This window comes from Dermacentor albipictus, chromosome 1, assembly GCF_038994185.2.
Source record: "Dermacentor albipictus isolate Rhodes 1998 colony chromosome 1, USDA_Dalb.pri_finalv2, whole genome shotgun sequence".
Taxonomy (NCBI): Eukaryota; Metazoa; Arthropoda; class Arachnida; order Ixodida; family Ixodidae; genus Dermacentor; species Dermacentor albipictus.
In genome coordinates this window covers 476,050,847-476,158,061 of record NC_091821.1, presented here as the reverse complement: position 1 = coordinate 476,158,061, position 107,215 = coordinate 476,050,847, and the positions used below count along the sequence as shown (strand labels likewise).

At 47.7% G+C, this 107,215-nt stretch overlaps 1 protein-coding gene and 1 long non-coding RNA gene across 4 annotated transcripts; both read left to right on the top strand.

The window, feature by feature from the left end:
• The first annotated feature begins 12,185 nt into the window (after positions 1 to 12,185).
• On the top strand, positions 12,186 to 106,800 carry LOC139054844 (uncharacterized). Of its 3 annotated transcripts, none has more exons than XM_070532500.1 (9): positions 12,186 to 12,335; positions 46,867 to 47,002; positions 50,547 to 50,686; positions 56,527 to 56,623; positions 59,121 to 59,257; positions 75,125 to 75,281; positions 83,162 to 83,301; positions 99,810 to 99,927; positions 105,277 to 106,800. In XM_070532500.1, exons 1-9 carry the CDS (start codon positions 12,269 to 12,271, stop codon positions 105,497 to 105,499), a joined length of 1,215 nt encoding a protein of 404 aa, XP_070388601.1. In that variant the 5' UTR covers positions 12,186 to 12,268; the 3' UTR covers positions 105,500 to 106,800. The 3 variants fall into 3 exon arrangements, with proteins under 3 accessions (XP_070388601.1, XP_070388602.1, XP_070388603.1); XM_070532501.1 differs by lacking the exon at positions 12,186 to 12,335 and adding an exon at positions 27,573 to 27,696; XM_070532502.1 differs by lacking the exon at positions 12,186 to 12,335 and adding an exon at positions 32,062 to 32,147.
• Positions 20,492 to 22,331, top strand: LOC139059497 (uncharacterized). Its single transcript, XR_011514191.1, has 2 exons — positions 20,492 to 20,747; positions 22,204 to 22,331. It is a non-coding gene; the product is annotated as an uncharacterized lncRNA (long non-coding RNA).
• Positions 106,801 to 107,215: the final 415 nt, after the last annotated feature.

Here is a 107,215-nt window from a genome sequence, read left to right as displayed (position 1 = left end):
TTGAAAGGCCACTCAACGTATTCTGTAGCTCCACGTACCGTAGCTGCAAGTGTTTCGCGCGACGCTTTCATTTCGAAGAGGAATGAATTGACGTAATAGAGCTTTCACGATGACTCGCGAAGTTAAAGCGATTAGCATTGAATACTGCATTGACAAGGGCGAAACGCGGCATGTAGGTCATGCTCCTCTCTTGCGCTTCGATAACGATGATGTCTGTCATGTCATGCGTAAGCTGATATACATCCAGTTAAAGAAACGACCACGACAGCGTAAGAGGTTAGTGATAGATAGATAGATAGATAGATAGATAGATAGATAGATAGATAGATAGATAGATAGATAGATAGATAGATAGATAGATAGATAGATAGATCAAAAGCAGGCAAAGAATGTTAGTCGCATTAATTAAAAGTTCCTTCACAGTGCAGGAGTCCGGGAGGCAGTTGATATCGCAACAAAAATTAGGGTAAAGTCCGCGGATGGTCCGCGACTTACAATCAGCCAAAGACCAACGCGATTCTGGCAGCTCTCGGACTGGTGGGCGGAGCTTCCGAAGCTGCCCGATCCTGCCCGAGCAATATCGAAAGCGACGCAGCAATCCCAAGCACTTCGGGATTGATAATTGCAGATGCCCAGTGATGTTCCCCCTTTGCTGCAATATTTTCTGCTCTGATTTTCTTATTTGAAAGCGAGAAAAAAAAATTCAAACAGGAGCTGGAATATCACATCATATGACGAGTATTAGTTATCGCACAGTGCGGCGAAAGCGTACGTGCTATCGGCGTCAAATGAAACGCGAACGGCGATGCGCGCGGTACAGTTTGTATAATCATCGTTACTGCGCCGACATCTTTCCTCGCCTTCAAATAAAAAAAGAGCCAGAAGAGAAACGAAAATATCGCAGTATCGGATGAGCATCGTTCAGTGCGGTCAGACCCGGTCGAACCAGTTGTGCGCGCCTGTCAATGGAATGTTTGGACGGCGCGCATTACACAGGTGTCACTCGACCACTTTCTTAGCGATCAAGCCCCATAAAAATCGTCGAAACTCGATAAAAAAAAATGAAGGTCGAAATTTTCGACCGCGATTGGCTCCCTCCCGCAGCTTGCGCAAAGGAGCCAATCGGGCCCGAGAAATTCGATCTGGATCGGGCTTGATCGCGATCATAAGTGCGCCATGCTTCGGCCGCGCGCTCCGCTCTTCGTTTCATTTGACGCCGATAGTACAGGCACATGAATAATGTTCTGACGCCTTCCTCATCCGTACAGCGCTGGTTATCATGTGGCGGCGATATCATGGACGATGTGGTGGCGATATCATGTGGCGGCGAGACGCACTACAAAGCGGGTGACAGAACGAAGCACTGCGAGCCTACGGCGAGATCGCAAGGTCCGCGCTCTATTGCAAGAAAGGGGACTCCGCAAACAACGCAGTATTTTGGCATTGATTAGCGACAAACGATTTCAAACTACCAACGTTTCCCCAACACTAATGCGTCAAGTTCGGTCGACGACGAGCGAAATGAGTTCCGCAAAAGATGTATAGATGCCGGCGAGAAGAGCAACGTCATTACAGCTAACGCGTTCATCTACCCAAGGCGCTACATGGTCAATGAAAAACAAACTGCAGCATGGTCAATGAAAAACAAACTGCAGCGTTTCGATCGTTCATTCGTAACTAGTGTGCGCCCAAAAGCCCACCACAATATGCAATTCGTACCGACCTTGAATATCGGGAAGTTGAGAAATCCTTTAGTGCGACTGCGATCCTTGGAACACTTTCCACTAGCTGCAGCTGTACACGTTGGCGGTAAATACAACACAGAAGTGACGCACTTTGGTGAACGGGCCCCGGTGCAGCAGAGACGGCAGCGATGCAAAAAAACGATGCCTCAGGCAATCAAGGCTGCCCACCTCACCGTTTAACATTAAATGGTCACACAACGGACGCTAACGCCAAGGAACGCTCTCGAGCTAAGTGCGACCACAACGGAAAATTGAAGGCGCAACGGTTGCGGTGCGTGTGCTTTCCTAATTGGTCGGAGAAGTGTCACGTGAATTCTCCACACTCGCCAATGAAGATGCCAAGACAAAGAGAAAATCGCGCACCATGCCCTCTCAATCTGGAAGAAAGTAGTGGAAGAGCAATATGTATTATTCGCTCTTTCCCCTCCTGGGGCTTCTCTGCGCTTTGCCACATACTCTTTTCTGCGCTCCTTCATGTGTTCTCTTTCTTGCAGCTTCACTTGCGCGTGCGTGTGCGGGGAACATGGCGGAAACGCGTTGAGACTTCTTGCGCTTCGACTGTATTGCGTGCTGCGCGGCAGAGATAATTGAGCATCCGCTCATCCCTGTCTATTCCGAGAGGTCTGCTCGGTTCGCATCGTTTCGACGCTCGAGCCTTCCTGCGGTGTCACCGTCACGACTTCTGTCCCCATGCCTCTAAATGCGTCGCCTGCATGCCGCTGTTAGCTATGTGCTCTGGGAGGGGGATGATGATATTTCTTTCACTTCTTGCCTCTTTACGTTCCAATCCCGTCCCCCAATAAGCTGAGACATGCTCCCTAACCCTAAAGAGCTGCAGAAAAGAGCGCTTCTGCCTTTCTTCTCTCTCATCCAGTCGTGAAATGGCGTTCGTGCCGGTATGCATGCACATAAATCGTTCGTTTAAATTTTGCAAAGCCACGTGCAACGAACGAGGAAGCACATATGCCGTGACTAATGTTCACGTAACGAGCCATTTGATGTGCGTCGGCATCGTACGGAGTAGTGGCGAACAAAGCGCTGCTCGGTATAAAGGAGTGACGCCACGTATTGCACCAAAGGTCGAATTCTAGATAGTTCTCGACTGACAGCTCTCCGGCTACTTTGGCGTGACGCATAGTGACATGGCGTCTGGCGCGACGCCTCACTAAATGTCGCGCGATGGTGCTACCTGTGCTAGGGTGTCTCGATGTCCTCCTCGCCCACCGCTCCGTAGAGGGTGTAGACACTGGGACTCTTCGATTTTCCACTTCTGATTACCCGGCCGCGGGCTGCCACACATGGAGGAAGGAAGAATGGTAGGAGAGAGCATGGGAGAGAGCATCGCGCAAAGAGATTGAATCCAAACCTGTCGGCCCAACAAGTGATCGGACGTTAGAGTGCGCGGATGGTTTTAGTGCTCCCGTTCTGCAGTCAGAGCCACAGCAGGGCAGCCGAACAAGCGTGCACCTAGTAAAAGCTACTGGCAAAGCTACTGGGAACCAAACGTTCCAGCAAATCTCGATTCGTGATCCGTCATCTCGACGCGAGAGGTCGCATGCTGGGCCCCCAACACGTGACCAAGGGGCTAGCTTCACGGAGCGTTCGCTTGCCAAGGCTGGGTGCGTGACGCAATGCTCTCAACTTTTTTCTTCCTCCGTACCTGCCGGAGCCAGCAAGAGCGCCTTCGTTTTTCCCCACCGCGCGACGCACTTTCGCCGCGCGTTCGTTTTATTCGAGCTGAACAGTTCTGGCTACCTGGCGGCTGCCAAAACCAGCCAAGACGATTTTTGCTTGGCTGCTCTCTGGAGGAAGAAAGAAATACACTTTACTGAAGACGAGAAAAGGGGGAGGCGGGAGCCGAGATTAGGCGGAAGGGGCTAGGGTGGTGTCCAGCTGGTCATGACCTTGGCCACCCAGTCCGCCAGCCCGGCTTGAGTTTGATGGTTAGTGGATTTTCGTGTGGAGTCTCACGCCTCCTGTGAGGGAGCCTGCCATAGGAGACTTCTTGGGGGATAATTATTTCTGCAACCCCATAGAAAATGATGCTGATCGGCTGGATCTGTGTCGCAATACTTATATTTTGAATTATAGTCGCCTTCGGATGTATAAAATATAAATTTGGGGGACCTAACAATTTCTGTTTGCACCTTGCGGAGATTCATGGCCTGCGTTTTACTAAGGGAGGAATCCGGTGGTGCATATATCCGCCGGTACTCCCTGTTGGCGGTGACGATTTCTTGGTAGCTGTGGCTGGGTGTCGTTCCACCTTGTAACGGTGCCCGACGTGCTTCCACCTCCCGGTTAATTAATTCTCGGGCAGCACACTGGGCCATTTCGTTCTTGCCATTCCCAGAGGGGGCCGGCATCAAGATAAGCGTAACTTTGCCAACAGGTTGGTCGACTATTTCTAAGTCTCGTGGGCCTACGGATCCTTGCACGTAACTTCTAATAGCGGTCCGATATTGTGAAGCTCTACGAAGCTATACCTGCTATGCCAAGCGCAATCGTGGCTTCCTCGGCTTCGTGAATGGAGCCTGCTTTTATTTTACGTGAGGTCACAGCCTGGCCTTCGTTGTCGACTGCCGCAATTGTGAATGTGTGAAAGCTCTCCTGTGCAGCGTCCACGTGTATAGCTCGTTTGTTGCAAAGGCGGCGGCCGAGTGCCTCGACCCGAGCCTTCCTCTTGCCTGCATTGTTTTCTCCCCTGTTTTGGAGAAGGGGGGGGATGATATTTTTATTCCTGATGCTGCTGGGTATACGAATTGTATCCGTTATGCCGACAACGGGACTCATGGCTTCTGGAACTCTCTGCCCTTGAGCAGAACGTGAGAGGCGCCAGAGTTCCGCAGCCTTACGTGCTTTATTGATTTCTTCTACAGTGTTATGCACTCCTATGTCGAGGAGACACCGGCTACTGGTGCCTTTAGGGTACAGTGTACTAGAATCTAGTACACTGTGCTTTAGGGATTCCCACTGTCGTTTTGTAGAGGGTCCTGATCACGGTGTTAAGTATTTTCAAGTCAGGTTTTCGCAGGCAGAGATAGGGGCGCGCGTATGCCAGCCTTCCAATAAAGAAGGCTTGGACTATGGCCAGCATGCCTCTTTTTGTTTTGCTGCCTGGTTCTGATTCGTCATTATGAGCATATTACTGAGTTGTTGGACTCTAGTCCATAGCGTGCTTAGGGTTACTGAATTCTGGGCCTTTTCTGGGATGTACAAAGTGAGTAACTCGGTGTACCTGCGCGCCGTCGATTAGAATTTTATATTTGTCTATGGTATTAGGTAGTTCCGACTTTACCGGAGAGAACTCCAGTCTGTTCTTACGAGCATGTCGTTGTGCGGGACGGTTCTGGTTACCCGCGGGCTGCCAGAACCAGCCAGGAGGATTTTGGCCTTGCTGCTTTCTGGATGTTCACTGGCTAGCAGACCACAAAAAAAGAGGCCATGAGTGCTCACCGCCATCTTTGACGGATTGCAGTGCGGGCGCATGAGGACTTTTACCTCACTCAGCCAACTGCATGGCTACGGTCACCTTCGGATTTTCTTACTTCTAGCGTTATCTTTCTAAGGTTATAACGCACCGTTCCGCTATGTGAGACGGTGCGATAAGGGCGGCGGCGAATCATTTGAAGCTTTGTGTTCTGTGTGCGTGTGCGTTGGGGGTGTGTCTGTGTGTGTGTGCGTAAATCGTGTTACGCACAAGCTGTGGACGCTCATTCCCACACATCGGGGAGCCTTTTCGGTTCATCCTTCTCTATAGGGGTAACCCTTTTCACACCTCTTGCGTATATGCGGCGATATCTGCTTTTTCTGCAGTTAGCGAAGGCGTTGCAGCTAGCTGCAGTGTTCGCTCCGTCTCTTCGTAGCATCTTTGGGTGGCAGCGCAGAACGCGTGTGCTCTAACTAGGGCTCTCACGTTAAAAGAATGCACTGGTTGAGTAATGACCACACGTACGTTAGCTTATTATTCTCATGGTCGCGCCCAATAGTGTTTTTAATGTGAAACGCTTCGCTGGTCATTGGCGGCGTGCATTTTCATACGCCAGCCGCATCTCCAGCTCCTTCAGCACAGGGGCAGAAGAGAAGTATCATCAGCCGAAACTAACTTTCTAAATTCGAAGCCCAAGTAGGTTGGCCCGAAATTTTATGCGTAAAAGACGAACCCTATATCCTGGTTTTTCTTGTCTTGTTAATTGATGACAGATCGCCAGCTCATAAATCTCGCCCTTCCATAGGTTCTGCGAGCAGGCATCCTAGAGCGATCGCTTTCGGGGTTACAAACACGTACGAGCGATTTCGCGTCTTGCATCGGTCGTGTCGGAGGCCGTTTGCTGCGCTGTCGACCATGAACAACAACACACAGGACAATCAGCTCTGACGGAGTCAACCCAAGACTGGAGCGAAGCAGCAGCTACGCAGTGTCCCGAAGGCGTTCCAGGAGCGTCTACCACCGGATGCTCTGCTGGGATCCATAAATAATGCTGTGAGCACGCTGCCGCTGGACAACAACATGGACGCAAACGCCAAAGACGAATGAACACTCAGGGACCGAACGAACGCGGCCGCCAGCGTCGTGACAGAGATGGCTCTGTAAGGCCATCAACGACGGCCAACGCGCTATCCAGACAAACGCGGCACGCCTCTCTCACGTAATCTGTCTATACGAAGACGCGTCCGCCTCAGCGACGAACAATCGACCATCTACGTTGTTTCTGTGCCGTAGGGAGGGCTCTCTACGTGTCATTCCGACGCCTGGAACTACCAGAGGTCTCAGCATCCCCGCTGCTGTTTCCCGGCCGGCACCACGGATCCGTCGTCAGGCACCTTCGCACGTTCTTGGAGGACACGGGGCTGTCGTGTAAATTGTGAATGCGCCACCTGGCTAGCGCTGACAGCGATACCTCATGGTACCGGGCTCTGCAATAGCCTCGACCTTCTCTCTTTGCTTTCTTTTTTATGTCCCCCTACCCTTCCCCAAGGTGCTGACTACGTGCTCCCTAAAGGGTTGCAGTAAATAGCCCCTCTTCCTCGTCACAATCACGCACTTTCTCTCTTCCAGCGACGAAGACGACATGCAAACACAAGCAGCACCGACATCGTCAAGCCAATGATCCGTTGTAACAATGTAACAAAAAATACAAATTGTACTGCCCACGTCTCAAGAAATGTTTTCTTACACATCCTCAGCTGAGAAGCCAGAGACAAGCCGAGACGCCGGAATGTTCTCCTAGGACGCGTTCGACGAGTATGCCAGCGGAGGAGCGTGGAAAGTGCAACAGAGTAAGTACAACCAAACACGGCCCGAGAAGGAAACACCGCCAGAAACTTTCGTGCTATTCCCGAAACCGCGGGTAAACGTGGTGCTCACGGCTGTACCAAGCAAGGATGATAAGGCAACTTCGTGACGGCCACATCCACTGCCATCGACTCCAAACTTTTGACGCACGAGTTGCAACCAGCATCTAACACCATAAGATTGCTCGTTTACGACAAGAGGCAAGCAGACGGACTTCTCAAGTTATCGCACCTAGGCGTGAACCGCGGACAGATACAAGTCTATCGGGTACGTACCTAGACGAAACACCTGCCGAGGCGCGATATACAACGTTGACTGCAATGAAACGAAGGCTGAAATCCGCGCAGCACTGACCTTTGAGCACCGACGTATACTTTACGCTCGCCCAATGGGAAAGCGTGGGACATGTCTGGTGACATTCGAAGGACGCTACTGCCCTAACATAGTCGTTTAGCACGGCCGTATCACCCGAGTCTCAATTTACGAACCAAAAAGCATTGTGTGTAATCGCTTATATCGCTTAATTTTGTCACAAAAAAGACGCAGTTTCGCCAGAAAGGTGAAGGATCGATTGCGATAGCAAATTAGCGGACAGCTATACGAAGTAAGGATAGTAGTTTTGTCGGCCGCGTAAACTTATAAGCATGGGCATACCAACAAAATTAACAAGCATAGTGTCACGCGCACCCAAGCACACATGTACACATTTCACTTGACCACGGATACTCGCTGTCAAAACGCAGCAGTGACGAAACACGACAGCATCAGTGAACGTATTGACCTTCGTGCTGCCGCTCGCATCAACGCGAACTAAGTTGCGAAAACACAGCGCAGCGAGCCCTCTGTAACCATCGCACATGACTTTCAAGATAGAGCGACCCGGCCAGGGGTGCACGGCCGCCCAGGCCACCCGGTGTAGAATGCGGCCTGCTCAAGCTCAAGAGCTCAAGCGAACTCAACCAAGTGCTTAGAAGCCGGCGAACGCTTCGCCTTATACGACACCGACGCCAACTTCACCATCGTAGCTGCTCGATCCATTGAAAGACAGTGTCGAAGCTGAGGTCACAGAACTCGTACGAAAGAACGCCGAACTGCGGCCAGAAACTAGAAGAAAACGGAAAAACAAACACGTGGCTCTGCTCGAATGGCTTCGTGCCAGGCGACAGCAATAGTCATGTAATCAGCAGGAGCTCACCAAAACGCAAGAAACACACTCTGCTAACAAACAGCAGATAGACCTTTCTCTGCTGGTACAACACATTTTGTATCCTCTCCTCCAAGCGCTGTGGAAGCACTTCCAGTGAAAATATGGCTTGTTCCGTCAGCTCTTCGCTTTGCGTCAGTAGCCTCCCGGCTACGTCCCTCTCCGCTCATTCTACAGTGGAACTGCCAGGGGCTGGGCACCTGCGCAACATAACTGAACCTCTTGTTTGCCTGTGTCGGACGCCCTGTTGCGCTTCTACTTCAAGAGGTTAATGTCACATAACAGACACTCCGACATTCCAGTGGTTATTACCAGCCGTCAATAGAGCATCGAAACAGGAAACGACACCGAAACCCGCAGCGCAATGGTATCGCCGCTGCAACCGACGAATTTGTGACACGGGGACAAGCGGCTGTCTTTGTCCGCACAGACATTGCACAAACGCACATTGACACGTCTATGTATTCGACTGCCATGCAGGAAGTGGAAGATGTCCGTTGCAAGATCGCAAACGCAGTGCAGTGCTGGTATCGGCATACATGTATGCACCCGGAATTTAGCTCCCGCATACGCTCTTCGTTCACATGGATTCGCGCTTTGCACATATGTTACGCAAACGACGACTTCCAGATAGGCGGCGATTTCAACGCCAAGCATCCGCAGGGAAGCTATCACGATTATCACGCGCACCGTGGAACGGCACTCGTAGATGCCACGGAGACAGCTGACGTTGTGCTGGCGAATGACCCCGACTACACCACCCGCGCCGCGCTGCATAGTGGACAGCGTAACAAGACTCCGCACCAGCCTGCGTGAAACACTGGCGATGCGATCCGGACGCCGGGGGCAGCGACCACTACCCACTGTGGATTACTTTGAGCGTGGGACGAAAACGTGCGGCCGGGCGTGCTGTGCGCACGATCAGATAAGATGCCTACAGAAGAGCATCTGCGGAGCAACTCAAGACATTTTCTGTACGAGAGCGGGCGTCCCGCGCCCTACGCATGGCCACTACTGAGACGGAGGTAAGAGCTGATGCTCCGGCGCCGGACATACACACGCTGAACATTTGAGAGGCACCACATTACCGTTACGTTATTACATTGCCCTAACAACTAATCCGTGGTCTTCAGCCCCCAGCGGCTGCGGAGCATCTGTCCAAGGCGGCGGTCGCACCTTCAACGCAGCAGAGGGTGCTAAGAACCTCTCCACCCGGACAGACCGCCATTGAAAACTGAACTTGGCAACGTTGAACACGCGAACCTTCTAAAGTGAGGAGTGGTTTGGAGAACTCCTTTAAGAATTGTCAGGTATTGCGTGGCATATGATTGGCCTTACCTAGGTTAGAAGAATTGGTGAGGCTCACACAGGGCTGTTTAATGGCCACGTCCTGTGCTACAGACGACTCGCAGATAATAAGCAGCACGGTGTAGGATTCTTAACCCATAAAGACATAGCGGACAATATTGATCAATTCCACAGTGTTATTTAGAGGGTAGCAGTCGTAGTAATACAGCTAAATAGGAGAGATAGATTAAAGGCAGTAAAGGCCTACGCTGCAACCTCCAGTCATGATGATGAAGAGATAGAACAGTTTTATGAAGATGTTGAATGAGCAATGACAAAGGTTCAAGCTCAGTATGCTGTAGTCATGGGCTACTCCAGTGCAAAACATTGGAAAAATCAGGTTGGCGGAACAAGTAATTGGTAACTACGGCATCGGCTCTAGAAAAGCAGAGGATAGATGATGGTAGAATTCGCGGAAAGGAATAGACTCCAAGTGATGAATACCTTCTTCAGGAAGCACAGTGAACAGGAAGTGAACCTGGAAAAGCCATAACGAAGAAACAAGAAATGAAATATATTTCGTACTCTCTGCCGACCCCAGCATAGTTCAGTATGTAAAAATGTTAGGTAAAGTAAAAGGCAATGGCCATAGATTTGTGAGGTCTAGGATTGCTTTCAATTTGAATAGAGAAAGATTTTGCTTTTGCAGCACAGTTCAAGCAATGTAATAAAATAACGAGGCAAATCCTGGAACCATATTACATTTCACAGTAAAAAGAAGGTTGTGTGAGTCAGCCTTCCATTGCTGCGTTAGATAAAGAGATGTTGCTGCCTTCCTCGTATCTGTAGATTTCAGACCATTCATGTGATCACTGTGTGCGCCCTTGATGGAATCCTGAGATTTTTTGCGCAGATCTCTACTGTATAAAAGTCTGATGTTTCCGAAAAGACAAAACCAGTTGTTAGAAAGCGCTCGTCATTGTGTATTTTTCTTTGTCCCCGTTTGTTCACAAACGCAAAATTTCGCAAAATTTCACGATGAAACGTGATGTCGTCAGCAATTTTGATGATATAATAAAAGCAGCAGAAGAAGTCTGTTCTGACTTGTACAGTACCGAGAGCAGCCACGCAAGCTTGATTGGAAGTAGTCGTGAACAGGGTACAAAGGCTCCTTCTATAACGATGAAGTTAGGAGGGCCTTGCAAGACATGTCCCTAGGAAAATTGGCAGACGAATATGCCTTGCAACACATGTCCCTAGGAAAATTGGCAGGCGAATATGGGACAATTGTCGATTTAATCAAGGATGCAGGAAATATGCTTGAAAAGCTTGCGGCCCTTCATACGCAAAGCCTCACGACTTCAAGTGCACCTGAGAGCTGGAAGAATGCCAATATTATACTAATTCCTAAAAAGGGAGACGTCAAAGAACTGAAAAATTAAAGGCCCCTTAGCTTGCTTTGAGTATTGCATAAAATATTCACCAATTTCCAATAGAATGAGTTTAATGCTTGAATTCAACCAACGAAGAGAACAGGCTGGTTTCAGGAAGAGATGTTCTACAATGGATTACGTCGATGTCATCAATCAGGTAATTAAGAAATCTACGAACTACAATCAACCTGTGATTGTGGCTTTCATAGATTATGGAAATACATCTGATTCAGCAGATATACCATCAATCATGGAGGCAATGCGTAATCAAGGAGCACAAGAGGCACACGCGAATATGTTGGGAAGTGTGTACAGATATTCCACAGCTACCTTGTTTCTGCACAAGGCAAGTAGAAAATTACATATAAAGAGTTGAAATGAGCTAGCACAAGACAGGGGTATAATTGGAGACCACTGGGATAGGTCTTCGTCCTGCAGTGGACATAATATAGGGTGATTATGATGATGATGAATACCGTTGGTGTCATGAAAAAATACGCTATATCACTCTAAACTTATTTGCTGTCTATAGGTCTTTGGGGCCTCCATATCTAAGGTACCACTGCGCCACTAGGAAAGTTAATTCGTTCCTTATACCAATAGGGCGGATGATGATGAGATTTAGTGAAATTGATAGTGATTATGCGTTCCAGGGTTGAGATCGAATGCGAAAACCGCAAGATCACGATACGCGAAATTTTTACTGACACGTACAACCCTTTGGAACTACATACGCAGTGGTTCATCTGCAACTGAGTTAAGTGCTGTGGTAGGATTAAACTGCACGTGATTCAAGCGAAACGGTTGACGTCATCGTTACAGCCAAACATCGTTTGTCGTTCAGGAGGCCCCTGTTTCTCAAAACATCCGCACGCATGTGTGTGTCTAACTCAAGTTAGATCAGGCGAGTTCCGACTGCTGAATCTGTTTTTTGTTGTTTTGTTTTGTTTAGTTGTTCTTGCTTTGCCCACCAGCGATCTCGAGTGCACGCAAGGATCGGCAGTGGCCGTCGCCACCTTCCTCGTTGTCTAGTAATCCGCTATAGATGCTACAAAGCATCAGACTCTCTTCGTCCCGCGAAGCTGGTTGTTGAACACTTGACCCTTTATCGGCGGCCTTGCCACTCTTGTGAAACTACGAGATTTCTGCTGCTGCTATTCTTTCGTTGTATGGCCGTCGTATCTCTACCGAGCGAGTAAGTGGATAGGCACGCGTCTTATCAACTATGTAAAAGCCTGACGCGCTCGAAAAGAAACCGAGCGACTCCATCGCGCACATCGTGTCGTGCAGTCAACGCCTGCAGATGACGAAATTCACGGGACAATGCTTCATATCGGCCCTCCTTTTGACGTGTTCCGCCATCTCTCGAGGTAAGTTCCAACGACTGTTTTCTCACGAATAAGGGAGCTTGAGTGAGTTTCGAAGACAGAGCCTTCTCTGGAGATTTCAGGTCGACTTGGCCTTCGCGGGATCAGGGTACCTGACCCATCTTGCTTCGTCAAATTGGATGATTTAAGGCCTTCTAGTACACGCAGGACATCGAAAAAGCCGTCAAAATAAAGCTCTGAACGAAAACGACGCACTAAATTAGCGTGAAGCTAAGTACGGATGACTAGTAATGCGTAATTACCGCGAGAAAGACCGAAAAAAAAAACATAAGAGCGGGCACCTATAAAACCGGAACCGGCAGTGTAACTTTACTCGACGGACACTATGGGCCAGTCGCGGAGATAGGCAGTCTAAAAATGTGTGCCGACCCTAAAGGTAGTGCAGCCTAACAACAAACCACATCGTACTTTAATGCACCAATGAAGAACTTGTTTGAACATTCTTTCATACTCTCCTTTTTTTTATTGACTTTCAACTGCAGTTCACTAGCCTTTTCATTTAACTCCTAACATTAAAGTGGCACTGAACCACCATTCGGGTTTGGTGAAAAAACGTAGTCCGCCGATAGCATGCGCTGCTGCTCAGCCAAATGTTGCAGTCGTGCGTGGTGGATCTCGTAAGCGGCATCTCGCAAGCCCGGGGCGCGAAGTCACCTTACTCTGAAACGCCGTCTTTTGAACAGAACCCTGCTCCTCACACTTTTCTGGACGGTTTATTTCGTAATGTAGCAGATTCGCATACGCGGCTGCTGTTGACCAATAGCTCACACCAATGAAGCAGGGTGTTTGGATCAGTGTGCTTCTTCCTACTGCTATTGTGTATATTTATTGACGCAGTTTCGTAAACAGGCTGAAGTAAGCGAAAATGTGTTGTCGTATTTCGATAGTAAATACGTACTTCCGGAGGAAGCCGACTATCGTCTGCAGGTTGGCCGCCCGCGTTTTGGCCAGCCTACTTATCGGTGTCGTAGCTGTCGGGTCTCACTAATTCGACTAGTTCGGTGCATTCAACTATCCTCGAACCATGCGAAACTTTAGGTCAGACCACACGCACGCTTGCCAGCACGCACTCACTCCTGGCCGCTCCTCGTTAGACGGCTTGGCAGACTTCTCTTCGTAATGAGCGCTTCAAAACGCGCTATTTGGATGTGGCTATACTATCCATCTACTATCCAGCTGGTTCTGCACAAAGCCAGTCCGCACCACGTAGCACAGTCAGACAGGAGCATATGAGCGCGAGCGCCCAGTCTAGCGCTGCGCTAAAGCTGTGCAGTACTCTTTTAGATAGCTTTTGTATTTATCACAAGCCAATGTTGTTTGTACGGGCTTCGCGTTTTCGTATAGGCGTTTTTTCTTGTTTCTCTTGTTAGGAAGAGTTTTGGTAAACCATGGGTTGGAATTATCGTTAGTTAGAGTAACAAGAGGAATGTGCTTTTCAATGAATGCAGACAACTTATCCCTGAACAGATCCCAATTTTCATTGACAGTTCTGCTGTAAAAGGATGGCTCCAATACATCCATAAAAAGTTGTCTAGTTCTAAGTTGGTAATATAATTACCTTTATTGTAGTCTCTAATTTGCTTCTTTGTAAAACCGGTGGACGCGCACGTAATATCGATGGTCACTTGGAGTAACTGGTGATCACTGAATCCATCTATGGTAAATTATATGTGTGACAGTTTCTGGAGCTGTTGTTAAAATGAGAACCAAAAGATTGGAATTACGAGTCGGTTGATTAACTACTTGAAATAGGTTAAAAATCGAATGTTAAGGAAATGAAGCTTGTGCACATATGACACGATGAGGATAAATTAACCCAGTCGATTAAAGGAAGATTGAAATCTCCGGATAGATATATTATATCTGCCTGATACCGACCAATTACCTCATTAATGCTGTCATGTAATGCAGTTAGGAAGGAAATATCTGAATGCGGCGCACGGTAACATTTAGCGAGCAGTACCTTCGCGGTTGATACAGAGCAGGCCACCCAAATGATTTCGAGGTTAGTATGGATTTGAACAACAGAAGATGTGATATCCTTTTTAATCCCTATCATGATACCCCCCTCCCTTCTTTTCTTATCATGGTCGCGCCTATATATGTTGTAAGCTGTGTTACCGGGGAAAATTTCGTTGTCAATTATTCCAGGGTTTAACCAGGTTTCGGTAAAAGCAATAGCATCCGAATAGCAGTCGTCGGGGAAAGAAGAAACAAGATCGCGCTTTGACATAATATACTACGGATGTTAGCAAACGATAATGATAAGGATGAGGAAGTAAGCGTTTGATTCCGTTTATGGTGATTGCGCACATGCGTATTGTGCCGGAGCTATCTATTGACCTTGACAACTGCATCAGTTGCGACATCGTAGGTGTACGTCTCAGAGTCTATGCGCATTCGGTCGACATGCAACTTAAAAGCCTTCTTTTTATTCTTAGCAAGGCTAATCCATTTCCGCCTCGCTTGTCGGTTGTCGCGTTGCAATATTTCGCGATATATTGGCTGGTGAAGACAATCTGTTTCGTGCGGCACGTTGCGAACGGAGCGAAGTGTATATGGCACGACTGCCTCGCTAATATAGAGATCACGAGAGGCAGCGCGTGTGTGACGCGTGGGCGCGTTTCGCAGCAGCCGCCACCGTTAGAACCTTCAGACGACGCGAGCTACTGTGGCGCCATCTCGTAGCTATCGTCGCCGCACTACACTTTCCTTATGCCGCTTACGCCATGTCCTCCTCCTTTGTTTTCCGCTTCATAGCTACGCCGCACGCTCCTGCACCGCTTTCCATGTCGCGTCTTTCATAGCCCGCTACGCTCCGCGTTCGCTCTCTCATCCTTCGCTATGATCGTCCACTCGCTTACGCCAATGCTCGCCGCAGGAACGGGCGCCTAAGAGCTGCGCTCTAAAAAGTGGTTCAGGGCCCCTTTAAGCAATATGATTCTATGAAAGTATTGCGCTGAAGCGACGCGGACACATACATAGTGTTTGATCCGCACCGATGGCACCGGCTGTTGGAATCTCAGCGCTGCCACCAGCTGTTGGAACCTCAGTGCTGACACCCGTTGTTGCAACCGGACCGTTGGCGCCCGTTGTTGCAAATGGGTCGCAAGCCCCAAGGGTAGCGTTGGCCTGGCGGCCTGGGGCACACTGGAAGCATCCGAAGGTCCCAGCAAAGCATGAGGCGACTGCTAACAGAACAACTTGTTTATTCTAGCATCGCAAAGAGCGGGCGGTCAGGTCGACCGAAGTAGAGAGACGGGAGAGCACGTTACTCAACAGAAGAAATCGGAGCCTCTCTCCTGGCGTCCGGGGGCAGCTGCTCTTATACTCTTGGCGTCGCGGGCAAGAAGGAAGGTCACGGGACGACACCACGTGACAGCGGCGACGGACGGACTGAGAGACACGTTGGGACAAGGAGGTGACGCATCAGCCGGGCCGGCGCCGGTCAGACCTCCTCGCTTCACACTGGGGGAGCTCCTCTCCCCGGCTGCCGCGCTTTGACAAGCGTGGGCACACACACACACACGCACACACAAAGACACGTGGCACTGAACATGCCGGGACGCGCTCAGCGGGGATGCGTCGCGGCCGCTCCGAACGGGCCAAAATGTCCGACGCTTTAAACGAAGCCCCGACGTCCGTTGCATCCGCGCCGGCCATATCGCGCGTCGTAGGCGAAACGTAACAGACCGCCCCGCCGGGGGAAGGAGATCCCGATGGTCAGGGGACTGCATCCGCTGTCCGGAGGGATGTCGCTCGATGATGCTCATAACCGAAGTCGGTCGTCCCTCGGCGTTTCTTGAGCGCAGCGCACCGAGAAGGCCTCGTTCTCACGTTCAGGTTCACACAGGACACTGCAAAGTGACTTCGGGAGAGTTCTCATTTTTCTCTCGTTCCCAGCAAGCGTTAGAACTACGCCGAGACTCAGCCGCTCAGTCAGCAAGCACGGCACAACCCTCACTAAGCCATGCCAGGCTCTTTCCCCTTTTATACTACTGCCTAGTTCCTTACAGTAGTCTAGCAGCACTCAGAACGCGTCCACAAATTGGAAAATTGCACTAGAAAACACATCATGACTTTGAAACACTACACAAAAGCAATATGTTAAAAATCCTGCCTCAGGAAGAAAAACATCAATAACAAACAATTTTGAGGCTGATTCCCACGTTAGGGGCTTCGACTTAAGCCATCGGCGTTACCGTTGAGACTCCCCTTTTTGTAACGCACCTCAAAAGAATACTGTTGCATAGCGAGGCTCCAGTGCAGGAGGCGGCCATTTGTGAAAGAAATGGTCTGCAGCCATTGGAGAGGGCAGTGATCCGCCTCGAAGCATGCGAAGCGGAGATCGCAGCGAGCGACCGTACACTAGCTCAGCTGGCGAAAACCCCATAGCCGCATGCAGCGCGCTCCTCAATGCAAACATCGCCCCAGGCAGAAACAGCTCCCAGTCAGTTTGTTGTTCAAACCACAATGCTCTCCACACGCGCTTCATGACGGAGAGGAGCTTCTCAAGGGAATTCGACTGTGGGTGGTACACTGAGCTGTGTAACAGCTTTACCCTACACCTTTCAAGAAAACTTGTCGTCAAAGCGCGAGTAAACACTGTGCCCTGATCGGATTGGATTTCCGCAGGAAAACCAACTCGCGCAAATATGGACAGTAGTGCATTAACTATCTCAACTGAGCTGAGTTCTTTAAGCGGCACTGCTTCAGGGAACTTTGTCGCTGGGCAGATCACAGTCAAAATGTGTCTGTACCCCGTGGCTGTTACCGGCAGAGGTCCCACTGTATCAATAACGAGCCGTCTAAAAGGCTCCGTAATGATAGGTACCAACTTCAACGGCGCCCTCGATTTGTCCCCTGGTTTGCCCACCCGCTGACAGGTGTCACATGTCTTCACAAAGCGGTCTGCGTCCCGAAAACACCCTGGCCAATAGTACTCTTGCAAGAGACGGTCCTTAGTTTTCTTAACTCCTAGGTGTCCGGACCACGAACCCCCATGAGACAAGCGCAACAGATCCTGACGATAGCATTGAGGCACGATCAGCTGACCGAACTCCACTCCCCTGCGGTCTACATACTTCCGGTACAGGACCCCACCTCTTTCCACAAAGCGAGCATTTTTCTTGGCGATACCTTCCTTGACAATGCAGCGTATGTTTTCTAGGCTGCCATCCTTCTTTTGCTCGGCTATCAAAGCCGACCGGCTGACTTTTAGCAACCTATTAAGTCCGTCTGACGTAGGCGCGATGAGCAAATCTTCAGATAGCTCTTCTAACTTTCCCGTGTCGGGCATTTCCTCTCCAGTATCTGGTGCCTTTAACGCTACAGGCTCAATTTTATTCAGTTCGGGCGTGCTCTGAATATCAGCTTGCTGCGCCTCTGACCCTTTTTCATCGTTCGACAACGTCGGTCCCGCAACTACCGCCTTTGCAGCGAGCTCCCGAACCTTCGATCTGGTTAAGGCCTGAACGCTAGCCTCACCAAACAAAAGCCCCTTCTCGCGCAGGAGGTGATCGGACCTGTTCGAAAATAGGTACGGGTACTGGGGGGGGGGGGCAGCATAGATGACACTGCCGCCTCCGTCTCAAGTGCTCCGAAAGGACCTTCAATAAGCACTTTTGCTACGGGCAGACACACGCTGTGAGCTTCCACGGCTTGTTTGATCCATGCGCACTCGCCCGTGAACATATCGGGTTCTACGTAAGAGGTGTGAACCACATCCATCGTAGCTGCGAAATCGCGAAGCACTCGGCACTCTTTCCCGTTCACGAGGAGGTCTCGCATGTAAGGCTCGAGAAGCTTCATGTTCTCGTCAGTGCTGCATAATGACAAAAACAGAACTTTTGTTTTTGTTTCTGGACACTGCGCCGAAAAGTGACCCGGCTTCTGGCACGTATAACACACGCGCGCTTGCCTCGCCTCGAACCGCTTTCTGCGTTCGGCTTCGGCTGCCGCCGTCTCCTTACGTTCGGTCGGGGTGCTTTCACTCGCGTCCGCACTACGTGTGTCCCCCTTTGCTCTCATGGGCGTGAACTTCGGCCTCTCAAACTTGGAGCCAAATTCACCCTTTTGACCGTCCTTAGCTCCGCGAGCCCGACGCGTCACAAACTCCTCGGCTAGCTCAGCGGCTCTAGCCACCGTACTAACGTCTGGCCTATCCAAGACCCAGTACCGCACGTTCTCAGGTAACCGACTATAAAACTGTTCTAGCCCGAAACACTGCAGAACTTTCTCGTGGTCACCAAACGCTTTCTCTTCTTTGAGCCACTCCTGCATGTTTGACATAAGCCTGTAGGCAAACTCTGTATACGACTCACTTTTGCCTTTCTCATTTTCTCGAAACTTCCGACGGAACGCCTCCGCGGACAGCCTGTACTTTTTTAGCAGACTCGATTTCACTTTGTCGAAATCCTCTGCCTCCTCTCTCTCCAAGCGAGCGACTACGTCGGCCGCCTCGCTGGGTAACAAAGTGAGCAAGCGCTGTGGCCACGTTTCCCGAGAGAACCCCTGCTTCTCGCACGTTCGCTCAAAGTTAACCAGGAACAAACCAATGTCCTCTCCAAGCTTAAACGGCCGCATTAGGTCAGTCATTTTGAACAATACCCGTTCTCCTGCACCGTTTGCCTGACTTCCATTACGAGCGCGTTCCATCTCTAACTCGAGACGCTTCATTTCCAAAGCATGATCGCGCTCTTCTTTTTTCTCTTGTTGCTCTCGCTCTTTTTCTTTCTCTTGTTGCTCTCGTTCTTTTTCTTTCTCTTGTTGCTCTTGTTCTATCTGTTCTTTCCGTTCACGCTCATCTTTCTCTTGTTGCTCTCGCTGTTGCTGTTCTTTAAGTTCGCGTTCCTGTCTTTTTGCCGTCTCCCTCTCCTCAATGGTCTCAAGGCATTCCGACAGCTCGTCATCCTCAGCTCCTAACTCAAGAATAGCCCTTAGCAGTTCTGGTTTTCTGAGTTTGTCTGAGACATCCAGACCCAACTCTCTTGCAAGCTCCAGCAATTTCGGTTTGCGCAACGACTTCAAATCCATGGCTGCTCTGAATGCTGCTTTCTCTACTGCCTACTATTGTCTTGCCGCAAACTAACCCGGCAGCAACGACAACCACAATTACCAGCTCTGTTTCTGACACTAACAAAAGCCTGGCAAAACTCAGAAGAAGAAAGTCCCGCACTCACCAAACCTCGCAGCCAAGAATTCAGCGCAGTCGTTCCGCTGCAGGCAACCAGTCATCACACAGGGCTCGTTGCACTGCTCCCGGATGGTCGTTGTGCTGCTCAGCATACAGTCAACCGCATATCTTCGCTGCTGGCCTCCGTTGTCGCGATCTCACCGCTGGCAACCAGCTGTTTGATCCGCACCGATGGCACCGGCTGTTGGAATCTCAGCGCTGCCACCAGCTGTTGGAACCTCAGTGCTGACACCCGTTGTTGCAACCGGACCGTTGGCGCCCGTTGTTGCAAATGGGTCGCAAGCCCCAAGGGTAGCGTTGGCCTGGCGGCCTGGGGCACACTGGAAGCATCCGAAGGTCCCAGCAAAGCATGAGGCGACTGCTAACAGAACAACTTGTTTATTCTAGCATCGCAAAGAGCGGGCGGTCAGGTCGACCGAAGTAGAGAGACGGGAGAGCACGTTACTCAACAGAAGAAATCGGAGCCTCTCTCCTGGCGTCCGGGGGCAGCTGCTCTTATACTCTTGGCGTCGCGGGCAAGAAGGAAGGTCACGGGACGACACCACGTGACAGCGGCGACGGACGGACTGAGAGACACGTTGGGACAAGGAGGTGACACATCAGCCGGGCCGGCGCCGGTCAGACCTCCTCACTTCACACTGGGGGAGCTCCTCTCCCCGGCTGCCGCGCTTTGACAAGCGTGGGCACACACACACACGCACACACAAAGACACGTGGCACTGAACATGCCGGGACGCGCTCAGCGGGGATGCATAGAGAAAGAAATTCAACAAGAGGGGACACTCTTCAAAAACTGGCAACAGGAAACACGTCACGCCTAGTTTCAACAACATCCGTTAGTTGACGCGAGCATCAGAAAAAAAGAATGTGAAATAAACTTCCAGACAACGTTTTATTTTTTTTTATTCTTTTCCTCTAAAAGTGAAAAAGTTTTGCGTGTAAATGAACTTATACTTTGCAACTTTTTGTTGCGTTGCCTAGCAACAAGCTAGCGGCACGCCAGACGCGCGTGCATACGTCATGCGCCAGACAAGCCGCAGGAGTGAGCGAGGATGGTCGTACGTGCGAAGCTCGCGTGCTCGGCGAGCCGTCTGTTTTGGATATAGCCCGTTTTATTGGGCGCCCGGCCTTCTCTATGCTTTTCTTGCGTGTCGTCTGCATTTCGACACGGCACCACTGCACTACTGGACTACGGCAAGGTGAGAAATTGTGTTTGACAGTGTGCGGCTCATTTTAATCACATTTAGGCTTAGCTCGAGTGGCGCAGTTAGCGAAAAACAGCACCGCCGTCCTGGCGCAGTTAACTTGAGTTTATGCCTCGTCCTGGGAGATGTTTGCGACGCTCTCTATGAGCCCCAACATTACTGTAACTTATTTCGGTAGTTTTTGGGCACGCTTGCCGTGCCCGGCTTATTGACGCAGTAAGCGAAAACCGGCTCGGCCGTGTGACACATTTGCGCGTGTACAATCGCCCAATTTTTTAACCTGAACGCGCGAGCATCGACCGGCCAGTCGATAAGCGCCGTATAACGGAGTACAGCGGCGAAGTGTGCGAGAATACGCGCGTGCGCGCAATGCACAGTCCAATGCAGCTTCCCTCTGCCAGGCGTATTCTCGCACACTTCGCCGCTGTACTCCGTTATACGGCGCTTATCGACTGGCCGGTCGATGCTCGCGCGTTCAGGTTAAAAAATTGGGCGATTGTACATGCATGTACTACGTCGTAGCGCCTAAGACAGACAAGTTTTCGCACATTCTGTGGCCCCCAACATTATTGTAACCAACGTCGTTATATTTGGGGTAGTTTAGAAGCACGGTTGCCGCGCCCGGCGTATTGACGCAGTTAGCGAAAAGCAGCTCGGCTGTGTGCCGCAGTTAGTTTCGCGTGTACTGAATCTTACTGGTAGAAGTTCGTGACGCATTCTCTGACCCGAAAAAGTATTGTAATTTATTTGGTAACTTTTTGGGATATCTTGAGGCTTGCTCGCCGCGCCTGGGGTTGTGAAGCTGTTAGCAAAAAAGCAAGCCGGCCATAGTGAGTTACTTTTGCCTGTACTGAATTTTAGCGGGACAAGTTTGTGACGCATTTTATAGCCCTGCAACAACATATATCTTATTTCGGTACTCACGCTTCTCGAAAACGCGACGAGCGATTGCCGAGAGTGATAACACGGGAGTGTTGAATGCGCCGGCAGGACGCGTAAAAGATAACACGGAGGAGCTCAAGAACATGACATTGATGTATTCTGAGCGACTGAAAACAGGCTTTGCACCCACGAGTCTCACTTGAGTGCGATTAGAAGGCATTCTGCGAGCGTGTAACATGGTCTGGCTGAGCCTGTGTTGTAGCCACCTTTGTGTACTTGGCGTACCATCGTGTCGACTGAGGCCAAGTTGTTTTGGAAACGCGCTGTCACCCGTGTATTTGTGCACTTAAAGTGCAGGAAATAATGCCCGGGAAAGGAGGGGTGCCTGAAAGTCGGATAGTCAGATATTATGGCATTGTTTGGGAGGAGTCTTTGCTGCGAAATGTACCTAAAAGTGAATTTATCTGTAATGCCGCTCGTTCACCACTTAAGCACGTTTCGCCTCTACACGCAATACTCCTGTTAGGTCAATATACCGAAATGATACATGCTTGTAATTTACTTTCAGCTGATGGAATCCGGTGGAGCATCGTACGGCAACGACTGCTGCTTACCTGGTGCCACAACTTTGGATGAATGCAGAAGCCCGGAACGAGCATTTATATAGAGCAAAATAAACATTTCATCATTTCAGAAGACGTCTTTCGTTTTCTTTATGAAATTGCAGCCGACAGATTCGGCGCAGTCTTGTAAAGGTCAATCGCAATCATTTCTACTTAATAATGAAACGATTCCACGCGAGGTTCAGCAGAAGCGAAAAAAAAAAAAAAATGCCACGGCGAGCAGCGGAGCCGGCGCGGCGTGTACCAACCGGTGTTCAAAACGCGCGCGCCCAAAACCGAAACCGGAAGGAGTCGACAACATCCGCTTGGTGCGCTACAGTCAATTCGGCCGCTGGGCTCTATGGGAGTGTCCGCTCTTGTTGAAATTTCGTTCTCTATGGGGGATGCGTCGCGGCCGCTCCGAACGGGCCAAAATGTCCGACGCTTTAAACGAAGCCCCGACGTCCGTTGCATCCGCGCCGGCCATATCGCGCGTCGTAGGCGAAACGTAACAATAGAAAATGAAACATGGGTGAAGCACATTGAACAACGCCCATTTCTTTCTTTCTTTCTTTGCGTGTGCGCGTGTTTCCAGGGTGGCATCAAGTTGTGCAGTATTGCGAACCCGTATTCACAAAATGAAGTTGTTACGTTCGTTATTTGTAGCACGAAAGCAGACACACGCAGAAGGGAGACGACGCATGTGCCTACTAACAACTCAAGTCTTCATTCGCAGAAAAATGCTTGTGTGTGCTTACACAGAAGGGATAAGAAAAACTAAATGCATAATATATGCATGCGCAGCAGGTTCCTGCATGCTGTCCATAATTGAACTACATTATCTATCTCACAGAGAAGCGAGAGTCAAGAATAGTAAGCGCATTGCTTGCAAGCGATAAAGACGATTGGCTCACGCGCTAGCAATCATGGACCCATACCAACTTGCCCAGTATTAAGTCTTGCTGAAGTTCTTAAGCTAAACCTTTTCCTAACAGCATGAACCAGTCAGTGGGAAAACATGTTGGACATGTCATTAGTGAAGGCGGGCGGCCAACAGGAAACAACTCTTATGAACGAAAATCGCTGTGAATTTGGCTTCTTGGACAAAGGGCTGTAGCTACGTTTTCTTGTTCGCGTTACGTTACCACGCTTAATATATGGAACGGCATAGTATGGGTAAGCGATAGTAACGCGCTCTACCACTCTAGTAATTTTCTAATCAACTAGAAAAATACTGCCCAAGTAATTTTCATTTAGGCGTACCGATAAATCTTTGCTACAGCGCGGTAGAGGTATCACTGTCTCTATATCTCCTCCTTTTATGAAAAATATGTTTTCTTTGTCCTCTAATGTATGAGCCGTTGTCCAAACAGTCAACGTGCCTTCTTCACCAAGGCGGAGAAGCAAAGAAAAGAAGAAATCAGCGATGCTAACGAGAAAACCGTCTGCTTCCCAAAAACACAGTTAAGCTGTATTTGGGAACCGCAGGCCATATGGTCGGTAAAAAGCAGTGTTACCTCTGCGAGTCTTGTATTAAAGAGGAGCGCTCGATACTCGCTGTTTTGCATAACGAGCGATAGCTCTACAAGCCCGGTGTTTTCACTTGCAATATCCAAGCAGATAGCGCCGAGGTCAGGCTTATCGATGTCGACGTGCCGCTTGGCTCCCCACCGGCGGCCTTCCTCGCTGGCAACGGTCCTGTACGTGACGTTGACAGCGGCCGAGTTTTGCCTTGCTCTGGTGAAAGAATTCCTCCCTATATGGAAGCAGTGGCTCTGCAGCGGGAGGACAACCACGTGCTTTAAATGGAGAGCACGCTGGAGTCTGCCCAACGGGCAAAGTCACTGCGCTGTCACAGTAGGCGAAGTCTTTAGCGCACTCAGAGCTACAGGCATGCGCACCCTGCGAGATTGGCGCGCATCCAGCGGTTTCGCCGCCTGGCCGAAGTTAGAATGAATGTTTGTCAGTGGTCTGTGGCGCTGAGTAGTCGCCGTCCTCCACGCTGTTGCCATGTGCAGCGCTTAGCAATTCAAACACGATAATCGGCCCGCATGGCGGCCGGTTATTCTTGTGCCAAGTCATAGCTGGGGGAGGGGGGGAGGGCCAAACGTACTTCCAATGCGTTCCAAGGCCCTCGATATCATAGTATACTACAATGCATCCGCTTGGCATGCCAAGTGCCCAGCGGTGCTGGTAATCACGCAAGCCAATAATCGCGTTTGACGGACTCGACACCATCCAAACAAATAAGGCTAAGGCTCCGAAGCAAATTGTTCTGGCTTCTTTGTCACAAAACAGATTTGTCGCTTGGTGCCCAAGGGTGATGTTTGTTTCAAAGCTTTCGGCTACCGAAAAAAAAACTCAATGCCCTTCCACTCTGTGAAGAACGATGACCAGCGAAGCTGTGTATGTGGGCCCCCTTGATGGCGAAGTGCTCCTCCGCCCCGGGTCGGCCCGGCATCACACTATCTTCGGGATCGGCCAACGTATGGGGAGTGCTTAACGCCTGCTTCACCTCCACCGCGCGTTGGCCAGGCATCGCACTATGGCACGTATGGGGAGTGCTTAAAGGGACACTAAAGCGAAACAATACATCAGTTTAGACTTGTAAAGCATTATTTGATAACCCTTGTAACATTTGAAGAGGTCGATCCCACCGCCGGCATACAGTTGTAGGAGTTGTCGGAAGATCTCACCGCTGCTACCATTTGCAAGGGTTGAAGGTCGTAGAGAGGAACTTGGGAGGAACTAGGCGTACAGAGTTTATTTACAGTATTTACAGTTTAAACAAGAGGATACATTCAACAGTATAGCATGGCTCCCAAATGGAGCACGCCAGACGAACATACAGCATACGAGCACACAGCTCCAAACACTCAGCACGAGCACTGAGCACGACGACGAGCACATTCTAGCAGCCGACAACAGCCGTCTTTAAACACTTCGTGTTCCCTAGATCCCTAGGTGAGGCAAAACGTTCGACGTCATCGTAAACAAGCCGCCTCTCTGCGGGACGGTTTACACACACACACGTGCTCACTTTGACTGCACTCGGAGCTGACCTTCGCAACGCGGCCGTCGTGTTGTCCATTGTCCTGCGTCGCCGTAGCCAGTTGGTCACGCCCGACCACAGCCGGCGCCTCTAAATTCCAGAGTGGACCTCGCACAGTGGCCTCTGCCGCTGCCCACTGTCTGGCGTCTTCAAACGCCCGCGAAAAGGCACCGCAAGGCCTCTCCGTCCAGGAAATCCCCCTGCTTCAGTCGAACCGTGAAGGCGTTGGCGATTTCACTAACAATAGCTGATCGCATTTAGTCATGCGGCGCCGAGGGGTTGTTGACGCGGCACTTCGCGGCCCCTACGAAAGGAGTCACCGCGGCAGGTGTTGAAGGCTTCCATGGTATCTTCGGGGAAGCTCACCACGCTCGCAGCTGCAGCTGGCTTCGAAAACTTGCATGTTGCCACCTCGGCAGGCCATTCCTAATACCCTGCAGGCTGTCATTTCAAAATAATAGTTCGATTATTAGATGAAAAAATCAAGGTCGAAGTATCAGTATTTGAATTTCGCGCCGAAAACCCGCCGCCGGTGCATCAGTGTGACGTCATGTATTCCAAAGTATGTTTTCGCATTTGGGCCGTGTTGACTGAGTTAAGATTCCCGAAACTTGTCAGGTTTAATATTCGTTTCCTTTAAAACACAATGTAGTCTGTCTGTATACCGCTATATAATTAATTAGGCCCTAGAAGATGCTATCAAAATCCATGACGTCACAGCAACCAGGTGCGGGAACTTCAAGGAGGCGTCGTCATCCGCCTTTCGTTCTTGTGCTTTTTCTGGCTTTCGAAGAGTCTTATCGTCGTAAGAGTGGTGTTATTGGTGTTGTAGAAAGGTATTTGCTGACACAGAATAAATGATTGTTCTCTTTAGTAACCATTTAACGCCTGCTTCACCTCTGCCACGGGTCTGGCCAGTATTGCACTATCTCAGGGATTTGCCCACGTATTGGCAGTTTTTTTGCTTACAACGACACGGAAATTTCCTTAGACGGTAGAGGTATACAGCTTCGCTGTAAACCTCTACACACCTTGCTGCTCAACGCTGCGCCGTGAATTCATATCTTTGTCATGCGTTCTTGTCGCGCCTGATTCGTTTTCGTCACTTTACGTTTATGATAGCGACGACAGCCATCCCGGATGCACGTCACCGGGCACGTTCTTGCCTTTTCAAGGCCTTGAGTGGTAAAGTCCACTATTACAGCATTACCCTCAGTGACGAGCACATGACCATCAATGTCAAGAAAGTCCGGTGACTAAGCCTCGCTAACAAGATGTGTATGGACTACACAGTAAATGCATACAACTTTCTTTTCTACTGTCGCTCCATATTGTTTTCCTCTAATTAGGCCAACAGAACACCCTACGGTGTTCTTATCCGGCCTTGCGTCTTTACGCCCTGGGTCAGTTGTCCGCTTGACCAATTGACGGTTTGCAAAATAGTGATCGCCACCTGTCTCACAACAAACGAAGCCGCAGCGCTCTGCGTGCGAAAGTATGTGGTTAGGAAGCGAGTTTCGTTTCTAGGCTTCTGCCTGGCCTCTGCCGCGGCAGCCACGTGTGTTCTTCACTGCGACAAAAATAATTGAAGACGCCATCACTCCCTTACCGTTTTCGTACACGACGTAGACCTCAGGCTCGACGAAGCGTACCATTGAAACTGATCGTGTGTGGTAGTATCTGCTCTCTAAAACTGCCACTGTTCGGTAGGCTCATCGAGGCTCGGCACTGAATGAAGAAGATTGCGTTAAAGCTATCATATATTTGGAGACTCCTGATACCAGCACGCGGCTGGTGCGAGTGACATGCCCCCCTTCCTTCCACAAAGAGCGGTGTGTGCGTCGTCGAAACAAACCACACTTCGTGTCGCAGACTGGCCGCGCGCAGCGACCACCGTGCAAGGCGGTGCCAGACATGTTGACAGACACTAGTCGTATCATGACCAAGAATGATCCTCTTTAATGCACCATTGTGAAATATATACACAGCCAGAATGATCACGACTTTTGTGAGAAATGCGTAAAGTAAATGAAAGCATAGCGCATTATCTCGGCGAGTGTCAGTGGCACAGGCGCGCACAGTGCAAATCGGGATGACGTCACAACTTCCACGTTTTACAAGCACTGTGTGCCTGCCAGGAAATGAAACCACTTTACAAATCAGTCATCGATACCGAGTTTTTGGAAGCTCTGACAGAGCGCCCATATCAGTTCATTCTTTGGTCTCGAAGTTTCGTTTGATGGAAGGGCCTCATGGGGGGAGGAGGGGGGAGAGGTCGAACAATGCTTTAGCCATGGTGCCTTCGTTGTCGGTCGTGTCCGTTGGCTGGCTGCTTTGTTGGCGCTTCCGTGTCTCAGGCATACTTGGTTGCCTGCGGATAGACTAGGAAGAGGTCGCGCAGCATAAGGTACGTCTGTCAAAGTGCATCTTTTGTTTGTCTGTATTTTTCGTGCTGTTTTTTTTTAAATGCTTACTAATCGCGGCTTTACCGCGGCTAGTATGCATGACACTCGTGAGCGTAAGCGGCGACTCATTAGCCGTTGCACTAATGAGTTAGCAGTTGGGCCTGGTGAGGTCTACAGTTCAGCAAGGCAATGTAGGGGTCCTGCGCTTTCTTCAGTAGTCTTTTGATAGTCCTTATCCTGCGCTCAGCTTCCCCGTTAGCTTGTGGGTAACGAAGGCTAGTTGTGACATGCTTGAAGCCGTAGTTTCATGCAAAATTAATGAACGCAAATGAGATGGACTGTGGTTCATTGTCTGGTATTATCGTTTCCGGGATCCCGTGCCTAGCGAAGATGCTTTTCAGGTGGTGGATGACGATCTCTGACGACGTGTCTTAATCTAGCGGGGACAGCTCAGGATAGCTGGAGTGGTAATCGACAACAAGATAGACAGCTCCTTTCATCTGGAATAAATCAGTACCGATTTTCTCCCATGGGAGCTCCGCTGTTTCAGACGGGATCATGGGTTCGGAATATTGGGTACGCTCTGCGACATAAGCTTGGGAGCTCGCTACAGTTGTTGCAATTTTTAGGCTAATTCCTGGCCACCAGACTGAGGGCATCAGGGCAATGCCTTGATGCCCCCTCATGGACTTTCTGAAGCGTTTCTATCCGCAGTGTTCGTGGAATTACTTGGCCGGAGTCGTTCAGAAGCAACTGCTTGTAAACCGTGATGTTGCCCCGATCCGCCCAGAACGGCTTGAAGAACTTGCGGTAACTGGTCCCTTTGCGGGCCAACCTTGCATGTAAGCTTCGAGCAACAATACGCATTTGAAGTTCGTTGCCTGCTCGTTCGTTGAGAGTGCATATCGAACGACTCCGTCCACGCGAGCCGAGATGTCTGCTTCAAGACAGTTTGCCGATAGACAGTTCCATGTTCATTACTCTGACCCGATAAAGAGTTCCACAGAAGCGGTGGTTTTACTCGGTACGTCTGTAAGCGTGAACGAACACCACATAAGACGCCTTCTGAACCTTTGGATTCTTGGCGGAAGAGAATCAAGAGGATCGCGATCCAGTATCGGAGGCAGAGGCTTGTGGTCTGTCTCAAACAGAAACGCGAGGCCTCTCAAAAATTCGTCGAAGCGTTCTCCTGTCTAGCTCAAGGCCAACACTTCCTTTTGGATTTGTGAATACCTCTGCTCTGTTTTTGTGTGCGATTTGGAGGCATATGCTGCTGGACGTCTTTCGCCAGGCGGCAGATCCTGGAGTAGTACGACGCCAAGTCCTTGCGAAGGGACCCGCCGATACGATTGTCGGGTACCTGGGGTTGTACCTTACGAAGCATCTGTTCGAACTGAGAGTAGTCTTGATCTGTTCAAAAGCTTCCTCTTATTGAGTACCTCAAGTCCAGTCACTGTCTTTGTTAAAGAGGCTGCGTAGGGACGCAGATGTAGACGCGGCATCAGAAAGAAACCTTGCGAGGTGTTTCATCATGCCGAATAAGGAACGAACCTCAGCAACGTTTTAGGGCTGGGGCAACTCCTTGATTGTCCTGATTTTCTCAGGACCTAGGCGCACACCATCGGCGTCGAAAGAATGCCCAGGAATGCTACCTACTCAGCAGAGAAATATTTTTTTCTTGTTAAGGGTTACTCCTGTTTGTTGCGTCGGTCGAGCACGTTACGGAGGTGGATGTCGTATTCCACTTTGTTCTTTCCGTACACCAGGATGTCGTCCATGTAATTCAGTGCACCATTTAGGCGTTCCACGACCTGCGAGAACTTCCTTTTGAAAAATTTCTGATGCGGATGTTATCCCGAACGGCAACCTGCGGCAGCAGTACCGCCCATATGGCGTAATAAAAGTGGTGAGCTTTTGACACTCATTGGAAAGCTTTATCTCGTAAAATGCAGAATTGGCGTCCAGTATAGAAAAAACCTCGGCTTCCTGGAAGCTTCCCATAACTTGCTGCAACGTTGGTAGCTGATGACGCTCCCATCTGACAAACTGGTTTAGTTGGATTAGATTGTTACCGCTCTAGATGGCTTCATTACTGGAACAATAGGAGAGCACCATTCTTTCGGAACATTACTATAACGGCGCGTTTTGAGGACAGGACACGGAAAGAATGCAGAGAGAACCGTCGCCGAACTTGAACTGAGCTTCACTGCGGAAAAATTACACCAATACTGAGGCAGAACAAGCGGATCGCAGAGCATGATCACGGCGCCGGAACACGGTAGAAAATGGCACAGTTTCGGTACCTGCGCACGTGACTGCACGACCGTGGGAACAAGCAGACGAAGCGGAAGTACATCTCTCGTGCTTCGGTGCGAAGTAAAAAAACAAAAAAAACACGCAGACATTCCGTTTGTGTGTTTTATTATTTTTCTAAACTTGAATTCATCAATTCAAGCAACAGATCGCACAGATAAGAGATGTTATCTTGAATAATTCTCGAAGTCACGTGTCACCACGAACGACGACACACTGCGGACGCCAGTACGTAGGCGCAGGCACACGAGTACGTCATCCTCCGACTTGGGGAGATGACGTACTCCGCGAGGAGAAGGAAAACGGCGTTCGGTTTGAAATTTCAGATATTTCCGCGGCGCATAGTGATGTAATACTTTGCAGACACGATCATTATCGCGCAATGTATGCTCTGCGCTTGTCAGCTCAAAATGACCAGACCTGGTGAGGGGCCCTTTAACGCGTTAAGTTCGTAAGCAAGAAGTGACTACGGTTATAGCTCTCTCACAGCTAGCGTGTGTTATGAAGATTGAATCATTAGACGTTGCTGATTCCGAATTCGATTGTAGATTTCATCGCTCGTAGGCCTAATACGGCCTAGCTTGGCTGGTGAAGGCACGTAAAGCTGGTTACTCAAAACAAAGCGCAACTAATTGTTTGCTGCTAATAGAATAACCTCTTAATTGTAATTAAACGCTAAAACATGAAAGTCAAAATTACTATTCTCATCATAAATTGGTATATCTTATTTAATTATTTCTAATAGCTTTTCTTTGACGCCGTAGTGGCGCTGTCAGCGCAAGACGCTACCCGCAAACGCAAAGCTCTATTCTAAACCTATTCACTCCTGCGTGCCACAACGCTAACACCCGCAAAGCTCTTTGGAGCCCCAAACTATAGGGGCGCTATTCTAAATCTCTCTAATAGCGCGATCAAAAGCACCACCAAAGAGCGCCTCAAGGCGCCCTAGGGCTGCGTTAGTTGTTCGTCTTCTATACAACCGTGTAGAGGGTGTTCACAACAGCCGTGTTCGCGCATGCGCAGCAGCATTTTTGCAAACCATCTGTTTTTTTTTCAGAAATAGCAAAAACGCACCGTACCGTACCTCCAGTTTGCCAGCAACCGCTGCTTTTCCTTGCCTTCTCGCGTCATTTTTTCCCTCTCTTGCCCTCTCCCCCTCTGAGGGAATTTCGAAAGTGGCAAGGCTGTTATTTTCTCGTTTCGCGACTGCCGTCGGTTCTACCCATTCTCTGCCTCATCTCCTCCCTCCTCCCTACAGTGCTATCTACGTCCCCTCTGGACATGCACGTTAGTAGACGGGAAGCGCTGCAGTTTCTGCGATGCTTTTCTGGGGGGTTGCGGATGAATGCAGCTGTTCAGTGGCTAATGTGGCGGCACCCAGGGAGCTCCAGAGCGCACTGTGCACATGTGACGTGATAGAAAGGTGCGAACGAGTTTCTCGCGTCGACGTTCCTTTCTGCCACGCTCCTGCCATGTATACAGGCTCTGAACCAACCTCTGATGCGGCGTATGGAGGCGGCGACGTGCAGCAAGCAGCAGGCAGCAGCAAGCAGCAGCAAGAAGCAAACAGCAGCAGCAGCAGGGGCAGCTGCTGGAAGCAGCACAAACAAACAAACAAACAAACAAACAAACAAACAAACAAACAAACAAACAAACAAACAAACAAACAAACAAACCGCGTATACTATAGAGCGGTAGGGGTCGGCCTTAAAGTCTATCGTGAAGGCCCTTAGACCTCAGGGATCTTAGTAGCGCGAATAAGGCTTTCTGCGCGAAGGTTATTTGGGAGCACTGGCCCAGAGGTTTCAGCTCTAATAGTGTACGATTAACCAACTACTTCAGCACTTTGCACAACACATGCCTCTCGGCACTATGCGCAGGCAGACGCAGATAATGTGTGCGAGCGTCTGATCACAGGTGCACGTGACGCACGTGGGGCTGTTTGCCATTCCAATAAGGAATACACAAGAGTTTCTAAATGCTACGCCTAGCTACAAACGGTACAGCATGCTCTGTTCACGTCGTAGTAAAGCAGGCGGGAGATGCATCTGTATATCGGTAGACAACGAACGCAAACGACACATGGCGAAAACGTTCGAGTCCCACAGGGCACAGTAGATTCACGGGACATCAATCGCAGGTAAGTCGGAGCGTCTGTTCGCGAAAACGGAATCAACACATATTGACCACTTTCATGCGCAGATCGGGTGGCTTTGTCGGCGGGATCATTCCCGCTGATGTTGCAACGTACTTGAAGCGATTAAAAGAACATGTGCCCCTTGTCATGGCTGCCATGATATATATGCGCCGAATTTCTGAGGCCAGTTGTTCATTGTGCCGGTGGGGCAGATGGCTTTGTATGCACTGAATGACTGCCCTGGAATCATTAAGAACTGTCCATTGTTACGGTGGTTCCTGATTAATCAAATGAAGAGCAGCACGGAGTACCGCGAGCTCCGCACCCGTTGATGTGGTCGCACATGAGGTTATTAACTTGATTTATTCAGCTCCTGCCGGCATGATGACTGCAGCAGCAGAGCTGTTGAGTTTTACCAAATCATCTGTGTTGGCTTGTTCCAGGACCCTGTGCACATGATAAAGGTGTTCCAAAATTGCTTTCTGCATAGCTTGCAACGGCATTCCAGCTTTCTTCTTGATGCCCGGAATTGTCATTGGCACCTGCGGTCAGTGCAGATACCACAGTGGGGCTGACAATCGTGTTAGGTACCGGGGCCCAACAACACATATTGACCACTTTCATGCGCAGATCGGGTGGGTTTGTCTGCGGGATCATTCCCGCTGATGTTCCAACGTACTCGAAGCGATTGAAAGAACATGTGCCCCTTGTCATGGCTGCCATGATATATATGCGCCGAATTTCTGAGGCCAATGCACTTTTCTGAGGCCACCGATGCACTTTTGTGTCACACGAAAACGATAGCCATTTCGATGCATAATGACACAATTGGGGCCCCTTAGCGATCACCTGTCGCTTACCGGTTGCACAAAAATCACCGGCCGCCATACTGCCTGAGTATCGCGTTTTAATCGCCGAGCACAGTATATTTACATTACTTGCTCTACAGGAAGCTTGACAAGTCTCGCATTTTCGGCATCCACTTGCAGACGACAATACGGCGCTGTCGGGGCTCTGCTCAACTCGTTAATGGTGATATTTTGTGTTTTGTTGATCTCTTCATGTAAATTTTTCTTCAGACGAGTTACAACAAATAATTGAGTACCTTAACAGAGAGAGTGTAAGAGTGAGGTTGAAGATTAATATGCAGAAGATAAGGCTAATTATGAATGACTGGGCGAGGCAACAAGAGTTCAGGATCACCAGTCAGCCTCTAAAGTCTGTGAAGGAGTACGTTTACCTAGGTAAATTAATCACAGGGAACCCTGATCATGAGAAGGAAATTCATAGAAGAATAAAAATTGGCTGGATCGCATACGGCAGACATTGTCAGCTCCTGACTGGAACCTTACCATTATCATTGAAAAGGAAGGTGTATAATCAGTGCATTTTACCGGTGCTGACATATGGGGCAGAGACTTGGAGACTAACAAGGAAGCATGAGAACAAGTGAACAAAGAGCGATGGAACGAAGACTGCCAGTCATAACGTTAAGAGACGGAAAGGGAGCTGTTTGGATCGGAGAGCAAACGGGTACAGCCGATATTGTAATTGACATTAAGAAAAAGAAAAGGCGCTGGGCAGGTCATGTAACGCTCACGTTAGATAACACCATTGGACCATTAGGGTTACAGAATGGATACCAACAGAAGGGAAACGCAGTAGAGGATGGCAGAAGACTAGGTAGTGCGATGAAATTAAGAAATTTGCGGGTGCTAGTTGAAATCGGTTGGCGCAGGACAGGGGTAATTGGAGGTCGCAGGTATAGAGGCCTTCGTCCTGCAGTGGACATAAAATAGGCTGCTGCTGCTGATGATGATAGACGAACCACACACAAGCAGACACGCACGAGGCTGATTGAACCGATTTAACGCTCTGGGCACTTTATTCTGGATATTCTGTCATTTTCTTCGAGGCGTGACGTAGGTGCGACGCGTACAAAATGGGGCTGATATCCCCGATTTGTTTTCGTAACATGACGCAAATTTGACGCTTCGCCAAGACAGTGTAATGTAGGCACTGAACCTAACAGTCTTCATAAAGGAAAACAGCCTTCTTCCTCAGTAAAAATAAAGCAGCTAATGCTATGTTCACACTACGGTCGTAACGCGCGTAATAGCACTTTTGGCGTATCGAACGTAACGGCTGTAAAAAACGTTACGGCAGTTAAGGCGGCACCTTTGTTCACATTTACTGCTGCTTAAATTACGGCTTTTACAACAGGTCAATCAAATTTGGAGCTGCAGAATCGACGTCACCAGCGGTCCAATATGGCTCCTGCCAACATGCGAGCGCTGGCCGAGATCGAAGAAATTCACGCTCAAAACAAACTTATAGTCATGTATTCAATCGCCCAAAGACGACGAAGGCGACGCAGAAGGGTTTGGGTGCGGTAAGTATTTCTCGATAGGGCCGTGGACGGCGATTTTCACAACCTTTTTGCCAAGCTCCGAGTTGGTGACGCTGCGATGTTTCATAACATCATGCGCATGTCGCCCCAGCAGTTCCGCTTCCTTAAAAACCTAATGAGACCACTCATCGAAGTTCGGAGCACGCATCTGCGGCCATCGATTTCCTCGGCGGATAAACCAGATGAACTGAAAACAGTCTCGCAAGGCGCACTGCAAAAATTTTCACGAACACAGCCAATCGTGCGCACGGAATGGCGGAATGGCACTTCCCGCGCCCGGAGCTGTCTGCAGACGGGAGGACGGAAGTGTCGTCACCGGTTGTTGAAAGCCGAAAGCTTATCGGTCATTGGCTGTGTCGCAACGGTCGTAACATAACAGTCGTAAATGTTGCCGACCCTTTAACACTCTCACCCACGATTTTTGCGAGAATTGCGCACGTTGGTACCTTTACGTTCGCAGTCTGAACTAGATGCATACGCCTGTTGCGCTTCCGCTTACGTATGTTACGAAAAATCGGCGCCTTATACGAACGTAGTCTGAACATAGCATAACTCAAAGCGTACGACTATTCTGTCGAAAACGCTTCTCGCTTCTGTCGTCTGCTTCATTAGCTAGGATGTGTGTCCCGGAAAACGTAATGAGTCATCGTATATTGGCATCAACGTGCTTGTTTTCTACATTGAGGCAACATACGCAATGTACAACTGGTGATGAGCGCACGTTCTAGGCTGCGTTATCGCTATTTCGTGAAACACAAGTCATTCAGCCCGACTCGGCTGGCTGAGAAGCGGCCGAATATCCCCGATAGCGTTGCACGCACCAAAAGTATCCGCTTGCGCGACGTAAGCGCCGGTGCTGCCCTCTCTTGTTCACTTCGCTGCTTACCTGCATCACGTGAAGAAACTTCAAGGCCCCGCCTTGCGCACATTTCATTTTATCAATTGAAAAGCCGCCGTTGTCATAACATCTCATGAGGTGAAAAGTAACTAACCTTGATTATACAATACATACACAGCAGTGAAAAGTGCAAAAACTCGCATGCATAGGGTGTGTAATGTTCAACTAGTATTATTACAAATTTACACATAAACGCGTTATTTTTAACAAATGATGGCCCAAAACACAAATGCCAACACCATCCGAGGGCAATGCAAATGCTACGAGCACGCGTTATGAACAAAATATTTTCATGGCCACAAATGACGGGGAAAATGCGGTGATACGCATGCCTCTCGAACGTCATTGCATATGGCCGCTCATTAGCATAACTCGTGTGGCTCGTTTCTCCACAAATTATGGCGGAACACATCTGCCATGGCGACCGAGCGGAGAGTCACGTAACGTCAAATTGACGCTTACGAAACAGCCCTTCCTGTGACGCTCCTCACGGGATATTCCGTAATCTGACATGGCGGCTATTATGGACCACCACCAAATATTCGCGAAATTGCAGATGCATTGCAGGGGCTTCTGCACGCTACCGCTCACTTTCTTTTTAAAGCGCTAAACTCGCAATATTGCTGCCAAGGACCAGAAAAAAGTCTTTAGTGAGAAAATTTGCAGGTCCACGACAGGTTTGAAAAAGCTAAATTGCATTGTGCAAAGCTTCCGTTTCCCGGTGCAAATTTCAAGGCACCTGACCTCTCGACAGCCAATCACAGAGTCAACATGGCGGATAATGGCGGCCGCGGAGCCGCCATGCGTGTCTAGAATAGCGCCCGTGCACGGAGGAAGGAAAAATCTTTCCTTCTTCCATGCGCGTCCACTTGATTCACTGACAGATGTTCAGACATACCGTCTCGTGCTTCATTGACAGTGCTTGAAAATGCTTACATATTGATAAACGCGATAGTTTTATTTTTTTGAGCCATTTAGATCAGCGCAAAGGGCAAATAAGCGCATTGTCGCGCTACGGAAACCTACCTCACTGAGTGCTGATTGTGCGGCGCCGTAGCAGCGGAACCAGGCGCATGGAAATGCGAGCCAACTCTATCCCTATGTCTCGCGCCGATATCCGTGCTCGCGCCGCACTTCGGCGCGCACGATCTACACTCCCTCTAAAAAAAGTTTACACCCTTTGGGGTGTATATTTGCCACACAACGATAATCGTCATCTGTCTTGCCCACGTTTCCTTTCTTGAAAACGCTGTGCTCGTTACGTTCCTGTCGAGAATGCTCTGTCATGTTGATAATGCGCATGCCGTTGATCACTTGGATGTACTGTGCTCGCAGCGTTAAGGAAAGGAAATGGGGACAAAACAGATGACCATTTTTGTTGTGTGGAAAGATACGACCCAAAGGGTGTAATTTTGTTTAAGACCGTAGGCGCGCCGGCAGCGTGCGTGCTGTTTGGCCTTTACGCGAGCGACGGCATTCAGGAGACGCGACGCGGATTCAGCGCGATACGATGGATGTTGCGGAGCAGCGCTCGAGCGCCGCTAGTTGAGGGTCACTCACACTAGGCCGACCCGACACCGATTTCGGTGTCGGGTCGGCCTAGTGGGAGTGAGCCTTCGCTGAACGTCCCTCTTATCGGCGGCGCTCGGTTTACGCTCTAGTTCGTCCCATGGCAAGCTATCTGCTGGCAGCCGTCGTGGCCCGACCGCTTTGGTGCCTCTTGCTCAAGCCGAGCGGCTGTCGCACTTTCGAGAGTGAGACGTGTATTGCAATAAACGGCTTTTCGTCGTGTCAGGCGCCCAACAGAAAGGGTTTTCGGAGTCTTTCAAGCACGTGTCGGCGTCGATTGTAAATTTCTACTTTACTGAAATAAAATTTACTTTTAAAGCAGACATTATGACTATTTCGCACTGTTATGAAATGTTATGTAGGTCCAAGCCTTGTCCTGAAGTTTGCGCAATCATTCAGGCACAGCATTTATTTATTTGCGTAGAGTTCCGGCCATACAAGCCGCGTAACGTTGTGATGGTGTCTAGAATTCGTTCCTCGAGCTTTTACAGAGCACAATGATCGATGTGTGGGTGTGACCACTTTATCAATTATTCTGCGATTGATGGCTTAGGTCTAGGCCGCACCGGTGGCAGCAGGGAGACCTTGTCTCTTGGTAACTTCCCCGGCTCGATGGATGGCCCAAAACTGGTCCTGGAGATCTGTGCTAGTCAGTGCGGTTCTCCACCACGCCTCTAGGACACCACGGGGGACTATAATTCTCCTCTGAACTATTGCACAATCCCAGAGTATATGCTCTAGGGCGGCTCCTCTATCATCACATAATTTACCTTTGGCATCAGGGTATAATTCCGTAAACATGCGGTTAAGGTGTACCGGGTTTGTGTAAGTTCTGGTTTGAAGGCGCCTACAGTCGACCGCCTGAGACCTGTAAAATTTTGGGCAAGGTGCTGGATAGATGCAACTCGGCTTTCTACAGAATTGAGTTCGATGGGCACTGAATGAGAAGCGTCTATCCCTATCCTTCCGTTCCATCTCATCCTCGGTCAGAGCCTCCCCTCCTAATCTGGCGCGGTTAATGAGTCCTCGCGTAACACGATGGGCAGACTAGTTAAAATTTGGCGTGGTGGTGGATTCGCACGCTGTATGGACTGGGAACCAGATGATTTTCTTGTCGTGAAGTTCCTCAGATGATATGAGTTTTGCTTTACTGTTTAGAATTCTTGCAGCCTGAGCTGATTTGCATCCTCTGGCGTAATTCTTATAGCCATTGAGAGTCGCTAATTATGTATCTATATCTGGGAGAAGCGATAGCCAGAGCGATGGCAACCTCCTCCGCAACCTCAGATACCCTGGCTTTGATTGAGCACGTCTGCGTGCATTTTTGCGTTGTATTAATTGCTGCTGCTGTAAACGCTTACTGATTTCGATACTCCGCGGCGTCCACGAACAGCCCTTCCTCGTCATTGCCACACTGTTTCAGTAGAGCTTTAGCTCTGCTCGTTATCCGGCCCTGATTGAATTACGGGTGCATATTTTTGGGTACATTTGAGATTTGTATCTTGCTTCTAATCTCTCTGACCAATGCAACCTTGGGTTCTTGCTGGTTATGGTAATTAATTCGTAATTTATCGGGTATACTTCTGACAGTCCGGGTGCTGTCAAGTCTTTCGAACTGAGCTATCTGCTGAGCTTCAATCAGTTTTTCTATGGTGTTATTCATGCGCAGCTGCATTAATCTCTCAGTACTGGTGTTTCGAGTAAGCCTATGGCCTGCTTAAACGCTTTTCTTATGAGCGTATTGATTTTGTCATTTTCGGCCTTGTACCAGTTAAGATACGCAGCTACGTAAGTGGTGTGGCCCATAGCAAAATAGTGAATGAGCCTAACAATGCTAGCCTCCTTCATTCCCTGATACCTGTTCGTGATTTTCCTGATCAACCTAATGGCGTTAGTGACTTTGGTAACGAAATTTCTAAGAGTTTCGCCGTTAGTTCCATTCGACTCAATGTTGAGACCCAGGACCTTAATTTGTTTAACGATGGGCATGGTGCCGCCATTCTTCGTGCGAATCTGTATCTCCTCATACTCTCTCTCCTTGATGTGTGCTTTGGGCTGCCTGACCTTGAGGGTAGATCTGCAAAGGAAGCGCTCTGATTTCCCTGGAGAGCATTCAATCCCCGTGCCTGTAAGGTACTCCTCCACTTTATCTACCGCTTCCTGTAATTTATGTTCTATCTCTCCATCACTGCCTTGCCAGATCCACATGGTAATATCATTCGTGTATAAGGAGTGATTGATTCCTTCGATGTCCTCGAGCTTTTTAGACAATCCTATCATAATAAGGTTAAAGAGCATGGACGATATCACGGAGCCCTGAGGTGTATCCGAACTGCCCATGTCCCTCACCTCAGACTTGAGTTCCCCCATGGGGAGGGGAACTCAATTTTCTATTCATTAGGAAGTCTCGAATGTAACTGTACGTCCCTTCTCCTAGGTTTAGGTTGCTGACCCAACTGAGTATTGGCGAATGTGCTGCTATGTCAAATGCTTTTTTAAGATGCAACCCTAATATATCTCTGGTGGACCTCGTTTTACTGTCTAGTACTTGCTGTTTGATTTGCAGCATAACATCCTGAGTATAGAGTCCAGCCCGAAATCCCAACATAGTATTTGGACATATTTCGTTTTCTTCCAGGTAATTCTTATTCTGATAAGGAATGCAGGCTCCATAAGCTTTCCTACGCAAGAGGGGAGACATATCGGCCGTAGATTTGCGATATTAATTGGTTTGCCAGGTTTAGGAATAAGTATAACGTGGGCTTCCTTCCATCGTTGTGGGATAGCGCCCTTGGCCTAGCATTAATTATGTATTTCATAATATTCTCTATTGTCTGATTATCCAGGTTTATTAGCATCTTGTTATTAATCCCGTCTGGCCCCGGGGCAGATTTCGTATTCAGTTTTTGCAGCACTGCTCTAATTTCTTGTGTAGTGAAGTGCTCATCCAAGGTCTCGTTCGGGATTCCTTCATACCGCCCATGCTCGACGATTGGGTTGAGGGGAAGGTACGTAGCGCTTGCCACAGTGATGAGTTCATCTTCCTTCCCGTCGTGCCCCTGCAAAAGCTTTCGCAAATTATGTTTTTGAGCTATCCTGGAATTATCTGGATCTAGCAGGTATTTGAGTATACGCCACGTCTGGCCAGCAAAAATTTGGCTATCCATAGCACTGCAGAACTCATCCCATTGTTGCTTGCATAACTGTTTGCAATGCTCTTCAATATTTTTGTTTGACTCAGCCATTGACTTACGTAGACTCCTATTGTACTTCCGCTGACGCCATATATGCAGTAACGATTGTTTCGCCTCCCACATATGTGCGAGACGACTGTCAATCTTCTCTACCGGCTGGTCCGGCGTGATAGCGTGAGTAGCTACGCTAACGTCCTTGATAAGGTCTCTAGCCCATTGTTCTATGTTTTCGATCGGCTCTTGCTTCCTATCGTCTCTTACTTTGCGAAACGTGTCCCAGTCGATCCGTTTAACAGATCTATTATTTTCGAAATCTGCGGCCTCTTCGATCTTGATTTCTATAATTATATGATCGATGCCAAGGTCTTCGAAAATGTTTCTCTATTTGAGCTTTGCGACCTTGTTTACGATCGTAAAATCCGGTGTGGTATCTCTGTTGAGCCCGGTCCCTACACGTGCAGGAGAGTCGGGCTCATTTACGAGCGTTAACTTTGTATCTTGAATGTCTTCCCATGGAATTTTTCCCTTCACTCTCGAATAAACATAACCCCAGGCACCGTGCGAGGCATTAAGTCTCCCCCTATGATTAGAGGACTAGTACCTGCCATAACCACAGCCTTTCGAAGGAGGCGCGGCCTCTTTATTAAGCGCTGCCTTTTGAGGGTTGGAATGCTATATAAGTTTAGAATAAATATACTCGAGGACTTCCTTCATCTGGGGAGGAGCTCTATAAGCACGTGGTCAATATCCGAGATTTGGGTGTCATGACGAATCACCACCAGCTCTTTCCTGACAAGCGTAGTTAATGTTCTATTATTCCCTTTCGGGGGCCCGATAGCTTGATATCCCAGCTGTTTCGCTAATTCACGAGTTTCCTGAAGAATCATAGCGTCTGGTTCAGTCTTGTTTCTAATGTATTCTTGCGGGACCGCCTTTCTGGCTTCGCAGATCCTGCGATTCCTCTGCCATATGATAAGCTCTCTTTTCTCACTCTTTCCCATCTTGCGGTGTGGTTACCGCGGAAGGTGGCGGATGGAAGGAGGGCGCGCTTAAAATAATGTTAGAAAGCCTGGAATTTCCAGCTGATTTAAAATTTTGTAGATTCCCTGCCGCACTGATCTCAGGAGTGCTGTTGGTCGAAGGCGATGGAGTTCTTCTCAGGTTAAGTTGTGTTATCCTGCTATAAAGCCGGCCATATTGGCGTCCGTTTTGTCTAGCCTGGTCAAGATCATCGAGACTGCCAGCGGAAGATTGCTGGTCGCCTCTGCCTGTTCCTTAGCCACCTTCTGCAGGTCAGAGACTGCCTGATTTAAACTCATAGTTGGAGCCGTAGCTGTGTCCCTGGTCGCGTTTCTCTTCGGTGGAGGTGGAGTATTATTCTCCGCCATTCTATTTTCTTGAATTACCTCCAGTCTCCCGAGGCTTGGGGAACGCGTTTGTTTATTTGTCTGATTTTTGTCGCTTTTAAGCTCCTTAATCACCGTGGTTAACTGTGCAATTAATTCTCTCAAGTGCGCATTCTCCTCACCTCAGCTATTTCGTTAGTATTATTAGACTTATGTGCAGTCCACTCCGATGACCCCGGGCGCGGCCCTTTAAACGCATCTGACCAGCTCACCTCAGGCGTCGTAGCCAGGTGTACTTGTCGTCCCCTGGACTGGGAACTGGATCTCCCCCAGGACCTTGATCGGGATCGGGCTTTAGTCGTTGCTCTGCCTCGCTCGGTAGGCCCGTCTGCGAAGCGAATCTGCTGCTGCTGTTGTTCCCTTTGTTTAATTGCTTGCTCTTGGTGAAGCCATTGTCGTTGCTTGACTATGTAGGGTTTCTTGAACTTGGCTTTACAGGTTTTGTAGGCCGTAGGGTGGCAATTCCCGTACAGCTGCCATCGGGCTGACATGTGTGATCTTGATCCGGGTTGGACTTGCCGCATCCCGCACATAGCTTATCCCCAGGCTTGGGGCACACGCCACTTTTGTGTCCGAGTCTATTACGCCGCTTGCAAAAGTCCACTTGTTTCCTGTATAACGAGCATCTCGTGAGCACTACTCCGTAATTCACGTACGTGGGAACCTTGTAACCGTCGAATAAAACGATCGCAGTTGTGGTGTTTCCCAGTCATTTGGCTGCAATCACCGTTGGATTTCGTGGCGTAATAATGGCTGCCGTAATGTCCCTCGCGAAAACGTCGACAGGCACACCTCGGATGACTCCTTTAGCTGTAACGTCCGGGGCCGTTTCGTAGGCTCGAACTTCATATTACTTGCTGTTGAACTTGATTGTTTTGATGCAGTGATACTTATCCGCCCGCATGGTCCTGATTCGGAGTACCGACGACTAGAATATTCTTTAAATTGTTGGGGCAGATGGTATCCGTCTCCCGTTCATCGTAACGGATCCCTGCCGCGTCGTAGATAGCGTGTCCTAATTGTAGTAGATTTAGCCGGGATAGCTGAAGCCTTCCTCTTGGGCTGATCACAATCTTGTAATCTCCCATAGGTAGTTTAGGCATCTTGCTGGCCCTGGTAACTTGCGAGATGATCTCCGCCCGCCTTGGGAAGTCGGTTAGGTCTAGAGCTATAGGCATGCCACGTATCGCTTCTTCTTTTTCCAGTCTTTTATATCTAACGACTTTCCAGCCGTTATCGCCCTCCATCGCCTGTCGAATCTCGTTGTCGCTTCTCTAAACAACCTCCATTCTTGATACAATGTCGCCGCCTATGTTCAAGAAACCCGAGGCCTGAATTACGGTGGGTATAGGGCTGGCGGAAGGGTTAGCGAGCCGCCCGCCGCTTGGCGTGGGTTTCGGCCGTAAAATCTGCAAGAATGATCACCCACCTCAGAATCAGTTATCCACAGATTCCGGGTGAGGAGCTGAGTCGAATGGTGCCAAAATGTGGGTGGTCCTTGGTGATTTGCGCTGCAAAATTATGTGAAGAATACAGAGCCGATCTGAAGTGCATCCACTCCCTTCATCTTCCCAATGCTCGATGGAGGTATCTATTTTTTTCTTCGCATATCCTGATAAGAAAAAAAAAATCTGTCCGAATCCGTCGACGATGATTGTCTAAGTTCTGCGAGAACATTCGCACGGCACATGAAAACAAATACTTTGTTCAACCCATTACCTCGATCATTGTTCATTTCATCTGTTGTATAATGGAAATGAAAATGTAATAGAGATGAACCTTGCCCGCTAGAAATGGTACCCTATATCACCGTAAAATCTATCCAAATTGCCTGGCTGGTTTCAGACGAAAGAGCTCATCAATAGACAGTGTTGTTGATATCGCTACGGACAGGTATGTATAGTATCAAACGTCACATAAAAGATTATATGAAGCTTTCTTCTTTGATGTCAAGGCGGCATGTGATAACCTACCTCACGAGGCTATTCTCGATGCTCTTGAGATGGCTGGCCTTGGGATCGAGTCTTTCGATGGATGTCTCATTAGATATTTATGGGACCGTTCTTTGTGTGTACCGGCGATGGCCAAACCGCACGATACTACACCTACCGAGGCGTTCGTCAAGACGGAGTACTAAGCCCCACCCTACTCAACCTCACACTCATTCGCCTCGCTTAACATCTGATATCAGAGATCAAGATATCAACGTACGCTGGTTACATATGTGTATGGGCTTCCGGTGTGACACGTCCTTAGATACGTGCAAGGCTTCAAAAAGTTGCTACTCTGACAGCGGTGAGCCTCCGCAACCAAGGTATCGAAATCTCGCCAGACAAATGTGCGGTGGTGGCATTCAATCGCAAACCAATGACAGCTTACGCAGTCTTTAGACACGGTCTGATCATTTGTTATGAGAAGATTCACAGATTTATGGGCATAATCATTGATAGCGATCTCTCATGGAGCCGGTACTTGACCTACTTGAAACAGCGCCTCACAGCAATTTCTGAGCTTCTAAAGTTTCTGGGCACAAAGACCTGGGGAATGTCGGTGCATGCAATGTTGGAATCGCACAGGACACTTTTTCTGGGCTCTTGAGATGCAGTTTGTTCGCGCTGACCAACTCTCGCAGGACAGGACAAGCTCGGGCTCTCCGAGTTTGTCTTCGTTTGCCACAATGCGCGTCTGCAGCGGTGGCTGTTGCAATCGCCTGGGACCACGTGCCCGAGACCAGCCAATACAAATACACATTGCAGTGGAGGCGCTGAGAGCGCAGGTCAGGCACGTTGCACGCGCTCGTTCCACCATCTTGCAACAATGCTGTCTGAGAGGCCGCAGAAGTCATTTCGGATTATTACGCCAGCCTTCCTCCAGGCTTCAACCCCGCATCTAAGCCCCCGCTCTATTTGCAGTGCACCTCGCCGTACCAGGTATCAGAAAGAAAATCTTAACTGTCATTTCCTTCTTCAAAATAGCTATATCTCTTCCTTCTGCACAAGAGGTGCGCCGACCACATACATATTTATACTGAGCGATCAGCAACTGTCCAGTATTCGTCTGGAGCCGTGGTCTTCCCCTGCGGGAGCCACCACCATCAATTTCAAGAAGTGCCACCCAACGACATCGACCGCTGCGGGACTTGCAGCTACCCGCCGCGGTGGCTTACAGGCTGTGTTGCGCTGCTAAGAACGAGGTCGCGGGATCAAATTCCGGCTGCGGCGGCCGCATTTCCATGGGAACGAAATGCAAAAACGCCCTTGTCCCGTGCATTGGGGCACTTTAAAGATTCCTTGGTGGTCAAACCTAATCCGGAGTACCCACTACGGCGTGCCTTTTAATGAAATTGTGGGTTTGGCACGTAAAACCTCTGAATTCCACTTGCAGCTCTTCGCACTGCACTTCGTCAGTGCAAGACAACATTGAACATAGTCGTTATTCAGCGACTTGAAGGTAGCACACCAGTCTTTGCTATCATCTATGCGGCGCGGACCACACGAACGACTGGTTTTCGAGATTTGAGAACTGATCCGTACCTTTGCTATGAAACGGCATTTCAGTGGATTCCAAGTCACTGCAGCGTCATTGGTAACGAACACGCCGATAACACTGCTCGGTCGGTTCTTCAAGGGGGCAAAGCTGAGAATTTACTGTTATCAAGGACAGATGCCAATAGAAAACTTCGAATACTCGCACGGGATATCAGGTTCTCCCTGTGGAACACCCGACGACGCTTTCAATACAACCGGCTGCACTACCTGGACTCTTCCCTCCGGCTTCGCATCCCAGCTCGAGTATGCTGACGGGACATCACCCTGCTTTGTCGAATATGGCTAAAAGTGGCTTTTACGAAGTCTTTTGCTAATTTCTGAATTAGATGGGCCGACGATGCCTCGTGTGACGACTGTGGTAGCGAGGAAACTCTTCAACACGTTCTCGATCCGTGACTGTCCTCACTGCAATTTACAAAGACGATCATCCACACTCGTGATCACGCACTTCGATCAAAGACCTTTAGCAGAGGAAATCATTTTAGAACGCTGACATCACAAGCCATCGCAGTAGAGGGCGACGAGGACACTGTTACGAGTTTTTAAGAACAACGTTACTTGTCGTTGAGTGTGTTGCAGAGTTACGTCACTGAGTTTAGTGTTGCGGCGAAATGTTGCTGAGTTTGTTGCTGTGTTGAACATGCGTCCCGATTGAAGTCTCCTACGACGAGCGTGGACGTGTCGCAGCGTTGAGCCGAAGGCAGATTCTTGTGCACGAACGCTGCCGCGTCCGTTTGAGACAGATTTGGCACCACATATACGCACATGACCGCGAGTCCCGTTTCGACGAACTGTACAGCGCATATCTCTCTGCCTGCACCAGTTTTACTTTTACTACCGTGGTCTGCACTGAAGCAGTTTCTGAGATGGACGGGTCGTATTTGAAGCCGTTGAAGACCCATGGCTTGGCGTATATGCCGGCGTCGGCGGCGCACATGGACGAGTATCCCGCGATCTGTCGCTTGTCATACGGCCTCATCTATGTCTCCGTGAGGCAATGTATGTCGCCTCTGTTGACGTTAACATCGTGCGCCACGTAGTCCATGTGTTTCGTTAGAGAACGCATGTTAAGGCCTGCGACAAGGCATGCTTCCCTAAGCGACATGCGCCTGCACTTCGCCGTGCGCCATCTAATGAATCGCCCGCTAGGCAGAGCCCAACCAAGTGCACAGCCACGAAGATATTGTAGAGCAACAGGAAAAACTCCAGATGCAGCTCTCTGTTGCTCGATACGTGCTAGATAGAAGTGTGCTTTTTTTTTTTCGAGCGTGAAAGTAGCCCGCAAATATACTCAAAAATTGCCGAACGACTGGCCGTTCGAGGGCTTCTTTTACAATCGGTAAAACTCTTTTATGTAGCAGTATCGAGCAACAAAAAGCTGCATCACGAGTTTTTCGTATTTCTCTACCATTTTCTCATTGACACTTGTCATATAGTTATAATATTTGAGAAGTTGATTAATTCTGTCCAGCTACGTGGCATTTGCATATTTTTAGTGTTTCGCTCGGGTTACGCGGGTCACCCTGTATACTACTACGTGCATGCTTTGCGCCAGCGCTGGTACAGTTAAACTCGTCGTGATGTCGATCCACTGATCTGCGAGCGCTACTGTGAGGAATGTAGATACAAGTATTGGTCACCGGCTAACTAACGAAACTAAATGCAGTCTGCTTCCGCGAACTGGTTTGTTGATGCAGGTTCGCGCTGCGAAGAACCCCGCTGCCAATCCAGCTGTCATCTGAAAACGCTACGAGACTTCTTCGACGACTTGCAGGACTCTGCGAACACCAAGGATGTCAGCGACCTAATGAACTTCGCCCGGCATTTTTGCAAGTAAGGCTAACACAAAGTACGTTCGGATGCATTCGTTATTTCTTGATTTGTTTCTTCTCTAGTGAAGGCAATTGTGTGATGTTGAATAATTTCCAACAGACAATCGTGCGTAAGAAAAAAGAATGCTATGCCATAACTAATTCTGCGCACGGCTGTTAGAACTCTTACTAGACAGGAGAGGTGTTAGGGACAGGTCTCATGGTTTAGTGAAAGGAAGAGTCAGATCGTAAAAGAAGAAAGAAAGAACATAGACGGAGAAGAGAGTTGTTTATCCCCCTCAAGCTGGCACCGCCGCTCATCTCAGCACTTTTTTCGTTAAAACAGTGAGAGGGAGAAATCATATTCTTGCTTAAGCGGTGTACCCCTCCAGTTATCCTTCTTTCAAGGCATTCATTGAAAATATTACTTACTAGATATGCCCGCCCCTAATGTAAAGTCCAAATGTGGTATTTGAGGTATAAATAAATAAATAAATAAATAAATAAATAAATAAATATGTAAATAAAAAATAAATAACTTTCGTTACCCGGGCAGACAAAAAATTATGAGCCATTCCGCTCTATGAAGCTGGATGACCAACGAAGCTGTGTAGCACACGACAGAGCGGTAACGCAGGATTTTGAACACAGGTACGAATACATTTATTGTCATGACCGGTGGTCATCGTGAAAAAACGTACGCACACACATTTAGTTTTGTACATTCGCGTCCATTCGTGTCATACCTTCATTATGCAAATTCGTTATATACATTCGTGTTTGCATGTCGCGATATGTTCAGGCAAAGAATTTCAGACCGAAATCAGCGCGCAGATTAGCAGTGGCCCAGTGCCGTCAGCGCCTTCGCAGAAGGAGGGGCAGTGTGGGAATTCTGGCATGACGAGCGGCAGCGGAGCCACTCATGGAAGAAGACAACGGCGCAAGCCATTGCTGATGATGAAGTTTTTACTCGCAAAGATGAAAAATTCACGAAACCATAGCCACAAACATCTTCGCTGTAAAATATAGTGATTATGAATCAGGCGGTGGTATACCAAGGCGAAATGAAACTATATCCGAGAAATAGGAATTTGTACAGTCACTTTCTTTTCAAAGGTACGACAGCTTTGTAATTTAACATACAATATGACCTTATACAAGTTATTCTTTTTTAAATCGAAGCATTTCTTGGCAAACATTTGCCACTTCGAGAGTATTTTTTTATCTATTTAGCCGCCTACGTGTCGGTGCTCTCATGGCCGTTTCGTTACTTTGGTATGCACCAAAATTGGCATAGTATGACACGAATTTAAGAAGAACATAAATGATATGTCATGCCATGAATATCATCGCATGTGTGTCATGTAGGCCATGCAACAGCCGCCTACGTTTTGGTTCCCTCATGGTCGTTTCGTTAGCTTGGTGTGTATCAAAATTGGCATAGTATGACAAGAGATATTGAGTCTGAGATACTAATTGGCATAGAGACAAGAGACATGAAATCCCACAAGTAACGCCGGAAGAAGTAAAGAACGCCTTGGGAGCTATGTAAAGGGAGAAGGCAGCTGGGGAGGATCAGGTAACAGTAGATTTGTTAAAGGATGGTGGGAACATTGTCCTAGAAAGACTGGCCACCCTATATACACAATGCCTCATGACCTCGAACGTACCGGAATCTTGGAAGAACACTAACATAATCCTAATCCATAAGAAAGGGGACGCCAAGGACTTGAAGAATTATAGACCGATCAGCTTACTACCCGTTGCGTACAAAGTATTTACTAAGGTAATCGCAAATAGAATCAGGAACACCTTAGACTTCTGTCAACCAAAGGACCAGGCAGGATTCCGTAAAGGCTACTCAACAATAGACCATACTCACACTATCAATCAGGTGATAAAGAAATGTGCAGAATATAACCAACCCCTATACTAGCTTTCATTGATTACGAGAAAGCGTTTGATTCAGTCGAAACCTCAGTAGTCATGGAGGCATTACGGAATCAGGGTGTAGACGAGCCGTATGTAAACATACTGAAAGATATCTATAGCGGCTCCACAGCCACCGTAGTACTGCATAAAGAAAGCAGCAAAATCCCAATAAATAAAGGCGTCAAGCAGGGAGATACGATCTCTCCAATGCTATTCACAGCGTGTTTACAGAAGGCATTCAGAGACCTGGATTGGGAAGAATTGGGGACAAAGGTTAATGGAGAATACCGTAGTAACTTGCGATTTGCTGATGATAGTTCCTTGCTTAGTAACTCAGGGGACCAATTGCAATGCATGCTCACTGACCTGGAGAGGCAAAGCAAAAGGGTGGGTCTAAAAATTAATCTGCAGAAAACCAGAGTAATGTTTAACAGTCTCGGAATAGAATAGCAGTTTACGATAGGTAGCGAGGCACTGGAAGTGGTAAGGGAATACATTCACTTAGGGCAAGTAGTGACCGCGGATCTGGATCATGAGACTGAAATAATCAGAATAAGAATGGGCTGGGGTGCGTTCGGCAGGCATTCTCAGATCATGAACAGCAGGTTGCCATTATCCCTCAAGAGAAAAGTGCATAAGATGTGTGTCTTACCAGTACTCACGTACGGGGCGGAAACCTGGAGGCTTACGAGAAGGCTTCTACTTAAACTGTGGACGACGCAACGAGCTATGGAAAGAAGAATGATAGGTGTAACGATAAGGGATAAGAAAAGAGCAGGTTGGATGAGGGAACAAACCTGAGTTAGGGACATGTTAGTTGGAATCAAGAAAAAGAAATGAGCATGGGCAGGACCTGCAATGAGGAGGGAAGATAACCGATGGTCATTAAGGGTTACGGACTGGATTCCAAGGGAAGGGAAGCGTAGCAGGGGGCGGCAGAAAGTTAGGTGGGCGGATCAGATTAATAAGTTTGCAGGGACGACATGGACACAATTAGGATATGACCGGGGTAGTTGGAGAAGTATGGGAGAGGCCTTTGTCCTGCAGTGGGCATAACCAGGCGGATGTTGATGATGACAAGAGTGTATGACCAACACAAATGACATGCGTGTCACGTAGTCGTGAAACAGCCGCCTACATCTTGGTATGTACCAAAATTGGCACATTATGACGAGGATATGACGAACGTAAATGATAGGTCATGACATGAATGTCATGACATGCCTGTCATGTAGGTCATGAAACAGCCGCCTAAATCTTGGTGCTGTCATGGTCGTTTCGTGGTAGGTACTCCAACTTGGCTTTGAGTCGACTACTTGTCCTTATCTTTTGTAGCTGGTGCTGTATCAATTTTTATTTTTCTCCTGTTCGCAGCTGGTTTGGTGAGAACCATATTTCTTATCAAATGAGCTTGTCGTGTGCGCTGTGCATACTGCAGCTCCTTAAATGGTGTGTTACCCTGAAGAAATACAAAGAATTGAAAGCTGTTTTAACAACCGTAAAACTGTCGACAGAGACTGCGTTTAGAAATGAAGGCGTAAAAAAAAAGAGCATAGGGCACTTATTTTTCTTTTTACCCCGTTTTAGAAAGAGCCTTGATATAGCTCAAACTCAACTTTTATTATTTTTTGTAGGGCTAAATATACAGAGAGGTCCCCATGCGAAGCGTACGAAGATGTTAAAGAACGTGAGCCTGGTTCGTCTTGGGAGTTTAAGCATCTATACCCAGCAGTTCGGCAGTTTGTTTGCCATGGAGAACTGCAGACATGGAAAGGTAAGTTCTTTTTGTTTTAACATTTTACAAACTCAAGCTGCTCTACAATTTAACTCTGAATTTCTACGCTCAATCACGGAATACCAAAGTCAAGATTGAAGGCGACAATGGAAAGACGGTGTGGAATAAAAGTTGAGTAAACAGGGCTAAAATGGCCTCAGAGACACTGCAGGCCCACGTTTCGAAAGGTGGACCTCTCTATCTAACCCAAAATGTGGGTCACCCTGCATGAGACATTTACCCTTGGTTATCCAACTTTTAACCCCCAGTTGGTCAAGTAGCTCGAGAAGCACTAAAGCCATGAAAAGGGCAAAAGCATATCGTAGGACTTCAGCATTCTTCGTCCGCAAAGAGCATTAGCTGAATGTGGAAGCGATCGGTGTAGGCTGGCTTAATGTAACGATTACATTTTGTTTGCTTTTTTTTGTTTTCCCACTTTGCCTGGGGCCCGAGGAGTGCTCGGCCTACTGTCTAACCAGGAGTAGCCAGTCATACACGGTGGATAGCAAGAAAGGAATAGCCTCGAACGAAAGGAATCGCATCGACTTGCTTACTACTGTTGCACTTGTGACGATGGTTCTGCTATCGAAAATAAAAAAAATTAAAATTAAAGTATGGGGCTTTCCGTGCCAAAACCACTTTCTGATTATGAGGCACGCCGTAGTGGGGGACTCCGGAAATTTTGTCCACCTGGGGTTCTTTAAAGTGCACCTAAACCTAAGTACACGGGTGTAGTACACGGGTTTTCGGCTGTTTCAGTCCTCAGTTCTATATATACACGGGTGTTTTCGCCCCGATCGATATGCGGCCACCGTGGCCGGGATTCGATCCCGCGACCTCGGGTTCGGCAGCCTATAACACCATAGCCGCTGAGCGACCACGGCGGGTGCTATCGAAAACAGAAAGCATGAACGGCATAATGTAACGATAACCCTTCACTCGAGGCTATAGGCACTGTCTTATCATCCACAACTCACGATCGACTGATCCTGGTGATAACGTTAGCGGATCGTCGCTCGAACCATTGACGGGGCAAGCGCTAAATGGTAAAGAATGAAAACGGAATTGTTGCGTTATCCCAACTTATATCTAATCAACGCATTCACACACAAAAAAGAAAAAATAACAATTTCTCCCTCCCGATAGAACTGCTCGTAATAGCAGACGTCAATCTAATTGTCAAGTTTGACATATTAGCGACGTCAGCGGGGCTGTCCCAGATAGCACTTACGCAATGCTGCTTTGTGAATTTGACACCAGTCCTGTTTATTTTTTCGGCTGTTTCAGCAGTAAGAGAAGGGGACTTTGTGAAACAAGCCAACTGACAAAAGTGCAAACAAAATCTATGATCAGACGACACCACACTGTGCGATATTGAAGTGCTATACTGTGCGCGTTCGCGTCTTCTATCGAAAGCGCCTTTAGTTCGAGAGCTACACTTAGCGATAAATGCTGACTGCCCGACGCGTCCCATTTAAGAACAGTATAGTAAAACGCAAATGGGTCTGAAAAAGGACACTCTAGTAAGATGCGACTGGAAGAGTAGTCGCGCAAATTAAGAGAAGGAGAGGTTTATGCTTTTATGCTTCTTCACGAAAAAGAAAGCATTTGGCATTCATTTCGATAATGAATACCTGATTTTTTCGTCTTCAAATACGATAAAACATCAACGATTCGGATATGGCGGGGCCTGTAAACATACTCTCATCACTAGGAATTCGCGAGATCGACAGCAAACTACAATCAGAATGCAATCAATGTGAATAATTGAAGGAAACGAGACATTCTTGTCTATTTATTGTGAGTATTGTCGGTTGAAGCGATCCGTAATGGAATTCCGAACCTACGTTCCCGCAACAACTTTAGAGTAGGCGCTTTCGAAAGATGTAAAAACCTTGCTCTCGTTCCTTCATCTACGTTGGCGGTGCTTACTGCGCTCCTCAGTGAGCGGTTTTCAAGCGCGCAGTTCTGCGCCAGGGTTATCGAAGAGGAAGTTTTCACACGCCGACTTCGCCCCTGTGCGCCACGGCTGATTACGCCTCTTGAAAACACACGGCAGCTCAGTAATTCGTATCCCCCTGCGTGGCTCGGTATAGAGAGCTGCAGTAAATTCGGAAGATAGTGCTGTATACTCAATGCATTTTGGTAGGGACTGCAATATCTAACGGCTACGCCAGGAAGTCTGATAAAGATTGTTGTTGGTTGGGATGTAGTAGGTTGCTTGGGTGAGTTGGGGTGGGAGAAGGTGGGGTGGCAGGCGATCAGACACCATCGTGTAGCTGGCGCGAATATTGCTGAGATGAACAATAACACAGAAAGGAACAAACGCGTTTGCTTGTGACGTTCGTGCTGGCGCTTGTGTCACTGTTTTTCTCTCGTTATCCTTTGTTGCAGCTATGGAGAGGCGGAAGTAATGTTTTTGTCACTGAGGTCTCGGAACTTCTACAGAAGAAAAAAAAAACACACAGCGTCTTTTGTTGCTTTGGCCACTGTATTGGCTGTTTTATTTCACCACTTGCCTCTCCGTCCGATTTTTCTACCATATCACTTCATTCCAGGCACGCGAACAGGAGACGGTGTTCGTTGCACGTTTTTTAAATGGATATGAATGTGTAGGGATCGATTACGTTACTCATGTTTCAATGATAAAGCGAATGTTACTCATGTTTCAGTGATTAGACGCCATCGTGTAAAGCGAATGTTACTCATATTTCAGTGATTAGACGCCATCGTGTAAAGCGAATGTTACTCATGTTTCAGTGATTAGACGCCATCGTGTAAAGCGAATGTTACTCATGTTTCAGTGATTAGACGCCATCGTGTAAAGCGAATGTTAGTCATGTTTCAGTGATTAGACGCCATCGTGTAAAGAGAATGTTACTAATGTTTCAGTGATTAGACGCCGTCGTGTAAAGCGAATGTTACTCATGTTTCAGTGATTAGACGCCGTCGTGTAAAGCGAATGTTACTCATGTTTCAGTGATTAGACGCCGTCGTGTAAAGCGAATGTTACTCATGTTTCAGTGATTAGACGCCGTCGTGTAAAGCGAATGTTACTCATGTTTCAGTGATTAGACGCCGTCGTGTAAAGCGAATGTTACTCATGTTTCAGTGATTAGACGCCGTCGTGTAAAGCGAATGTTACTCATGTTTCAGTGATTAGACGCCGTCGTGTAAAGCGAATGTTACTCATGTTTCAGTGATTAGACGCCGTCGTGTAAAGCGAATGTTACTCATGTTTCAGTGATTAGACGCCATCGTGTAAAGCGAATGTTACTCATGATTCAGTGATTAGACGCCGTCGTGTAAAGCGAATGTTACTCATGTTTCAGTGATTAGACGCCGTCGTGTAAAGCGAATGTTACTCATGTTTCAGTGATTAGACGCCATCGTGTAAAGCGAATGTTACTCGTGTTCCAGTGATTAGACGCCATCGTGTAAAGCGAATGTTACTCATGTTTCAGTGATTAGACGCCATCGTGTAAAGCGAATGTTACTCATGTTTCAGTGATTAGACGCCATCGTGTAAAGCGAATGTTACTCATGTTTCAGTGATTAGACGCCGTCGTGTAAAGCGAATGTTACTCATGTTTCAGTGATTAGACGCCGTTGTGTAAAGCGAATGTTACTCATGTTTCAGTGATTAGACGCCATCGTGTAAAGCGAATGTTACTCGTGTTTCAGTGATTAGACGCCATCGTGTAAAGCGAATGTTACTCATGTTTCAGTGATTAGACGCCATCGTGTAAAGCGAATGTTACTCATGTTTCAGTGATTAGACGCCATCGTGTAAAGCGAATGTTACTCATGTTTCAGTGATTAGACGCCATCGTGTAAAGCGAATGTTACTCATGTTTCAGTGATTAGACGCCGTCGTGTAAAGCGAATGTTACTCATGTTTCAGTGATTAGACGCCATCGTGTAAAGCGAATGTTACTCATGTTTCAGTGATTAGACGCCGTCGTGTAAAGCGAATGTTACTCATGTTTTAGTGATTAGACGCCGTCGTGTAAAGCGAATGTTACTCATGTTTCAGTGATTAGAAGCCGTCGTGTAAAGCGAATGTTACTCATGTTTCAGTGATTAGACGCCGTCGTGTAAAGCGAATGTTACTCATGTTTCAGTGATTAGACGCCATCGTGTAAAGCGAATGTTACTCATGTTTCAGTGATTAGACGCCATCGTGTAAAGCGAATGTTACTCATGTTTCAGTGATTAGACGCCGTCGTGTAAAGCGAATGTTACTCATGTTTCAGTGATTAGACGCCATCGTGTAAAGCGAATGTTACTCATGTTTCAGTGATTAGACGCCATCGTGTAAAGCGAATGTTACTCATGTTTCAGTGATTAGACGCCGTCGTGTAAAGCGAATGTTACTCATGTTTCAGTGATTAGACGCCATCGTGTAAAGCGAATGTTACTCATGTTTCAGTGATTAGACGCCGTCGTGTAAAGCGAATGTTACTCATGTTTTAGTGATTAGACGCCGTCGTGTAAAGCGAATGTTACTCATGTTTCAGTGATTAGAAGCCGTCGTGTAAAGCGAATGTTACTCATGTTTCAGTGATTAGACGCCGTCGTGTAAAGCGAATGTTACTCATGTTTCAGTGATTAGACGCCGTCGTGTAAAGCGAATGTTACTCATGTTTCAGTGATTAGACGCCATCGTGTAAAGCGAATGTTACTCATGTTTCAGTGATTAGACGCCGTCGTGTAAAGCGAATGTTACTCATGTTTCAGTGATTAGACACCGTCGTGTAAAGCGAATGTTACTCATGTTTCAGTGATTAGACGCCGTCGTGTAAAGCGAATGTTACTCATGTTTCAGTGATTAGACGCCATCGTGTAAAGCGAATGTTACTCATGTTTCAGTGATTAGACGCCGTCGTGTAAAGCGAATGTCAATCATGTTTCAGTGATTAGACGCCATCGTGTAAAGCGAATGTTACTCATGTTTCAGTGATTAGACGCCATCGTGTAAAGCGAATGTTACTCATGTTTCAGTGATTAGACGCCATCGTGTAAAGCGAATGTTACTCATGTTTCAGTGATTAGACGCCGTCGTGTAAAGCGAATGTTACTCATGTTTCAGTGATTAGACGCCGTCGTGTAAAGCGAATGTTACTCATGTTTCAGTGATTAGACGCCGTCGTGTAAAGCGAATGTTACTCATGTTTCAGTGATTAGACGCCGTCGTGTAAAGCGAATGTTACTCATGTTTCAGTGATTAGACGCCATCGTGTAAAGCGAATGTTACTCATGTTTCAGTGATTAGACGCCATCGTGTAAAGCGAATGTTACTCATGTTTCAGTGATTAGACGCCGCCGTGTAAAGCGAATGTTACTCATGTTTCAGTGATTAGACGCCATCGTGTAAAGCGAATGTTACTCATGTTTCAGTGATTAGACGCCATCGTGTAAAGTGAATGTTACTTATGTTTCAGTGATTAGACGCCATCGTGTAAAGCGAATGTTACTCATGTTTCAGTGATTAGACGCCGTCGTGTAAAGCGAATGTTACTCATGTTTCAGTGATTAGACGCCATCGTGTAAAGCGAATGTTACTTATGTTTCAGTGATTAGACGCCATCGTGTAAATCGAATGTTACTCATGTTTCAGTGATTAGACGCCGTCGTGTAAAGCAAATGTTACTCATGTTTCAGTGATTAGACGCCATCGTGTAAAGCGAATGTTACTCATGTTTCAGTGATTAGACGCCGTCGTGTAAAGCGAATGTTACTCATGTTTCAGTGATTAGACGCCATCGTGTAAAGCGAATGTTACTCATGTTTCAGTGATTAGACGCCATCGTGTAAAGCGAATGTTACTCATGTTTCAGTGATAAAGCGAATGTTTACCGGCGGCAACGAAAATGACTGCTTGAGAGCATTTGCTGCAGTGAGAAAGTGGCCACTCCCAGGAGCTGCACTGTGCAAGTAAGAACAACATTTAGCTCATTGCACAATAGTATAGGGAGCATGACATTTAAAGAGCCGGTTTTAGATGTAGAACTGAGGTCAGCCAGTACTCAAAGAGTAACCATTTGTTGAAACCATGTGCGTTGCATTATTTCCGGGAAATGAATAATTAAAATATAGGATTAAGTACATTGTTCTTCCGTTTAAACATATTTGCACACTGTGAAAAGATGCACTACAAAAACAAAAAAGCTCTCAATGCGTTTCACGGCACATCTTGAGTTCGTATTATCTCTAAACTGGTCAGGAGTGGCGTTGTCTAATAATCCAACTGCAAATTCTGTACACACTGTCAGATATCAAAGTGGACAGGAAATTAGCCACCGCAGTAGCTCAACTGGTTAAAGCACGTCATGCTTAATGCAAAAGATGTAGATTTGGTTCCCACCTGCGCCTAGTTCTGTTTTCGTCTACTTTCATTTCGTTTGTGTTTATTAATTCTAAGTGAACTTTCGCCATGCTTCTCTGGTGTCACTGTCAGTTTTCTAGATTATGTTTGCAACTGGTTCTAGGCAGGAAGTATCTAGCAAAAGAGAATGTTTTGAATACTGGCTGTCTTTAATTTTTCAAGTATATCGCACCCTATAAAGTCAAGTATTAGTAAGCAATGAGTAAAGTTTTCGTGATTGATAACCTAATGCAGTGGAGGTCGCGCAAACCTATATGTCCATCGCTGCTATATGAAGTCTGCTTTGGAAAAATCACTGTCTCGATATGCCCCTTCTCGATAATTTGCGACACCTCTTGCCCGAACAGGCGGCATAGTTTTGTCCGAAGTACCATGAATATGACATGGCACATTCAGCTATCCTGGAAGGAAGCTGATAAGTCTAAAGAGTCTGTTTATTTAGTGTATTACTTGTAGTTGTTTTGTAATAAAGTTAAAAATTTTCTTAATCGCCTACCTTATGACCAAATAATTCGTGTGAAAAAACGTGTTGCACAGTTGTTTCATCTCGTTCTTCTGTGCATATAATCTTTTGTATTTTGCTCACCCTGCTTTGACTTCTTGCCCGCAGTATTGTATAAATAAATAAACAAATAAATAAATAAATAAATAAATAAATAAATAAATGTGGATAGATAAGCCTATTAAATATTTATATGCGGTGTAATAGAGCCCAGAATTATGTGGGAATGGTTGCGGTATGTAACATCGGATATATTCAGTACTTGATACGGTTTTACGGCACATAGTGAAGCTCATACACCGGTGGCTTCCCGTCTGATCTGCTGCTTTCCTCGTAAAGGAGCACTGAAGCTCCTCCGAACGAATCAACTTTCACTTTTTATTCAGGCGTTTCCCCGCTCATGGTGAAAAAAAAAACGAAATAAATAGTGCATTACGGAATACGACGCCCGTCCACAAGCAACACACATCATAGGCGACGGCTGCAATAGCAACAAAGAGTCTCGCGTTTGTCATACAGAGTAGGCAAAGTCTCATCAACTCAATCGTTTCGACTTGGCGCTGAGAGCAAGTGAGCGAAATTGCTGTGCAGCTTCTGTCTAACGCCAGGCATAGTGTTGGACTATTCGGTAAGACCAGGGTATCAAACGACAAGAAGCTAAGGACTGCGCAAACTGTGACTGCGTGACGCAAACTGCGTGTAGCAATAGCGCACAGGAAAACGACGGTGTGAATCAACAGGACAACGGGTAGCCGATATTCCATAGCTGAAATTAAGAAACAGAATAATGGAGTTCTGTAGGTCATGTAATCCATAGGGCATGTAACCGGTAGTCTGTTGGAGTTACATAATGAGTGCCAATTGAAGGAAAGCGCAGTCGAGGAGAGCAGAGGACTAGGCGATGTGATGTAATTAGGAAATTTTGCAGGCATAGAATGGTGTCGGATGGCGCAAGACAGGGTTAGTTGGAGATTGCTGGGAGACGCCTTCGTCCGGCAGTGGACATAAATAGCATGATAATAATGACCAACTTACTCTGGTAGTCGATTAGCTTCTGTGGAATGTTCGTCATTAAATATTAGTCTCTGCATGCGTGAATAACGTATCGAAATTTGTGCAAGAGTTGGTGCATGCAAGACGGTCTCTGTTGCCCGTTTTCCTAACTGCATCGGAACATTATCAAAGCTTAAGGGGGTACTTCTGTTGCTTTGGATGAGAATAAGCAAAATTTATTTCTGGCATTAACGCTTGCGAGACGGCGGGAGAAATAAAACATCCCCAATGCCCACTTCTGCCTCCATGCGAGTGCTGGAAAGGAAACCTCATAATGTAGCTTGAAGTCTTGTCCTGAAATTCTACGTCAACGATGCAACAGACGCGCGTCAAGCAGAGACATTGTATGGCCGCTGTTACTTTTCATACTATTTCTTAGCAGTGATTAGATTTATGAGAACGCACTTGACGCAATGAAAGCGGAGATATGCGGCTGTATAAATCCCACTTTGCCAACTGACATCTCATGATTTTGTTTACGTTTTTTGCAGCGAGATGACGCGCAGTTCAAGAAACTGCAGCACGGATGACAAAGTCGAGAGAGAAGTTTTAGCATTGACTGCTACAGTAACGCGAGTGCTGAATTGCACAGCGCGAGTCGGGGAGCACTTCCCGCACGCACAACCAGGTAAGCCAGAGTTGATACGCGTCAAACGCAACTCCGCGCTTTAACGTCACTGAGTGAAACTTCTCTAAGATGGTGTCGACAATGATCAAAACACCCGAACTTTGACTAAATACGTCTATTGACTCAAAACGATTAAGTAGAGAGAGATAAAAAGGAGGAAAGACTGGGAAGTTAACCATAGTACGTCTTCGGTATCCTACCGTGTAATGGGGAAGGGTTCGATAGGGGAGAAAGGTGGAAAGCAAAGAAAAAAGAAAGCAAACGAAGGGAGGAATGAATAATGTAAAGCTGTCTGTGTGGGCGCTGTGACAGTCTGTGAGAGCTCCTCGTAGCCATAAATGATGTTAACGTCCCACTGAGATGTAACACGCCACACAGTGCTGAATCAATGTGTCGCACAATGCGGTGTCTCTAAGGAAACGCAAGAGCACTCTCATAGTGACCTGCGCTGCTGTCCACGTAGGCCAATGTCGAAGAATATTGTTTTCTGTAAGTGGGCGCTTGACCAACTGGTCTAGCGTGGCTGAGAACGCTGCTCTTCGCTAGTTGAAGCGAGAGCACTCGCAGAGAAGGTGCGAGATTGTTTCACTGCCCCTTCGAAATTCAGAAAGTGCGCTATTAGGCATTACGATGACAAATGTTACGCATTTGAGAATGCTGCGCCAAGCCATAGACGTGCTTGAAGGATGGAGTCATGTCTTCAGAAGTCTGAAGGAATATGAAGTTGCAAATTAGGGTCCACGGTATGAAGGCGTGTGCTCTTAAATTAGGATTGATTCCACTGACGCAATGTTAGCTGACATGCAGGCGCGCGAAGTTTTTTCGCTGCGTCAGATCTCGAAAGTGGGATGGCAACAAAGCTGACGCCATCTTGGGGAGACCGGCCAACTGCATCTGCATGATGGCTTCTATGGATACTGCAGTCACTATGCAGCCACTGAAATATCATTTGTTACGTTCTCAATGATCGACTTGTTTGATCTCTGTGACAAGCTGTTCCAGTGGTCCGTGACGCAGTGCGGAGAGCAATATCTGGAGGGCTGCCTTGGGATAACAGAATATTGGCTATGGATGGTGTGAGTTCTTAACGATGAAACTAAGAGCTGCACGGAGAGTTATGAGCTTAACAGCTTTAGTTGATGTTGCGTATGATGTTTTGACTTCTATTTCGAAAGATACTTCAGGAGTCACCACCGCGGCAGTTTAGCTTGTAGTTGTGACAGGGCCATCGGCGGGAACATCCAGGCGGCTATTGTGCACGTTATCTAATAGTGGTAATGCAGCCTGTTGGAGGCCAACCAATGACATCCTAGCTTTCCTCGTGCTACCTCGTATGGTCGGCGCTGGCACGATAAAAGCGAGGGCGGCCATGCTGCAGGCATGTAGATTGAAGGAAATGAGGTACAAATGGCAGCTGTAAGACGACTGTAAATTGTGTGAGGTCTCTGTGTAGGTAAACAGACAAGATGGTGAGAAGATATCCGGGCAACGTGCGAAAATGTCGCTGTTTCGCACAAAAGGTGAAGAGTCCAATACAATAGCAAATTATTAGACAGCTCTATCGGCCCCATAAACTTATAGACACTCGCTTACAAACTAAATTAAGAAACATGGCGTCACGTGCGCACAGTCAAAAATAACACATCACACTCGATGAACGAAGAGGGCAATCGCTGTCAAAACACTTGGGTGAGGAACAGCGCCAGCAGCAGCGAGCGTATTGACCTTCGTGCTGCCTCTAGCTTCAACGTGAACTGAGCGGCGAGAACACAGCGCACACGAAGCTATCAGCCCTCGGTGCTCCTAAGCTCTGTACCCATCGCAGAGCGCTTTCAAGGAAGGATCCGCGCTACCGCACTCAGCTACGCCATACGCAGCTGCCGCCGAAGTTGCCCCTCCCCCCCGGTGACTTGAGCGCGATAGAACGCGGCGCGCTTCCTCCTTTCCTTGCGCGCGCGACACTGAGCCACTACAGTCGGCTCACCATCACACGCATTCACTCTAACCCACAGCACATGGAGCGGGGCCACGATCTTATCGCACTTGGACGAAACGTCATTGCAATACCGACGACGACAACGAGAGAAGCACCTGGAGTGTCCATATGATTGCAAAAATATGCGCCCTCGGAGTGTCGATAGCTATGTGCGGTCCTATAGGGTGATCTCCCGCTTTGACGATCGTCGCTTCTGCACACGCACCCTTCGGAAGACCAAGGCACGTCTTCAGGGCTTGAGCCTGAATTCTCTGGAGTGCGCGCACGTGTTTATGGGAGCTGCCCTACACAGCGAGGCTTTATCTTGCAAAGCCCAGGAAGAAAGCATTGTAACGTTGCAGCATTCAGCGAACCCAAGTTCCCGATGACTTTCAGACGAGAAATTTGAGGGTGTTTGTGATTGTAGTTAACCTCCTCTTAAGGTATAAAATGTGCGGGTTACATGATACATTGCGGTTGATAATTACCCCCAAACACGGTGTTTCCATGCGTTGGCGATTCTTTTCCTCTTACATTTGCATTGGAAGGCCTCATTACACTGCTTGTGAATGCAACCTGCAGTCATGTCACGAAGACACTTAGATACAGATTTCATCTGCATAGATCGATACTTAGACTGGCTTGGACAAGCATTGCACAATGCCAATGAGCATTATGTTGAATAATATCGGGCTCAACACGGCGCCTTGCGGTGCTCCACGGTATGTTTAGTGGTGTTTCCCTCGGCCATCACAAAGCCTGTCGGTCCAATGACTGCGCATACATTGAAAAGTATGGCCACCGATGCCGACCTCAGCCAAAGTGTCTATAATGGTATGATGTGTTACATTGCCATAGACCCCTTTTATGTCACGGAACGATGCCGGGGTGTGTTGTTCTAGGCGTTTTTAATGTTGAACAAACGTGACCAAATTGATGACATTATCTATGAGTGACCGCTTACACTCAGTCAAAGCTTCTATAATGGTATGATGTGTTACATTACCATAGACACCTCTTATATCATGGAACGATGCCGGGGTGAGTTGTTTGAGGCGTTTTTATTGCTGGACAAACGTGACCAAACTGATGGCATTATCTACGGGTGACCGCTTACGCCGGAAGCCAGCCGTAGCATCTGAACCCACGTTGTAAAATTCCAGGTGCCATTCCCGATTCATCAACACCACCATTTTCATTATGTGTCCGATGGACCGGGCCAGAGCAATGGGACGGTACGATGACAGATCTAGCCGCGGTTAATCAGGTTGAGAATCGAAACCAAGCGGCTGCCATTTCCATCCACGTGGAACCAAACTGTTGCACCAGGACTCGTTGGACTGGTTCAGCAGCACATGTCGTGCTTTATGCCCTAGATTGCCGAGCATCGCATAAGTAACACCGTTAGGACAATGACTGAGATTCCTGTCATCTAGCTAGGCCACTGCCGGTGACTCAGTTCATAGGAGAGCACTCCCGCAAACGCTCTCTTCCAGTGGATCTCGAAGGCTTCAAGGACTCTTTTGTAAATCGGCATTGCGCTGTCTCCTTGATCACTACATATGTGAATTCTGCGGGCATGCTCAGTGGAGTCCATAAGACAACGACGCGGCAGTGAGGTTCCGATGTATGTGGTAAGCGCAAGCGACCTCGAGTCGACCTTATTCACGTAGACGTGTTCTTAGACCATGAATTTCCGCGTTATTTTCGGCACCATGAACAATATGAATGTAGAAAAATAGGGCTACGAGAAAATACAGTGCATTGCGTCAAGCCATTGGATTTCCATATATTGTCTGAACAGAATGGTCAACTCTGCTCAGTATAGGCGCATTTAGTATCCCCGCTCTCGCGCAGTCCCTTATGAAATTCCCCTTGTCGGTTGACGCGGTATTGCAACTACTGGCGTTCGCACTGCTTAAAAAATAAAATAACTCAGTGCCCTTCCACTCTGTGAAAAACAATGACCAACGAAGCTGTGTATGTGGGCCCCTTAATGGCGAACTGCACCTCCGCCGCGGGTCGGCCCGGCATTGTACTATCTCTGGGATCGGCCCACGCATGGAGAGTTGTTTGCTTACCACGTCAACAACGACGCGAAAATGCTCTTGGACGGTAGAGGTATACAGGTTCTCTGTAAAGCATAAATTTAATATAAACTTTTGTTTTTGAGTACTTCGGAATTCAGTGGGTGGCCTGGATTTGTATAGTGATTTTGACACAACTATCGTCATAGACGAGAAGAGACACCTGAAAGTTAACGTCGTCGGTAGGTAGCTGAAGCAATACCGCAGTAATGGATGGTTGTACCCTATATTCGTGAGTCTTTCTGACTTTCTTTATGCTAGCCATACATCTGTAAAAACGTTTAAGATTACCGAGTCACAATTTATATACTTAGTTAAAAGAAGCGGGAACTTTTCAGAGGTTCCAATTATATCTGTTGACAACTTGGGGCTCTTGTGCACTCAAAGAACGCTCGACAAGCGTCTGCGCATTCCACTCATAAGAACATGGTCACCGCTATCAGGAATCGAACCCGCAACCTCGTGTTCATTACCAGAATGCCACAGCCACTGCGCCATCTTGGAGAGAGCGCTTTTTTCACGGCAACTAATTTGGAAAGCTTTATGCGCACACGTCGGGTCTGTCGTTATCGCACTTCGTATTTAATTCGAGGAGCGGCATCCCTAGCCTGTGAACACATTCCAAGACACGTGAACGCTGCTGCACAACCGTCGACTTGAAGGTCGGCTGGCTCGTACGAGCCAAAGAGCATCTTAAGACTTGTACAAGACCAGACTTGCACGTGTTACAGAAAAAGAAAGGAGCCGATCACAATTACAATTGCAGCATTAAAAATGTCTCTGATTACAGTTACCAGTTACTGCCCCACGAATGTATTTGAGCAATTAATAATAAGTAATTGATCATTTATGTTATTTTCCTACATAAGTTTATCAACATTCACCAAACACAATACATAAAGAAAGCCGGCCTGGCTTTTTCAGCACGTCCTTTGCAGGTTTTTCCCAAGTTGTCTTCAGTAAATTACTTTGCGAAATTTTGTCCGTCCTTTTCGCTTGATTTCTGGTGAAGGCATCAGTCAGCGACTCTGAGAACTTGATCGATGCGCGTGCGGCAGTGAAGTCATCATCATCATCATCATCATCATCATCAGCCTGGTTACGCCCACTGCAGGGCAAAGGCCTCTCCCATACTTCTCCAACTACCCCGGTCATATACTAATTGTGTCCATGTCGTCCCTGCAAACTTATTAATCTCATCCGCCCACCTAACTTTCTGCCGCCCCCTGCTACGCTTCCATTCCCTTGGAATTCAGTCCGTAACCCTTAATCACCATCGGTTATCTTCCCTCCTCATTACATGTCCTGCCCATGCCCATTTCTTTTTCTTGATTTCAACTAAGATGTCATTAACTCGCGTTTGTTCCCTCACCCAATCTGCTCTTTTCTTATCCCTTAACGTTACACCTATCATTCTTTCCACAGCTCGTTGCGTCGTCCTCAATTTGAGTAGAACCCTTTTCGTAAGCCTCCAGGTTTCTGCCCCGTAGGTGAGCACTGGTAAGACACAGCTATTATACACTTTTCTCTGGAGGGATAATGGCAACATGCTGTTCATGATCTGAGAATGCCTCCCAAACGCACCCCAGTCCATTCTTATTCTTCTGATTATTTCCGTCTCATGATCCTGATCCGCAGTCACTACCTGCCCTAAGTAGATGTATTCCCTTACGACTTCCAGTGCTTCGCTGCCTATTGTAAATTGCTGTTCTCTTCCGAGACTGTTGAACATTACTTTAGTTTTCTGCAGATTAATTTTTAGACCCACTCTTCTGCTTTGCCTCTCCAGGTCATTGAGCATGCATTGCAGTTGGTCCCCTGAGTTACTAAGCAAGGCAATATCATCAGCGAATCGCAAGTTACTAAGGTATTCTCCATTAACTTTTATCCCCATTGCTTCCCAATCCAGGTCTCTGAATACCTCCTGTAAACACGCTGTGAATAGCATTGGAGAGATCGTATCTCCCTGCCTGACGCCTTTCTTTATTGGGATTTTGTTGCTTTCTTTATGGAGGACTACGGTGGCTATGGAGCCGCTATAGATATCTTTCAATATTTTTACACACGGCTCTTCTACACCCTGATTCCGTAATGCCTCCATGACTGCTGAGGTTTCGACAGAATCAAACGCTTTCTCGTAATCAATGAAAGCTATATATAAGGTTTGGTTATATTCCGCACATTTCTCTATCACCTGATTGATAGTGTGAATATGATCTATTGTTGAGTAGCCTTTACGGAATCCTGCCTGGTCCTTTGGGTGACAGAAGTATAAGGTGTTCCTGATTCTATTTGCGATTACCTTAGTAAATACTTTGTAGGCAACGGACAGTAAGCTGATCGGTCTATAATTTTTCAAGTCTTTGGCGTCCCCTTTCTTATGAATTAGGATTATGTTAGCGTTTTTCCAAGATTCCGGTACGCTCGACGTTATGAGGCATTGCGTATACAGGGTGGCCAGTTTCTCTTGAACAATCTGCCCACCATCCTTCAACAAACCTGCTGTTACCAGATCCTCCCCAGCTGCCTTCCACCTTTGCATATCTCCCAAGGCTTTCTTTACTTCTTCCGGCGTTACCTGTGGGATTTCGAATTCCTCTAGACTATTTTCTCTTCCATTATTGTCGTGGCTGCCACTGGTACTGTATAAATCCCTATAGAACTCCTCAGTTACTTGAACTATCTCATTCATATTAGTAATGATATCGCCGGCTTTGTCTCTTAACGCATACATCTGATTCTTGCCAATTCCTAGTTTCTTCTTCACAGTTTTTAGGCTTCCTCCTTTCCTGAGGGCATGTTCAATTCTATCCATATTATACTTCCTTATGTCAGCTGTCTTACGCTTGTTGATGAACTTCGAAATTTCGGCCAGTTCTATTCTAGCTGTAGGGTTAGAGGCTTTCATACATTGGCGTTTCTTGATCAGATCTTTCGTCTCCTGCGATAGTTTACTGGTATCCTGCCTAACGGAGTTACCACCGACTTCCATTGCACACTCCTTAATAATGCCCACAAGATTGTCGTTCATTGCTTCAACACTAAGGTCCTCTTCCTGAGTTAAAGCTGAATACCTGTTCTGTAGCTTGATCTGGAATTCCTCTATTTTCCCTCTCACCGCTAACTCATTGATCGGCTTCTTATGTGCCAGTTTCTTCCGTTCCCTTCTCATGTCTAGGCTAATTCGAGTTCTTACCATCCTGTGGTCACTGCAGCGCACCTTGCCAAGCACGTCCGCATCTTGTATGATGCCAGGGTTAGCGCAGAGTATGAGGTCTATTTCATTTCTAGTCTCGCCGTTCGGGCTCCTCCACGTCCACTTCCGGCTATCCCGCTTCCGGAAGAAGGTATTCATTATCCTCATGTTATTCTGTTCCGCAAACTCTACTAATAACTCCCCCCTGATATTCCTAGTACCTATGCCATATTCCCCCACTGCATTGTCTCCAGCCTGCTTCTTGCCTACCTTGGCATTGAAGTCGCCCATTAGTATAGTGTGTTTAGTTTTCACTCCACCCATCACCGATTCCACGTCTTCACAGAAGCTTTCGACTTTCTGGTCATCATGACTGGATGTAGGGGCGCAGACCTGTACAATCTTCATTTTGTACCTCTTATTAGGTTCACACCAAGACCTGCCACCCTCTCGTTAATGCTATAGAGTTCCTGTATGTTACCAGCTATACATGGGCGTAGCCAGGGGGGGGGGTCATATGGGGCTTCAGTCCCCCCCCCCCGAAATTTTTTCGTGCTGTCCATGCACCGCCGACCATAGTGACCTCCGGCGCCGGAAATCACTCTGGATTTTGTCTAGAATGTCTTTTTGACGCTCGAAAAGACATTTAACCGCGAAGATTGCCAACTCGGGCTGGATTTCGTGGCAACGCCCATACACCGGAAGTCACATAACGCCAAGCAGTCTCATCCGAGCACAAAGTTTCGAGGGCGCTTTGATGGTGAGCGGGCTCGCCGCGGCATCTCACTGAGGCCACGGAATCTGTGGAGCGCATGGATATCAATTGCGAAACTTTATGGGTATAAATCTCATAAGCTCTTGATGTGAAAGGTGCATTGACATTTCGAAAGTTGTGCTTTAGATTTTCAATTGCGGAACTTTGTGGGTTTAATGTTGTTATAAACATTTGACGCCAAATGTCTATTGACAGCAGTTTACAGCGGTTTACAATAGGCAGCGAGGCACTGGAAGTCGTAAGGGAATACATCTACTTACGGCAGGTAGTGACTGCGGATTCGGATCATGAGACAGAAATAATCAGAAGAATAAGAATGGGCTGGGGTGCGTTTGGCAGGCATTCTCAGATCATGAACAGCAGGTTGCCATTATCCCTCAAGAGAAAAGTGTATAATAGCTGTGTCTTACCAGTACTCACTTACGGGGCAGGAACCTGGAGGCTTACGAAAAGGGTTCTACTCAAATTGAGGACGACGCAACGAGCTATGGAAAGAAGAATGATAGGTGTAACGTTAAGGGATAAGAAAAGAGCAGATTGGGTGAGGGAACAAACGCGAGTTAATGACATCTTAGTTGAAATCAAGAAAAAGAAATGGGCATGGGCAGGACATGTAATGAGGAGGGAAGATAACCGATGGTGATTAAGGGTTACGGACTGGATTCCCAGGGAAGGGAAGCGTAGCAGGGGACGGCAGAAAGTTAGGTGGGCGGATGAGATTAAGAAATTTGCAGGGACGGCATGGCCACAATTAGTACATGACCGGGGTTGTTGGAGAAATATGGGAGAGGCCTTTGCCCTGCAGTGGGCGTAACCAGGCTGATGATGATGATGATGATGTCTATTGACTTTTCTAAAGTCTTACATCGGAACATACAACGAGACAAGCCAAATCAACACACTAGCAGACGAGTTGACAAACAGGCAGCGAGGTCCAATGAGACAAAGCGTTGGGGTGGTTCATTTGTGCCGTGATGTCACATAAAAAAATATAAACATTTTTTTTTACCTACGCCAGAACATCCATGTCAAGACACTAAAGCCAGCCAAAGTAAATACGTTCTTATTTATTTTTTCTACTTTGACTTTTATTCGCGAGGACACATTGAGCCTCTTCGATTTTTTTTTTTTTGTTCTCGCTACCCCAACCGCGGGCTGCCAGAGCCCACCAGAGCGCATACGTTTTTCTCGTATGGCCCCGACCACCGTGCGGTACACTTTGGTGCGCGTTCGGTTTGCTCTGGCAGAGTGGATTTTCACCGGACAGAGTTTTGGACGTTTTCTGGCTAGCAGACGAGAAAAAAAACAATGATCGCTCGCCGCCATCACTGTGGGGACTCGAAGGATTGCACCGCATTCCTTGAGCGGAACCTTTCCGGAAAGTCTTCTTTCGCCGCTGTAGGATACTGAGCAGTATGCGTATGGTTGTCAGTGGACCAAGCGTCTCATGTTTTCTTCGGTATTCCTTCCGTAGCCCCATTAGGTGCCCGAAGTAGGCATTAGATTCTGGCCAAGATACTTTCCTACGCGTTTCTTTTTCCTTTCGGTGCCTCCGCCTCACAGAAAAAAAATACATTGTTGCGGCGCAGCGAATTGTCGCATGGTGAAAGTTCGATTTTGATACTTCTTTTGCGGAAAGTAATGGGCGACGGGACGCTTCAGTTGCCGGATACGTTTACCATATTATTGCGAAAGCAATTATATGGACACTCCAGGCGCATTCCTGCCGTCGCCGTCACCCTCATGTTTTGTATAAAGTCCAAGGGTGATGCTGTATGTGCGAGTGAAAGCGTAGGGGTCGGGGTGGAATGGGTGAGCCGACGATGGTGGCTCAGTCTTGTGTGCGCAAAGGAGAAAAGCGGGGAGCAAACGCGCCGCCTTCCGTCGCGCCCAATACATCGGGGGGATTGGATGGATTGGAGGCGGAATCTAGGATTCTGTGAATCTATGATTGTGCAACATGTTAATTTGCCTTGTTTGACGCATTATATACAGTTACTTCTTTATTACAGTATTATGTACGCATTATACAGTTATTACAGTTATACAGTTATTAGACGCATTATATACAGTTAACTTATACAGTTACATACATAGACTCATTGGAGACCTATACGTATACTTAAATATCTTGTTGCGAGGTTTTGTGTATACATGCAGTGAACTTTGTTTCCAGTGACACTTTTTTGTCCTTTATCAAGCAGTATTTTCGCATTTGCATATCCCATTGTATCTTTGCATTTCTAATGTACGAGGGCGAGTCAAATGAAAGTGAGCCTACCCTAACCGCGCAATAATGGTTCGGTTCATTATCTGCGAGGCATGCGCGTAGGAGAACGGCACGTCTCATTTACAAAAGTGACACGCAGGTGTGAAGATAAATGTTCTTTAATCCTCTCATACACTGGGTTGAATATGGTTGCGTCACATAATGGACACTTCAAAAGTTGAACAACTCGGTGTCGCGAAGTTTTTGACAGCTGAAGGTGTTTCCAAAACAGAAATTAATCACCATATGACCGCCGTGTACGTTGAACACTGCATTTCATTGACCACTGTGAATCGTTGGAGCAAACGGTTCAAAGGACGTTGCAAAGACATTCTAAGACCGGGCCAAAACCATCGTGCAATCACCCCCCACACAATTTCAAAGGTTCATGAGCTGCTGAAACAAGAACGGAGGATAAGCATCGATGAACAGGCAGACCGTCTGAACATCAGTCACGGTTCGGTTCACGCCATAATTCATGAGCTTCTCGGCTATCGGCTCTTTGGTGCGCAATGGATCCCCAAGATTTTTATCCATCGCGAAAAGACGAAGAAGTTTCGCGCTGCCTTGACTCATCTGATCGGGTATCACAATGAGCATGGCGACTTCTTGTTTGCAACTATGATCGGGGACGAACCTTGGTGCCACTACTACGAGCCTGAAACACGACGGCAAAGCTTACAGCGGAAACATTCGAATTTACCACGCCCAAAGAACGTAAAGGCCATCACTTGCGCTGGAAAGGTGTTGTTGACTTTTTTTTTTGATCGACAGGGTCCATTACTGATAGAATGTGCTAAATCTTGAGAGGCTATCAATTGTTTCCGATACTGTGAAACGCCAGAACGGCAGCGTGTCGCAATCAAGAACGAACAACGTGGAAAATTGACGAATGGGGTCATCTTGCTCCACGACAATGCCTGTCCCCACGTCGCTTATGTGGTTAATACAAAACTGGCAAAGTTCAAGTGGCAAACGCTGCAACATCCGCCATACAGCTCAGACCTGTCACCTTGCGACTTCTACATTTTGGGGCAACCGAAAAAACAGCTCAAGGGAACCAGATACAGACTTTTTGAAGCAGCAACCCAAGGAGTTTTATAAGACGGGAATCGCGCAACTCGTTAGTCAATAGGACAAATGTCTAAATTCTCATGAAGACTACTTTTAAATAAAGTACCCCGTTGTTGGCTCATTCATTTGACTTGCCCTCATATATCTTGCAGAACTCCTGCTTTTTATACGTGCTCTCTGTGGCGACTATAACTTCGGTGCAATTACTCACGATACACGACGAGGGACAGCTACTCCTGCGTAACACAATGGAACAAACGACAGCGTCATTGAGATTTTTCACTGGCCATTGCATATATACAAGAATGTAAACACGGTTCTTATATGACAAAGTTTCATTACCGTATTTGTCCTCAACTTGTTCAGTTCATTGCCTTTTAATTTTTCATATCAGCGGCATGCACTGTTTTCCTGGTTTCGAACTGATATAGTTCAAAAGTTCGTGTGATTTTTTCTTTACTTAATAAATAGACAAAAAACATGGAAGCATTGACGTCAGTTATGTTGGGCACAATTTTTGGCACATACGAGTATAATATTTTATGAAAAAAATACATACTTTACTTGTATTTACAGAGCGTAGCTTTCAATAATTCGTTTGCAGCATCTTTGGCAATGACAATGCAGTTATTATTCATGTATTTGATCCCTCGATAAATTGTTTAAGAGGAAGCTTTAGCTCGGGCCCAATCCGACGCGGCCTATTCAAATACTTGTAAAACGCAGAAACGCTTTTCTGAGATAATCCTGCTAATCGCTTTTATTGAAATTGGTTGCATTTGAGAGAGAAAGTTAAATCCTAGTGTCTGTTGGAAACAGAACTTCGATTTAGGGCCTGAATTTTGTTTAAAATATTTTGGAAAATTCGAAAGTTTGAAAAAATACAAGCACGGCGTTTACAAACTAATAGCTATGCATGAAGAACAGATATTGTGATTCTGTAAACGGCATTTATTATAACAGTCAAAGCGGACAAGTTTGCTGTGTCAATTTGTATCTTACGTTAATTGGTTACGTTGTGTACAAGGGTTCTGCAAAAGCCGTATTTCCACAATACTAATTTTTTTTGAGATTCATGTGTAACATATTTATTTTGTCCGCTGTAGATGTAATAGTAGATGCAATTCACAGAATTGTGATATCATTTTTCATTGTTGAGTCACGGAGTTTTAAACTTGATAGTTTCGTTTGCCGAAAATTTTCAATTTTGGCCAATTTTAAATAAATAATTGACCTCCTAAATGAAAAATTCGAAGCCAGTAGTCACTAGAATTAAACTTTTTCTCCTGAATGCCACAAACCTCCTCAAATTTGCTGAAGTGGTTGCAGGCAAAAACGTGCAGCTACATACATACATATATATATATATAGTAGGCCAGTGGCGTAGCCCCCCCCCCCCCCCCGAACAAAATTTCAGGCTACGCCACTGCAGCTATAGTCTTATTAATCAGGAATCCGACGCCTAGTTTTCTCTGCTAAGCCCCAGTAGCACAGGACGTGCCCGCTTTTTAGTACTGTATATGCTTCTTTTGGGCTCCTAACTTCACTGAGCCCTATTATATCCCATTTACTGCCCTCTAATTCCCCCAATAGCACTGCTAGACTCGCCTCACTAGATAACGTTCTAGCGTTAAGCGTTGCCAGGTTCATATTCCAATGGCGGCCTGTACGGAGCCAGTGATTCTTAGCACCCTCTGCTGCGCCGCCGTGGTCAGTTGCTGTACAGCTGCTGGGGACTGAGGGCCGGGGTTTGATTGTGTTGTTCATATAGGAGATTGTGGCCAAGTACTGCACCAGGCGGGCCAATCCTGCTCTGGTGATGGAGTGCGTTACCGGTTCTGGTCACCGGGATCAGGTCGCACTCCAGGCCTGTTTACGCAATTTTGTCAACACGCGGATTTTTTTTAGACCAGTGGAAAATTGCCGGCACCGGGATTCGAACCGTGGACCTCTTGCACGCGAGGCGGGTGTTCTACCTCTACGCCACCGCTGCACGCTGGCAGTGAAGTATGGTATTGTAATACACGAACGCGTTCCTCACGAGATTGTGTTGACTCAATGGAGCGTTGCTCGCTTCTGCGTTCTAATCAGCGTTCATCGTAAGTGGTTGGGGCTCGGAGAAGGCGCAGCGAAAAGTTGAAAAAATAATATCTAGTTGATTTCCTGGCATCGACGACCGAAGCGGTCATCGCTATCGAGCCATAGCACCACCCGTTCAGTTCGTAGGCCACCGCCGATCTCCTGCCAGCACCCTTCAGTGGTTAGCCATTTAGATGTACACCCAGGAATTTTGAGCCACACCAGGATAAGTTCATGTTCCTCGAAAACGAAAATAGTTGGTTACATGTAATTTGTTACCGAAAACATTGCGCAGTACCCATCCAAGGATTACTGTCGATGATAATGTCTTTATCATTCAATCAGAATAGCGACACAACGTATTGGCATCTTCGAAACGAGTTACATAGAGGCGTGCGCTGCGGCGGAATTCTTTTCGCGCTTCCCTAAGAACACTCGGAGCCATCTAGCGCCACCGCCGCGAATCCTGCGCCTGGCTTCCGAAATGCAAGGCGCATCAGTCCATGTGAACGCCGAGAAAGGCGTCATGCGGGAGCTGGGCTCGTGTCGCACTTGTTTCTCGACACGCTGCGCTATCTAGTGTCACTGCCGAGAAGTACGCGCTTGGCCTCCGAGACGAGAAGCTTGGCGCGCCGGTACCTGCTAACGCTGAGAATTATTTCCTCGCTTGCCCCACACGCAGTGGCGCACACTAGGTGACCCAAGTTGGCGAGAGGTTCATTGAAGAGCGACACATACCCGGCGCATTCATGTCGGAGCTAGCTAAAACGTTGGCGTGAAAGACGTTCACTAAAAAGTGCATTTGTGGCGCAGCCTGCCAAGTTGCTGTCCTTGAGCTACCCTTGTGACGTGGGTTCGATTACGCTCAGTATAGCAGAAACTGAAAGGTTCTTTTGCGTCATTGTAGTGTGACCCATTCCCATTGGCACATACCTTGAACAGTGCACGTGTGCAGGGAATAGCGCAGTTGTCTTTCATCCCACAGAGGAAGGTAGGAGCATTTGGGAAGTAAACCCAAACGGGGTGTTTTCAGAAATCGTTTTTCAGAGAAAGCTCATTCGTTCAGAGTTAACAGACATCGAAGTTTCGCAGTCCTAGCGCCAGTTATTTCCGCGTCTGCTAACCGTTTACTTCTACCTTCTGACGTGGCTGGCCATCAAGGTCAAGCTCTTCATTCCTGTGTCGTATACAAGGGACGTTGGAAAAATGCACGGTGAACGAACGATGAAATGCTTGTATTATTAAGAGATGACGGAGGCATGTCAGTTTGTCGGGATAAAAGGTAGCGTGTTTAAAAAGATGGATCAATTCAAACACTTCCACTGCACTCAGTAATTCTGCATTTTTAGGATGACCCTCCGTGGTGAGCTCAGATTTACTTAGGCTTTGCTACTGTGAAATAATATCTATCGAACAATATCTAGCTGCAGGTTTACACTGCTACAAATGTGAAAGATGTGCACATATTGCAAAGGACTGCCGTTCTGCACGGTGGTGCAAAATCTGCTTTCAAGATCATCACTACACGCACTGTAAACAATCGAAGTGCCCCAACTGTAACGACAGTCACGATAGTTTTAAGGATGTCCCCAAAACAGAGATCCCACAAAAATTCACAGGCAGGAGCTCATACTCGGCAGGCCTCCTCGTCATAAGGATGAACCCCTTTCACTTGCAGGTAACAGGAATGGGGGCTATCCCAGCCCTGGAACCTCCTCAGGGTAACGCCTTAGTCTTGTGAGGTTGTGGGGGATGGAATCGCACATTGTGAAATAAAATCACCTGTGTCATTTTGCAGGGAATAATTTTTGTTCCCAACGTAGGCGAACATTGGAAGGTGTGTCATTGGGAAGCCTACGTATTTTCTGAAAGAATAATGTGTTGTGCTTACTAGCTATATCTTTTTAATGGTTCTCGTACTTGAATTACATAATTTCCTTCTCCTGTCACCGAGGCTTCTTCTGAACAAGATAACTTCGCATTATTTTACTACATTGTCTCAACAATGCTTATTTATGTCGCCTGTACATCGTATCTATTAGCCACCATATAAGTGATAACTAATCATTTGAAACACATTGTTATACTTTTATCTCGTTTTGCGCACAGCTGCATTTTGCATTTCTACTTTATCCTGTGAATTGTAATATCTCGAAGCATATTGCTTCTCATCCCATTCCGGAGTTCTAATGGGGATAATAATTTGCTGTGCATATCTACCGACTTACGCTAAATGATCGAAGAGTAAAACTGTAAGTCTATACAGGTGTATGTACCAAATATAGAGCGCCTGTTCGGAATTTTTGGCGGTGAGATTGTAAACCATACACAATTGTCAATAAAGTTGAGAGTGTTTGATGATTGAAATTAATGTCTAAGGTCGGTGCAATATTTTCTCCTGTTTCTCCTCAGCTCGGCAAGTGGCTTCAAAGCATCAACGAACTACATGTCAGTATCGAAAGGCGGTAAACTGTCTGACAGATTTCATGATAATCTACACGAGCAAAGTTGCAACCATTGCCAAAAAGAAGCAAGAGTTGCAGCAGAAAATCATTGACGAGATATGTCAGTAAGTATGCCAGTTTTATTTTGTTTTTATTTTTTAAATTAACATCCCCGTCTGGGTAGTTCAACTTTCGTGATAGAGCAGACAAACCTTTCATCATTCTGACATGTAGCATACTGCCACATTTATGCTGCCGCGTGTATGCACCAGGCTATGAAGTTGACGAAGTAGCGGGAGGGTAGATGCATAGAGTTTCCTACAGGTAATAGAGAAAACTCTGGTGCTGTGATCGCTCAGCCTCCATGGAACGATGGGAAGTACATGCATTTTCCTGATAGTTGTGCTTGTGGCTTCACACGTTCTTGTAGCTTCGTCTATTACGCTTTATCTGGACCTAAATTGGCCTAAATTTCAAAGCAATTTATGCATTTTTAATGCAGAATTAAGGTAGTAACATTCATCAAGCATGCATAGTCGCGGCATAATGTAGTGGCGCCGCTTGTACATGCATCCGTGGTAATGGTTTCAATGTCGGGATTCTGTGCTACAGGTCCTGTGTTCTAATCCTGCCATGGTACAAGTTTATTGATGTTTACTTATATATTCATAACGCACTACTTTCTTAAAAATGACCCCTTTGCAAAGTCACGAAGCCATTTAAAACCAAAAGTACGACCTTTACGCCCATCCATGCACTACCCCTCATTCCCATGCCCTGTGCCCATTCCCATTCCCTTTCCGGTGAACTGCCGTGCTTGCAGCTCTGGTGGACACCAGCGCCACAGTTCCCTCGAGTAATTATATGAAACTCTACGGGTAGATGAACAGAGACGGCGTCACTTTTGTTCTTGCATAAAAATGGTGTCTAGTCATACTGCATGGTGGCTTTCCCATCTCTCCTACTAATTCGCGACAATGTTAGTCTTCTAGAAGTATCGTGATGCATTTCGACAGACAACTCAAGGTCGGAGCACGTCAGTAAAGAAGGCACAGCGCTTTTTCAAATCACCCTATATAGATGGAGTGATGTACGCCACAGAACCTGTCCCTTTTCTGTCTGCCGCGATCAATGCGTCGATTTTTCCACAGTGTGCGCGCTAAAATACGAATACTTCGCTGACTGACTGACTCAATAATTGCTTTAGTTTAACGACCGAAAGCTACACGAGAGCTGTGCGCACGCTTTATAGAGCAAGCGGAGAGGGAGGAGGTATGGTCCGCACTAATTTGTGTTGTCGCAGCCTTATAATTATTAAACAAAGCAATTTCGCGTGCAGAACTTATGTGTTGCTATTGCCGTACTGAACGTGAGAGTGAAGAGATTTGCCGCTTTAACGGGACAACCGCATCGATTTTGTAAGCAATACATAGTGTGACAGCGCTATCACTTTCTCAGCTCAGCGGCAACTTGGGACTCGGGAAACGGATGCGCGCCCTGCCCTCTCAAGCCTATCGTGCTGGCGGTAGCGGCTGTCCGTACAGACGTAACGAGAGAAAACCTCTGACCTCTGACTTATGGGCACTTGAAGGTGGCATGTACGCCTGCGTCTATATCACTACCACATTGCTGCTAGAAGCCGCGACGGGATTTGGACGCGGGATGTGATTCTGCTTCTGGGGCAGGTTTTATAAGAAATTGGACAAGCAGTTGACCATATGGCGTACAGTCAAACGCCTTCATAACGAAGTGCTCGGGACCTCCAAAATATGTCGTTGTACAGGTCCCTACGTCGTTAAGCCCGCGCACCGTACCATTCACGATATAGCAGGCTAAATAACTTCAGCGAAAGAAACCCCTTGTTTAGTGTCCATTCAAGTGTGACTTAGTGAAGAAGTCGCTAATTTCTTGTGTGCACATTGCTTGAAGGAATGTGCGAGTGCAGCCAACTACGCTGCATCGAGGTTCAGCCCCGAAACGCAGGAGCTACGCAAAGCAAAGCGGCCGATCGCCCTGTGCTGTGGTTCCCTCCTTTGCCATCGATATTCTTGGTTCGTGTACAGAATCTTCATCCTTCGTTGGCAGTTGTGTCGTTTCTGTCCCCGGTGGTGTTGAAGACGGTGGCGGTCGCTAGTCACGATTACATCAGGTCGTCATCAACTGCGATGCATTCATAAAGCGGCACTCACACCTGTTAATGTGTTACAACAAGCAGCGCACGAGTTCAGAGATTCCTGGAGAAGTGCAGCAGGACTACTTCTGACGTCGGTGCACTCGACAAGAGCGTCGCTAGCGCTGCCGACAGTGCAGCGCGGGCGCAACTCGGTGACGTCTGCGGAGAGCACTGGTGGCACATGTAAGTGGCGTTCGCTGTAAAGCAACAAATCAACCGTTGGGGACGCCCAAATACCTTCGTTCTACAGGCAAATTTGTTGTAGTGTTCTTCGTTGCAGAGGCATTGACAATACATATGACAGGTGGAGGCCGTCAGGTGTAACAGATGCTCTCTATTCACGGTCCCTGTCGTCGATGACGATGTGCCGGTAGGTTGCGCCGTGAAGGCAACCCAGAGCGTCATCAATGAATGGAAGAGGATGGACATGTTTCTTGGTGATCTTATTGAGCTGCCGATAATCTGTGTAGAATCACACCAACTATAGTCGTTATTTTTAACTAAGGCAACAGGCGAAGGCGTCGGACTCGCGGCCGGCTGAATAATGCCTTTTGAAAGCATCTTGTCAACCTCTTGTTGAATCACTTGGCGCTCGGATGGTGACATGTGATAAAGCCGCCCGTAAATTGGAGGCGCATCGCCAGTATGCATCGGATGCTTGAAAAAGGGGTTTGACCTAAGAGACGGTTGTCAAAGTCGAGAATGTCGGAATATGTGACGAGAAAATGGCGGAGATCGTCCACTTGTGAATGCAGAAGGTCCGGGGCAATCAATTTTGTGATATCGTTCTGTACCGACGGAGAAGTGGGTGCGTCGACGGAAGGAATTGCTGAAGGAGGATCAGGCAACAGTGATGAAATATGGCACTCATTTAATGGCGACAAAGTCGCCAAAGCTATGCCTTCGGATAGAACTTGAGGACATAGTCCGAAGTTCAAGAGAGGCAGACAAGTCCGGTTGGTCGCAACAGTCAGAACGGTTGGGGGAATGGAAACGCTGTGCAGCAAAAGGACACTGGGAGACGGAGTGACCACATAGTCACCATTCGGTACACTGGCGCAGGGTACAGCGACAATATAGGTCAGTGCTTGGGGCGGCAAACGAACTCGGCACAAGAGTCTGACTCTGGACTGTGTCGTGAACGTCTGGTGAAGCGGGGAAGTCAAGTTCAACGGCACCGGCCGAGCAGTCGATTACAGTGTAGTGGTAAGAAAAGAAATCAAGTCCGAGGATTACGTTATGAGGGCAGCGGAGAAGGACATGACGCAAAACGGAAGTGTGGCGGCCAGCGACACTCACACGTCCGGTACACATTCCGAGCACGCTCTCAGTTCCGCCGTCAGTGACGTGCACAACACGGGACTCGGGGGGTGTTAGCACTTTGTTGGACCGTTCACAGGGACCAGAGCTTATGATACAAATATGTTCCCCGGTATTCATAGGGGCAGTAACAAGTAGGCCATCCACTTCTACGGCAAGTAGGTTATCCTCCGTCGGCAAGGTTAAAAGAGGGTTTGCAGTTTGGGGGTCCAGTAAAGCGTCCTCCCCGGGAGCTGCATTGTTTAGTTTTTCTGCTAAGAGCGTCCAGAGGGGTGCGGCGATGAATAGCGGTGGGGCAGAGGTGACTGGGAACGATGATCTTCCAGGGAAAGTGAACAGGTGGAGCTGCGGGTTGGTGCAGGAGCGTCTCGGAACAGTGAGCCGCTAGGAGCGGAAAACTGCAGGGGCTGATTGTCGTCGCGGCGAATGTTGAAAAAAGATACGAGCGGTGGGAGGAAGGTGGGCGATATCAGTAGTGACGAGAAATGTGTCAAATGCAGTGGCAATTAAAATAGATGCGCTTGTCATCCTGGGTTCTCCACTGGGCCGGATCGTGATAGCGACGAAAGGTTGCTGTGTTTGTGTAGGCGGGAGAACAAAACTGGCCCGAGGGTGAGGAAGGAAGCCAACGGGCTGGAGTGCTATCTTAGCTAACTCTTCCCTAACGACGGCTTGTATTAAAGAGTCTGTCGGTCAGGAATCATCGAAAGGGCGTGCGAATTAGAAAGGTTGAGACGCCGCCTCAATTTCACGACGTACGATACGGGCAAGGCTGTCGGTGGTGAGTCGCTGATGGGTGGCTGAAGGTTCGCGAAGGACGATGTAGCGGCGGTGTTTGGAAGATACATGAGCTTTTGGGCGACGCGGCAACTCTTCTGTTCTTCAAAGGTTTACATTTCATTATAATGTCTTCAGCGGTCGAGCAGTCCTTAAAGACCAGGAAGTTGAAAGCATAATCAGCAATGCATTTCAGGACGTGTCTTAGTTTGTCCGGCTCGGTCATGTTGGTATCAACTCGGCGGGAGAGGGTGATAACGACAAGGATGTATGACACGTAAGACTCCATGGCACATTGAGCACGACAGGAGAGATCTTTAGAAGCCAAGCGCTGGCGGCCAATTGGTTTACCAAATCGGTCACAAAGGTTATGCTTGCGTGGATCCCAAGTAGTCAGCTCTGTTTCGTAAGTGTCAAACCAGACGCGAGCTGCCCCGCTGATGTAGAAAGAGACATTACCGAACGTTACTGTCAGGTGCCACCGATTGTTCGTTGCAACGCGCTCATAAGGACGTTGACGCTGTCGGTGCCGCAAAGAAAGCCAGAGTCGCAGGATTGGATCAAAATCACTGGCTGGGGTGCCGGTGTTGCAGTTGACGCAGTATCTCCACCTGTTGATGTGGTGGAACTTGCCAGGACACCTCCGCTGCGAAGTTCCGTCTTGCGTAGTACCCCGCATCTCCACCCAAATTCCACGGGAAAGATATATGGTATGCTATGGTAAGGTAAAACTTTATTCTGGTCCTCCGGAAAGCGCGTCAGCACCCAGCGGGCCACTCCCACGTCGGTACAGAAAGACTGAGCCTCTCTGCTGCGTCGCGGACCCGATGGAGAACTCATAGCTGTGCTCAAGATCGAGGCTGCTTAGGGTTGCGTCCCATTTGGACGACGTGATGCCGTCGCCGTCGCATAACGCGGGGCACCGCCAAAGCATGTCTTCTAAGTTGGCAACGTCTGAGCATAGCTCGCAAATAATGGTCGATAGTATCGCTGGATAGATTCTGTGCAACAGTGCGGAGTTGGGGTATGCCCCGACCTGCAGTAAGCTGATTGTTAAAACATGTGGTCTGCCTAGTTTTCTACGTGGCGGAGGATGTCGTCTCCGTCCCATCTAAAAATGTTTGGTAAGTTCGTCATATGAGGAAAGAGGCTTCCGATTGTCCATAACCTCAGCGCCGCGCCAGCCGGTAGCTACGGTGTCGACGACTCCTCGCGCAGCTCTGTGGGCCGACTCGTTGAGGCTGGCTGGGACGCCCGCGATCTGCTTCACGTGATATAAATGAAAATATATTTACAAACTCTCTGCTGCGAGCTGCAGCTATGTGAAGATGCCGGAAAGGCAGTCTTTACAATCGTCGTTTTACCCCCCCCCCCCCCCCCCCCGTGGCCAATGTCGTCTTTGGCACGTTGCTCGCAGTCTCGTGACAATATGAATTCAGCCGGCACATAATCAATGCTTCAACGGCTCATATCGCTTTCGACTCGTTCGTTGTAAAAGCGGTCGACTGTATATGGTAAGCATGTGTACGCCAAAAGTTATCACCGAGAGCGCTCAGCTGATTCTTACCAGAGACGCGATTTTCGAATAGGTCTCAGGAATACTGCCGACACCCTGCAGAATGAAACCTGAACTATGCCAAGGTCCCCCCCCCCCCAGTTAGTGGCGCTAAGCCTGACCACTTCAGGCCAAGCGGGTAGCCCCTTATGACTCATTTGCTATCATCACTGGAAGTGAATAGTGTTGTTGACTTTAGATACACCTCACTTCAGCTGCAACATTTACGCGTAATTTCTGATCTTTTTCTGAGATTCGTTCTTGACACTGCGAAATGACGTTCTGGCTTATGGTAAAACGCCGGTGGCTCGCCATATAAGTGAGGTTGCGTGCACTCTCTTTTAGCACATGTCAGCTCGCACCCTCAAATATTCGAAAAACAATTGAAAAACAAGTGAAATACTTGACGTACAAAAGCCCATGAACGCGTCAAAACGCTTAATTCTTAATTTTAAGAGGTGCAGTGGCGAAACATAAAAACACATTTCCCTCGTAATGCGCACCTTTTTCAAGAAGAAGAGAATGCACACGAACACAGGGGCCAGTGGCGCTAGAGAGAGGGTTGACCATACAACCCTCTCTCTAGAGAGGGTTCTATGGTCAACAACTACGGCATCGATTTCTACAGCGTTGGTGCGCACTTTCGCTGAAAGAAAAAAAATATTCAACGCACACATTGGAATCTAGGAGAAGCGAAGCTTTAGTGAAGCAGTTAATTGGATGTTTTGCAGCTAGCGTCGATGCGCACAATGAGAGGGTTGTATGGGAATTCCTGCCCTGCGCACAGCCTTGTCCAACTCTTTCACAAGAATATGCAAATTCGTGCAATAAAAGCCTTAATGTGTTCCTCCTTTCACTTTTCTCCGCTCTGCGACACCATCTTCACACTCCGTCGCATTGTCCGCGTCTCTAATCCAATGGGTGGTTTGCGTATGGGGTTAGAAGGTTAACGAACAACGAAGGGCGAATGACCACGAAAATCCCAGAAGAGCCACGGAAAGCTCGCTTAACCCTGGAATGACCAAACACGGTTTCACATAAGAGAAAATTTAGAAATATTGTGCGCCTTTATTTCTCGCAATGGAGAGTACATTTGCATAAAAGAAATGTTGTTTGAGCAGGAGCCTAAGTATAGAAAAAAGAATTAGTAATGGTTTCTTGAACATTTCACGACCAGAAACTTCGATGCAGGATATTGACACGTGTACCTGTTTCTCCTTTTCCTGGGAACTGCATTTTACCCGGAGCCGCCGTGGTAGCTTAGTGGTTATGGTGTCGGGGTGCTGTGCATGAAGTAGTCGGATCGAATCCCGGCCATGGCGGCGGCATTTAGATGGGGGCGAAATGTGAAGACACCCATGTATTTAATTTAAGTGCATGTTTGAGAACCCCAGGTGGTCGAAATTATTCCGGATACCCCCACCACGGCTTGCCTCCATAATTATGGAGGCACGCCGTAAACTCTGTAATTTAATTTTTTAAAGCTCAACTACAAACAACTTAAAGTTGTCGCTCAGCGCAAGGCACCGTGCATGATTTGGAACTTATTCGAATGTTATCGCTGATTGTAACTGTCATGCGTGCTTTGGCCTAACTTTGTGCAATCATATTGTATGCGCGACACCGATTCTGTGCGTAGTGCTTCTTGGAATAGTAGGCTGGCACCAGCAGTTACGCTGGAACGTTCGAGTCACGTATAAAAGACGACGCGCGTGACCCGCATATCATATTTTCGACGGTCGCCGACTGTTCTCGCCACTATCGTTGTGCTTGACTGTTGCTTGCTTTTTCTAGGCACAGGTTCGCCCAATGAAAAGTTACTTTCGTGATTCGCAATTTCCGCTACTGTGTTCCTCGCCGTTACTGCAACCTGACATCTGGTGGACGTGCCGGGTATCGTAACTGCACCGTGACAAGGTCAAAATGATTCAATGAGAAGTTCGAGGTTCAGTGTAGCGTGTGTGGTACGATGGGAATTACAGGATTGAAAAAGAAAGAAAGTGTTCGCAGATGTCAAAGCAAAGCATGCATCGAAGACACCAAGGCTGTTTAACGGGATTTCGTGCACCTGTAATGGGTGTACGAACTCCCTTAATACAGCTTTGGCACACCATAAGACTAGGAATGCGTGGCCTTTTATTGTCTTGCAATTTGTAATTCTCTGCGCATTTACTGTCCAGACGACCAGCGGGCATCTGCGCATCAACTCACTCGACGGACGACTGCAGCTCGCAGCAGAGAAATGTCGTGAAACGTTTCGAGGACGCAATGAGCGCGAGTGTCGCCGAGGTCTGCCGAGAAGACGCCTCTTTGCTCAAGAGTGAGTATGGAATATGTACTTCTATAGAGTCGTCGATGTCCTATATATATATATATATATATATGTATATATATATATATATATATATATATATATATATATATATATATATATATATATATATATATATTGTTAGATATGGCGCCGTTTCCTGAGGCTACTTCGAGTTCCCCAAACCACTTCGAGTCGCAGCACAGCTAATTGAGGAATGCCGAAGCAGGAAAGCACATTCCAGAGGAGCGGCCGAGCAAACAAGTTTAAGGCAACAAGTTCACGTGCCAACAAGTTCGTGCGCCGCCGGGATTAGCAGGTGGGCCTCGGACAATGGAGCATGAGCAGCCCTCCCCTTCTCCTCGTTAGAAGTACATTGCCAGTCTGCGAGGCAAGACCGCAGAGAGCCGCCAGGTGTGACACCGCGACACGGGCGCCTACCATTGGCTGAAAGTGGCGTCATCGGAGCGGACTCTCCCATTGGTCAAACATGACGTGACTTACAGTGCTCGAAGGGTTTATAAGAAGCCTTCCAGAGAGACCTGAGCATTCTGGGACATGCCCTGATTCCCTGATTCACCTCTCTCGAACTTCTTGCCGCGGGCCGCAGCGCCCGAGTTGCTGCCGGCCCGTAATGACTGTACGAATGTTACTTGACTCTCACCTCCTTGTACATAATGTAGAATAAATACTCCCAAGTTTTGGTTTTCATCCCGACGTCCGTCCCTCAACCCCTACATCTGGTTGGCAGCGGTAGGATCGCCTCCGAATGCATCAGCTGGTGGCAGCGCTACGGATCAACCTTCGTCGAGAAAGATCATAAGGAACCGGGAAGAACGAAGAAGAGAGAGCCTTCGTCGAAAGAGGTCTGAAGAAACTGGGAGTAGCGAAGAAGGAGCGAGCCTTCGACCCAGGGAGTCCGGAGGAACCGGGAACAGCGGACAAATGAACCGGATGGGAGGGTGCTGCAACCGTAAGTGAGCGCGTGGTTTTTTTCCTTATGATTCGCCAGACTCAAAGGTTGTGTGTTCAATTTTGATAGTTCTGGGAATCGGGAGTTTGTTGCATTGTGTGTTTGCACAAATTAATTAAGGAAAACAGTTTTAACCACCTGTCGGGGCAGCTGCCATGGATCTTGGAAGGTTGACGAGGTTAGACTTGTTGGTGTGCGACGATTTGGGAGTTGAGGCGGACGAACGGATGAAAACGCCAGCTATCATAAAGGCGATTAAGGATAGTGGCAATGATGAGAAAAGCATTGAGCTTGCTTGGTAGGTGATACAGGAGCCACGGGAGCGCGAGCGTCGTGTACGTGTGCGAGAGCGTCGTGAACTTAAGAGTAAGAGTAAGCATGAAGGACGCGAAAATGAACGGAAGCAGGAGCTTCAAGAATTTGCTCTTAGGTGTCAGCGTCACGAACGTGAGAATGAACGCGAACGTGAGTATCAGGAACATAAGCTTGAGCGTGAGCAAAAGTATGAGAGAGAGAAGGCAGCACTGATCAAAGAGATACAGCATTGTGATCAGTTATTGGCACAGAGACAACGGCTGTCTGAGAATTCTGTAGGTAGTACAGAGCGAAAGAATGAGGAAGCATCTAGCAGATTTTCGCCAGAAGCCGACGAAAAGAGTAGTGCCTGTGAGATTAGCTGCAGATTCATAAGTGAAGGGAAAAGGCTAGCTGCTAACGATGCCTTAGTGGCAACAGAGGCCGTTAAAGGCCGCAAGGAGAGCGACGAGGTGCTGTGCCAACAGATGACTGTGGAGACAGCTAGGCCAACTGCGAACAAATTGGCACAGTTACCGCGTGTGTGCGTCGCAGGTAATGTTAGCGAGGTTGCTAGCGAAGAAAAGGGTACTTCTGACCCGACAGAAGCGAGCAACCATGTAGAGCCAGATGTGCGTGCAGAAGTGAAGTGCGAGCTGAGCGGTGCAGTTGAGGGTAATTCTCAGGATTGCGAGCTGCGTAGCTCAAGAGAATACAACTGCATTGTTCAGGGATCGGTGCGGCTCTCCGCCAGTCTAGATAGCCTAGATAGGGATGGTTCAGTTATTAATCATTCGGACTGTGCGCGTGAGACAGCGATCGATACCGACGGGTTGTGTGCCGATGCACAGCGTGAGCTGGGCAATGTAGTAGAGGGCAGTTCGCAAGAGTGCGAGTTGTCTAACTCGAGTAAAGCCTGCTGCATTGTTCCAGAGTCGGTTGAGCTGTCCGCCAGTCGAGGCAGAGAGAGTGTTGATTTAAATGTAAATCACTCATGCTATCTTCGGCTGGTCGCTTCCATCCCCCGGAGCAGAGTCGGGCAGATCCGGCGTTCCCCGAGCTCAGAGGTAGAGGACGAGCGCGCAAGCCAAACGTGCGACTCGCTCTCGGAGGAGGCAATGGCAGATGCTAAACCACGTGACTACTACCAACGTCCGATGTTTCGCTTATCGAAAGCTCCCGGCGCTGCCGGGAAAACCGGCGGACGCGCCGGCGGGACGAGCGTTCGTCGCAGTGGCCTAGGTTGCCTTGGTTACGGTGGGCCGTCGCCAACAGCAGCAACGCGGCTCTGCGATGACGTTTCAATTTCGACGACTGCTCCGACGACAGGGCTCGGAGCGCCTCAGAGCGCTCGAAGGTGGAGGAGAGCAATCGAGAAGAACCAGCCGAACGCAGGGCGGGCACCCTCTTTCAACCAGTCGAAGACAACGCCGCTCGCGAGAGCGCTACAGAGCGCTCAGAAACGACCAGTCGAAGATGGCATCAGACTGTGCGGGTAAGAGGCCGATCCGGGCCGACGAAACGTGTACCGGCCAGCACGAGGCACGAGAAGGCGACATGAAGGCGAGTGCAAAGAGAAAGCGCCGTAAAAAGAAGCGCGGTAAAGACCGAAAGTCGGTAACTTATGTAGCGCCGCCAAAGATGGCGAGAAACCCAAAAGGGCAGGGCGCGAGGAAGAAGGTGCGGTCGTCTAGGACGATGTTGACGCATCCAGAACGTTCGAGCCACCGGTCAAAGGGGGACCGCGAGGAATGTTCAGCACGGACGCGGACAGAGGGCACGAGGCTGTTAAACTCCTCGTCGTTCCGTAGTTCTTTTCATAGCTCAGCGTGCAGTTCGAAGAAACGCAAGGTGGCAGGACGAGACCAGGTGGGGAGTAGCGACGCGGTCAATCGAGTTTGTGTTGAAAGCGGGGCGCGAGGACGCAAATTGGCAGGAGACCGTAACGTCTTGGGGGAGCTGATAGTGAGTCGGCCCTTTTGTTGTTCCTCCGTAGCCAGAGTAGCTTTGAAACGGCGACCGCCTCGGGGCCGGCTCAGAGTATGAATCAGTCGTAAGCAATCGGGAACGGGAAGCCAAGAGAGCTTTTGTAGAAGTGAAATGTTATTTTGTTTTATTTTTGAGCATCGGAAAGTTTTCGCGAATTGAGACTAGGATTTCTTTCAATATGTAAGGTTTGAGCTTTGTGTTTTCGTTTGAGAAGCTCCGTGATTTGAAAGACGCGTTTTATGTAAACCTGTAGTCTCGCGAGATGTTCATTAATAAGTATATAGGCTTTGTTTGTGTGAGTGAGTAACCTGAAGGTCAAGGTTATCGTCGAAAGGCCTATGGTAAAGCGCGTGTGTTATTTAACCTTCTTTCTTTTTAAGTGTTGAATTTTCTAAGGTTAAGTGCGTAGATTTTCAGTGAGTGCATGATTTGCACGGAGAAGCGTTCTTAGTTCCATTAGCGCGTGTCCTGTGTGGACGGAAGGAAGCAGACTTTGAGTGCGTTGCTAGTGTGTGTTGAGGGCAGCCGTATTCTGACTTCTCTGATAAGTATGCGTGGAACGAGTTATTAAAAGACGCATCATTTTAAGGGTTCTGCGGAGTGTGTAAGTCCCGCAAGTTTAATTGTTCGTTTACGTCACGTGTCCTGTAGGACTTTCAGGGAAGAAACGTGAGTACGCGTAAATGAAAAGTTTGCCTACAACGCAAGTACGCGTTCTGTTTAGTGACCACAAGGCTAGTGCGCTTGTGATTACGTACTTGTGAGGTTGACCAGATTGTTCAGTGGCACCAATACGTGCGATAAGTACGCCACTGCGATAGATTGGAAACATGCTGTTCGTGTAGTTAGGCCACTTATGTTATGTTCGGCTGTTTTCATTTGTTGTTTTCATCGTCAACGACCCTTTTGTTTTGCAACAACAATAGTACTCTGGTCTTGTCGGCAATCGAGGAGAAATGGATAGCTGTTTGGAAGGGTGGTTGGAACTGTTTGGTCAAAATTGGGGGAAATAAAAGATAAGAGTTCATTTTGACTCAGTAATAGCCTGGCGAGTCAGGGGTGAAGAGCCTGCGCTTACACGTGGGGCAGCGCTGTGTTGTTTGGTTTGTTTGACGTCTGTTCTCCAGGGCCAAGGATCCCGAAGTTCGTCAAACGAGGCTCGACCCCAGTACCCTGCAGCTTCTATCAGCGTTCCTCATGGCCAGCGAATTGAGTTCACCGGCCATTCAGAACTACCGGGGCGAGGACGAGCTGTTAGATATGGCGCCTTTTCCTGAGGCTACTTCGAGTTCCCCAAACCACTTCGAGTCGCAGCACAGCTAATTGAGGAATGCCGAAGCAGGAAAGCACATTCCAGAGGAGCGGCCGAGCAAACAAGTTTAAGGCAACAAGTTCACGTGCCAACAAGTTCGTGCGCCGCCGGGATTAGCAGGTGGGCCTCGGACAATGGAGCATGAGCAGCCCTCCCCTTCTCCTCGTTAGAAGTACATTGCCAGTCTGCGAGGCAAGACCGCAGAGAGCCGCCAGGTGTGACACCGCGACACGGGCGCCTACCATTGGCTGAAAGTGGCGTCATCGGAGCGGACTCTCCCATTGGTCAAACATGACGTGACTTACAGTGCTCGAAGGGTTTATAAGAAGCCTTCCAGAGAGACCTGAGCATTCTGGGACATGCCCTGATTCCCTGATTCAGCTCTCTCGAAGTTCTTGCCGCGGGCCGCAGCACCCAAGTTGCTGCCGGCCCGTAATGACTGTACGAATGTTACTTGACTCTCACCTCCTTGTACATAATGTAGAATAAATACTCCCAAGTTTTGGTTTTCATCCCGACGTCCGTCCCTCAACCCCTACAATATATATATATATATATATATATATATATATATATATATATATATATATATATATATATATATATATATATATATAGCTGTAAGGGAGAATACCTGCATTGTCACCGCAGTGGCTTTGCGGCTATGGTGTTGCACTGCTAAGCACAGGTCACGGGATCGAATTCCGGCCGCAACGGCCGCATATCGATCGGGGTGAAAGGCAAAAACACCCGTGTTCTCCTGCATTAGGGGCACGTTAAAGATCCCCTGGTCTTAAAAATAATCTGGAGTCCTCCACTATGGCATCCTTGCTAATCAAATTGTGGTTTTCGCACGTAAAATCTCAGAATTCAATTCCGACCAGCACTACTCATAGAAGCAGAGTGCGCTGCTCACGCAGAGAGAAGACGCCCATTCGGCAGTGCGAACCTTGCGGTGGTCCCGCCATTGCCGTTTGACTTGCTGTATATTGACTATTAGTAAAGAAGCGTGCTGCTACCAATCGCTCCATTAGCTAGATCGGTCCAACCCTGGAACTCCGCAACCGTACCTTGCCTCCAGCTTCTATCATGACCACGGACGAAGGGCAGCGGGTTGTTTCCCAGCTCCAGACTGTGGGCTGTTCTGGTATACCTCGGTAACGTGACCCTATTTTCTTCAGCATTACCGACGACCAGGACGTCGGTGATTGGCTTGTGTTATACGACCGGGTAAGCAAGCACAACTGGTACAACACAAAGAAATTCAACATTGTCGTCTTTTATTTGACTGACGGCACCAATTTATGGTTTCCTAACTACGAGACTGATCTTACCACGTGGTCAGACTTCAAAACAGGATTCGCTCAACTCTTCAGCCGTCCAGCGGTTCGCAAGTTGCCTGCCGAACGGCGCTTGCAAGGACGAGCTCAGTAACGTGCTGAAACCTGCACCCGCTATATTGAAGATGTGGTCGACCTTTGCAAGCAAGTGTTGACCCATCCATGATGGAGGCCAACAAGATCAAACACATCTTCAAATATTTTACGACGCATTCCAGATGCCTGTCGCCAAAAGCCCGCAAACGGTAGCCGACGTCTATTCAACTATGCCAAAGCTATGATGAGCTTTGGAGGCCACGTGAGTCCGCTCGCTGCACTTGCTCATCAGACGAAACAATTTCGGCGATAACAGCTGCTGGTCTTACGGGGCGCACTTTCCGTTACTTCGGGAGATAAAGTAGTTTGTACTCGAGGAAGTGACACGCGAGCTCTCCCTTCTGCCTTGTGCCCTTGATCCCGCCCCATCTGCGCTACATTCCTCAATCCGGCTCGTCATTCAAGAGCAAGTAGCCGAGATGATACCCGCAGCCCCTGCGTTATTGGTGGCTGCTCCGCTCACTTACGCCGAAGATACACTCTGGCTTCGTCCTTCGCCCGTCACGAACTCCTACGTTCCCGCACGAAGTTTTCTTGCGTTCCTCAACCGGTGCACCAGGCTACCCGTCCATTCTTCCGACCACCGCCACATTTTTAGAGCCCGTGGAGCACTGCAGCCAACCGTCCCATATGCTACTCGTGCAGTTCCCCTGGCCACATAGCGCGGTTTTCCCACCGGAGTGGTTTTCTCTCACGTGAAGACGTCCGTAGAAACACCCATGAATTTTCACCGACGCCACAGAATGCTTCATCTGGCCCGCCTGTGAACTTCTTTTCCACTCACCGAAACTTCAATCCTTTTTCGACACACCGAAACCACGTGAGCTGCTAAGCGACCAAGGACGTGTATTTCTGTGGGACGTCGTCGAAGCAATTCCAAAGGCGAATGCAACGCCTGTCCTCGTATTTATTTGCGGGCAATATGATATGTAGCCTCGGTCAGTCGACGAAATTTATTTCGAACTACTACGGCCCGTACCACGCAGTCAAGCAAACTTCACCCGTGAACTACGCGTAGAGCCGCTTGAATCATCTTCTGATCAATGACGTCGAGGGCGTAAGATTTTGCATTACCATCTAAAACGTCACTGTTACCCTGCGGTCATGTCCTGCCAGTAAGTCTCCAGGTTGACTCTTTTCCGAAGAGGAAGTGAATGTAATGAAGAAGATCGGGGAATGATTTGTAAAAGCACTTCACGCTGCTCACCCAGAAGGAAGACGATGATTCGGCAGTGCAAGCCTTGCGCTGGTTCCGCCATTGCCGGTTAACTTTCGGAGTGTTAACATTAGGCTAAAGTTCTGCGCGCGTCGAACAACTCAATACTTTGTAGACAGCAAATTAATGCCTTCCATTTTAACCCATGCGAGACACTGTCCATCATCCTTTCGAATACTGCTGGGGCATTACATTGGTCGAAGGACATAACATTGAATTCCGACAGCCCGTAGGAGTTACGAATACAGTTTTAGGGCGATCAGATGGTGCCATAGGGACCTGCCAATAACCGGACCTTAAGTCTAGTAATTTGGCTCCTTGCGAGCAGTCCAGAACATCATCGATGCCTGGCAGAGGACACACATATTTGCGCGTAACTTTATTTAATCGGCGGTAATCGACGAAGAAGAGGATCGAGCCGTCTTTTTTCTTGACAAGAACAACATACGACAACGGACTGCAGCACGGCTGAACGATGCCACGCTGAAACATCTCGTCAACTTGTTCAGAGATCACACGACGCTCACCAGGGGATACGCGGTAAGGGCGCTGTCGCAGATTCGCTTGCGAGTCGGTGTCAATTGGATGGAGAGGAGTGTGCGTTCGACCTAGTGACGTCTTCTGGCAAAGACATGAGCCACGAAACTTGTGTAGAAGTGCGAGAAGTTTCTCGCGGTGCGCCTCTGCAAGTTCATCGTTGATGGCCGAGGCAGACATACTTAAGGTGGGCGATCAGGCGTACAAGTAGAATGTGTCAGGGCACCAAGTACCAGGTTGTCAGCGTCTTCAGGGCAGAAGGTAGGGGATACATGGAATACCTGAATTGTGCCTATACACTCTCCACCGAGTAAGGTTGAGGGAACTGACAACGGATTCGTAACAAACAAGGATGTAGGCCGTTGGGCAAGTGGAAAACGCCAAATAGCAACGCGAGATTAATAATAATAATAATAATAATACTTTATTGATGACTTGAGAAACATACAGTGCAAGAATCGGGCCTGCCAAAGCCACAGTGGGCTTGAACGGCAGTGCCTGGCAGACAGCGACAGAGCCATCAGTAACTCGTTATTAAACAATAGTGAAAAAAACACACACATACACTCACATGACAGGCTTCCAATCATGCATTCATGTGTCTAAGAGCCTTTCTAAGACCATATTTTGTTTTCACATCTTGTATGCTTTGAGGAAGTAGATTAAACATTGCTGGGACATAGTAGTTACGAAGTCTTCGACCATATCTCGTCTTACAGCGGGGTGTAATGTAAGGATTCTTTGGTCTCAGGGAACGGACAGGCACATAAGGAATTTTATACTGACTTAACCAAAAATGTTTTAAGATAACAGTTTCAAGCAGCAAAGAATTGAAATCAGGTAAAGACAAAGTTTTGAACACATCAGATTTGGGGGAGACATCATAAGCAACATGCTTCAGAATGCCACGCAGGACGGAGTTGACCCGGCTTACCAAATGTTGAGAGCCATGACCACATGTAGATATCCCATACCGGATTACACTGTAGCATAAGGCATGTACTACAAGCTTTCGGACAGACAATGGCATGTAAAATTTTATGTTATACAAAACACAAGACACTGCGCGAAGTTTTTGACAAATATATGCGAAATGAGAGTTCCAGGATAAATCACTGTCAAAAAAGACACCAAGGTATTTAATTGAACAAGCGTATTGCACAGGGGCACACGAACAGGGATTGCAATGTGATGTGTGCAAATATAACGGGGAGGATAGGGTAACTTGCTTGACAGGGTTGTGGAAACAGATTAGTTGGGTTTTGGACGCATTTATATGGACTACATTATTCTGAAACCAGTCCATCACTCTTGTTGTTGCCATTTGTAAAGAAGAGATGGCGTCAGCGTAAATTCGAGCGTGTGAAACAAGGACAGTGTCATCAGCATACTGATACAATTTGACGTTCACAACATTAGATAAATCATTAAAATATAAGTTAAATAATAACGGACTTAAAATTGAACCCTGGGGGACGCCAGCTTTAATTTCAGTCAGGCTGCTACGAAATTTTCCAATAGACACAAGTTGTTGCCTATGAGATAAGAAGTTTTTCAGAAGCCGCAAAAACGCACCCCGAAAGCCTAGCAAAGAAAGTTTGGTTAGCAGTATACTATGGCAGACGCTGTCAAACGCTTTGCGGACGTCTAGAAACAGTGCACAAGCAATCTGATTGTGTTCAAACGCAGAGTTTAGTGTATCGGAAAAATCTTCAAGCAGCAACTGCGTACCCCGATTTGGCACAAAACCATACTGGCTAGGAGATAACACGCCATGATTGCTTAAAAAGCTGCTCATTGTCTTGAGCAGATGTTTTTCCAATATCTGCCCAATGCATGAAAGGATAGAAATAGGCCGGTAGTTTTCAATATTGTTGCGTGCGCCACTTTTAAAAAGAGGAATGACCAGCGCATTCTTCAGATTATCGGGAATGATACCAGTGGTAATAATATTGTTTAAAATGAGTAGTAGCACATCTTTTATTGCTTCGAAAGTTCTGCGCAGCTCTAATATTGAAACACCATCAATTCCAGGAGATTTATTTGGTTTTAGACTGGAAAGGATTGATTTGAGGTCATGTTCCGAAAACATGGGAAGAAGGGCGGATTCTGAAATACTAGTTTGCAATGTGCAAGTATCTGGATGAGGTCTCGCTACACCAGACACTTTTGAAAAAAATGAGTTAAAATCATTAGCGGTGGCAGTACCATTTGAAGAAAAATGAGACATCAGATCAACATGGCGATTAGCATTTACATCACCACCTCTAAGATTGTTAATTAGGGACCATGTTTTTCTGCTGTCACAACGAGCGTCCGTGAAATTCGCTCGTAAGTTATTGCGTTTTGCTAGACGTATCATAGCATTGACCTTATTTCGAAGCTCTTTGTACCGAAGCCGCAAAGCAGTACAATTAGGACTTCTCTTTGTTTGAACCCATAACAAGTTTTTTATTTGTATTGCCGTGAGTATTTCTGTAGACATCCATTTTTGGTCCAATTTACGTTGTTTGATTTTACAGACCCGTGTAGCTGCAAGCCGGAAATCGGTGAATAGTGCTACAAAGTTGTCATAGGCGTCGCCAGGAGGAACAGTCATCAAAAAGTTATGCCAGTCGTGATTCATTACAAATTTTTCGAAAGCCAAGGGGTCAACAAATGATATTTGTTTGACTTCGTTTGGAGCGACCAAGTTGGTAGCGTCATCTGTTAGAGAGCAGCAGACCATGTAATGATCAGCAAGTTTCGTTGTAATAACGGCAGATTTGACACTTAAGTTATGTGCACGTATATTTATGTGATCTATGCAAGATGTGACAAGATGACCAGCAAGGAATTCTTCGCGTGTAGGTTCACAGATCGTGTTCTGCAAGCCCCATTTGGAAATGACGTCCAAATAATTGCCAACTGTCGTTGCTGAAGGGCGTAACGTATCAATGTTGACATCCCCAATTATGCAAACATGGTCAATTGACGACATCGAGGCCAGGGCAGTATCAAGTTCATCCAGGAATATACGACCGTTGCAACACGGTGGGCGATAAACCGCAAGCAGAATTAGTGACAAGGAAGGTGCGCAAAGACGCACTGCCACAATTTCAGCTTGGGAAAACGAGAAAGTCAGCTCAGTTGTTGCCCATGTGTCACGGATGAAAACTGCCACGCCTCCTCCCCTTTTAATTGGCCTAGTGTATGAAAAAACTTGATATCCAATAATCTGATACTGATTGATGCAGGCGGATGGTATGTTAATCTCGGTAAGCACGATCGCATCGAAATAGGAGTTGAAAGGAGTAATTAAGGCCTGAAAATGGTACCAATGTTTTCTAATACTACGAATGTTAACGTTAACAGCACAGAAGGCGCAACCATTAGGATTTGGGAAGAAACTAAGAACCTCGTTTAGATTAGTACATGTCTTGAAGGCAACGTTGTTCATGCTCATGCAATATTCTCGAGATCAGATGCCTTATTGATATGCAGAATAGGTGCATCTTCATCCCTCTTAGCCAGTATCCTGCCGTTTTTGGTCCAAACGAATTTAAATTTTGATTCTTTGCCTTTCTGCCTTGCCAGCCGATACAGTTCCCGTTGAGCACGCGAAAGATTATCGTTGAAGTAAAGCCGTGGAAAGGTACTGTCTTGAGCAAGGTCACGTAGGATTCCTCGTGCAGCGAGCCATTGCTGTTTGCCCGAAACAGTGTGCATTTGCACAAGGACTACAGGAATGGTATTGCTGCGCGCGGGAAGTCTGTGCACAGCAGAAACATCGGTCAGTTTGAATTCGGAAATGCTTAGCTTCGCCGCCAGTCCTGACAAGAAGGAAGGCAAATCCTCGTTGGGGTTATATTGCAGGCCATGAATCTCGAAATTGCAGCGTCGGCTGTACTGCTCTAATTCGCTAAGTTCAGAGCCAACCTTCTCAAGCAACTCAGCCTGGGCAGCAATCTTAGAGGAGAGTGTATCTACTTGCGTGCCAAGCTCGCCGACTGCTATCTGGTTCGCAGTTACTGTCGATGACACCGATTCATATTTAACAGCAAGGGAATCGAGCGACCCCTGTATCTGTAGAACAGTTTCTGCAGTTTTTTCGCCGATAGCTTTGAAGGTCAGTAGTTCTTCCACTCGACTAGCCAGCATTTCAACAGTAGTCGTCAGCCGGTCCAGTTTATCGTTTACAGTCAAAAGTTGCTGTTCAAGTACTCCATCATCCGATTTATTACCCATTGAAGGCTGCTTGACGGTTTGCGTCTTGCATGCCGGGCATTCCAAAGACCCACGTTTTGCTGCCGACATTTTCGAAAAAGTTGATTCAGCGACCGCCGAGCAGTTTTTACCCAGGTGGAAAGCTTCATTACAAACAGAGCAGGTCAGAAACTTATCGTCTCGCGACAATGGCTCAGCACAAGTGGTACAATCAGGCATTGTGGTGCAGTCGGCGGCAGAGAACAACTCAGCAAAAGAACGCGGGCAGGTGGTCGTTTCAACTCACCTGTCGACAGCAAAATAACAGATCAGTACATGGTACAGCCTTGCCGCCGACTGCGACGGGACTCAGCGAGAGCAGTCCTTTTGTAGACGGTTGTCAGACTTGATTGGGCTGCCGAGACCAGGTGACCAAGGCGATGGGAGCGACGTAGGGCGACAGGGAATGAAGCCGATGCTGGTCCTTTGGTATCCTGATGCAAAAATCGGTGATCCAGGCAGCCAGCACGCGTCGATGCGTGTTGCCTGATAGCCGGATCGGTAGCTTTGAGTGCGTGCGCAACCGGACAGCCTGTCGACAGCAAAATAACAGATCAGTACATGGTACAGCCTTGCCGCCGACTGCTGCAGTATTGAACAGTTTCGGAGGGTGAAAAGTGAATATGAGATCACCAACACCGACACAGGATACGGGGACAAGGGCGGTATGTTCGTATCGTCGGCGACAAAACAACTTTTCCAACGTAATTTCAGAAGACGCGAAACACAATGCAGAGAACGCTGCCTCGACACTCGCACAGTACTAACAGCACGATGGAGAAAAAAGAATGCCGACCGAGGATGACATCATGCGAACAGGGCGGTAGCACAAGAAACTCAATCGGTTACACAATATCTTGAATGACGACGTGAGCTGTGCAGGCGGCTGACGACTAAATATGGTGTGCGCTGGCGGTACAGAGGGACGATCCCTTTGACATCGTGGTTGACATCGTGGTAACCATCCTAAGCAAGCGGCAAACTTTTGTATGTACCAATGAAGTGGCAGCACCAGAGTTTACAAGTGCAAGGGTACGAAAGCCATCCACAATAACTTCGATGAGGTTTGCTGGAGAAATTTGAGGACTTTAATTTTTCGACGACGATGCACCTCGTGCCTCGGGAACTGCGGCATTTAGTTTTCCGCGTCAGTAGGGCAGGGTTGACGGTGCATAGCTGACAGAGAGCGACGTCGGGGTGATGGGGATCGGCGGCTAGCTGGGCAGCTAGGCAGGCATTCGGGCAAAGAGGATTGTTGTAGTCACGCTGTGCCGTTAAAGCGTCCAGGATCGTACGCAGACAGGCGCAAGGCATCAGCGTGAAAAGGAAGGCGACGGCGACAGAAACGTGCCACATCTCCTGCATAGCCACAAGAATAACATATATGGCGATTGTCTGCAATGCAACATGGATTAGAAAACGTGGGAACTGTTCGGCTTAACCGAACTACTGGTGGTGGCCGAAGGGGTGCCGACGTGGAAGAATAGGTCGGTTGATGGTGCGACCCGGCAGCGACCACTTGCGCGTACGCCAAAAGCACAGACTCCAGCAGTGGCGAACGAGCAAAAGGCAAAGCGTCAGGGATCTCTTCCTGTAACACTTGTGGAATGACTGGGGCCAGTTGTTGCGCCAGTGCTGACTCGGGCGTGCCCGATAAAACGCAGAGCTGCCGGGCAACCTCCTCACGCACGAACTGCTTGATCTGAACCAGCAGTGCATTCTGGACACCCAGAGTCAAGGCCGCGATCGAGTGGTTCTGTTCCAGAGGGCACCAAGTTTGAGCGCGTTGCTCGGGTAATTCGTGGAAACTTTGGCGCAAGCTGACATCTGCGATGATTTGTGGGTCTTTGGCCAATGGCATTTCAAATGCGTAATCGGCTATTCCTTTGAGGATGTGCTTGATCTTATCCGACTCGTACATCGGCGGGCTTGTACACTTACACAAGTCGACGACGTCTTCAATATAACTGGTGAAGTTCTCACCGGGTTGTTGAGCGCGTTCACGAAGTCGCTGTTCTGCGCGGAACTTGCATGCCGCGGTGCGGCCGAAGATTTTCGAAAAAAATTATCTTGAACTACGCCCAGTTATTAATCTCTGCTTCGTGATTTCGGAACCAGAGACTGGTGACGCCGGTCAAGTAAAAATTACATTAGTCAGCCTAGTCGCATTGTCACATCTGTTGATTGTGCTCACCTTCTGGTAAGTTGCCAACAAGTCCTCGATGTCTTGGTCCTGAGTCCCGCTGAATATCGGTGGGTGACTTTGAGGCAGCACACCGGAACAGACGGTGGCTTGAATCTGGGAGCCCTCTATGGTGGTTTCTTCCGGCATCGCTAAGGCCGCAGGCAGGTTACGGCTTCGTAGTTCCAGGTTGGGTGACTGGTATACCACACAGGACCTCCACCAAACAGTCTATATGCGGTCGCAAAGACTCATCGACTTCACGAGGTAGGAACAATGCAGTAAGCAAGAAAGCAGAACGAGTAATATTGTGCATGATCGATTTATTCCAGGTGCTTTAACGCCGAAAGCAATTCTCCGGCTGTAGGGGACACCGTAGTCGAGGGTCGCGGACTAATTTCCACTAGTAAGGGCTCTGTAACGTGCACCTAAATCTAAGCACGTGAGCGATTATGCATTTCGCCCTCATCGAACGCTGCCCGACTACTGCTGATTAAACCCACACTGCCCGAACATTATTCAGCATCAAGGAAAATTAGGACTTGATCACCTTTGTTTCTGCCTATTGAAAGCACAGTTGCGCGCGCGCGCACGCACGCACGCACGCGCACACACACACACACACACACACACACACACACACACACACACACACACACACACACACACACACACAACCCCCCCCCCCCCACACACAAAATAAAGACAATAAAACGCTGTTTTAGTTTAAAATAAGTAGTATTTAATAGCAGCAATCGGTTCGCTGATTTAACCAATGCGAGAGCAGGCTTCTAACTGGCAAACCACCCTGGAAGCTTTATTTTTCTTTTTTTTCCCTCTCACTGGAGAATTGAGCTAACTGAATTGAACAGAATCCGCAAGTTGAAGTTGACTTCGCCATGTTAAAAACACTAGTAAGGTCCTTGCGTTAACTTTCTCGTGCTTAAGCCAACATTTTGAGGTATTAAACTCACCGTATCGAAAATAATATGCTGAGACTAGCACCTGCCACCGTGTACATCGCACTGGTGGAAACAGGGGATGGAGCGTAGTGCTCTGCTCAAGCACTGTTTTCTGCCGAATGCGCACAGCCGGTACTCGCAGCCGCCTGTCGCCGTATTATGCATATTTTTTTTAGTATCCTAGTAGAACGACAGCGCCTGCGCATGGCGCAAGTGACACTGCATAACGCAGAGTCGAGAGCTAGCCGTGAATTAGAAGACGTAAAATTTGACTGGGCGTAAAGAAATATTAGCATTGTTAAGTTAGCATGTCACTGTGCACGAGCTGCTGTGCTCTAGCAGCTCAGTTGGCTCTGCCGTGTCGCTGCTTCGAAACGTGGCGTTTGTGTACTAGTTGGTTGCGGAGCTCCTACCGCTGCACTTGCCTCGTCACGCAGTGTTGTGTATCTTCGCAAATTCTCATTGACGTATGCGTATGGACGTATGTATGTGCTGTAGACTAAAAGCACAATACCTATGATGTTATACACTCGATTACTGTTAATTTAACGCCTTTGGGAGCGCAGGAACTGGTCGAATTATTCTAAAGGTCGAATTGACAAATGGCGCAAAGTAGTACGCAACGTCCGCAATGTCTGCCAATGTCTGTGATGCCTTCTCGTTTCTTGCACATGATGCCCAACTCATGAGCCAGCATGAGGCAAACCCCACCGGCATCTTTTCACATACTGCTTCAGCGTGACACGATACGAAACAAGCGGGACGGAAAGGCTTCACGGGTGGAATGAGTGTCGGTCACTAAAAGATAGAACTAAATTTAAATACTTAAAGCATATTATCGTTCACAGAAAGGAAGCAGCAGCAGCAGCGTTTTCTCAATTGCTTGTGTTGTCAAACATTTATGAAGTGCTGCGCTTATCTGGAGGCGCCGGCGGGGAGCGAATTAATCGAAGCGGCGCGCTTTAGAGTAAGAAGTAAACGACTTTTTATTCCGTAGCAACGTATGGTATTCCGCCGGAAGTTTCCAGCGTGTTAGAATTAAGCAAAGGGGCGAATTAACCGAAGCGGTATTAACGGAGTTCGACTGCATAACTCAGATCAAATATCAGAAACCACTGCAGTGGTGTCCGGAATCCTGACCTACGTGTAGAAGTACAATTCGTTCGTTCTGCAAGCTTAGCTTAATTGTATTCGCCATCTTTGTCGACTTAATCGGACACACACGAACGCGCTGGCCATACGGCCGAAACGATACTTACGAACTTCGACGATTACAGATTACTTCTTCGGCAGGCGTGTCCGACTGATAACACTATGTTATCCGAGAAAAAAGAAAACGTTAGTCACTTGCTGGTGTGTTGTGCTTTACAGACATGTCCAGAACACTCCACTGCTTCGACTTGCTCAAACTGAACGACTGCTTAAATCCTAACGGCATGTTCAGTGCAGTCGCCATCTTTTCCACAAGACACACGCCCGAAATGTGCAGGTAAGTTTTAAATCACCCTTAGATGCCATTCGACTTTCTTAGTGAGGAAGAAAAATATATTTGTTCCCCCATATTTGAAGCTGATAATGACTGGTTCACTGCATGAAAGTGCCGAAATATATTTAAAGCGGCTGCGAATGGCAAACGTCATGATAATGTGCTTGCCACTTCTTCAAGCGCGGATTGGACAGATACTTGCGAGGTTACAGTGTGCAGAGTATTACTGCCAATAAATTTCGAAACTTCACGGACATCGACAGAAATCCGCGTGTTTACTCATAGCTTGGCTGTAGCTTGAACTGGTTGGTGCTGTGCGCTCGTCAGACTGTCTGTTTCTTCTGGTCATTTGCCTTTTCTTCGGCCTAATTACCTAGCGACAGTCAAAGCCCATACTTTAAAATTTTTGGGTGAACAGGAGTTTGTGCACTTTGGGTTCTCTGTCAAACTACACGTTAAGAGAGAAACAGCTAAAAGAGGACACGTATATAGGGATAAGGAATGAGCGCCCGGTTTTCTATTCTGCACCAGGGGTGAGAAAAAAAAAGAAATGTGGGGGATGGTGAATATTCGACACTTTCGAATCGAACGAATCATGTATTACCCCGTTTGATTTGGCCTTCAAATCGAATAGACCGTATTCGTGAACAAGATTATCTTTCGAATATTTGAAATCGTCAAATCCGCGCGATAAAAGATAATATTAAACAAAAATGTGATAAATTGCACCCGGACTCTGCCATGGCAAGATTGGGAAGTCCCATGTTTCCCATTGGAAACACGGGGAGTTACGTAGTAGAGCATGCTACGTCGCTGAACGAGTCAGACTATTCCCGCAAAACCGCGTTCAGTCGCATTCATCGAGCAGTCCTTAGTGTGCGAACGAACTGCCCATTTGTGGCCAATGCTGCATAGGCACCGGATTTTAGTAAACAGCTTCATAATGTGCATTGCCATGACAGAAGCTGATAACGTTGGGAATGTACTAGTATGTGAACATCCACCTACTTTATTAGTGGCAGTGCCTGTTCATTCTTCGAAAACGATTCTAAAAGTACTCGATTCGATTCACTTCTGGCACTATTTGTTTCGCTCTGGATTCGGTTTTGCAGAGAACGATTCGCATACCAGTAGAAGAGGCATACACAGAGCGGGAAAGAGTGAGACAATCAGCACTACGCTCACGGAAGTGAATGCGCATCAGGGACAGATACGGTGATTCAGGCCACTGGTGCAATAGATGTAGCAGCGCGAAAATTGTCTGTTTGTTTGTTTGTTTGTCTGTTTGTTTGTTTACTGCTATTTTTTTTCCGCCGTTGGCGTAATTGAGCACAATACCACAATCTGCACCTTTAATACCCTTTGCAGTGCATCCGATTTGATACGGTGTGAAGGGAGATTGTACTTCATATCAATGACAGGTACAGAATCTTTAGCTATATCGCGCGAGCGTGGACAGTTGTCCGCGCCTTGCGATAACGATAATCTGCCAAACCTGCAGTAGTACGCGCACGCGCACGAAGCACTTTTCAGTGGAAGTTGCCTTTGCTGTGCTGTTCCTTTCAAGACACCATGGTGTCTCAGCACGTCTCCTAAAGAAAAAAAAAGGAAAGGAAAGCCGTGTAAATAAAAACATGTGCGCGACTAAGATGCTGGATCTACAGATGGATGTTTTTTTTTTCCTTTCTTACTTCTGCAGTCTGCGGATGCGCCAGGAAATTAGAAAAAAAAAGAAAAAAAAAGGAGCGTCATCTGCAGGGACGAGGCACGCACAAGGTGTTTCGTCCTGAAGAGAACAGCCTAGGAAACGACTCTCCACTCGAGAGTGCTTTGTGCACCTGCGCGTACTGCTACTGCCCGTCTCGCAGGTTATCGGCGTGTGGTCGGCGCTCGCGCGATGTCGTTAAATATGGGAAGGCTGTCACAGGTAGTCGGTTATCACCCGGCATTCACCAGTCACACGTTATCTCCAGATCGTTCCAATACTGAAAGAATGCGTGTCTGTAAACACCGCTGCAACCGTAGGCAGTACCGCAATGCTGAATAATAGTGGTTCACTGGTTCCGAGGGAGTCGCTGAATCAACCTGCTGAACCAGCCCGAAGCGGCGCTCACTCAACTCGCCCTGATATGTGTGCATGTGTCTAAGAGACAAAGTTTGACCCAACAAGCCGAGTTGACTTAGTTGTCCTACATTTGTCGAACTGATAATAAACTTCAAAAAGACAGACAGGTTGGCTAGTTGGTACGGCATTTACACAGTAGCACAGAAGCCGATGGACGACAAAAGAAACAGACGAGACACAGCGCTGTGTCCCGTCTGTTTCTTTCGCTTTACATGTGCTTCTTGCTTCTGCGCTAGTCTGTAAATAAATTATATCGAAACCCCCGAATACTTCTAAATCTTCATTTTGGTGGCGTCGCAGTTCTTCTTCAACGTATACGGTCACTCGCTGCAGTATTTGGGCTGACGATCACTGATTTCGCTATAGGCATTTAAATTTTTTACACATAAATTATTAGCGTTTCCGTAGGCGACGACGCTCTGGGCAATGTATCGCTTCATAGGCTTTTAAAGTTACATTGGTTTTTGTTGCAACGCCTTCTATTTTCTTGCAACCGTTTACTCAAATATTGTTTAGCATATGCGCTGCGGCAGTTATGTGATACTGCATTTGCTGAAGTTGCCTGACCCGAGCGACAACTTGTAGACGCGATGGGATGTCCCGTAAATACTCGCTGTTCGTGTTCGGATATTCTTTATTTACTTTATTATTCATTCAATTAGTTATTGTCATATAATACTTTCAACCAGTGGTGCTGGAATAGCGAAAATCATGAATTAAATTGAATGCAAATATTTTAGAAGACAGACTTTGAAATATGAAATAGAACATCGAATATTCCGAATTTACAAACCCATGGAAATATAAATGTTGCACGAAGTCCTTCTGAAAAGGAAGGCTCGCCTTGTTATATGACAATGACAATTCAGTTAATATGACAATTCAGTTTACAAATGAATGCCAGGTCAAGTCAGAAGTCTGTACATAAATAACAAGTGATATTTGATTGCATCTGATGCATGGTGACAATGGCAGCAATGTCACAAAGGAACAGCTTGTCATCGTGTGCATACAGTAGAGTGTTTTGTTGGTTGCATGAGAGAAGTGGTGCTCCTTTAACATCGCACGTTGTTTCAAAAAATAAACGAAACTTAGTACAATCGGCGAAATAATAAACTGTATTGCTCAAATCGAGACAACAAATTCGTCGGCTGCATAAGACGAGTCTTGCTTTTTGGACAACTGCAATCCCTTGTGCACAAGTGATCTCCTTCATGCATTCGCTAAGGAATTGGTGCGTATGGGCAACAGCCGGGGGTTTTTTGCAGCATAAATATTTGGGAGAGCCTCGTCTCCATGTGCGTCGACCTTTTCTGCCTGTAGACTCGGCGAGTGTTGTTCTCCCTTATAGTATTCGAAGTTAACGAATATTCGACAACTTCGAATAGCTAATTTCGAATAAATAAAATGGTAGGGAAGGCGAAGCATTGAATGCTATTTGATGGTCTAGCCTTGCACCCAAATTCCGCGAACAGTGTTCTAGCTATAAGCGGGTGCTACGTGCGCGCACGAACAAGCCTGCAAGGAAGATGCTGCTGGGCAGAAGGAACAGTACGCTCGAAAATTGCTGGCAGCAACTGCAAGGCTAATCCCACCAGTAGCCTACAACCACTCAACTCAACTCAACTCATATCAGTACGCTGGCAGTCATGCGACCAAGGTCGGGTGAGATGGCCTTCGCTGCAGGAATCGGGAGGCGACGGCGAAGGCGTACATCGAGATGATAAAAACGAGAAAAAAATGCATTTGCATGATTTGTACAAGGTAGTGACTCGATCGGAGTCTTGAGCGATTCCGCCCAGGAAGGCTCTAAATATGCTCCCGCGTACAGCCTAGACAATCAGGTTCACTGACAAGGAAAGCAGAAGAGCTGCTACCGAAACGGTCGTACACCTCTCGTGATTCTTTCGTTGTCGGAGTCATCCCAGAGAGAAGCTGTTGGGGGCGCCCATGGAAGTGTCAGTCTCTGAGTCTTCACCGCAGACCTTTGGTCTTCTTGTCGAGCTGTGGCGTAAATGGCCTCCTCCCTTTCGAGGCTTGCTCTGTTGCCCAGGTGAGCGCAGGGAGTGGGAAAGGCCGCAGCGGCGGCATATTCTCGCAGAAGAGGAGATAGGCCTGGAATCCAGCATCGCAAGTACGGGTGACGTTCCAGCTCGACAAAGGAAAACGAGGTGGAACGTCACCCGTACTTACGGCGCTGAATTCCGGGCCTATCGTAGCAGCAGCTACAACGCTTCTGACAACGCTGACTTGGTGGGCGCCGCCAGCGGCATGGCAGGCACCGCACCTCGATGACGCACGAGATGAGACCAGCGACAAACCGTCGGCGTTAGCCAGCCCCCACTGGGCGCTCAGACCAAAGCATACACAGAAAAGCTCAGCAGAAGCTGTAAAAGTGGAAGGTTGTGATTGTTAGGGACTAATCACCATACGGCGCAGCGAGGGCACTCTTGTGTCCCGCCGCTTTGTCCCGGTTAGCGCTCTGCTTCATCCACATGGCATGATGAACAGCAGGAACGTTATTGTGCTTTTAGTGCGCTTGTACAAAATGATCGTGCCAGCAGGGGAAGGGAGTGCGCTGCTTCTGCTCTGCCGCCGAAGTGATTGAGTGCAGCGTTGCTGGTGCGTCTACAAGCCTCCGTCGTTTTTGCAGCCAAACATCTCCGTATTTCTGCAGGGCGCATGCGCCGTCACCGGGACAGCACGACAACGGCGGCGGCGTTGGCACCCAAGGCGTGAATACGGCTTGAGTATCCACATGGCTGTTGGTGCAAATAATATGAATCGAATAGCCCAGGCTATATTCGATTCGCATTCGAAATTTCGGATATCTGCACACTTCTACTGGGAACAGATATATAGCCGGCCTACTACAACGTTAGTTTGTTGATTAAATAAAAGTTTTCTGCGACAACAAATAAACCTAGGAGAAACAAAGCAAGTAAGCAGTTGGCAAAGGCCTCGCGAAGCAGTCATTTGCATATAGTGAGAGCGAAAAAAGAAATTTAACTGCACTTTCTGCATGCCGAGTAACGAAGGCTTCCGCGGTAAACGAGCAGCGATTTCCCTTTGCAACTCCTCCCCTGCCCCCTTATATTTAGCGCATGATAACAAACCGAACGTGGCTGTGCTTGACTTGCTAGACTGTTTCCTTTCACTGCTATCCTCTCTCTTTGCCAAGCGCAACAGACTTCCGGGCGTTTGATCGGCGTTTGCCGCTGTCGCAGGGTCATCGAGAACAAGGTCACTCACTGCTTGGACAGGGCACTGCCGAGCCCGGATGAGTGCGGAGAACATCCCGACGTCGATGGAGTGCGCAATTTGTTCCGTCTGTTCCTTGCCAACGTGGACTGCTCCAAGCAGAGCAGGAGCGACACCGCCCGACCACTGCCAGGCTCCAGATTGTTCGTGTTCGTGGCAGCAGCAGTTGTGCTACTGCGGCGTCTCTGATACGATGACAGAACTAGATGGAGCATTTGAGAACGAGAACGGGTTACTTGGAAAACTTGTCAGAGTTAGGTTCGTGATCGAAGAGCAGCAAGAAGAGCGACGTGTGGCTAGAAAAAAATATGTGGTTGAATCAATAAATTTGGAACACGAGCGCTAGCTATACCACCTGAGAGTTTAGTGGATAAGGAATGTGTTGATAAGAATAGAGAAGGCTAAAGGATTACCAAAAACCTATTTTCAATGGTCAGAGCCCACGCTAAACCTCGGAGCATTGCATCTGAAGGACATAAGGTGACCGAAGCGTGAGCCAGCTTTTAGCGGCTGTAGAAAACCCTGAGCTTGTTTTCTCGAATCTGTGCGCCCCATCGTCTTTTATGTGATAACTTTTGTATAGCCATTCGCTTAGTTAGCTTCTTTGCGTGTTTTAGCAGTCTTTTATATGACGATCATACGTACGTGTGCACACGCTATGTTTGATTATCGCCTCGTCTTCTATGTACCTATAAATGAATTTATTGTCTAACAAGGAGCGCGGCAACGTAAAGCTATTCCTTTCTGATTTGATTTTATGTTCCTGACGTGAGGTTTACGTAACCGTGGACGTAAATGTGCGCGTTGGGGGGGGGGATGCGCCATTTTTGGAACAGCCCAATCAAACACTCGCATGGTTTACAGGAGGCCTATTTTGTTTGTCCTTAAAGCGAATAGAATTGCCTACCATGACAAAGTATTTTTTTATCTAACCAAGTGACGAATAACGAGGAGCGCGGAGAGGTGTCGATGCATGGGGCGGATCTAGAGGACCAAAGGTAGGTCACCAGCAAAAGAAGCTTGCATCGGCTTCTCCGGGTGGTCCGAGTGGCGTTGACATGACGCCGGCGTCACTGACGTGAGGCAGGAGTGAGGAGAGTGGTCCGCTGGCTTGTCCGATTTGTCTGCTAGAGCGGCGTCTCAACGATCACGGCGGTGCGCAACCGGGCATTATAAATGGTGCCAAGATGGATGCTCCCCGATGAAAATTTGGTTGTCCAGCGCCCAGGTGCCGAAAAGGTTGAAAACAATGTGCTGACAAGAGGGCCGCGAAATAGCAGCAACGACTACACCGGATGCGAGAGTTCAGCGCTCAGCACCGCGAAGCGAATCGTCAAAAATCATCTTCGACTCTTTCTTCTAGCAAGTACGTCAAGAAGCACTTCGCTAATGACTCGGAGCGGTGTCTGCAATCAGCTGTGGTTCCAGTCTGACAGTCAGTGCTGATAACCTAGTAAGAAATAAACGGACATAATTGATTGCTCTACGAATACCTTTGTATTTATTCGTACAAAACATTGCGCAGCACGTCCATGCATGTTCGATCAAAAAAGCATTACAGCCGCAAGAACGACGTCTTCAGAAGCTCGCTAGTACTTCCACTGCATTTCAGTGATCCACGAAGCAGTAAGCGGGATAAGAAAGCTATTCGATCCGATAGATAATCATCTTCGATCATTCCTACATTTATCTTTTTTTCTTAGTGGGGCCGCGTGCTGAGTTCATTTTAGACAGAAAGGCCTACTAATTGAAAAATTGCGTACTACTGACAGCTAAATTTTTATAACATTTAAACACAAAGGGGTTAGAATGTATTTCGAAATAAACGCAAATATTCCGATTCATGAAGTCGTAGCGACATATGCGTTGATTCCGCAGCCAATCTATGTCGTTCAGCGCTCGCAA

What these genes read in the sequence shown, in the direction of transcription:
- LOC139054844 (XM_070532500.1), top strand. Translation starts at nt 12,269, where the DNA reads ATGACGAAATTCACGGGACAATGCTTCATATCGGCCCTCCTTTTGACG. An exon ending in GTGTTCCGCCATCTCTCGAG is followed by an intron (nt 12,336 to 46,866) that starts GTAAGTTCCAAC and finishes TTGTTGATGCAG; the next exon opens with GTTCGCGCTGCGAAGAACCC. An exon ending in AGAACTGCAGACATGGAAAG is followed by an intron (nt 50,687 to 56,526) that starts GTAAGTTCTTTT and finishes CTCATGTTTCAG; the next exon opens with TGATAAAGCGAATGTTTACC.